The sequence below is a fragment of the Marmota marmota genome, unplaced genomic scaffold (genome assembly GCF_001458135.2).
Source record: "Marmota marmota marmota unplaced genomic scaffold, marMar, whole genome shotgun sequence".
NCBI classification, from domain to species: domain Eukaryota; kingdom Metazoa; phylum Chordata; class Mammalia; order Rodentia; family Sciuridae; genus Marmota; species Marmota marmota.
This window is the reverse complement of record NW_025999991.1, coordinates 10876942-11016878: the sequence shown is the minus strand read 5'-3', so window position 1 is coordinate 11016878 and position 139937 is coordinate 10876942. Positions and strand designations below refer to the sequence as shown.

At 59.2% G+C, this 139937-nt stretch overlaps 1 protein-coding gene across 7 annotated transcripts; it reads right to left on the bottom strand.

Moving 5' to 3' along the window:
• Positions 1-38948: 38948 nt before the first annotated feature.
• Positions 38949-138185, bottom strand: Nfatc1 (nuclear factor of activated T cells 1). 7 transcript variants are annotated; one of them, XM_048806678.1, is made up of 11 exons: positions 137799-138185; positions 124348-125446; positions 123225-123305; positions 110800-110959; positions 95516-95772; positions 93919-94091; positions 92009-92149; positions 82161-82216; positions 78830-78962; positions 65243-65926; positions 38949-40521 (listed from the first exon to the last, which is right to left on the bottom strand). In XM_048806678.1, the coding sequence occupies exons 1-11, from the start codon at positions 137923-137925 to the stop codon at positions 40472-40474; spliced, it is 2961 nt and encodes a 986-aa protein (XP_048662635.1). In that variant the 5' UTR covers positions 137926-138185; the 3' UTR covers positions 38949-40471. The 7 variants fall into 7 exon arrangements, with proteins under 7 accessions (XP_048662635.1, XP_048662639.1, XP_048662637.1 ...); XM_048806682.1 differs by having other exon boundaries at positions 65544-65926; XM_048806680.1 differs by having other exon boundaries at positions 95570-95772.
• Between the last annotated feature and the right edge of the window lie 1752 nt (positions 138186-139937).

The window sequence follows — 139937 nt, the reverse complement described above, 5'->3', positions numbered from 1 at the left end:
AAATATAATTGCTTTAATGAAATTCTTTCAGTGAGGCATAGTTCAACAAGACATGGCCTGGTGAGCGTCGGTCCTCCTCGCCGACCACAGAGGGGCCAGGGAGTCTCCAGCTCCAGACTGTTTTTCTGAAGATTCATTGGTGGCAGGTCCCCTGCGCTGCCTGCGTCTGCCTCCCACTGGGCTGCTGCCCCTCCCCGTCTGACCTTGGGAACTCTCCAAAGGTTAAAAGAAGCAGAATAAACAGACCCGCCAGCTCTGTGGCCATCCCTATCTCCACCGCAAGCCAGGCAGGAAGGTCCCTCAGGCCTATGCTCCTCCATGGACACCTCCCTGGTCTGCCCCCAGGAGGACCTGCCTCGGGGATCGCCCAGCTGCAGCCGGGTCCTGGGACGAGCTGTTTATGATGGATGTAGGGAGGACAGAGAGCATCTTCCTGGTTTCACAATAGTGTCTCTCTCTCTCTCTATTTTGTAGTTGTAGATGAGCAGAATGCCTTTATTTTCTTTTTAAATTTTTTTTATGTGGTGCTGAGGATCAACCCAGTGCCTCATGCATGCTAGGCCAGCGCTTTGCCACTGACCTATAGCCCCAGCCCACAAGTGGTGTCTTAAGGCAGATTAGTGAAGAGACAGGTCAGACAGCTGGATGGTGTTTAAAAAAAGACCTTTCCCACCAGGTTCTTCCTTTCCTCCCTGCCCAAGCTCTTGGGGGACTCAGTTACCCCAGGAAAGAAGCCTTCAAGGTCCACACCCGAGGGGGCATCCAGCATAGCTCGTGTATGAAGTCTGTCCACTCCAGCTGCCCTCTCCTCCCCTTCTTCTGCAAACACACTGGGTGTTTTTTTTTTGCCATGTGTATATCCTCCCATGAGATGTTTGTTAAAAATCTATGACCTATATTTTAAATTGGGGTGCATGTTTTCTTATCGTTGAGCTGTAAGGTCCTTTGTATTTCATGGGTAACAATTGTTCACTACATACATCTTTTGGAAATGTGTTCTCCCAGTTTGTGGTTTGTCTTCTAATTCTCTTGGTCGTGTCTTTCACAGAAGATTTTAATTTAACTTAGCCTATTTTTGTAACAAAGTCCAACTTGTTGAATCTTCCTTTCGTGGAGTATGATTTTGGGGTCGATCGTCTTGACTTCCTCCTGTGTTGTTGGTACTGCCTTTTCTCCTATGTCCAAGACAAGCTGTCTATTTTGTGACTCTAGTTCTGGGCTCCCCATTCTGTTCATTGATCCATTTGTCTATTCTGTCACCAACACCACACTGTCTTCATTACTGTAGCTGAGTAGTAAATCTTAAAGTTGAGGAGCCTCAGCCCTCCACCTTCCTTCTTCTCTTTCAACGCTGTCTTGACTATTTGGGGACTTTTGCCTCTCCACATTAAACTTCAAAATCAGTTTATTGACATCAACAAAATACTTGTTGGAGTTTTGATTAGGATCACTTTGACTTTATAGATCAAGTTGGGAAGATTGACATCTTGACAATATTGAGTCTTTCTATCCTTGAACCTTTATCAGTGCCTGCCTTCTTTCCTTCCTTCCAGGTTTAGTTCTCCTCTGTTGAGGGCCACAGCCGAGTCGGGATGACGCATGGCATTTTTGCCAGAAGTAGTGGTTGAGAGGTGATGCCAGCGAGCCATTAAGATGATGACTTTTGAGTTCTCGTGGAGTTCCCTTTGAGTTCCTGTTGAGCTCTTGCGGGGATTCCTGAAGAGTTCGCGTTGGTTGGTGAAGTTCCGGTGGTGGGAGTTCCGGTTGGTGTGTGGTGTGTTCCTGGAGGAGCCACGTGATTGCGTTCGGGAGAGTTCCCGGGGAGTGTGCTGGTGGAGTTTGGAAATAAAGTTTGTTCCTGCTTGAGTGGCTCGTGATTTGTGCCCAGCCAGACTGTGGCACTCCTCCTATAGATTCTGTACACATTTTTTAGATTTATACTTAAGTATTTCATTGGGAATTTCGAATTCCACTTCTGTATTGTTAGTATATAAGAAACAATTGACTTTTGTATATTAATCTTGTTTCCTGCAACCCATTTATAATTGCTTCTTAGTTCTAGGAGGGTACTTTTTTGGGGGAAAGGGGTCAGTTTTGGGGGGGATGTTCTACATGGATAATTGTCATCTGACAACTTTATTTCTTTATTCCAATCAGAATATAATTCATTGCCTTTTTTGTCTTATTTTATTAGCTAGGATTTCCAGTAGGATGTTGAAAATAAGTGGTGTAGTGGAATATCCTTGACTTCGTCCTAATCTTGTGGGAAAGCTTTGACTTTCTCACCATTAGCTATTACATTAGATGCATGTTATTTGTACATATTCTAGGTATACAAAAATTCCTCTACTCCTAGTTTACTGAGTTTTTTAAAAATCATCAATGGGTATTAATTACAGTTTGTCAAATGTCCTTTTCTGCATCTATTGATTTGATGATGGGATTTTTATTCTTAAGTCTATTGAGATGATAGATTACATTGATATTGGAATGTTGAACCAGCCTTGCATACCTGGGGTAGATCCTACTTGGTTGTAGGCTTCTACATTGCGAAATTTGATTTACTAATATTTTATTGAGGACTTTTGTTCATGACAGATGTTGTTATGTAGCTTCAATTTCTGGAAGGTCTTTGGTTTTGGTCTTAGGATGATGCCAGTCTCAGAATGAGTTATTCCCTCTGCTTCTGTACTTCGAGATTATGGAGAATTGGTATAATTTCTTCCTTAAATGTTAGGAAAAAATTCACCAACAAACCCATCTGGACATGGTGCTATCTGTTTTGGAAAGTTATTAATTATTGATGAAATTTCTTAAGTAAATATAAACATATTCAGATTGACTAGCTGTTCTTGAGAAGTTTTGACAGATTGTGTCTTTCAAAGAATTAGTCCATTTTGCCTAGATTAGCAAATCTGTGGCATAGACTTGTTCAGAGAATTTCTTTACTATCCTTTCCATGTCTGCAGGATCTGTAATGATGTCCCTTCTTCATATCTGATATTAATAATTTGTGTCTTTCTTTCTTTTTTCTCCGCTAGGCTAGCTACTGTCTTATTGATTTGAAATTTTTTTCCAAAGAACCAAATTTTGGCTTTGTTAATTTTCTCTGTAGATTTCCTGTTATAAATATTATTGATTTCTGCTCTAATTTTTATTATTTCTTATGTTTACTTTGGATTTAATTTGCCCTTCTTTATCTAGTTTCCTAAGATGGAATTTTAGATTATTGGTTTTAGGTATTTCTTCTTTTCTGCATTTAATGCTAGAATTTTTCTTCTAGGCATTGTTTTTGTTGTAACCCCCACATTTTAATATGTTGTATTTTTCTTTTTTTTTTAATAATTGTTGAAAATTTCTCTTGATATTTCTTCTTTGACCCATGTGTTATTTAGAAGCATATTGTTTAATACCCTTTTTTTGTTTTTCTTTTGTCTTTCTGCTGTTGATATGCACCATAATTCCATTGTGTTCTGAGAGCAGACATTGCATGATTTCTATTCTTTTAAAATTATTAAGATGTGCTTTATGGACCAGAATGTGTTCTATCTGGAAGAACCTTTCATGTGAGCTTAACAATGTGTGTTCTGCTGTTGCTAGGTGAGTAGTCTGCACGTGTCAATTATATCTAGTTGATTGATGGTGTTGAGTTCAACTGTGTCCTTGTTGATTTCTGCCTGACACATCTGTCCGTATCTGAAGGAGGGTGTTGAACTCCACAACTCTGATAGTGATCCACTTGCTTCTCTGTGCAGTTCTAACTGTCTTGCCACTTACTTTGATGTTCTGTCCTTGGGTGCATTGCACATATGGTTGGCTACATCTTCTTGGGGGGTTGATCCCTTCATCTCATGCAACGTCCTTTATCCTAACTTCATTTGCTCTGAAGTGGGCTCTATCTGAAATTAACATATTCACTCCCATTGTCTTTTGATTTGTGTGAGCAAAGTATATTTTTCTCCATTCACTTACTGTCTTAAATTTTTTTAATTGTAGATGGACACAATCCCTTTGTTTATTTATTTATTTTTAGGTGGTGCTGAGAATCGAACCCAGGGCCCCACACGTGTGCTACCACGGGGCCACAGCCCTAGACCATCCTTCCAGTTATTTTAATGTTTGTGTCTTGATGTAGATGACACATATCTGGGTCTGGTTTTTCATCGTCTCTGGCAGCGCCTAGTGCCCTACCTCCTCCAGCCACACCCCACCTGCCTGTAGTCACCACCCAGCTCATCCCTGCCAGTGGGCTGAGGCACTGGCCAGGCGGGCTTTCACACACCACCCTTTCACTTCTAAACCTTCCTGTCTCACACCTGAGATTCAGGGGTCGCCTCACGCTTGGACCATAACAAAAGCCCTATGAGCAGGTCTCTGCAGTGAGCCTGAGCCCCGGCTGTAATTCACAAATGCTGCTGGGTGCTTCTCTCTCTCCTTAGGAAGGACAGGCGGCCGGCGGAGGCTGGAGTTGCGTATCTCCCTCCCCCTGGGTGGTGGGGCTGTGGCGAGTTCCTCCCCTGGGAACCTTGTTAGGAACAGGTCTGCTGTGTGTCGACCTGACCCCTGGCCCAGCACTGGGGGACTTTCCCCTGATCGTCACTGTGAGGATCTGGTGGGCACCTGAGGCGGCACCTCACGCCTGGTATCCCTGTGAGTGTGTCCCTGGAGGGCTGTCTCCTGGCCGAGCCCCCAGGGGCTTCCTGACTGGCGCTGCTCCTTGGCGGTCTCTGTTCCAGTAGGCTGGATGTCCCTTCTATGTCTCCATGGCCAGGGCTCTCCCCTGGACCCATGAGGAGCTCACGGTTCCGTCTGTCCCGCTTCCTGCTTCTCAGCCGAGTGGCGACGCCCAGCACCTGGCGGCAGAGCTGGAAGCCAAGCGTCCTGAGGCCTCCTCTTCCACTGACCTTTCACCTGGAGACAGCCTGAAGCGCCGGGTGTCAGAGGCTTGTGCCACGTGCGGGGACTGACTGGTGGGTGGCTCTCCTTGGCTGCGGCTGGACTCCCCTCCTTTGGCCCGGGAGCTCTGCACAGTGGACCGAGCTCAATGGCGCTCACCGATGACGTGTGGCCCTTCCCTGAGCCAGTGCCTCCTGCCCTCAGGACGTCGTACCCGCTGCACAGGAGAGTGGCAGGCTGGGTCTGGGCCAGGCTAGGAGGCAAGCTGGCGCCTGTTTGGCCCTGCAGACAGCCGTGTGAGCACAAGCAGTGGCCACAGGGTGGCCCAGGGCTGCCCTGGCGGGTGGAGACACTGCCCCCATGGCAGGCAGCGAGCGGCCAGCCCTGTGGGGTCTGCAGTGTGGGCGACCCTGGCACCCAAGGAGTGACCCGGGACGCCAGAGGAAAGGGGGCACAGGTGCTGACCCCTCTGGGGTGTGCCTGCGGGTCCCTAGGCGTCTCCCCTCCAGGAAGGCAGCAAGGTGGACCCCTCGTCACTCGCCGCAGGGAGTATGCCTCGTGCTGAGGTGAGGGCCCCCAGCCTCCACGTAGCCTCAACCCCAACAACCAGGGTGTGCACCGCGAGCTGTGGAACATGTCCCCTTGGACAAGAGCACTGGCCTGAGAGGCTGAGACATCACACAGCAGACCTGTTCCTAACAAGGTTCCCAGGGGAGGAACTCGCAACAGCCCCTCCCACGGGGCCCGAGGAGCAGCAGGTCCAGGTGTGTTCATTCCCGCACCTCGTCCCAGACAGGACTGAGCTCGGGTTCTAGGGGACGTGCCTTTGGAGGCCACAGTTCAACCTGCTCTGCTGGTCAAGCGGGCGCTGAACTCCGGCAGCAGAGGGGAGAAGCTGTCACAAGCAGCTGTCTTCAGACCGACCTTCTCGAGGTCTCTCCAGGGGTCGCCCTGGTCAGGTCACGGGCAAGAGAGGGACGGCGGGTGCTCTGCTTCCTCCCTGTCGGCCGGCAGGCGCTGGCGAAGCTGCGAAGGCGCTCAGCCTGCAGCCCCTGTCCCTCCAAGGGACAGCCACAACATCACATTCCAACCGACCTCCCGGGCTTGGGCTGTGGCTGCTTGAGGCTCTGAGAAGCTGCTAGCACTGGCCTGGCCTGGCCCCTTGTCTGGACACTGAGCTGTGACCCTGAAGAAGGCAGAAGGAAGGCCTCAGGGCCCGAGGCAGGAGCATGCAGGAAGAGGGACGGGCCCTAAGGACAGCAGTGCAGGAGAGGGGCTCAGTGGCCCTGCCCACAGAGCTTCCAGGGTTCACCGGCTGCAGGTGGGGACAGTGGGCGGGAGCCCCTCGGGGACATGGCTGTGTCGACACGACGAGTGGTGGTGATGGTGACCAACCCTCCCCACACCTGGGACCGAGGGCTTGCCAGGTTGCTCAGCACACGGACCATGGGGCCTCGGGTGACGCCCTCAAGGGGCAGGGGTCAGCCGCGAGTGGATGGCTCTGGGCAAGGAGGCACTGAGCTGGACCCTCTCCTGTGGTGGGCGGCCCAGCCCTGGGCATGGCTGCCATCAGCTTGGGTGATACCAGCCACGTGAGGACTGCCCAAAGCTCCTGGCAGAGAGAGCCAGCACCAGGCGGGGAAGACCAGGGGCGCCAGGCAGGTGACCTTCCCAGCCTGCCCGGACCCAGTCACGGAAGAAGATGTGAGTCCCGGCAAGACAGAGGCACGTGCAGCCCGACCAGGTGACGGTGGGACGCGGCAGGACCAGCACAGGTTTCCAGGACTTTGAGTCTTTTTAAATCATTTGCCTTCGGCCTTGATTTCCCACTCACCTCACAGGTCCCTGCTTCCCGGGGTGCGTGGACTCGGGCCACACACCTCTTGGTCACCTCTTGGGTCAGCTCCGCAGTGATGGGAGGTGTGAAGTCCCAGAAGGGCTGAGCCGAGAGGCATCAGAGGTGACCGAGCCCCAGCACCTCTCACCCCTGTGGGGTGGACCACCTGGCCACCTGGGCCTCAGTCGGGGATGGCAGCACTGCCCAGATGCTTCCTTCTGTCATTGACACCAGGTGAGCCCTGGACCTGCTGGCCAGTCTGAGTCCCACCCACAGAACAGATCCAGGGCACCCGAGGGACGCAGCCAGCCACCCGTCTTGCAGCAGCCCTGGGTTCCAGACCGGGGCTCCCAGCCATCACCTCCTCAGGAGCCCACCCACCCTCTCAACAACTGGGGACATACCTCAGGAGGCCACAGCTGCTCTTGAAGGAAAGCCAGGACAGAGCAGCAGGCCCCTCAGCAGACAGGGCATGGGGACCCCCAGCAGGCAGACGGGGCGTGGGGACCCCCCAGCAGGCAGATGGGGCGTGGGGACCCCCCAGCAGGACACGGGCTCAGAAGAGAGGAAGCTCGTGTCCCACTTCGGGGGTCAGACTTGCAGCTGCAGAGCACCGGTCTTCTGCCCCCATCCTTGTGTCTCCAGCCTCCTGTCCCAGCCTCACCTCCTCCCGTGCCAGCCTCCTGTCCCCGCCTACAGCCCCTCTTCTCCTGCTCGAGCCGGTTCCTGGCCCCTTGCACATTCACAGGCATGTGGACTTTCCGTTCTCCTAGTTGTCATCGACATTCCTCCTGTTGCTCTTTCCCATGGCTGTGTTTGTCTCCTGGGCCACTCTGCCCTCTGGGTCTTGGGCACTACCTGTGAGCTCGTGTGGTCAGTGGAGGCTGGCCTGCCCTCCGGCTGCACTGGGCTCTCCTGGCTGCTCACGCCTTCTGATCTTGGGCTCATTGGCCTGCCTGTAACACCTGGTACCTGCCCACTGGTGGCACCCAAGCCAAGGTCTCTCTGCCCTCACAGGAATGGTCCTGCCTGTGTGGCTCCAGGCCATCTGCCGCAGTCAGGGCTGGTCCCTAGTGGGTGGAGGGTACTTGGCCTGGGTCCTCAGCTGGACAAGTGTCCACGTGTGGACCTGAACATGTCCTGCTGGAGGCAGGAGGAGAAGCTGTCAGCCAGAAGGTCCAGGCTCTCCCCCTGCTGCCCTGACAGCTGCCCCAGCATATGACGGAGAGGCGGCTTGCAACTGGACCCTAGCTGGGCTGCTCTAGAAGTCCAGTTGCTGTCAGTGCAGGTGAGAGGAGGCAGAGCAGGCAACTCCTGCTGGACACTGGGGAGCAGAGTGCTTATGGGTGGACACAGATCCAAATCAGGGAATCAGCAGGTGGCCCCCAAAGGGCTCTGCATCAGATGAGCCCGCACAGCCATGCCCAGGTGGACACGACGCTGGAGGATGAGAACCCCAGCCCGAGGGCCACTGTGCTCCTCCCGTCCCCTGGGCTCTGGTGGGATCTGTGGTGTGAGTCTGGCTGGTTCTGTGGGAGGCTGTGCCCAGGAACTGGGGAGCACCCAGATGTCTGTGTGGTCAGCCAGGAGCCATGGCAGGGACACACTCAACACCCTGCCGGCCCCAGATGGCCCAGAAGCTTTCCCAGCCCCCTGGCCAGTTGTCCCATGGAGGAAGCCTCCATGACACCTACCCACTGCCGCAGCTCAGCAACGCCCAGGGCCAGTTTGCTAAACTCCAGGCCCTGATGGTGCAGCCACGCCGGAGCCAGGAGGGGCTGGGGGAGGCTGGCGGGCGCATCCTGGCAGCCAGCACACGCGCCTCTGCTGGCCCAAGTCGGCGCAAGCAGAGCCAGGCCTCAGCCGTGTGCTTTGGCCTTGGAATGGCGTGACCTTCTGTTTCCCAAGGCTGCGGCCTAGATGGTGTGGCCCAGCCACCTGAAGGAAGGAGCACCGCCTGTCGGGGACCTAGGACAGGCAGCCCGAGGTGAGGTCTCTGTCACCTTGCCACGCTGGACGAAGAGAGTCCACGGCAGGGGGCCTGGCTGTCACTCACACGGCGGGTCCCCAGCTCTGCCTGGAAGGAGCGCGCAGAAGGGGAGTCTTCGGGCCCAGCCGTACTGGCCGCTCCTGTTCTCCACCTGCCTTGGTGTGTATATGGCAGGCATGGGCACCGGCAGGCCCCCTCTGACGGCAGCCCCCAGAGGCCAGCACACCCGAGTGGACGAGGAGCAGTAGCCCAGGGAAGTCCTGGAGAGGAGAGGGCCCGGACCTCCACCACTCGTCCTTCCTCTTCCATACCCGGCTTGACTCCCAGGCAGGTCTTCTGCGGCACGATTGCCCACTGGGGCACCTCTCTGTGGCGGCCCTGGTGCCACAGGTGTGGAGCAGCTTCCCTGGATCCCTCGCAGGTTCCGGTCATCCCCAGCACGGCCACATGTCCTCAGAGGCTCAGAACTTGAGGGCAAGTCCGAGGGAGGCCTTCTCTCCCCTCCTCCGGCTGCCGTCCACTCTTCCTCTTGCCTCTGTCAATGCAGGACAGGCTGTTAGAGGTCCGGCGCGATGTGTGTGCATGCTCCCTGGCCCAGGAGGCTGCCTCCCCCGGGGATGGCCGAGGACAGGCGGTTCGCCAGCCCTCTCCTCAGCTCTTCCTGGCACTTTTGCTCTGTGCCTTGGAGAGGCCTCTGGCAGTCCTGGCCTTGACCCAAGGAGCCGCTGCTGGCGGGGCCAGGAGGAGGCCCTCCCCCTGCTGCCGCAGCTTCCAGATCCAGGAAGTTGGATCTCTGCAGAAACGGCGCCTGGACCCGGTGATTGTCAAACCAGAGGCCTCCCCGATGGCAGAGGAGAAGCAAGCTTTTTATGATATTGCTAAAATATCAGTGTTTGCAAAGGTTGCTACAGAAACACGCGGAGTGAGCACAGACTCTGAAATAGACCGTCTAGACGCACTCCTACTGTCTGACCTTTGATGTGCTCCTAATCCCCGACCTTGCCAGCCAGGGGTGACTAAGCAGCGATTCACGTTACATACTCTCGTGGGGCCCCACAAGGCCTGGGCTGCTGCTATAAATTTCAGTCTGGCTGCTCCACGGAGCGGCCGCCCTCCCGACACGGCTCCCGTGTGGTTTCTGAGTTGTGATGTGCGTCTGGGTCGCCGTGAACTAATTTCAAGTCTGTGAAGTCCAAAAGCCACAGGGCTGCCCAGAAACAGAGCTCACTTTCAGCCAGCAGGGCCCCAGAGTTTACATAAAATGTGGGAAGGAAGGCCGGAGACAGGCTTCGGCAAAGCAAAACACAAGTCCCGACGTCGCGTTCACCCAGCCGGCCCCCTCGGGAAGGGCCAGGGAGAGGTGCGGTGGCCATTTGCCCTGCCTGGACTCTGCTGGTGAGGCCACTGCAGCTGCTCCTGGTCCTCCTTTGCTCTCCCACTGTGGGCTGAACTGTGCTCGGGGGTCTGGACGTGGACGCCCTCTGGTTCTGCATGGCCACCCCGCCGGCTCAGACTTCACAGCACGACTGATTTTCTTTGCCTGAGCTCAGCGGTCTCAGGGACTTTCGGTCTGGGCTCCTGCAGCTGGGGCTGAGTCGGCCTCACACCCTGCACAAGGCCACACAGAGAGCAGGGAACATGGGCAGCCTGGGGAGCAGGGCTCAGGACAGGGTGAGAGGTGCTCTGGGCTGGCTTCTGCTGAGGCTGTGTTTCCACAGGGGATCGAGACTTGCTGTCACCAGTATGCCCAGTCCCAGCCCTCTGACTTCCAAACGGGAGCCAGGCGCAGGTAGGGCTGGACTGCAAAGAGGCTGGACTGCAGAAGGGGTGGGGCCATACCTTCTCCCGGCCCCCAGAAAGGAAAGAGCACCTCTCACCAGGGGCCCCACTCCTGCGCCTGGGGCAGATCCTGCTCCAGGCCAGCTCTGCCCTGGGCCGTGGCATCGCCGGGCGGGGAGAGACCGGCACCAGCTGTTTATTGTATAAATGTCATAAACATTTGTGCACTCTTCCTCCCCAAGGTGAGCTTCGAGGCAAGGTTGGAAGCCTGGCGAGCGTTGTGCCACCAACGCTGTGTTGTGGCAGAACACCGAGCTCCCAGCAGCAGCCCGTCCCTGCCATCCAGCTCCCCAGGACACCTCGCCTGCTCTGTGGGCACCGCCACAGCCCAGCAGAACCCTCCAGGAGGACACAATGATGATGTCCCCCCCCACCCGCACGCACTCTGAGCCTTCTGGACAACTCAGGAGCTCCTGGCCTCTGCCTGCCTGTGTCCTTGAGCCAGGCCTTCGGAGCCTTCGGAGGCCTCGGGGGCATTCTGAGGGCCAGGTGGCCATTCAGTCTTCCCCAGGGGCTGTTCTGATCCGTAGGCTCCTTTGGGGTTCTGTGGGTTGCTGTGGGAGCTGCTGATTCTCCTGAGGAACTGTGACCCCCGAGGGCTGTCCGGGGGGACACCTCCCTGTCTACAGTATGACTGCAGCTGCACAAATGCCCCCCATGGTCCACCGGGCCGTGCCATCTGCCCCCCACCGTACTTCAAGGCCTCACTGTCTGACCCTGCCGAAGGGCCAGAGTGCTGGTTACCAGGAGCACCATGCACACAGCTTCCTGGGCCCGGAGGATGATCTGGGGATCTCAGAGCAAGGGACTGCTCCCATCAGCTCTCTCCCTGCTCTGAATTTGCCCAGATGAAGCTGGCATCCTCACTGGCTGTGGGTCAGCCATAGAGGGCAGGGTCAGGGCAGTGGTCTCCACAGTGCCGTCAAGCAGGACCCACTCACTTCATGCCCAGAATGACATTTTATTGTCCACAGAAACACCGGAATGTTCTGACAACTCAGACTCTGGAAAGACCATTGAATCCTGCAAGAGTGGGTGGAGCGGGTGCACGAGGGCGCGCTGAGCTCAGTGCGCTCGGAGCTCACTCCATCGTCTTCTGGGCTGGACTCCCTCTGGGAGCTGCGCCTCTGGCCTCCCCAGCTTGGGCCGCTCTGCTCAGGCATCCCACCCGTGGCGCTGCAGGCCAGACCTTTGGCTGTGCGAGGTCTTCGGGCAGTGCCAGCGGCCTCTGGTTTGGCCATGATCCCCATTCCCTCTGCCAGGTGAGGTGCAGTCGAGTTCCCTGCAGAACCTGCAAACCTCACGGCCGTCTAGATGGGCCATGCTGTCCCATGGGCAAGCAGGCACCCTTCTGTGGGGCAAGTGGTGAGCACTGTATGAGCCCTGGACAGTGACTTCCCCTCTGCCTGGTCATCTGTGACTGCCTAGTGCCTCGGCAGGAGCTCCTCGTGTAGGAAGGTGGGGACCGTGCTGATGTTGGCAGGAGATGTCCTGCCCTTGGACCTCTGGTCCACTCTGAACCTCAGTTCACCATCTGTAAGTGCAGGGTTAGGGATGTGGCCCTGGACTTACCTCCAGAGCCCGCACCTGGACCTCGGAAATCTTGCTGCAGTCCAGGTCCAGCTGCATGAGGCTTCAGGTGCTCTCGGCCCCCAGGACACAGGCTGTGCGGGCACATCTGCCTCTCTAGGCAGAACCCAGAGACCATCGAGACCCTGCTGATGGAGCCAAGCGGAGCTTCAGGGGGCAGAGCTGGGAAGGAGTGAACTTGGGCTGGGTGCCCAGTGGAAGGCCCCGTGGCCCTGTGTGCCACTCTGCCCCCAGCATGGCTCATGGGAACCCTCTGAGAGGGGACTGGCAGCCTGTAGTGCTGGGTAGAGGAAGCGCTGAGAGACCCATGAACGCCCTGGGGTCCTCTGCAGTTGACCCCAGGCTGCGATGGCCCAACAAGGGTACAAGTTGGGTTGGCTCTGCCCTTCGAGGGCGCCTCGGTGATGGAGAGGTGGCTGTCCAGCTCTGGCCCTGTCACACCTCCCATCACCTTCCAGACAGGAGTTTCTAGCTCACAGGGTGGTGCCTGCTCTACCTGCCTCCAGACACAGAGCACAGGACCTCCTCGCCTGGCAGAGGGCTGCATGGGCGAGCCCCCATGTGCTCCAGTTGAGAGGCTGCCCACCACATTGTGCCAGGGTCCAGAGGCTGCAGGGCCTGGGTGAGCCTTGGTGGCTGAGGGGACCAAGTTAGTGCTGCCTCCCTGGAGCCTGGTGGGTGCTCGGCAAGGGCCGCAGTCTCAGCAGAGCCCAGGCCCCACCTGGCACAGAGAAGACCCACACAGTGGGCTGGCTGGGGCCTGCTGGTCAAATGCCACTGGCCTGGGCTGGAGTCCCCCCAGAGATCCCATCGGTATGGCCTGACAACCGAGGGCCATGGCAAGGGACCCCCCCTGTGCCCCTCAATGCTGGGTGCTCTGCTGGCAGGTGTGATCAGGAGAGACCCGCGTGGGCTACTGGCCACGTCTCAGCGCACTGAGAAAGCCGGGACCTTGAGGGTGAAGAGGCCCAAAGGTGTCTCAGATCAGGGCCTCAGGCGTGCCAGTGCCTCTGGCAGGTGAGCACCCTGGTGACGCGGGGCTCCTGCTCTGGCCTGCAGGCTTGACTTGGGTGTGATCGGTGGCTTTCGCTGTCAGCCCTGCATGTCCTACGACCCGGGTCTCCTAGTGGCTCTCTGTGGCCTAAGGTGCCTTCCCCTTTCCTGTGTGCAGCACCCCTACCCTCTGCTGGAGCCTGGCCATGGGCTCCCCCCCGTCTGCAGAGACCCTGCTGCCTCCGTATTTCCATGGCAGGCAGAGGAGCTCAGGTCCACTGCCCACGGTACGAGAAGGTCCAGGACTGGAGCTGAATGCCATTCGCCTGCCCCCACATAATGCCTGCCCCCTCAAGGTGTCTGGGGCCCCCAGTCCCTCCTGCATGAAAGAGACCCTCAGCTGTTTGGAGGATCCCTGAGATGGCCAAGGAAGCTCTGCCAGAGGTGAGGGCCTGGAGATATCCGAGCCCCCCTGCAACATCAGGGCCTTGACTTCGGCTTGGCCTGTGTCTCTGTCCCTTTGTGCCATGGCTGGGCAATTTAAAGTAAGCACCAGGAACGTGTTTCTCATATCCTGGGGGCAGCCCCAGTGTCCAGTGAGGGCTGCTTCCTGGTCACAGATGGTGCCTCCCTGCTGTGTTCCAGGAGGTGGGTGGCTGCAGGTCTCCAGGGCCTCTCTTAAAGGGCACTGACCCATTTGCAAGGGCCCCACCCTCCTGGTCTCCCAGAGTTCCTCCTCGCGCTTCCGCCTGCCTGGGGTCAGAGCCTGGAGGTGTGAGTTTGGGGACCCAGGCATTCAGACCTCCGCAGCCTGGAGTGACCCGTGCTCTACAGCCACAGTCTCACATTCTCAGCCACCAGGTTTCCCAAAGAGAACACGCAGAAGACGTTTCTGGGTGCTGAGCTCTTGGCCTTGGGGGAGATGGTCTCCTACCTCTACGGGGCAGACATCGCCCAGTTGGCTGGAGAAACGGGCAGGTGTTGGGAGCCATGAGGGCTTTGGGGTGCTGCCCACACTGCCTCAGACCAGCCCCAGCAACAGGAGTCAGCACCACGAGCCAGACCACAGCTCTGGGGGCAGCGTGTGACATGGAGTATCAGCTTGAGGGGACCCTGTCTGTGCTCCTCCTCTTGGGAGGCCACATAGGCCAGGGAGCTGGAGCAGCCCGGGTACAGCAGGCCCTTCCCATCAGGCTGCCATCCAGCCTGCAAATGCAACTTGGTCTGCAGACTCGGGTGGCCCAGGTGAGCTTTGCTCCCTGTGAAGTGGGCCCCGGCCCTGAAGAATGATGGTAAACTCCTGGCTCATGACCTGGGGCCCCTGTGGAGGTCGGAGCCTTCTCTGTCCAGAAGCTTCCACATCAAGGTCACACGAGGAAGTCCTCTGCATGCACGTGTACCCGTGTGTCTGCACTGGAAGATTCAGAGAAGTGTGGGCAGAAAGGTCACTTGCAGACTGTGTGCTACTCCAAAGTCTTTTACTGATTTCTTAAAATAGGAAAATAAAACAGAGCAAAATCATACCGTTGCCCTGAGAGCCATGTGGCCATGCTGAGAAGCACTTCCTCTGACCATGTGCAGGCCCATCCATGAGCAGCAGGAAGCGGAACAGTTTACAGCAATTTTCTACACGCACATCTGACAGAATCCAATGGGCACCAACATGTCATTTTAAGTCTTCCAGTTCCACATCAGAAAGTAAAAATGATATGGTTTTAACACTTGTTTTTATTTAACCCGACATGTCAGAAATTTCATCATTTCAATTTCTAAGCAACATAAAAATGTGTAGAAATTCTGCAGTCCTTCTCTTACAGGAAATCTACATGCGCAGCCTGCCATGCTTCCTACACACGGCCAGCACCAACTCCTCTCCAGTTCTCGGGTGTGGCCAGTGGCTGCAGTGCTGGACAGGAGAGCTGTCTCCTGAAACTGAGGGTGGAGGGGATGCCTGTGCTGTGTGGGCAGGGGTGCATGTGGGAAACCACAAAAGCGGGAGGATGTGGTGAGCAGAGGAGGGCCCTGCCTTTCTCCATGTCTAGCCAATAGAAACCAGACCATCACCACCACCACCACTATCATCACTTTGCCACTCAAACCATCACCATCAGCACTAGCACATCACTACCACCACCATCACCACCTCACCATCTACATCACTGCCACCACCATCACCACATCACCATCTACATCACTACCACCATCACCACATCACCATCTACATCACTACCACCACCATCACCACATCACCATCTACATCACTACCACCACCATCACCACCATCACCATCTATATCACTACCACCACCATCACCACATCACCATCTACATCACTGCCACCACCATCACCATCAGCACTAGCATCACTACCACCAGCAACACTACCACCACCATCTACATCACTGCCACCACCATCACCATCAGCACTAGAATCACTACCACCACCATCACCACCTCACCATCTACATCACTACCACCACCATCACCACCATCAGCACTAGCATCACTACCACCACCATCACCACCATCACCATCTACATCACTGCCACCACCATCACCATCAGCACTAGAATCACTACCACCACCATCACCACCATCACCATCTGCATCACTACCACCACCATCACCATCAGCACTAGCATCACTACCACCATCACCACCTCACCATCTATATCACTACCACCACCATCACCATCAGCACTAGCATCACTACCACCAGCAACACTACCACCACCATCACTGCCACCACCATCACCACCATCACCATCACTGCCACCACCATCACTGCCACCACCATCACCACTACTAGCATCACTATCACCACCAGGACCACTATCACCACCACCATCACTGTCGGTGTCACTATCACCACCCCCATGAACACCATAGCACCATTGGTATCGCCCTTTCCACCACCATCACAAGCAATACCATTGTTACCCAAATTTCCATCACCACCAGGTTCTAAGGATCCAGGACTCATCTTGGCACACCACCGTCTTGTGCCATTCCTTGGTGACCCAATTCACTCAGCACTCCTGGCCTCCCCAGCGGTCCTTCTGCTAAGCTGGACGTTCTTCACGTGGGGAAACCCGGAGTTGGAGGGCAGAGAGGAGCAGGTGGAGGCTGTGTCCAAGACCCAGGTGGCTCAGGCTGAGAGCCCGCTCCTGGTGCTCACAGGAGCACCTCCTCCACATCCTCAGCCTCTCAGGAGCTCATGGTGGTCACTTGGCCTGGGCTCCTTGCCCGAGCTGCCCTCTGCTCCTGTTTGAGGACTTTGCAGTCATTTAGGGTGGGCTCAAGAGTGCCAGAGGACCTACTGTGGGCATCTTTCTTGCCGTGGTGGGGGATGGCTCGCTGGTTGAACAAGGGCCTCCTCCCAGCTGCGTTTGCCTGCTGGAAACTGGGGAGCGGTCGGGGCGCCCTTCTGGATGGGGCTGCCCAGCTCACCCGCCAGCTGGAGGTGTCCTGGCGCCCAAGTCCTCCCCAGCCAGTTTCCAGCTCACCAAAATACCTGGGGCTTAGAGTAATCTCCTTTCTTTCCTCTTGTCAGCCAGCCAAGGCCCAGGGAGGTGGCTTTGTTTGGGCAGCCGTCTCGCTGAGCTGTGAGCACGGCTGTGGGGCGGGCAGGCTTGGCTTTTCACCGTCCTCTCATTTCAATTTATAGGACTGAATGGCTTGCAGCTGCTTCAGAGGGATGCGCCTGTTACTGTGCTCACCATTCCACGGTGGGAGAGAGGGCGGCCAGCACAGCTGGGGCACATTAGAGCCGCACCCACCGGCTTGGCACCGCGCACAGCACAGACCTACCATAAACGCAGACTTGCAGCTCCCAGCCCAGAGGCCGGCTCCTGGGCCAGGCGGGGAAGGGGACCGTGGCCAAGGCTACGCTGAAGCCCACAGCCGTGCGTGTCTGAGCCGCAGACGAAGTTCGCCATGGCTGGCCGAGGGCACCCAGGACTCATGCTCAGGTGGTGGATATCTGAAGCCTTCTTCTGGATCGTCTCGGCAAAGGATGTGCTCCCTGGGCACTGGGGACGAGCCTCGGAAATGACGTGGACTCTAGGAGTCGGAGTGTGGCACTCAGGAGAGGGGGAGTCCTTGGGGCGTCGTGACCCCCAGGACTGTTGCTTCCCTTTCGGCTTTTTGGGTTTACCGTCATCTTTCACCATGACTGAGTGTCTGGGATGCACAGAAAGGTGTTTTTCCAAATTAGAAAACAGAAATCAAAGCTGCGGGGTAAATAGGCCCCAGGCTCATGACCTGTCCCCCACCCCTCCCCTCTCTTCTCATTTTTTTCTTCTTCCTTCCCGTTAGCAGGATCCGCTGGGGAGATGCCTTGGCAGCACCCAGCTGGGCCTGGGCTGGGCCAGGGTCTCAGGAGCAGCCCCTCCCACAGTCAGGGCCCAGAGCCTCTCGGTGGGTGGGCCGGGAGGGGTTGAGGCCCCAGGGCCTCATCTCCAAGGTGTGAACAGCTGTTTTGGCCACAATGAATCCAGATCAGCTCAGGGTGAGCTAGAGGTGCTGGGAATCTGCGCTCACCCTGCCCTCGCAACCTCACCAGTGCCTCTGGAGCCTGCCTGGCGCCCTGCGCTCCTCTTCCCTCTCAGTCTTTGGGCCACGGCACCTTCCTGGGCCAGGCACCACCTGCAGAGTCGGCTCTGTGCCTACTGCCTGCCTGCGGCCACCACGACCCCGTGTAGGGGTCAAGGGCCACTATGCAGTGGCACTTTGCTCTGGTTAAGAACGCTGCACCAGCTTCAGCGACGTGAAGGACTAAGTTTCCCATGAATTTTGCATGGGATCCCTGCCTTGCCGTCCCCCTTGTGAAAACTCAGAAGGTATGGAGTTGCTGAAGGTCTGCTCCTCCGAGCCAGGCAGCATCACGTTTGCCTGAATGTTGTTTTAAGTGAAAGCAATTAGCTCTGCAACTTAGTTTAATCATGTGCCAGGTTTCATTTTTTGAAGCTCAACTGTTCAGGGTTGGAACTCGTAACCCGTGTTTCCACTCTGAACCCTGCAGCAGCCAGAAGAGGCGGCTCTGAGGGGAGCCGGGTTGGTCTGCGGCCCTGAAGCCAAGCGGGGGGGAAACCAGCATCTCAGCAGAACACGGGCTGGGCGGGCCACCCAGGGCCTGCCCCTTCTCCCCACCTCTGCCAGCACCCAGCGCCAGGCCTCCGGTGCAGAGGGGTGCGCAGGCTGCCACCAGTGTGGGAGTGCCAGGCCCCTCCAGCAGACGGCCAAGGCCTGGCTGTGGCACGCTCTGCCCTGGTCCCTCTGTTTCTGACCTTGTGCTTCTTGGGGCAAGGCTTTTTCCCTCTCATTCTCGGTAACTTTGATTTTCAGTGAAGTAACCGTTGTTTACGATTTAGATGCAAGTTTATGCTGAGGACCAGCTCAGTCACCAAGCTGCTGAGGCCACCTCCATGACCTGCACCTCTGCAAGTCCTTCGACCTTGGACTTTGAATTTTCACCTATAATCCTCAAAAACGTGTTTCACAGCTGTTCAGTGATTTCCAAGGTAGAGGCACAGCCTGCTCACTCCTGCCGGGGAGGGGACACTTCAGTCCCTCTTCCTCCCCGTCATCTGGGTGACTTCATGCTGGTCAGCGTGTCTTGTGTCTGAGAGGATTCTGTTTGCGGTGGATGGTGGGGACACAGGGTCACAGGGACAGACACCAGTGTCTGTCAGGCTTTAGGACAGGAGAGGCGTCTCAGCTTTTTAAAAGTGCACTGTTCACTTGTACCGTGGTGCCTGACGCCTCGGGACCTTCTGCAGCAGCTGTGGACACCCCCGGCTCTGCCTGCTCACCCTCCACTGGTGTTTCTGGCAGGCAGGGACTCGCTTCCTCACTTGGCACAGTGCCATTTTTCTACCCAGCTAAGATGTCCTCCACACTTGATGTCACCTGGGCAGGTGGTGAACCCCAAGCTTTGCAGTGGAGGCTGTGGGACCAGGCTTGGGCCATGGGCTCTATGAACATGAGTCGACGGCAGACACACCACTTTCTGCCTGAGCACAGGAGGAGAAAGGCATCCTTCCCTCTCCCTCTGCCAGGGAAGTGGGCTGGATGCAGGGTTGGGACAACCGCAGGCCACTTCCCTGGGGGTCCCTGGAGAGCAAGGATGGGTTCCCGGGGCCAAGCCACAGAGAACAAGGGCTGGATCCCTGGCTGGGGGCCGCCAGGCCAGCTCCTGCACAGCAGCCTCTGTCCAAGAGAAACGAGCTTCCAGGTGAGCTAGGCCGCGGTCACTCTGGCCTCCGGAACAGCGTCGGAGCCTGGTCCTGGTTCCTAACACAGTGCCATGAGTGTTTTCATGTAAATCTCATTTTCCTGGAACGAGCTGCTGATCCTTCAGGTGCTCAGGGCACATGCCCCTGCTGAACTCTCCCACTGTCACAAGGGCCACCTGGGGCAGCGGGGCTGCTGGCTTCGGTTCCTTCCTAACGATGCCCTGATGCCCTCTGCTCCCACATGCTGGCCGAGACAGAGCTGCTGTCAGGGCACCCAGCAGCGCTGGCCCTCCTGCTCCTGGCTCCCTCTTCCTGCACCTTCACTCTCGGCACAGCCGTGCTCCTCCCGAGGACGCTCCCTGCCTGTCCCCGGGCCTCTCCCTGCCCTCTGATGGACAGCACGGCTGGGCTCAGGCTCCAGGCGGGACGTTCTTCCCCTGAAACACAGGCATGGCCCACCTCGTTGCCACGTCCTTCCTGCTCCCTGGAGGCGCTGGCTCTGGGCTGGCCTTGGTCTCTGAGCCCCTCGGCCGAGTCCTCCTGGCCGACTCTGCTCTGTCCCCCGCGCCTGCTTTCTGTTCTCCCTGATGCCAACTGGCTTCTCGTTTGCACTGTCATTGCTCAGTGTCCAGGACTCCGACCTCTGCCGTCCTCTGCACGGCTTCTCTTCCTGTGGCCACAGCCTCTTTGTTATCTTTCTAAACACCTGAGAGTCTTTCCTGGGTCCTTCACCCCCAGTCCCTCTCCCCTGTTCTGGGTCCTTCTCGCTCGTCTTATGGAGGGTGGGAACTGTGACCTGAGCCGTTGCCCGGCTTGCAGGGCCTCAGCCCCCCGAGTGTGCACTGTCTTTCCTCAGGACATTCAGGATGATTCGGCCCACCCACTTTCACAGACAGGAGACTGAGTGGCTTGTGCAAGGGCACAGAGGTCACATCCCAGGTCACCTAGTTGCAGAGCCTATGATGTAGACTGTAGTGCCACTAAGGTGTGGCTGCGCTCACGGCACTGGGCTCCAGTGGGGGAAATTTTACATCCACGCTCACCCTCAAGCCACCTCCAGGAACAAGGTGACAATCGCCTTCAGCCCAGAAGTGCCTTTGGCCCGCCAGGCTCTTCCAAAGGCCAGCATCACTCTGGCTTCCGTCGCTAAGCCAGCTCTGCTGCTCCTACCAGAGGGGGCTGGGGTCGTGTGTTTGCAGTGGTAATGTCCTCACTCAACGTCACCTGTGACACTCGCCGCTGCGTGCGTCGACAAGGTTTTGTTCTGTGCTGTGTAGACTTCCACATGTGGATGCTTGCTTACCTGCTCTGCGGCTGATTGCCACCTGGCCTGCCGTCAGATCTTACCACAGAGCTCATGTCTCATGTGACCTAACCTCACTGTCACTAGGTGGGAGCCCACGAGTGGATCCGGGGTGTGCAGGCGCTCAGCTTTAGCAGATAACACCAAACAGCTTTCCAAAGAGGCCCAGGCTCCCTTCGCAGCGTCGGGACCTCTGTAGGCCCCATGACCCGCAATCTTGGGGTGGGGGTGGTGTCATGGTCTCTGGTTGTGGGAGCCTTCCCCATGTGTAACGACACTGAGCTTTTCAGATTCTGACTGGTCATTTGGAACCCTCTTTGAGGAAAAACAGTTCAAGTATTTGGCCTGCTTGAAAACCTGAGTCATTAGCATTTTTCTTATTGCTTTGCAAGTGCTCTTTATATATGCTGGACATTGTTGCTACATGGAACAGAAATCTGTGAGTCTCTGGACCCCAGCCAGCCGCTGGGTGTGGAGGACTGGTGGGTGGGGCATGCTGGGTACAGGGCAGCCTGGCTGAGCCACCGAGCTCTGTGGGGTGGGAGAGAGCAGAGCCATCCTGGAAGGGGCAGCTAGCATGCACGGGTGTCAGGTTCCGCGAGAGAGAAGGCGGGCAGGGCAAGGACAAGCCTGGGCCTGGGTGGGCCCCATGAAACCTCCTAAGCCTCAGCTTCCAGGCTCCAGGGGAGGGTTGTGACAGAGCCTGTGGCAGGTGCCCCCTGGCTCTGTGTGGCAGCTGGCTGTGCCGCGCTTCTCATGGGCGCTTGCTTCTCTTCCGTGTGCTCCCCACAGCGCTGGCTCCACGCGCAGGGGAGAAGCGCCTTGGGTGGGATCTTCTCGGAGTCTCATCTGAAAATAGATCCTCAATTTCACAGACAATTAGGGGCTTTCCCTGGAACCCATGAAGCCTCACCCAGCGCCAAACCCAGGGGTGGTCTTCCTAAGTGTCTGATGCCAGTGTCCCAGTGTCACGGCTGCACCTGAGAGGCCAGGACTCCTCCATGGGGCGGGAGCCCAGGACCACAGGGCAGCGACCGAGCCAGGGGACCAGACCACCTGTGCACGAATCTGTCCTCACTGCCAGTGGCTTCCCACGGGTGAGAGGGCCAGTGCCCTGGGCGAGCTTGCCATGGTGCCACTGTGGCCTGCCTGGCCCACACCCAGCTCCGGTGCCCTCGGCCAGGACCTGCTGTCAGCAGCCTGTTTCCAATGCCACCACCTGGGAACTGTGGGGATGAGCCACAGCCAAGCCTCAGAGTCGCACCAGCACGCTGCCTACGTGTGCTGGCTCTGCTCTGCCAGCTGCCCATGTGCCTCCACCTTCTCTGGTGCCTCCGCAGGGCACCATGGGGCTGCGGCAGCCTGTTCCCGCCTGTGGCACCCGAGGCTCTGCTGCCTCACACTCCCTCCAGGGTCCTCTCAGGATGCTGGGCAGGGCGTGGGACCTCCCCCAGGAGTGCCAGCCCCAGCCAGCCCCAGCTCTGCAGACCTGGGCCAGGGCTCTCCTCTGCAGGGTGCTCCAGGGCCAGGGCAGCAACACAGGGCAGGACGGCCTGGAGGACGCCTGAGGGCCCCTCCCGGTTGCAGTCCTGCCTGAGGGGCCGGACTCCAGGCTCTGAGGACCCAGCAGTCTGCCCTGGGCTGCCATGAGAAGCTGCAGCCGGTGGCCAGCGTCATGGCCAGGGACTGCCAAGGCCAGGGAGCGAGGCTGGAGGCCAGGAAACACAGCCCCTAGGTGGAGCCATGCACAGCCTGTGGGTTCCCCTGCCATAGACGGAGACAGGCAGGCCCTGCGCTGTGTGCCCTCCCCCCCCCCATCCACTCAGAGCCACACCCCACGCTGCGGCCTGCTGGCCCTGGCCACGGGCCTGCTCACCTGGGACTCGGAGGAGGGAGGCTGGTGCTGTTGTCCACGTATGAGACGGACCACAGAGGTGACTTCAGAAGACTCTTCTCCACAAGATTTAGAAGGAAAGGTTCCCAGTAAATCATGAGTTAACCAGAAAATCCAAGACTCACGTGCTTATCTACTGCACTTTTGATATCCCCAAATAATTTTAGTCCACTTCATTGTGGGATCTGCCACGTGTGGACATCATTTTCCATGTAAAGACCCCAGATGGCAGGTGCAGGTGAGGACCGGCTCCCGCATGGTCTGGGCTCATGGTATCAGAAGGCAGCATCTGGGCCATGGCAGAGGGGCCCACCCTGACCCTCACCCACCGAGAACCGTGGCTGGGAAGTGCGGTCAGCAGCAAAGCGTGGTTCTAGCTCCCCACGTCACCCCCGCCCCATGCCCGGCGACCACACGGACTGGCTTCTGCTGCAACAACCTTCCGACCTCCTTTCCTGTCAGCCTCGCCTGCCCTGCCTTGGGGACCAGGCACCAGGCGACACCCTCTCACGGCTAGCTCTCTGTGGTCACTAGCCCTTTAATCATTCCTCTGCGGCCCTTGGAGGTTGCCTGGTCGACCCTGGGTGCAGGCCTCCTGGACTGCCTCTCTGGGCTCTATGCCAGCCTGGGAAAGGTGGCCCTGCAGGCCAGGCCAGCTCCTGCACAGCAGCCTCTGTCCAAGAGAAACGAGCTTCCAGGTGAGCTAGGCCGCGGTCNCTCTGGGCTCTATGCCAGCCTGGGAAAGGTGGCCCTGCAGGCCAGGCCAGTGCTGCTGCCAGCAGGCCCGGGGGAGGCCACTGAGTGGCTCCTACAGAGGTGAAGCCCCTCTGTGGACCTGTTCCACCAGGTGCCTGCTGTCTTGGCCTGGGGCATCGGGCCAGGCCCCCCGGAATCTGCACACCTCCTCTGCCCGCTCGGACCCACCCCAGGAAGGAGTGCCCCTCCCTGCTCACACTCTGCACCCCTGGCCTGGGGCCCTGCCGGAGCTGGGCCAAGCCTGGACCAAGAAGGAGCACACTGCTCTCCCCTGCCCTGAGCTTTGGCAGCAAAGACAAAAAGGAAGGGCAGGGGAGGGCCTCAAGGTCACCAGCCTCACGGTGACCTGCTGGATCTGAGGTGGCTGAGTGGCCAATGTGGCGCCTCTCAGCTGGTCCAGGGAAACCTGGCTCGGGAAGCTGAGCTGGGCTTGCGTGGACACAGTCTGCTCTGACCCGCACTCTCCACTGTCCCAGCAGTTAGGAAGGGGAGCAGGGAGGGGCTCCCACACGCGGGCACCTCCAAGGACTGCCCCAGGATTGAGCTAGAGGCCACGAGGAGCCACGAGGAGCAGGCGGTATGGGCTCCACCAGGCAGGAGCCCTTCAGTGGAGAGGCGGTGCCCTGTCAAGGCCAGCCCGCCTCCACGGGAGCCCAGAGAGCATCAGCATGCGCCAGCCACCGGAATCCAGAAGTCAGAGCGCCACGCAGGGTTTCTGCCCAGGTCTCTCCTTCCTCGGCCTCTCAGCCACGTGGTACAGACACACGCAGCCCCCTGACCTCGGCTGGGAAGAAATGGCCTCAGCTGGTGTGGAACGACATCTGGAGGCCGAGGAGGCCCACCTGCAGATCCGTCTCTTTGTTTCCTGTGCTGGGCATCCACAAGCAGGGGGTCATGCCCCGGGGGGCCCACAGCTTCGCCTGGCTGTGCTGGCCTCCAAGGGCACATGGGCAGGGCTGGCCTCCATGGGGAGGAGGTGCATCCAGGAGAGCCGGGGAAGCCTGTGTCACTCTCTCCATGTCCCACGCAGAACTCAAACCCTGAGCCTCGGGCAGCATAGCCCAGGGCCTTGCTTCCGTGACCTGGTGGGGCTGACCAGCTGGTTGCTGAGGGACGGTGCTCAGGAGGGCCTGCCCTGAGAAAACGCTGCGGCCAGGCGGCCAGGGCCTCACAGGCCTGGCGCTGGGCACGGCTTCTCCCCAGTACTTAAGGTGTGCATGCTCTTGAGACCCGTGGTCCTTGTCAACAGCAGCACTGGACGTCCACTGCCAGAGGTCAAAACATGGATGGGCAGACTGTGCAGCCACGGATGGACCCAAGGAGGGCAAAGGAGAGGGGTGGCCCCGGGTACCGGCCCTAGTCTTCCCATCCCAGACTGGACTCCACAGAGGCGAGGGCGTCAGACACGCATCGAGCCCCTCGCCAGCTGAGAGGAGAAGCGCGGCGTGCACCATCCGCTCCCCACGGCTGGCTTGCTGGATGGAGGACAGGGCTTGTGGCGGCCTTCCTTCCCAGGACAGCGCTTGCTCCCACTCAGTAATGCTCGGCCGACTGTCTAGTAGACACCGCCCTCCACCCGGAAGGCCAGAACTGGTGTGGTCTGCTTGGATTCGGGTCTCCCTGGGAAGACCGGTCAGGCTGGGCCGGCCCCGAGGATGACCCTGTTCTCATGGCTGGGCAGGTGCAGGGAGAGATGAGTCAGGAGGTGGCCACGCATGAGTCAGCCAGGCCACACCCGGTATGGCGCTGCCCTGGGGGCTGAAGCGCCTCCCTGCAGCCCTCTGTGGATGCTCGGCCCCAAACAGCACGAGGCTGACACTCGGTTCACCCCGTTCCTTGGCCTCTGGCCAGCCTCCCCACCGCTCCTGCGCCCCTTCCCAGTCTGCAGCCTCTCCCTCCGTCCAGGCCAGGGGCCCTCTCAGAGCGGCACCTCCCGGCTCGGGGAGGGCAGGGCTCCCAGACGGGCCGCCAGCACCGCTCAGGTACCGCGAGTGGGAGCCACGGCCCACCGCCCCCCGGGTCAGTCAGTGCAGTGCTTCTCGAGGCCTGCTGTCCGCGGGGAGGTGCCTGGCGCGGCCTGACCACTCACACTGGAGGCGGAGGTGCAGGCCAGGGGTGCTGGGGGAGGACGCAACCTGGAGGACCTGAGCCTACTGCCCAGCCCAGGGAACGGGGCCCTGGGAAGATGGGTCAGTCTGGGCCAGCCCCAAGGATGACCCTGTTCTCATGGTGCGTGAGCACAGCCCCATCCTCCCTGGGCCTTCTCTGGGTCCTGTGTGGCCCAGAGGTAGGCAGGACAGGTCTGCCCAGGTCTGGGCACGCGGTGGGCCATATCCTACAGGCAAAGCCCACCAGAGGGTCACAGCCACCCACAGAGCCTGTGGAGCCACTCTGCCGTCCTGTGGCTGTCCGGCCCTCAGGCAGTTGCTGACAAGCCTCACAGGTCCTCCCTCCTGCTGAGAGCCCACCACTCGGTCCACTCAGCTGACCACAAGTAAACCCCTCAGCCTGGGCACCCTGTCCTCACACGCCTGAGGCTGGCCACCCTCTGGCTGTCCTTGTTCTGCAGCCCCTCCCCCTGCACCGGCACCATCCAGATGCTCCGACGAGGATGGGCTCCCTGGGCCCTTCCGCAGCAGCCACCCTCCGTGGCCTCCAAGGTGATCTGTGTGAGTCCCCAGGTGTGCAACTCAGCAGGCCGTCCACAGACACGGGGCCTGGGCGGCTGAGTCCTAAATGACAGGAGAGCTCTCAACCCTGCAGACAGAGATGTCTCCTGTGGCATTTAGGAAAGCTGCCCTTGGACGATTTCTGCGAGAGCCACTCTGAGTGGCCAGCTTGATTGGATTAAGAGATGCCCAGGATTGACGGGATCATGGGTGTTGATGAGGTGTGTCTAGGAATGAAGGCTCTCCCTAAGCACGGACAGCACCGTCCACTAGGCCAGTCCATTTGCTAGACTCCTCCATGGGACTCTGAAGGGTGTCAGCAGCACAGGCCGGCAGAGCCTGCGGGGCAGCGGGACAGGGCCTCCAGCACTGGCTGGGTCTCGCCTTGCAGACGGGCTGTTGGGATGCAAGGCCGGGCAGCATGGCTCAGGCCTCTTAGATCTGACTGAGAGCAGAGGATGAAGAGGGGACCATCCCCCTGCCAGACGCCAGGAAAAGGGTCCCACTGGGGCTTCAGGGGGATATTTGTTAGCCCTTAAGTTCTTTCCTGAGTTTTCCTGACCGGGTCCTCAGTGAGACCAAGTTCCCATCAAGTTATTCAGAAGGGCCTCCCTTCCGAGAGGCGAAGCAGGCTGGGTGCTGGGACAAGGACCTGGCCCCACCGGCACCTCGAGGACCGAGGGCTGCTGGGGACAGGGAGCCAACTTCTCCTGGAGGGGTGGTTTCAGCCGCAGCAGCCAGGGACCTGCAGGACAAACCCAGCCTCACGTGGGCCCACACAAAGGGTGACAGGCGAGTCACGGTCTGAGAGGCCCCAAGACGTGTATTAGGTGCTGAGGGGGACAACGGTGACCTCGGCGCTGCCTTGCTCTGCCTTTGCAGGGGTTTGGAATGTGGCTGCAGACGTCCTGATTGTGTGGAGAGCCCCGCTGTCTCAGGCCGACCTGGCGCAGCCCCAGCTGCATCTCCAGAAGGTGTCCCTGCTGTCCCAGCGTGCCCAGGCCTGAGGGCTCCTGACAAGCCTTCCCCAGAGCTCAGTACAGGCCTGGCAACGGCAACAGGGCTGTGGTCGCCCACAAGGGCCTTTCTGAACAACCTGTGCCCTCGCTCCCGGGGCTGGGTGGGCAGAGGCATGTGGCTGAGGTGGGCCACCAGCCAGGCCCAGGGTGCCCAGAAGCCCACGGCTTGGCCCTAGCTACACCTTGGGTACCACCAGGAGGGATAGAGACAGCTGGTCCGACCCACAGCCAGGTGGCAAGAGGAATGTTCCGAGGACAGCAAATGGCTCTGAAACGCAAGGTGGTGTCCTCCGCCCTCCCACCAGTTCTGCAGGGAGCAGGGTCAGCAAGGCCCTGTCCAGCCAACTGGAGGCCAGCAGGGGAGATGTGTTTGACATGACACCTGGGCGGTGCCCTGTGAGCCCCCAGGGAAGTCTCCTCTCCTCAGAAAAGGGAGTGTCCTGGGATCCCACCACAGTCCCCTCGAGGGACAGTGGACAGAGCTGCAGGGCGGACGGTCCCTGCAGCTGAGCGAGCTCCGTGCTGCAGAGACGTCACCTCAGTGTCCACCCAGTGGCTCCACTTTCCACCCTCACCCACGGTCAGCCCCAGAGGAGGTGGGCCTGCAGCTCTGAGGCAGGACTTCAGCCCTTTTTATTCCACGAAAACAACCCTGGACGCGGGCTTGCAGGCTCAGTGAAGTTCTTTCCTCATCTGTGAACCTCCGCGAAACCACAGGGTGGCTGTGGTGACAGAGCCCAGCGTCCCCACCCTCCCCAGAAAGGGTCCCAGAAGAGGGGCTGCTCAGGTTGGACCCTGGTGCTAGGCAGGGCCCAGGGCCTTGCCCAACTCGAGTGCCTGGGCTCCACCTCCACTCTTTGTGTGGTGGGTCCTGCCCTGGACGTCCACTGGGAAGGGGCTGTGGCTGGACCCCAGGCCCTGCCCCTCGGGCTTGCTCCTCACCCCGCCGTCTGCATCTCCGTCCCGTGAAGCCGCCGCGGCCCTTCTCTCACTTTGGACGTTCACAGCACGAGGTGAAGGATGTTCCCCTGGGCTCTGTTGGTGCAGCCTGGAGGCCGCTTTCCACGCTGGGCAGAGGCCAGCAGACGGTGCTTGGAGAGAGGAGAGCGCACGCTTTCTCAGAGGGAGAGGAGCCGTATGTGGCCACCACTGGGAGCCACAGGAAGTGCAGAGTCTGACCGTGGCACAACCGTGGTGTGGCTGGAGTCTGGAACAGCAGAAGGGCCCTGCTCTGTGCTGAGGTCACCAGAGCCGGGGAGGGCTGCACCAGCGGGGTGTCCGGAACTGCAGCCCTCTTCCTTGAGGCCAGCAGGCCCCTGCTCTGCTTCCCAGGCTCCAGGGACCCTGAGTGCCAGCGACCTGGGAGCTGGAGTCACCTGGGAAAGACACTCCTGGCCTGAGCGGGCCTGTCCAGCATGAAGCACAGCAGAGGCCGGAGGGTGGACACAGAGGCTGCGGGAAGCCATCTCTGCTTAGGGTGGCTGCATGGAAAGGCTTGGGCCTGACAGCCTCCTGTGAGGCAGCTGCTGCTGTGCTGCTGACTGCAGCCCTCACGGGGCCTTGGGGCCGCGGCAGCAGGGCGAGGAGAGGCTCTCCCAGGGCCTGGAGCTAGCGAGGGACCGCCTGCCTCACGTCCAGCATCGGTATCCTGGCCTCAGGGCGTGGCCCACAGGGAGGTGAGACGCAGCTGAGTCCGGACGTGAGGCCCGTTCAGACGCCCAGCCCCCTGTGCGCCGGCTCACCAGCACCGCGCTGCCGATGGGCTGCGCCACTGTGGAGTCACATTCCAGACCCTTCCCAGCCACTGTAGGTACCAGTGTGTAACCCAGAAAGCTTGGAGCACTGCAGGGGCTCTAGCTGGAAGGACACCCCAACACCTGAAGGGCTACGTGACCTTCAGTTTGATCTCTCCAGTCCTTCCCTCCTGCTGCTGAACCCTTAGCCTGGTCTCATGTCCCATGTCCACAGTGACCAAGTTGCCCAGAGACACACCCCTGTTACCAGTCCCCCGACCCTCAACCTGCTGCCCTTGCCCCAGTGCCTGCCTCTCAGGAGGCCGCCAGAGCCATCCCAATTAGACCCCAGGGCAGAGGCAGGTGCAGGCAGAGGTGGCCACACTGTGGGGACACAGGGCTCTGCTCTGACTCCCAGACCACCTGTCACCAACAGCTAGGATGGGGAAGAGGTGCCAGGAGGCCTGACAGAATGGGGGGGTTCGGGGCGGCAAGGGACACAGATGGCCTGAACCCGCAACTGCCCATGAGGATCCCTGTACAGACAGCCACCAATGGTGGGTGGATGGATGGGTGGGTGGATGGATGGATGGAGGGATGAGGGGGTCATGGATGGATACATGGATGGTGGGTAGGTTGACAGATGGATGGATGGACAGATGGATGGATGGATGGAGGGATGAGGGGGTCATGGATGGATACATGGATGGTGGGTAGGTTGACGGATGGATGGACAGATGGATGGATGGATGGAGGGATGAGGGGGTCATGGATAAGCAAGTGGGTGGTTGGATAGATGAAGGGATAATAGAAGATAGGTGGTAGATAAAGGGACAACAGGTTCAGTCTCAAGGTATCAGACAACAAGAAAGTCCTAGAGTCTGCATATTTTTTTAATATTTATTTTTAGTTGGACACAATACCTTTATTTTATTTATTTATTTTTATGTGGTGCTGAGGATCAAACCCAGGGCTTCACACATGCTAGGCAAGCGCTCTACTGCTGAGCCACAGCCCCTGCCCAAGTCTGCATATTAACACGGTCCCCCTAGACCTCAGTAACTTCATCTGCAGGTGGGGCTTGACCTGCCTTGTGTCCTCACAGGGCAGCTTTGAGGGTCACGTGGAATAGAGCACATTTGAACAGCACTTGGAAAGCTGCAGTTGAAGTCCACGCATGAACTGTTATCATCCAGGTTAAGTGGGGTCCAATTCAGTAAAGAGCCTGGATTAGAGACTATTTTTAATTTTTTTATTCCTTTGAGCATGTTGTGGTAAGAGCTAATTGCTAATAGCATATTTTCATGTTGAAGTCCTGCTGGGCCTACTCCAATGAATAGGAAAAAAATCCCATAAGTAGCAGCGTTATTTGCATCCAGACAATGAGTGTTCCTAAAGTCTTTAACCCCATTCCCGTAGAGTGGCTCTGGCACTCCTGCTTTAAGTGATTGAATTGCTTGGCAAACCCTTTTCCTGCTGGGAAGCCTCAGGTAAGCTTGAACCCCGCCAGCCATCACTAGTGTCCGGTCATTACAGATCCCAAATTGAGGTATCTAGTTAGTCAGTTCCAGGCACACAGAAAAGCAAACGTCCGTGAAGTCAATGGTCCTCATTTGGGCCTGTAGAGACATGCAGAAGCTCGCGGGTGGTCCCGGGGTCCGGGCAGCAGGGCTGTGATGGAGCCCTCTCTTCTGGAGCAGTGGCCTGACCTTGGAGAGGCAGCGGCCAGCGGCCAGGCCTGCGTTGTGGTGGTTCTGAGGGCGTGGGCCGGAAGCTGGAGCAGCTGAGCGGTTGGACCAGGGTGGAGAGCGCCTCTTCATCTTGGGCCACGTGACAGAGGACACCTGGGCCACGTGGGCGGCTCCCACAGCGCCTGGACAGACATTTGCCTCGCTCTTCTTGCCTTTTCAGAAACGGTGGAAACCCTTGGCTCTTCCCCAGCCCGCCTTTGTTTCTCCTCCAGGTAAAGAGCCTGTTTGGCAGCGAGAGCTATTTCTCAGCCTCTGTTTGATGCTCCCCTTCCGATTAAAGTTATATGAGGCCCCGAGGCACATCAGTGATCACGCCACTCTCTTGGCCAGACCTGAGGTGGTTATGTGAATAGCTTTATTGTTACAGGACCTGAAATGCAGGGCGGAGGAGACTGACGGCTGCACTGACTAGTGGCCTCCCAAGGAAGCCTTGGATAGCAAACGTCAGAATCCCTGTTTCCAGCCAAGATGAACTAACAGGGGCCAGAGCTACTCTCCACTAAAACAACTAAGAAGTTTAAAACGTACGAGACACATGTTAGACATTAGACTGCAGGCACCTAAAGACAGCAGGCCCTGGGGGAGGCTCAGTTTACGGCCTGCAGCAGGTTCTGGGCCCTGGTGAGGGAGGAGGCACAGGCGGAGCCCAGAGTCCGCAGAGGTGGAGATGGGGCCAAGGCTCTAGGGCAGACTGCTGGAGAGCAGGGGCTGCACAGAGGGAGCACTGAAGTCTGCAGAGGGCTTCCCTCCAATGTGCAGCTGAGGCTGGGTGGACAAAATCAGGAGAGGGAGCCTGGGTCCAGGGAGGTGCCACCTGAGAGCACAGGGAGGAGCAGCCCTTGACCTCACCGGGGCCCAGGAATAGTGCCCAGCCCAGCACCAGGCCAGGAGGCCCACACAGCATCAGGTAGTCTGCTGCAATAGTGGGAAGCCCAGCCCAAGAGTGGGAGCTGCTCCAGGCCGACCCAACAAAGCCTGGAAGACTTTGGAAGGCACAGAAGGGCCAACCATTTCCCAAGTGGCTTACCATGCCCCGAAAAGAGCTCATGCACCTTTATGAGGGGATCCAGGGAAGTAAAACCCACCTAATGACACCTACTCAGAATTCAGCAGGTGTTCGGAGAAGCAAACCAGTGTGGAGAAAGAGCAACCCTGCAAGACCTGCTGGGAGTGAGACGGCAGTAGAACCAGCAAGTGTGGCCTGTGAACCATCAGAAGCCACGCCGTGCCAGGTAGGTAGAAACCCAGATCCACCTTGTAAAGGTGCAGCAAGTGGATCACGCGGAAAAAGACACATGTACCCCGAGACTGCCCTGGGGACCACCCCAAATGACAACAGGGAGTCCGGGAAGCAGAACATCCGTGAGCTGTGGGCACCACCGAAACGCTGCTGCACTGCAGTCTTAAATGTGACAGCTAAAATATCTCCAGTTTATGGGAACGAGAGACCCCCAGATCCGCCAGGCTCCATGAACTTCAAGGCAGCTGGAGAAAACACGCTGTCTATAGAGAACACAGTCTGACAGCAGCCTGCTCACAAGACCAGAGCACAGAGCACAGAGCAAAAGACCCCGGGGCAGCAGCCTCAAGCACCCAGAGAGAGCAAGGGAACAGAGAATTCGGAGGCCAGAAAGGAGCGCCTTCCCAGAACCAGGGTGAGGATGTTGGCCAGATCATATCGGTCCGTGGCATACCCGCTACACGCACAGAAGCGCAAGCCCCATCAGCACGCACAAGTGGTGGGTTGCTGAGAGCCGGAATGACGCAGGGCATTTTGCCAGAAGGGAGTGGTTGCGAGGTGAGCCATTGAGCCACTGAGATGAGGATGCTCATGTTAAGCTGCGGATTCAACTGTATGTTAGACTCCTGCTGTCCGCCTGGGGGCGGGGGGCGCGCTACTCTGGAGTTCTCGCGTTGGTTGGGGAAGTTCCGGAGGGATTTCCGGAAGAGGGATTTCCGGTTGGTGGTTCCTGGAAGGGCCGAATGTCGGGCGTTGGCAGTGGGTGGCCGCGCTCCTAAGAGGCAGAGTCGGGAGTGTCCCTCGCTTCAATCCCCAGTGCCCATGTAAATAAGTAAATGAATAAATAGAAAAAACCCTATGTGGGAGGCAGAGAAGATGTGATTGTATTAAAAAAGTAAGATGAGACTACATGCCCAGAAAAGCCTACTTGTATATGAAGATGTGAGAAGATTCACAGTTTAAACATGAATAGACATACATGCAAACACCCATCCAAAGACGATTTAACGGCTTTCCTGGTAACTCAGCGGTAGAACGCTGGCCTAGCACGTGTGAGGCCCTGGCTTCCATCCTCGGCACCACATAAAAATCAATAAATAAAATAAAGATATTTTATTTATCCATCTACAAAAACAAACAAACAAAAAAATTAAAAAGATGCATTAGTAGTACATGGGGTAGATCTTCGAGCCCAAGCATTACCAGGAGGGTAACTGACGGTAATCAAGGCCCACAAGGGTGGAGTGCCATCACAGGAAGTAAGCTGATGAACTGCAAGAAGAAATGAATCCACAGTAACAGGGACCAGCGCCTCTCAGCTGTGATGTGACCAGCAGAGCCACCTGGGGCAGGGGCTCCGAGCAGCACAACGGAGACGGGCTTCCCAGCACGCCCACAGAAGGTGCTCAGGAGCATTTCCAGGACAGCCCACGTTCTGCACCATAAAACAACACTCAGGAACATGGAGTAATCACACGAACCATGTTCTGGCTGAGATGTTCTGGCTGAGATGAGGTGTCCCCAGAGGCTCCTGTGTGGGACAGTGCAGGAAGGTTCCGAGGAGAAACGATCCGTTGTGGAGTCTTGACCCCATGTGAATCAACAACCCCTGATGGTCGAGCTGCGTGGTCACTGAGGAGGTGGGGTGTGGCTGGAGGGGGTGGCTGCTGGGGGCGAGGCTGTTAGAATAGGTATATATTGTGTATCTGGAGAGTGGAGACTCCCTGTGTGCTCCCTGGTCACCATGTGAGCTGCTTCCCTCCACCACACTCTTCTGCATGGTCTCCTGCCTCACCTGGAGCCCTGAGGCATGGAGCCTGCGGAAACCTGAGCCCCTGACTAAACCTGTCTCCTCCACAGTGGTTCTGTCGGGAACAGCTGATGAAGACGCAGGGAGTCAGTCAAGATCCCCAGGCACTGGGAAACCTACACACTTCCAGTGGGTGAAGAATCAAGTGGACCTTAGCAGGACTTTGAATTTCATGAGGTGAAAACGTGACAGCCTCAGTGGGACACCGGGTAAAGCCATGTCACCAGAAGCCACAGGACCAGGCCTGGTGGGAAGAAGCTTCAGGCTGAGGACTCAACTGCCAACTAGTTCTTTGTTTTGTTTTGCTCTGTCCTGGGGATCGAATGCAGGGTGCTTGGCCACTGAGCCACACCCCAGCCCTTTTCTGTGTTTTATTGAGAGACAGGGTCTTCCTGAGTTCTTAGCGCCTTGCTAAATGACTGAGCCTGGCTTGGAACTCACCATCCTCCTGCCTCAGCCTGCCAAGCCACTGGGATTACAGGCCTGTGCCACCATGCCCGTCCCCCAGCCCTTTATATACTTCATTTTGAGGCAGGGTCACTTAGGTGCCCAGGCTGGCCTGGAACTTGTGGTGCTCCTGCCTCAGCCTCCCGGACGGGCCCTTGACACATGAGCACCATGGTGCCTGGCTTGGCCTCCATCTCCAGCATTAGGGAACCCAGGAATGAAGAAAGGGTACCCGTGAGCGAGGGACTGTCCATGGGATCAGAAGGTGAGCCACAAAGGTGGTGAAGCTTCCCCAGGTCGGTCTGTGGAGCCCGTGATCCCGAGTGAAAGGAGGCCACTGCTCGGGATTCCACCCACCAAACAGCAAAAGGGCCTCAGACTCTCGGCCTCAGGTGACGTGAACAGGTTCCTTAGAGTCAGGATGACAGACAAGCCACCCGTGACGTGGAACGACCTGCTGAAGAACTGGAATCTCCCCATGGCCTGGCCCAGTGGCCCACGCCTGTTGTCCCAGCAGCTCGGGAGGCTGAGGCCGGAGGATCTGAGTTCACAGCCAGCTCAGCAACTTAGTGAGACCCTGCCTCTAATGAAATATTTTAAAAAGGGCTGCGTGTGGCCCAGTGGTAAAGTGCCCTGGGTTCAAAACACAGAGTGAGACCCCAGGTGAGGCCCAGCCAGCACCAGGCAGGCCCTTCTTGGGGTCCTCTGGCTCCACCCTGTCCCTCTGCTCCACGCAGCTACCCCAGTGCCCGGCTTTGAAGCAGACCGTCCTAGCTCCTCACCCTGCACTGGTTCGTGGGATTCAGCTCACCACCACCACTACCCTGTTCCTCACTGTCATCCACGTGAGCGCCGGATTCTCTCGACAGCTTTCCCTGCTCCCTGGCAGCTATTTACAGACAGGCCCCCTGGTCATTTAAATCATATTAAAAATTTAAAATTATCATTATTATTTGGTGGGGATGAACCCAGGGGAGTTCTGCCACTGAGCTACATCCCAGCCTTTTTTATTTTTTCTTTTGAGACCAGGTTTTTCTAAGTTGCCCAAGTTGGCCTCAAACGTGCCATCCTTCCTGCTCCAGCCTCCCGAGTGCTGGGGTTGAGGGCGTGCCACACCGTGCCTGGTTTCCTGTGGCCAGCGCATGGCCCTGCTCTGCCTCTAGCCCCATCCTTTCCACAGCCCTCAGGCCCACAGGGCCCAGCCTGTTGCCTTTCAGTCACCTCCTGCCACACGACACACACCACAGAAGTTATTAAAACAAGAGCACTTTTTCTGCAGTTGCGGTAGAGCTTGGCAGGCACAGCTGGTCCCTGCTGTCCTCGGTGTCACCTGGGGATGACTGTAGGCTGAGGTAGAAACCCGGATTTCACCGACTGCTGGTGCAGTCCCTCCCTCCCTCTCTCCTGCCTGTGCTCGTGGGGCTGGTGCAGCCTGGGCCCTCAGCAGGCACTCGCCAGCACCTCCGCACGAGCCTCCGCACATGGCCTTGGCTTCCTCACAGCATGGCCTCCAGGTTCCAAGGGACCGCCCTCCAGAGCACGTGGAAGCTGTCCTGCATTTCCAACCTTGTTCCAGCCCTGTCACTTCCACCCCCTGTCTTCAGTGGCACCAAGTCTACCCAAGTGGAGAGCAAAGATGTGGACCTGCAGGAACCAGAGAGAAAAACCCGCTGAGACCAGAAAGGAAAATTGGCAGGAGACTAGAGGAAGACCCACTGGGGACCAGAGAGGAGGTCCTGCTGGGGACCAGAAAGATTTACCCAGAAAACAGAGAGAAGACAAACTGGGAGACCAGAGAGGAGAGCCTGCTGAGAGACTGCAGAGGAGAACAAGCCAAAAGACAAAAGATGAAGGCCTGGGACCAGGGGGAAATATGTGCCAGGAGGTGAGAGAGGAGGACCTGCAGGAAACCAGAGGAGGTCTGCAGGGACCAGAGAGGACGTCCTGGGCACCAGGAAGGAGGACCTGCTGGGCACCTAGAGGAGGGCCTGCTGGGCACCTAGAGGAGGACCTGCTGGGCACCTAGAGGAGGACCTGCTGGGCACCTAGAGGAGGACCTGCTGGGACCAGAGAGGAGGTCCTGCTGGGCACCAGGGAGGAGGACCTGCTGGGTACCTAGAGGAGGGCCTGCTGGGCTCCAGGGAGGAGGACCTGCTGGGCACCAGGGAGGAGGACCTGCTGGGCACCAGGAAGGAGGACCTGCTGGGACCAGAGAGGAGGACCTGCTGGGCACCAGGGAGGAGGACCTGCTGGGCACCAGGGAGGAGGACCTGCTGGGCACCAGGGAGAAGGACTTGCGGGCACCAGGGAGGAGATTCTCCCAGGGACCAGGGAGGAGGACCTGCCTGAAGTATAGCGAAAGACCAGAGGGGAAGTCCTTCCCAGAGACCAGTGAGCAAGGCTGGCGAGCACAGATGTCTTGCCTTGAGCCTTTGGGAGACAAGATCCCTGGCTGCTTCCCACCTTCCCTTCCTCCCCTCCTGTCCCAGGACCTGGAGTGAGCATGGCTGTCCAGCTGAAGGATTCCTGGTAGTCCAGTTTCTCCATGTGAGGAGACTAAGGCTCCCAGGTGTTTCCCAAAGGTCACAGGTCGGGAGTCTCTGCCCCACGGTGTGGGTATGGAGGGAGCTAAGCCCAGGCGTCCCCTGGGAGGGTGCAGCTGAGCCACAATCTCTTGGGGCACTCCCTCCCTGGGAGGTTCAGAGCTCTACTTCTCCACGACGCCCAGTGCCCAGGAAAGCAGTCCACCTGTGGCACCTGGGACGCTGCGGGCTGCTGCAGCTGCTGGTCAGCTGTCCTTGCTCCTGCCAGGTACCTTTGCGCTCAGTGGTGGCAAAGGTGCAGAGCAGGAGCAGCTCCCTGCGTGCCACATGCGACCTGCTCCACAGAGGAACCGTCCCATCCTGACAGTCGTGGGGAGGGGAGCTCTGGGGGCACTTCTGGGGGCCTGTGGCCTGCACACAACCCGGAAGCCCTGCAGAGGCCCCTGAGCCAGCAGATGGGCAGTGTGGAGGGCACGCTGGGCTGAGAGGCTGCTGTGGCTGTGGCAGCCCCTCCCTGGGAGGGCAGTCTCCTCCAGCCCAGGCCAGGCCAGAGCTGCCGAAGCAACGGCCTGAGGGGAGCTGAAGGCCCTTGGCTTAGGGCATTGGGCGTCTTCCCTCCAGAGGTGACTCAGGCTACCCCCAGAAGAGACCCTTACCAGCATGTTTGCTCCTTCTCGGGAAAGAGGGATGGCTGCTGGATAAGTGCGTTAGCAGCAGGCAGCTCATGGTTTGCTCAGGCACTTTGAGAAGGAGCTGGCTCTTCCTTGTGTCAAAGAAGGGGACAAGTCCCACAGTGACGGGGAGGATGGCAGGTGCTCTGACCACACAGCGTAGAAGCAGCTCTGAGCTGCAAGGCAGGGAGTCAGAGCTGGGTGGCTCTGCTGGCAACAGCAGTGCCATCGTTGGGACCCACGCTGGCCTTGTTGCTGGCTGCTGCAAGCCTGGCCCAGCCTCTGCCGTCTGCTGGGTCAGTGTGTGTGTTTCCTGGCCCCTGGCACCATCGGGGCGACTCACACTCACTCGGATCGGGTGTCTAGCTTCCCGGTAGAAACCCACGGTGGGTGGGTGCTGCTGGGCGTAGCCACACATGGGCACGAAGGGGGTCTAAGGGAAGGCTCAGTCATCACAGACCTGATCTGATTGTTTTGGCATATAAATCATAAACACCATGTGCTTCACATACATCATTCCAAGTTAGGTCAGAGAGTGGGGGCCTGTCCTGGGCGTGAGCACTCACAAGCCACACGGAGAGCCTCCAGCTGCTGGCCCTGGGCACTCCAGTCCCACACAGGCAGCCGAGGGCAGAAGCACCTGTCCACGTGTGGCCCTGTGGCTGGGGACAGGTGTGCAGCACTGACAGGCCGAGGCAGGCCAGTCCGGGGCGGGGCCAAGGGCAGGCTCAGGACCTGCTGCGGGGCTCCCCTCGGCCCCTCCAGGCCTGGGGATCTGCAGAGCAGTCACCAGTGGCTCGGGCTGGGGAGGAGGAGGCAGGGGTGGGCTTTTCCCTTCTCCTGAGGTGATGACAGTATCTCAGAACTAGATTCAAACTACAGCGGTGGAAGCACAGAAGGCCCCGGAATCACTTGCTGTACCATGGCTGGTTTCAGGGTGCTCTTCACCTCGGTTTCCAAGGCCAGGGAGGCTCTCTGGAGGTTCCTGGCCGGCCACTCCATCCTGGGGCTCCCTGCTGGCCTAGAGGGTGGGAAAGCTCAGCCGGCACCTGCCACCTGCTGGCCCCTGACACTCCATTCCGGACGGGGCTGTGAGGTTCCTGCAGGTGCTTACTTCCAGCAGTGTCGGGGGGGCCTGGCAGCGGGTGCCTCTGCCGGCTCTGGGTGCTGGGGACCTCTCTAGCATGATCAGTCTGCAGACCCCTCAGCAGGGGGGCGGCGGAGCTTCTGCGCCTGGTAAAGCTCTGAAGGCCACACGTTCTTTCAGAAGATGTGCTGGGGAGGCCCTGGCGCCCACCCGCTCGGTGGATGGCTGGACGCTCTGCATGGGCACGGGTGAGAGTGCAGCTGGCAGGTGGCTCGCCAGGCACCAGGGAGCCACCTCAGCTCCAGGGGAGTGTGTGTGGCCCAAGCCTCGCCCAGGATGTTTCTCTGAACACAAATACTTGGCATCAGCACGAGTCCCTTCTCCACCTGGCCGGGGCAAGCACTGTGCATCTCTGTTGAGGGCTCCTGCAAACTCTACCCTGCCTTGCCGCCGACTTCCAGCAGGCTTCCTTCACAAGCATGAGGAAGAAGGGGAACAACCCGACGGCAAGACGTGCTTCCTTCTGCTTCAGTGAGCACACAGCAGCTGCTTCCCCAGCAAAGCCCATCTCAGGAAACTTCCCACGAATGCCACAGAGAACAAAGTAGAATTTTCCATGAGCAATGAACCACTCTCAGACTGAGATTGTCCAGCAAAAATACCACTTTATTGGATCCGTTTTCTAACTACAAGGAGAGCAGACACAGATCTCAAATGTTTCCTTTCACATGACAGCCTACTACGAAACAGCTCATGCAACTGCGGTGCGCTAGATACAGGGTCAGCAGCAGGCTGCGGGGGGCGAGTGCCGTGCTCCAGGCTGCAGTCAGCTCCTCACGGCCTCCCAGGGCAGATATGGCTTTCGAAGCTGTTTCTCTGCGGGTTGGAAGAGGCAGGACGGCCTTGAAGATGGACATAGAGATGGTGCCTGGCGAGCCTGCAACCTGATCTCCACCCATGGTCAGTTTGGGTCTACTCCACAAGGGGGCGACGACTGCTAAGGCACAGGGACGGATGGCCCTGCTTCCGTCAACGTGCTCTTTGGTTGAGAGGAGGTCACTGCCAGGACCTGCTAACTGTAGAGATGCAGCAGGGGGGCCCCAGGCACCCGACTGCAGCTGCGACTGATCTGAAGACAGCCTGCATGTGGCCGCTTTGAAAACGCTGCTTTGGGTAACTTTTCCTAGAAGCAGAGACTATAAGGCTTCTGTGAATGACAAGTCTATAATTGACAAATATGTTACACTCCCTTCGTAATGGTATTTACAACGACTTTCTGACTTTGCCACGTGGTAACCTGCCGGTGTCTGAATGCACCTCTCTGGGGCTCTAAAGTGCTCTAACTGTGTGAGACGAGAAAATGCCACGTGTGCTGGGCGGCAGACCCAATGGAAGGTGCTGGAAGGTGGGTCTGGACTCTCGGGTGCATTCTCCAAAACAGACGCTGCTTATTCCAATGTGGAGGCCCTGCCAGCCCACACTGGCCACCCTGTCTGTCACTTACCAAGAACACATAAGCATATGGTGGTCTATGTACAGGCATGCAGACGCAGACCCGCCCCGGACAGACGGTGTCTTTTTTGTCCAATACTCTACCTTGAGCCATTCAGCCTCTTTGTGCTTTATTCAAAACCATATTAGAAATTAAGACCCCAGCATGCTCCTATTAAAATCCTACGAGTTAGTCACACAGAGCAGAGACGTGCAGGGCTGAGGAGCAGGGGGGACACAGCCCAGGAGACGCTGGAGGAAGCGGGGAGCCGTGGGGGGCTGGGTTTCTCTCACAGCCCAGCTGGCCAGACCCCTAACACACAAAGGATGAAGCCTCATAGCAAGTGTTTTCGCTCCTACAAATACTTGTGGTAGCAAATCCAACGCTCAACTCCACGACACCACGTGGTCTGATTAGACAAGGCACTTCCAGTGCTGAGGTCCGGGGCTGGCCTCCTGCCGCCCACAGTTCTCTTGGCGGGCTTTCCCCGCAGGAGGCACGCAGCCCCCGATAGAGCTCGTTGTTGAACACGCAACGCAGTCAGTCGTCAGCCCCTTGTGTCAGAAGTCAGAGTCTGAGTGGCACCAGCCGCGTCAGGCCCGTGGTCAGGAGCCTGCGCGGGAGCTCGGCTGTCGGGGTGGCGCCGACCCCACTGCTGCTGCCAGCTCCCCGCAGTCTAGGAGTGAGGCTCCGTGCCGGAGAGGTCGTTGCGTATGATTTCATTTACTGAAAGAAACAGAGAGAAGAAGGGTAAGGGAAGGAGAGGCCACAGTTGGCCCACACAGGGGGACTCCAGATGCTCTCTGCCGTGCCTCTCATCCGCACGTCCACTGGAGAGAGGCCTCTCCCTCCCCTTCCCTGCCGGGTTCTGGGGTCCTGAGGTTGTCCTGCCGGGCCCTGGGGTCCTGAGGTTGTCCTGCCTGGCCCTGGGGTCCTGAGGTTGACCTGCCTGGCCCTGGGGTCCTGAGGTTGTCCTGCCTGGCCCTGGGGTCCTGAGGTTGTCCTGCCTGGCCTGGCGGGTGGCTCTCAGCCTTGTCCTGACGCCTGCACAGTGCTTTGGAAAGGCTCTGAGTGGCAGTGCTGCCTCAGGGCCCTGGCACAGGGGCCAACCTGCCTAGGTGCAGAGCGACTCCTCTGTCCAGGAGCCAACACAAGAGTCCCCCCAGAGCGCGCCCTTGGCCAAGAGAGCAGGGTTGTCTCTGAAGCCAGGCTGCTCCTTCATGTCTGTTTCCTATAGATGGTCAGCTACAGTGTCCCCGAAGGCCAGCGATGGCCACGGTCAGTGTGTGATTTTTGGCAAATGGGCAGGAAATGAGAGAAGCTGGCAAGGCCGTGGCCAGGGGGCTGCACAACCCCCCTCTCTCCCCCACCTCCCTTGCTGGCCACCTGATCTGCACTGAGATAGGAACCGTCCTCTGGCAGGCTGTCACCAGCCTTTCCTGGCGGCGTTTGGAGGTGGGGAGCCTGCACTGACGTCACGGAACTGCCCGGGTTTCCCTTCGCCACAGGCTGGAGGCCTGCACCCAGATAAACCCTCACGCTGTCAGGGGCCCCGGCCTGTCTGAGGGCAGCTTCCTGGAGCCACCAGCGGGCGAGAATTTCATCACCTCCCTTCCCCAAGCTCCCTTTCAACACCCCACTGCTCCTAAGAACAACAACAACAGAAGGCAGTTGGGAACCAGGAATTGTGTCATGGGAACTGATAAGAGGGGGGACCTGGCTGCACACACCACGGCTCCGAGGCCTGTCTCCCTGCTCCTTCCATGGCCCTGTCCAGGAGCTCGCTGGAGCAGGCAGGCCTGGCCCTGCCTGGAGGTGCAGGAGGGGCCCTTGGGCACAGGACGACTGCCGCACTCTGGAGAGCTCAGCCCGACGTGGCAGAGCTCAGGAGGCAGCAGGCTCTGTCCGCTGCTGTGAGGACAGAGCAGGGCCAGGGCTCACAAGCTGGGCACAGAGCAGCCTTCAGGGCTCGGGCAGCTCCTTAGCCACTGGCACTTTCCCTGACACTCGGGTGTGTGGGTGTAGGTCCTGTGGCCCTGTGGGTACCGGCAGAGGCTCCTGGCAGGCAGGACGCGGTCTCTTGGGTACAGTGGGCCTCAGGTCTGTTGGAGCCCAGGGTTTTACTTTTGGTCATCCTTGGCCCGTTGGCTGTGCTGGGCACCAAGCTGGGCTGGGGCAGCTGGACATGTGGCAGGGCTGTGGAGCCGGAGAGCTTAGCGCCCCTCCTCGCTCACTCGGTCACCTTTATGGAAAGAGCCGCACGTCTGACTTGTGCTCTGCCCCCCGGCGCGGCAACACCAGGGGCCAGCTGCCGGGGAAGAGCACAGCCCCAGGGCCTTCGGGTACTTTCTAGGGAGGTGTGCCAGCACCACACAAGGCAGCACCCCACTCAGTACAGGTGCACGCTCCTGGGCGAGGTAGGGTATGCGCTGGTGAGAAGGGGGGGACTGTGGGGCGTGGCATCCAGGACTGGACGACGGGCCCACCCCGTGCACCCAGCTCTGGCCCAAGGACTCCAGGCAGGGTAGAGGCCGGACAGACACCTTGCCCCTGGGCTCCTGCACCAGGGACCCTCCCAGGGTTGCAAGTGGGAAAGTGTCACAGAGATGTAAAATACCATGATGGGGAGATGAGCTGCCCACCGCGAGGCCGAAGACCATGGGGTTCAGGTACCTGCAGCTAGACCCCATGGAAGGAGAAGTGAGGCCATCCAGGTGCACAGCACAGGGACAGCCTCAAGGAGAAGGAGAAGTGGGCCAGGGACCCACTACCAGTGGCACGGGCTAGAGGAGCTCTGAGGACAGGAGGGAGGACCGAGGATGCGGAGGCTGAGGAACAAGGGAGGAGAGAGGAGTCCCAGACGGGGAGGAGGGAGGAGAGAGGAGGAACGCGGAGGGTGCTGTTGGGGTCTTAAAGGTGACCCTGGCCCAGCAGGGGTGGGAGTGTGGGCCAGCGAGGCCTGGCAGGAGTGTGAGGAAGGACCACGGAGCACTCCTGGAGGTCCCAGGGGGTCTCGGGGGCGCCGTGGGCCGCAGGAGGCGTGACAGGACCTGAGGAATCCAGGGCAAGGAGTGGAGGGGTGTGAAACTCCAGGGGGCGTCTTGGCATGGCGGAGGGAGACCATGGGCCAGCAGCTGGGAGTCTTCTGCTTGTCAGGAGAAAGGGGAAGAGCCAGGGAGTGGGCTTTCCCTGCTGCCCTCGGAGGCACCTGGGCCACAGAGGGAGACCCAGGGTGGGCTGGGGAGACGCTGGGCTTCTCCAGCCACCAGGGGCCCTGGCTGGAGGCCAAGGTGGGCCGGGGGGGCCTCTGCTTTGTAGTGGTGGGTGCCTTCACAGAGCGCCGGAGGGCTCGAGGCCGCCGTTGGAGGGTTCAGGAGTGTGACCAGCGCCCCCAGCAGCTGCGGGCCGTACCACTCTCCAGCAGCACCAGCAGACGTCCTGGGCGTGCACACAGGGAGTCCGCAGCCCCCAGCTGTGCAAGACCTCCCCAGGTCCCCCCAGGGCCTGGTGGGCGGCGGGCGGGGAGCGTGCTGCTCTGGAGCAGGGTGGCAGTACCTCTGCCACGGTCCAGAGAGGGTGTCAGGGCCGTGCCCACTGTGGGACGGGCACTCCAGGCTGCCAGGCTGGGCACAGGCCCCCAGCCGGCTCCCCTTCCCGCCGGCTCTCCGTGAGGTCATGGTTTCGCCCTGGGGCCCGCATTGCCCTGGGCTGCCACTGGGCCCTGGTGGCTTCCTCTGCAGGCGTCCGCCCACGGTTCCCACAGCACTCTCTCCACTGATAATTTCCACCCTCTTATTCAGCTTTTCCACCGACACGAAGACTTCTCTTTATAGAGGTGTTTTGAACTGCAGGTGACATGTGACCCTCACGACCCGCCTGAAAGAGGAACTCTGCTCGCTCACTTAGACGTCCTCCACAGGATGTGGCCGACTGTTAGACCACAGCACAGCTTATTAAGAAGGGTTTTTTCCCTTAGATTCAATTTTTTCTCTAAATTGCTCCCGAGGTGGAAAGTATTGCTTTTCTCTAACGTGTGTGTGGCACTGAGAATCCCTGTCACAGCCAGGCCGCACACGGCTGCGTGTGTCCTGTCTCCTCCCTGCACACGCCCACACCCCCAGCACACACCTGGACGGGGGCTGGGAAGCCAGTGCTGGGTTCGGGGCCGGCAGGGACGGACGGGTGTCCACGCACAGCCAGGGGCATGGAGGTGGGGTCGTCCTAGGTGCAGTACCCAGGCTTTCGCCCAGTCTCCCCTTCTAGTGCCCTTGAGGAAAAGCTGAGAGAGAAGCCGGGGCAGCGGACACCCCCGGCGCCCCCCAGGTTCCGCTCGCGGCTCGCACATGACCACACCGAGAACCTCACCCATGAAAGGAACCCGTGGTCTGGAGACTGGCGCACAACCTGCCCCCGCCCCTCGTGCTCAGCAAGGCTCACACACATTCCCAACCTTTGGTTTCTGAAGGTGACTGAGGATATCCAGCCAAATTTTACGGAATGAGCAAACTTCTTACTTGCCCAGCGTCTGGGCTGAGCCTCTTGAGGGCTCCCAGTCGGGCACTGGGAGGGCAGACGCGGCCCTGCATGCAAAGCAGCAGACCCCTCGCCCTCTCCAACCTGCACTGGCCAGGCGGACAGCCTGCTGTTGCTGAGCAGCAAGAAGCAGGCCACCCAGGGAGGATGGGAAGAGGGACCACCACAAGATGGGGAGCAGGTCCGAGTGGGCATCGGCAGAGAAGGCCCCGGGCCTTCAGCGCCAGAGCTACCCAGTGCTGCTGGGGTTTTGTTCTGTTTTGTTTTTCTGTTTTTGTCCTGGGGACGGAACCCACTGGTTCTGAACCACTGAGCCACCTTGGAGAAGGGTCTTCTTACTGGAGAAGCGTCTCCCTAAGTTGCCCAGCTGGCCTGGAGCTGGGACCCTCCTGGACTTTCTCCCAGCTGGGCCAGGCGCCCAAGGCTCGAGAGGGACGGATCCTGAGGGCTCAGGGGCTCTTGCCACACAGAGGCATGGACAGGTCTCGGGTCCCCAGGAGGCCCACACTCCAGCTGAGACCCACTGAGACCCAGTGCCCAGGACAGTGCCAGACCAGGGCTGCTCCTGTGACCTTTGCCTCTCCACACCACTGGCCGGCCTGACCACTCGGACCCAGTCTTCAAGTCAGAGTAGCAGCAGCCCCACCACCTGGGGACTGACAGGGCTGGTGCCGCCCCTGCCGCTGCAGCTGACCGAGTGGGCTGTGGGCAGTGCTCAGGCTAAGGCAGAGGCTCCTGCCTGGACCTGCAGCTCCCGTCCAGGAGAGGCCGCTCTCCATTCGAGGTCACTGAGGAGGTCCCAATGCATGGAGCAGAGAGGGCAGCCTGGGGAGGGGCCCACGAGGAGGTGAGGGCCTGTGGGTTTTCTAAATATAGCTTATAGGCCGCCAGGCCGGGAGGGTCCTCTGTGGCCTCCCATTAGTGCTTGGGAATGGGGACAGTGGGACTCCGCGGAAGCCTGCGGCCCGCAGGAGCTGCCCTTCCTGTGGGTGCCTGGCCCACTGCGCGAAAGTCCCGGGCCCGAGCACTTTTGGGTGAGCGTTCAGTTCACCTGTTGTCGTAAAAGAAAGGGGAGCCCAGGTAGCTGGCAGAAGCCACAGGGTTCGAAGGGAAAGGGAAGCATAGCTGAGCGGCACGGCCAAGGTCCCCAGGGGCCAAGGTACCCATGGCTGAGGTCCCTCATGGCCAAGGCCCCACATGGCTGAAGTCTCCCATGGCCGAGGCCCCGCCTGATGAGGCCCCCGACATCCAAGGTCCCATATGGCCAAGGCCACCCCCATCCAAGCCAAGGCCCTGCACAGCCAAGGCTCCCCACGCCTAGGTGCCACACGGCCAAGGCCCTGCCTGTGGCCCACACTGGCCACAGGGCAGCTCTGTGGCCCCTGCCTACGGCAGTCTGCAGATGTCCCCGGTGCAGAAGAGAACACCCTGTGGGGAGAGCGTGCAGAGAGTGATTCGGGTCAACAGCAGCCTCCTCTCTGCCGGTCATCAGATACAGCCCACGGTGTCCACAGCAAACAGCGGAAAAAGGTGGTTTGACGCAGCAGAGCCGCCTCTGCCTGGTCCCCCACGTGCCTGTGGAGTCCACCTGCCCCTGCCCCTCAGTGGGACCTCCGAGGGTAGGCGGTGCCTTGCGAGGTCAGAGGTCAGCTGAGCGGTACCTATGCTGCCGGTAGGGCCAGCCTCAGGCTTGGAGAGCAGCCGCCAGGAGAGGCCGAAATCTTCCTGGTGGCTTTCCCTGCTTCTTAGAAACCGGATTTGGGCTTAAAGAATAAGAAATCTGGTCCAGCAATGCCACCCTGGACACCTGGCTCAAGCCCACATTAAAAAAGTGTAATTAACACGGATAAGGACTGTCTTTGCAAAAAAAAAAAAAAAAAAAAAAAAGCTGTGTTAGTTCTCAAATAAACATCCTGACGCAGAGGAAGGTCCCCCTCCCTCAGTGACACTGGCTCCAGCTTGGAGCTCAGACGACTGTATGTGTCCCTGCTCGGGGCAGGCCGGGCCCAGAGGACACAGCTGCGCCCGGTGGACACAGCCACACCTGTGCTTCTCCCAGGACGTCCTCGCCACTATCCTGTCCTCCATGAAGCTGACTGCAAAGGACAGGACTGTGCGTGTCACCTCCGACAGGGACACCGGTGCTCGGCCACACTCTGCCCAGGCAGACGGGCAGCAGCAGGGCACACCTGCCAGCTCTTCACCATGGACAGGAAGACGAACATCCCCACAGACCTCAAGTTGTCAAGGATAGTTTTATTTTTAAGAGAAACCAAAATAACTTTTCAGAGAGCAAAACCAAACAGGAAGAGCATGCTTTTCCATTCCTATAAAATATAATTACAAACACTAAAACTACCTGCTCGCCTTCCCAGCTCAAGTCAGAACTGAGCCGTGAGTGGCAGCCCTCGGGGACGAGCAGACCCAGATGCTGCAGGCTGGCCCCTGTTCTGAGATCCTGCTCCCGGGCAGCGTCCAGGTCCGTCTGCTGAGCAAAGCTGCACAGTGTCTAGAACTCCTGGAACAGGGCCTTTGGTGGTCTCCTTGGGCAGCAATGCCCTGTGGAGCGGCGGGCGGGACCTCTGCCCCTCCCAGGGCACCTGTGTGACACAGGCCTTTCAGCTCTGCACTGAGACTTGGGTCACTCTTAGTTAAGGTCCAATAGTGGATCTGAGTTAAGAACATAGAAATATCATGATCAAAGCCAAAGATTAGAGATCAGAAAACAGGAAGAGGAGGAGAAGCTGTGTCCGCCACGGGCCTGTCTGGCCTGAGGCAGGGAGGGTGCAGGGCCTCCAGTTCCTGGAGAAGAGACAGCCCTTAGGAGGAGGGTGCTCTGTCCTGCCCCTGGCCCCCGGCAGTGCGCGTGCTGATCCTGCACACCTGGGAGTGGCCCCTGCTCCTGAGGGCGCGCCCGGCCCCTGAGGCAGGCCGGGGCCCAGGGTGCTCACGAGGGCCCAAAGCCTCGTGGACCTGAAGATGCAGACTTGAGGTCCCCGGGACTTTTCAGAAGCTGTGGAGGCCTCGGAAACAGCACAGCTCCTCAGCCTTCGTGGGGCGGCTCGTCCAGGCTAGAGTCCCCGCCTGTCCAGCCTTTGCCTATTCTTAATCTTTCAATCATCACCGGCCAGCGCCAGGGGCCTGCTATTTTTAGAAGGAGAGAAGGGGACAGTAAGGGACTTAGTGACAGCAAGTCACAGCTTTAATAAAGCGCGCCCCTCCTCAGGTCGGCTGGCCCTGAGGAGCGAGACGCAGAAGCTTCCCATTTTGAGAGCTGCTTCCCTATTTAGCCCCAAAACTCCAGGGCGTGCAAAGCCTGTGTGGAAACCTGAGCGAGGCAGGGTGCGGTGGCCACGTGGCCCTGTCCTGTGACGCAGGCCGTGCTCATCCTCCAGATGCCCTTGAGCAAGTGCTGGCCCAGGCCATCGCCTCCATCAGCACGGTTCCAGGGCGATCTCCCACGTTAGGAAACTGACGGGACCAACACAAGTAAAAAATAAAGATATTAAAAGCCCTTTTCAACTGCTGTAAAATCCAGGGACCTGGAGAAGAGGAGAGGACGGGCGGGTATTTTGGCCTCCTCCTGCTGCTCAGCTAGGGGCACGCACAGTCCTCTGCCTGCCCAGCAAGTGGTCCAGCACTAGCAGCAGAAGCACCAACAAAGCCAGGTGGAGTGGCCACGCCTGTCGGGAGGCTGAGGCCCGAGGATGGCAAGTTTCAGGGCAGCCTCAGCTACTCAGCAAGACCCTGTCTCAAAACCATGAAAAGGACTGGGCTGTGGCTCAGTGGTGGGCATCCTGGGTGGGCTCCCCACTACTGTAAGAAGAAAGGGAAGGAGCAGAAACGTCACCAACAGGTTCAGCTGCCCTCTTTACCGCCCCATTGAAGGGTGGATAGCAGAGGCCATGGGCCAGGGTCCTGCAGGGCCCCTGCTGTGCCCAGGCTACCCCTGGTGGGCAGTGCCAGCCCCCTTAGAAGATGCGGCCATGAGGAGGCAAAGGAGGCCGTCCCTGCTGCACGTCCACGTGCCTGGCCAAGTTGTGCTGTGCTCACGAGAGGGAAGGGCCTGGGGTGTGCACCTCCGAGGTGCCGAGGGGGACGTGGGGCTTGGTGCTCGAACACCTCAGCCACCAGCCCCAGAGGTGGCTGCGAGGCGGGGTGCCTGTGAGCACGGGGGCCACCCCCACTCCACCAATGCATGGCAGGAATGCACCCTTAGAGGCCAAGGTCACTTCAGAGCAGGTGCCCGGACCCAGGGACAGAGAGGCTGCTGGCTGGCACACGGCGCATCCAGGACACCACACCCCGACCATGCTCAGCCTTCACAGCGCCCGTGCCCCATGGCCCAGGGACCAGGCTACGTGTCTCTGGGGCTTGGTGGCTGAGGTGTTCGAGCACCTGTTCAGATGCCTGGATCCCACCGGACCTGCTGCCTAAGAACACTCCAACATGTTCCCAGCTGCTCGGTAGCCACCCGGGGTCTGAGGAGCCCAGGACTGGGAGGAGTAGACAGCAGAACACGGGCCTCAGCGTCCCTGAAGACCCCTCCAGGTCCCCTCTATGTGCGTATCTCAGACACCTGTCAATCTTCAGTAAGAAATGGTGCCCTTGCTCTGTACCTAGGGGTAGAGTCACGTGGTTGTCAGGGAACAGGTCACACACCCAGGAAAGGGGAGCACCACAGGGAGGTCCTGAGGAACAGGGATCACCATAGTGAGGTCCTGAGGGAGGGGGAGCACCATAGGGAGGTCCTGAGGGAGGGGGAGCACCATAGGGAGGTCCTGAGGGAGGGGGAGCACCATAGTGAGGTCCTGAGGGAGGGGAGCACCATAGGGAGGTCCTGAGGGAGGGGGAGCACCATAGTGAGGTCCTGAGGGAAGGGGAGCACCATAGGGAGGTCCTGAGGGAGGGGAGCACCACAGGGAGGTCCTGAGGGGGGAGCACCATAGGGAGGTCCTGATGAATGGGGAGCACCTATGGGGCAACTCCTGAGGGACAGGGAGCACCATGGGCAGGTCCTGAGGAAATCACTAGTGTGGGCATTGAGATGCCCTCCATAGGCCGAGCTGCCCTCGGGAGGAGCAAGCTGTGACCTCCATGCGGGACCCACAGCAGGGCCTGGGAACCAGCATCATGCCGCGGTCCTCAGCCTGGGCCACTAGCAGCGCCCGGCTCACCTGTGGGCAAAGGCAGCTCAGAGGCCACCAGCCCCTCACTGCTCAACCCGTGGGTGCTGAGGGGGCTGTGAGGCCCGTGCAGAGTCGCAGCAGGTGTGGACGCTCACGGCCTGCCGTCTGTACCTGGGTGTCGGTAAGTGATGCAGTGTCTACAGCACCCTCGGAAGTGCTACGACCGCGACTCCATGCCTCTCAGGCTGAGTTCCTGAGCCACGGGACAGAGACAAGGTGCGGAAGGCCAGGCCAGTGGCTGACAGCGCAGGGTCTGGGCACTGCCTTGCCGGGGCGGAGAGCCACCCTGCCCCCGAGGGGAGCAGACCCGCGACAGCCCAGGCCCTCTGTCCTCTCAGGGACACAGAAGTGAGGCAGAAGCATGAGGTCTGCAAGCTTGGCCTCCACAGGCACAGACCAGGGCCAGCACGCTTGCAGAGTCTTTCCTGCCCAGCAAGGGCCTGCCTTGCCCAGGTCCGCCCAGCTCTGAGTTTCCTCCACCAGTGGTGCACTCGAGGATGAGGGCGGAGGGCACCTCCATCGTCCCTCGTCGTCACTCCTGGCTGCAGCGTGTGCTCTGCCGCCTCCTCCTGCTGCCCACTGCTGGCTCCAGGGTCTCCACACTCAGACCAGGACGCCTCACTTCTCCACTGACTGCTGGTCAGACTCCCACCTGCGCCCAGAGCAGGACTTCCAGGACAGCTCCACAGCCCTCGCCAAGGCCCCGCCCACTCAGCAGGCCACCCTTCACCCTGGTGCGCACCAGGTGGTCCCAAGAGCCCCCAAGGGAGGGAGGCCCACGCCACCCTGCCTGCTGGCCATCTGTGAAAGGCCACCTTCCTGTCCCCGTGCCAGTGGCACCTGGTGTGAGACTCTTACTGCCGGGTCCCTGCTGGAGGAGGCCCCCAGTCATGCCCACCCGAGTGCACAAGCCCTGCTCCTGTCTTCCAGAGAGGTCTGCCCAGGAAAGCACAAAGTGTGGGGGACACAGGAGACCCCCGGCAGGAGGCTGCCAGGGGAAGGAGGAGGAGGACAGAGGAAGAGAAGGAGGGGAAGAGGTGGGATGTGCAGGCAGCCCAGAGCCGCCATCTCCCGCACACACTGACCGGAGCGGAAAACCCCAAGATTGGATTTTCGTGTTGATTAGCCAATTATTAATCTTTATGGAGGCTATTCCAACACTGCACCTAAGGAGTGATTCATCAACGCACACGAGGTGCATGGAAGTTGCATTCAAGATAAAGGGCCATTAAGCCCTCGGTAATTGCCCATTACTGGAGCGCTCCTTGGGCCTAAATCAGATCAGCAGCGCCGGCATACAGGCGCTCTAATTGACTTTGGGTGCCAACGCACGCCCCCGGTGACTGGAGGCCAGGCCTTGCTGAAGCCCAGCTCCTAGGACCCCTCCTGCCAGGTCTGGGCTCAAAGGGCCATACAGCCCGCTCAGGCCCCCTTCCCAGGAGCTGGGGCTCTGAGCCCAGATCAGGAGATGGCCTCAGGCCCATCAGGAAGCAGAGGCTGGAGTTCAGGGCCTCACTACAGAGCCTTCTCCTCTCCTGTGACCAGCACAGCCCGTGCTGCCTGGTGGGCAGCTGGACATGCCCACCGACAGGCCGTATCTGGATGCTCTGAACACCCTAAAGGCATCCAGTCCTGTGGAACGGAGACCACATCAGCGACACAGTTGAGGGCTCAGGTCACAGGACAAGAACACAGACACTACACAGATCCCTAGGGAATGAGGGCCGGTTCCAAGAGGGGCCTCTGCTGACCAGTGGGGAGGACTTCTGCAGAAGTAGCCCCCAGGACAGCCTCTCCACAGGACTCTCCTTGGCTCCTGGGGAGCATGCTTGGCCAGGCACCACCCATAGCTGGTGCCCCCTGCACCCAACAACTTGCATGAGAGGCTGTAGACCCTGCCCGTCTCTGCCCACCCCACATGCTCAGGTCAGAAAAGTGGCAAGGCCAGCCCTGGGCACATGTGCCCACTGAGGTAGACAGCCAGTCCACTAGAGTGCCAGGTGACATCAGCACATGTGACCAGAGGCCACAAGATTCACTGCCTGCGGCCTGGAGAGAAACAGGAAGTAGAAGGAGGGGACAGGAAGTGTCCTGGCCAGGAAGGGACTACACAGGCCTCACTGGGAGGCCACAGCCGCTGGCTCGGAGCCCAGGTAAACCCACCACACCTCCGAAGAGAAGCCTGACTCCACCCACACGCTGCTGCACACTTGGTTCCACACCAGCATGGCAGGAAGAGGGAAGCTGCAGCTGGTCCAGTGGAAACCACCGTCCCATCCTAGCCAGAGGAAAAGATGGTCAAGAATTACACATACAGTTCACGTGGTGCTGAAATGTAGGTGGACATGAGAGACAGAGAGACAGGGGGAGAGAGAGGTGGCCAGAGGCAGAAAGAGAGAGACAGAGAGGGAAAGAGGGAAAGACAGAGGGGAAGAGTCAGGGAGAGAAAGAGGGACAGAAAGGCAGAGATGGACACGGGGGTCCACCCGAATGCCCCTGCTTGGTTTGGACGCGATTTCAACTCTTTCAATCCAGCACAAACTCCTGATCAGCAGACAGAAACTGACCCGTGCTTTGAGCTCCTTCCCGAAGTGCGTGAAAAGCTGCCCGGTGCCCACCCTCCCAACGCCCACCTCCCACGGCGGGCTTGGCCTGGCCCAGCAGTGCTCCGGGTCCGCCACCTCTCCGGCCTGCTCTCCTGCCAGCTAGCTGCCCAGAGGAAACCGTTCCTGCAGGGGTCTGGGAAGCCCAGAAAGGGCTCCAAAATCACAGAAACCATGGAGTTCTCCTTCACGGAGCTATTCAGTCCCTTCTGATTTTATTACAATGTCAACGAGAGTCTAATTTGTTTCAAAGCTTAGGTTCCCACGGAAGTGACACGTGAGCCTGTCAGCTTGCTGGCAGCACACAGCTGAGCGGAGACACTGAGTGTGTTCCAGGCAGGACCCCAGGAGGGTAGACAGGTCCCCCCCGAGGCAGAGCTGCCTGCCCCGTGGCCCGCCCAGCCCACGGGCAGCTCTGGGCCCAGCAGGCCTCCGTGTCAGCTGAACTTTCCCTGTGTCCTGCAGCTACCTGCCCAGAGGGCCCAGGGACTAGATCCAGGCTCCTGGAGCCGGAGCGCCTGCTGCCCAGGCCAACTTCCTGCCATATCTGAAGACGCGCAGCTGGGAGGCCTGATAGGCGCGTCTGGGAAGACCTCACCAGGGTGGATGGCGGGGGGCCTGATAGCACCGCTCCTCCAGGGACCTGGCTCTAGGAGCGATAACCAGGGGCCTGCCACCCAGGGGCCTGTAGTTGGGCTTGGGGGCAGGGCCTGGGCTGTGAGGCCGCTGTGGCCCTCCACAACCCTCGATGTGCACACGAGCTCGCGTTCTTGCTTCAGAAGGGAACCTGAGAGTGGTCATGGGGTTCTCAGGACAGGGCCGACCACAGCCGGCCTGGGGCAGCACACGGACACCTCACCAGCCTCAGAAAGCAGGAGGCCGCAGGCGCCGACTGGCAGCACGCCTCTCAGAAACGGAGACTGAGAGTCCCCCCGACGTAAGTCCCCGAAGAGGGTCCTTGTCCATCCTGACAGTGCTGGAGGCAGGTCCTCGCTCCCTGTGAGGGCAGGAGGGCTTCTCCCGACTCTGAAGGAGGCTGTCCATGGACTCCCCCCGCCAGCCCTGAGCTCAGAAGCTGCCACCCTTTGGGCCTGAGCACCTGGGGTCAGTGCCAGCGTGTGGCATGAGGCCAGGAGAGGGGCATTCCGCAGGCAGGCCTCCCAGAGCTGGCTAGGCAGAAGCCAGACACAGGCCGCACGCAGGATGGGGGCGAGACCCCCCAGAGAGCAGTCTAGGAGAGGCTGAGTCACCAGAGTACCAGAAAAGGCCTGTCACCCTGGGGGCAGGCTTGGCTCTTCCTGGATGCTGTCCCAAAGGGTCCAGTGTCCTTAGACCAGGACTTCATGCATGGTGCTGGGGGCAGGTTGGTCTTGCGCTGGCCACACCTGCAAGCCTACAGCAGCCGCCGTGGCAAGAGCGCTGAGAGATCGCTGCGAGCCCTGCCCACCCCGAGCCTGGGCCTGCCCGACGCTGCCTCACACACGGGATGGCGCCCGCCTCCGGGTGGGTCCCAGTGGGCCACGAGTTCAGTGAGCCCACTGAGCTTCCCAGCCATTGGATGAGGCCACTGCAGGGCATCTGCACGGTGCGGGAGGTGTCTCGTTGCCCAGGCGGCTCGCAGACCCACTGTGGAGCAGTGGCCTGTGTGCAGCTCTCAGCCCAGTTCCTGCCGCGGCTCTGGCTGCACGGGGGGTGCACCCTGCTTCTCCCACCTGCTCGCCAGCCTTTTGAAAGTGAGACTCGCACAGAGCCCTGTCGACCCTGGAGGGCTGGTTGCTGTGGATGGATGTGTCCAGGTCCCACATGGACAAGGAGCAGAGGCAATGCTCCCGGATGAGTCTATTTCAGTTCTTAAGATACTGCCAAGGGCTGCAGAACCTGCTGTACTGCCCAGGGTCCCATTTTTCCATGTCCTCCCCCAAGTCCCCTGCACAGCCACCCTAGTGAAGGGAAACCACTCCTCACCACGGTTTTTACTTTGCATTCATGAGCCACTGCACACGGCGGGGTGCCTTCTGAGATGCGTGGCAGGTGGCTTTGTTGGCGTGCCACGTCACGGGCCTCACAGGGATGAAAATGCCCTGTCGTGCATGGCCCGCACGTCCCGCCTAGCCAGGTGCTCCCGACTGTGCCCGCTGGCCGCATGAGCACCATGCTGGCGTGGGGTCCCCTGTGCACCAGGGCCGGGCTGGCCTCCTGCTCTCGTCACTGGGGCAAGTGGTCCTGGAAGGCCCTGGGCGTGAGCCTCACCAGACAGTTCTTCTGCAGAGGGCTCCTCCAGGCTGTTCTTGTCGCTGCGCTGTCCCCGGGTGTCTTTGGAAGCACAAAAGTTTTGCATTTTGATGAGGTTCAGTTTATTATGTTTGCCGGAGCCAAGGTCTTGAGCCTTTCTCCTGAGTTATCTCCTGAGAAGTCTTGTTAGTGCAGCTCAGTCCTGACCAATGCTGAGCTGTGGGGGCGGGCAGTGCGGGTTTTGCATACAACTGTCCAGCTGTCCCAGCACCACTTGTTCAAAAGGCTACCCTTGACCCCAACTAAGTGGCCTGACACCTTGGTTGGAACTCGGCTTCCCTGGCCACCGTGGGGCCAGCGCATGCTCTCCTGAGGGCTGTGCCTTCAGGCGGCTGTGAAGTCAGGCTGAGTCCTCCACCTGCCTTCTTTGGTTTCAAAATCGTTTGGGCCGTTCTGGGTCTTTGAAAGTTTGATGGGAGCTTCCCAAACAAAGGACGTTGGATGTGGTCAGGATCCCATCTCACATCTACCGAGGGGACTGCTGCTCTGTCCTTCATGCCACGAACCCAGCACGTGTTAGGTGCTGACCCACCCCGCACTGATGAATGCACCCCTCTGGGACGGGGTGTGCCCCATTTTTGTTAGATTCAATTTGCCGCTCCACGGGGGCTTATGGCTCTGGGTTCCTGGGTCATTTGTCTGGAGGCTGTCTGTGACCTCTTGTTCTGACTTTGGCATAAGGGTCAGTTAATTGAGAAGTGCTTCTTCGTGCCCTGTTTTCCGGAAGAGATTTTAGAGTATTAGAATTGATTTTTTCTGGTAATGTTTGATGGAATTACCAGAGAAGTTTTCTGGGCCTGGGACTGTCTTTGGGGAAGATTTTAAATCGTCATTTAATTTCCTTTGCTTGGTCAGATCCACTCGGGCCTTTCTATCTCTTCTTGAGTCAGTTCTATTTTACCTAGGCTGTCACTTCTGTCAGTGACCCTTCAATACACAAGGAGTCACTGGCCATCCCCTTCATTCCCAACTTTTCTTGCTCAAGCCAGCTAAAGATCTGCCAATTTTGTTTTTCATTTAAAAGAATCGACTTGGTTTCCTTGGTTTCTCCTGTTCCTCAACTTCGCTGCCTTCTGCTACTTTCCTTATGGTCTTTCTTTCTGCTTCCTTTGGGTTCAGTGTGCCACATTTTTAAGGAAAAAGTTTAGATTGCTGATTTGAAAACTTTCTTGTTTCTAACGCAGACATTTAGAGCTATGAATCCCCTTCTAAGTACTGCTTTCCTGGCATCCAATAAGTCTTGATGTGTTGTGTTTCATTTTCGTTCAGTTCAAAGTATTTTCCAATTCTCTAAGGTTTCTTATTTAACCCATGGTTTATCTAAAAAGCATTAATTTCTAGGCTAAATCACTAGGTAAAGTTCCCTGATTCCTGTTGTGGATTCCTCATTTAATTTCATTAGGATCAGAATCAACATTAAATTTATTAAGGCTTGTTTCGTGGCCTAGTGGGAAGTCTACACTGGAGAAGGTCCCCTGTGTGGGGCGACCTGGTTGTGGTCTTGTTCAGGGTTTTACGTCCTGTGGATCTGTCTGATTGTTCTGCCTTTGGTAAGAGGAGCTGTTGAGGGTTCCAGTGGTCCTTCTTGAGCTGTCTGTCTGTCTCCTCACTGCCATCAGCTTGGTTTCATGGCTGTGGAACTCTCTTGTCCGTCTGTGACGTCCCATCTTCCTGTTCAATGGGGAATGACGAAGGAGCAGCACCACCGATCTCTGTTGCAGTGACACCTTCTGTCTTAGAGTCTGCTTTGTCTGACACGGCTATAGTTTAAATGGTTTAATTCTGTCTCCAAAGGGTCCACTGTAGCTAAAGGGTTGGTTCCCAGGGGGTAGTATTGGAAAAGGGAGCCATTAAAAGGTGGGCCTCATGGGAGGTCCTTGCTGTCACTGGGCAGGTGCCTCAGAAGGGACTGTGGGGCCCAGCCCCCCTTCGTCTTCCAGTTTGGCACTGTGAGCTCTGGCACACACACTCCCATCTGCTGGGGTTCAAAGTGGCCCAGAGAGGGCCCCCATCAGAGGTGGTGGTGCAGTGCGGTGCCCTGCACTGTACCACGCTGAGCTAACCACGGCTCTTCTTCTCCATGAGCAGCATGTGCAAGGTGTTTTGTTACAGCATTGGAAGCTGACTAAAGCATCAGGGCAACTGTTGGTTTCTTTGCAAAAAAATATCCCATTTCCACACTTTTACCTACCACTTATTTGTATCTTCAAATCTAAAGGATATCTTTTATAGCCAACATACAGGTGGATCCCATTTTGTTTTATTTTTTTAAACCTTGTCTGACAGTCGGTATCTTTTTATTGGAGTGTTTCCTTTACATTTAGGGTGATCATTGACATGGTAGGACTTACGCTTGCCATTTTGCTATTTTTCCACATCTTGTGGAATTTTCGGAGGTGTGTTCCCATGTGCCTTCATTACTTTCTTCCATGTTACATATATACTTTCTAGTGTACCATGCATTTTCCTCAAGATGAGCCATTTCATATTAATACTAACCTAGTTCTAATCATACAGAACAATTTGTGTTGTGTCATGCAACATGACCAGTCAGGGTCTTCCAAGTGAACTGAAGCTAAATAAAGACACAGACACAGAAAGTCCCTTCTCTTTGGATTCAGTAACCATGCCTTAGCCTCAGCTCCCAAAAGGGTGCAAGCATGCAAAAAGAGGATGAGGAGCACACGACGGGCCTTTTTATTGGGGAGAAACTATTCAAATGAGGCAAGGGTTTACAAAGGACTAGGTGAGTGTGAGCTAACCCCTCTGGGTGCTGTCTACTCCTAGGGACACACCTTGTGATCTGAGCAAGGGAAGAGCCCGAGTCATGAGGAGTCAGACCCCAGCGGTGCATCAGGACTTACAGGTGCGTGTACTCGGAGTGGCTCTCCACAAATTTGCTTTGATACAACTCCCTTCCCTGCCCCCTTTCTGCTGTTGCTGTTATACAAATGACACCTTTTACAGTATAAGACCATCAGCATAGTTTTAATAGCTACTGTCTTATCCAATTATCCTTTAAATCAGGTAGGAGAATAAGAGAATTTTAAAATGTGTTTACACTGTCATTCTATTTGCCTATATGATTGCTTTGCCAGTGCTTTGTCCGTCTTAGTGTGGGTCTCAGTTACCCACAGCCTGAAGGACTCCCTTAGTGTTTCTTGGATGTCAAGATGACTAGAAATGCACCCCGGGCATCTTTGTTTGTCTAAAAATACCTTTACTTCGCTTTTCATTTTGAAGCTGTTTTGCCAGATACAGAATTCCTGGAGCTATCTTCTCAGCATTTTTGAGACACGTGCCACTGTCTCTGGCCTCCACAGTCCCGAGGAGAAGTCGTCGATCTTTCTCAGGAGGCTCTGTTCCTGAGGACCCTCCTCGCCCGCTCCAGGATGGTCTCTGGGTGTCCATCTCTTATTTCATTCTGCTTGGGGTTTGCTGACCTATGTTGGATGTGCAGAGTAATGTTCCCATCGAGTCTGTGCCCTTTCAGCCATTATTCCTCCACATGTCCCCACTCGTCTCCCGCCCTGCTCCAGGGCTCGAACCGTGTGTGCCCGACGCCCGGCTGCCTTCCCCGTGTCGGGCTCCTTCAGCGGCTTGGATGGGACCGTCTGTCGATCTACCTTCACAGTGTTGCTTCTTCTCCTCTGCTAGCTTCAACATGTCATTTACTCTCTTAATAAACTCTACATTTCAGGCATTGGACTTTTGTGGGGGGACCAGGGATGGAACTCAGAGGCGCTCAGCCACGGAGCCAGTCCTATGTTGTATTTTATCTAGAGACCGGGGTCTCACTGAGTTGCTTAGCGCCTCACTGTTGCTGAGGTTGGCTTCGAACTCGCCATCCTCCGGCCTCAGCCTCCTGAGCTGCAGGGATTACAGGTGTGCACCACCTTGCCCTGGCTAGCCAATGTACTTTTTTTAAATATGTATTTTTTTTTAGTTATAGTTGGACACATTACCTTTATTTTATTCATGTATTTATTTTTTTATGTGGTGCTGAGGATCAAACCCAGGGCCTTGCATGTGCTAGGTGAGTGCTCTACCGCTGAGCCACACCCCAGCCCGCCAATGTACTTTCTGACTCTAAAATTTCTATTTCACGCTTTAAAAATTCTTTCTATCTACCTCATTATTGCTGTTCTTTATCTGACAGGCAGATTTGTGACACTTCCTGTAGTTCTTTAAATACAGTTCTCTTTAGTTCTTTGAACATGTTTATAATAGGTGACTTAACGTCTCCGCTGCTCTCCGCAACTTAGTCTGACACTTGAGACCTCTTGAGGCATCTTCTGTGGCTATGGACGAATGTGTTTCCAGGCTTCTCTGCACATCTCCAGTGCCGCGGTTTAGAACTGGACGTGGCAGGTGATGGGCACAGCTGCCCTGGACTAGGACTCCCTGTTAGGACCTACAGCTGCTGCTAGGTGCCCCTTCCCATTGCTGTGGCCCGATGACTGCCTCCTGGCTACTCCTGCCCGTCGGTGTCCTCGCAGAGCATGGACAGTATGTTTTCTGTCCCTCTCTGGTGTCCCAGCACTCTCCTGGGGCAAACGGAGCTTGATCTGCAACTGTGAGGAGGAGGTCCCCCATTCTGGAGCCACCGAGTCCCGCACTCCCCTGAGCACATCCATGGGCTCAGCCCTCCCTTCCAGGTCCTTCATGGCCAGCTCAGCTTCCACTTCTGCTGTGGCTTGCGGGCAGCAGAGGCAGTCAGCAGAGGTGGCCAGCAGGTGATCAGCAGAGGCAAGTAGCTGGGCCTCTCTTCCCGAGCCTGCAGCATCCATTCACACATGCACTGCCATCCAGGTCCTCAAAATCATGCCGGACACTTCCACCCCCGTGGTCATGCGGGTTGGTCAGGCTCTCCCTCCCCGCACTGAGAGCCCAGCCTGGTCGCCTCCCACCCTCACGACTGCCCTGCAGCTGACCCTGCCAGGCCTGGAATGGGCATCTCCAGGAGCCCTGGGACCAGTCAAGTGCTTACTGCGCATCGGGGAAGGGCTTTCAGGGGTCAGCTTCCCCCATGGGGAGCCACTGGCTCAGCGCAGCTGCCCCGAGGGCTGGGAGTGGGCAAGGCCCAGTGCTTCCTGAATGATTCTGTTTACTTTGTTAATTTTGACAGTTTTGTGGGTATTATTGCTGTTTTGGGGGAACAGCTGAGTGACCAGGATCCTTTGTGCAGCTTCCTAGTGGTCAAGAGCCCCTCCTGTTGACGAACAGATATTCCTTGATGAGGAAAAATACTGCCTCTCTGTGGCCCCCGAGGCCCAATCCCCCTGGATGAGCAGGGGCCTTTGGTCCTGTCTGCAGTGGGGCACGTCCACCTCGGAGCCAAGGTTGGTGCAGGCGTTTGGAGCGGTGTTCCCGTCACACTCCTGACCACAGCTCTGAGCAGTGCAGTCACATTCCCGTCTCAGTCGAGGCTTCCCGCTGTGCACGGTGGGGTCGGCACTGGCAGCTCTGCCTGCAAGGGCCGTGCGAGGGGGACCCGCAGCTGTGAGGTCAGGGCCCCTGAGCCGTGGCGCCCGTCACAGCCTCACAGCTTTCTGTCATGGCAGCCGCATGTCCTGTGGCATCGGCCAGGCCGCTTTAGCTGACGGTCACCCTGTCCTGTACCCTGGGCAGCCACCTCTGAGTCGGTGATTCCTGGCTCCCCCAGGAGCCCAGGGGAAGAAGCACTTTCATATTGGGAGGAGCACTTATGAGGCCCTGTGCCCCAGCTGCAGCAGGAGGCCCAGTGCCCAGGGAGCCTCGGAACCTGGATGCTCTGCAGAAGAGCTGTGATGGCCCTCCCGCCTGGCCGGCTCTGGAGAGGGCCACCAACAGCTGGACACTCTGAATGTGACCTCGTGCTTGACGGCTGTGTGCTCTGGCACCAGCATAGCGTTGTGCCACTGGCCGGCTCGGGGCTGAACAAGGTGCTCCTCCATGGGAGCTTGGAGAGGAAGGCCAGGGGGGCTCCTCGGTGGGCACAGAGCTGAGGAGCACGGGCAGAAGGTCCCGGAAAAGGTCTGGCCTATCTGCACAAGGTCAGCACTGGGTCTGTGGGGCCAGAAGGAGCACTGGCCTGCGAGCACTCACGCCACAGCCCCGCCTTGGGCCGCCTACGAGGGGCGACACTGCCAGGCCCCTGCCCAGACCTCTGTGGTGCCGCCCCCGTGCCCCCAGGAGCTTCCTCACCTCTCCTTTGTCTTTCCTACCCCATTTCCTTCCCCAGATCAATGGTTGTCACCACCTCTTCACTGACAGAAGGGACCAGCTCAGTGCCGTTCCCCAGGAGCACAGGAGCATGGTCAGTGACAGCTGGAAGCAATACTGCTGACCTCCCTCCCAAGCACAGAGAGGGCAGACGGCAGAGGGACTTCAACAGAGCGTCGAGCGATGCTGCACCAGGAAACTGCAGGAAATGACGCGGTACCGCATCACAGCTAGCCGCTCGCAGAAAGAAAGCCTGCAGCGGCAGCCACACGTGTCCACAGTGGCCAGACACACACTATTTACAGGGAGACTTGCTTAGTGGGCAGCTGAGTTGCCTGCCTGCTCCGTCTGCTTTCCCGGGAGGGCCCGGTCCTGCCTGCAGCTGCCCTGGAGCCCAGCAGCAGCCCTGATCACGTGAGCCGGACCAAGCTCTGGGCAGTCAGCAGGACACACGGCCTGTTCCTTCCCAGCAGCAGCCCTTCAGCTGGCTACAGTGGAACACAGGTCGCATCTATAGGGTGGCAGACACCCAGACAGAACCTCAGGGTCTCTGCCAACGTCTGATGCACTGTGGCTCACACACACGGGTTGGAAACTGCCCTTCGTGTCCCTCCTCGCCCAGGAGTGAGCAGTGGACGCCTCTCAGCAGCAGGCAGCCGCTTCAGGCCTGGGCTTGATGGATGGCCTCACTCACGTCAGGAGATCCTCCTCAGGGTCTCTGAGAAGGGCCAGTGCAGCCTGCTGGTCTACTCCACCCACAGCAGCCTCCACCCCGGGGAGGCGTGTGGTGTGGTTTTTGTGCCAGTGACCCCCGTGCAGACTTCCCACCCAGCACGAAGGACTGAGCCTCATGACTGATGTGCACGGCTGAGTCCACCCTTCTGCCCACCAGGCAGTAGCTGTGTCCCTAATATTCACGGCTCGGCGTGTTTGATCACTGCTGCACAGACTTGCGATCGTCGTTAGCAATGGGGAAGGCTCAGCCCCGGGCGCCCTGCCAGGTTAGTAAAACTTTCCATGAGGAGAGGTTTGTGTCCTCTCCCAGAGCAGCTTAAACTCAGGAAAGCAGGGGAGGGTGAGGAGAGAAGAGCCCAGACAGCAGACGCGCTCGTTGTTGTAACGACACGTAGCGTCCTGGACATCCAAGAGCCCCAGAGAGGACTGAAAGGCCCGATTGTGGCAGAGGCTGCAGGGCAGTTGCATGAGAAGGGGCAGCAATAGAGGAAGTGCCTCGGGACCCCTCACTTTAGTCCACAGTGGGGGGAGAGTGCTCTGTGGCTCTTCTAGGACTTCTGACCTGGGGGCGTCCACACGAGGAGGGGCTGGTGTGAGGAGCCACCCAGCTCAGCGCCCTCCAGAGGGCCTGCCTCTAGAGCAGGAGCAAGGCCACACAGGCCTCTCCACGACGGGCAGCTTAGGAAAGAGTCCCAGGAAAGAGCTCTTACAGAGCTCTGGCCTGATCTCAGGACCCTAACCTAAAATCACGTTCAGAACCATGTGAGGTCCACGGTGCTAACAGTTTTAATATGTGCCTTTGTGGTGCTGCTGTGCTTGAGAAGTCTAAACTGGAAGCTCACATCTTATGCAGATTGTTGGAACAAAAAAGAAATCGTCACTGGAATGTATTTATGGGTTAAGGACTTTTGCAGTAAAACTTGAGCCTAGAAAGGGCTGGAAACCTAAGAATACTTTAAAAAAAAAAAGTGGGATTCATTTTTTTATTCTGAGCCTCCATTATTCCTGGGGCTACTGGAAAGCAGGCCCAGTGCAGTGTCCTGCAAGTCCCAGGGCACCCAGGCCCTCTGGGGCCAGTGAGCAGACTGACCCTCTGGACCCGGACATGGCATCTCATCACGGCCTTTTCTTTTCTTGGTACCAGGGAGCATCGACCACTGGGCCACATCCCCAGCCCTATTTTGTATTTTATTTAGAGACAGGGTCTCACTGAGTTGCTTACCGCTTCGCTGTTGCTGAGGCTGGCTTTGAACTCGTGATTCCCCTGTCTCGGCCTCCTGAGCCGCTGGGAGGTGTGCACCACCAAGGCCATCTTTGTCACCACGGCCTTTTCACCCGGCATGCCCAAGAGACAAAACCAGAAACCAGCACAGGCCAGGAACATTCCTCCCCACACCTCCCAGCCTGGTGGCCCCAGGGTCACCAAGAGACAGGAGCCAGACACCCTGCTGGCCTGAGCACTGAGCAGGACGTCAGGAGTGGCCAGGGGAAGGTGGAGTGTGCCGAGGACCTTCACTGCACCCTGGCCGGGAAGGGAGGCCCTCAGGGTCCCTGTGCTCCTCAGTCCCCAGCCCAGCCCTCCTGGCCAGAGGCTCCTGTTGCTGGCTGCCCCTGTGTCCCTTCCTACAGGCGACTGTGTGGTTGCAGGAGACTAGGTCTGTACTCGGACGAGGACCACGCAGAGGAATATTCCAGAAGAGAGCCACTCAGAATCCTGGAGCACAGCCCGGCCTGCTCAGCCTGGCCATGCCCAGCACAGCCCTGGGGCTGTCAGAAGGAGCCCCTCGACCCGAGGCCAGACGCCCACCTATAACCCAGTGTGTCTGCCCCCCAACTCTGACCTCCCCCTGTTGTGTGGACGGGAATGTTGGTTTGCTCTCCACTCTGAAGTCACTGGAAAGGTTGTTTCCAACTCTGATGATGCTCCTCCCCTGGGTGGCCGCAAATCAAATGGAAAAGACGCCAAATGCAGGACAGGCCTCTGCCTGGCGGGGCCCCTTCTCCCCCCAGAGAGTTGGGGCGTCTATCTCCTTTGTCCGCGTCAGCGATGCTGCACCTCAGGGTAGAGGTCGGAAACGCCTCTGGTCCTCTCGGGAGTTAGGGTGAAACTCAACAAAACACATGCCAAAGCAACGGCGCTCCCGGCCCCCTCCCGGCCCCCTCCCGGCGGCGGCGCTCCCTGTGCACAGCCCCAGCGCCGCGTCCTGCCCTGCTGACTTCCCGGAAAGAGCACCTGCTCCTCCCAGCGCGGCTCACCTGCCCCACATCTCACACTCACAACAGCCGCATCTGACGTGGGCAGCTGTGACCTCTAGCACTGCAGGAAACCTGGCCAAGGCCCGCTTCCTGTCTCTGGGCCAAAGGGCACTGCCCAGATGTGGAGCCCAGGGTTGGCCAGCTGCACTGCCCCTGCCGGCCACAGAGCTCAGCAGGCAACACCAGCGCGGCCTGGGCAATGTACAGTGAGGGGCAGAGGCAGAAGCCCATTTGGGCCAGGCCGCCCACCTAGGCAGACAGGCTGCTGCGCCACCGTGACAGGCCCAAGGGGGACGGGGAAGGAGCGATGCGCACACTAGCGGAACCCTTCCTGACACCGGCACAGCAGCGTCCACTCTCCAGAGCCCTGGCCCTAGGACACAGACGTGAAAGGAAGCAGAGACCAGGGAGGAATGCCTCTAACCGGCTGTCATGGACAGAGGAGGTGGACAGAGAGGGCCCTGCTGCACACAGACACAACCAGCACATACACCGTAGACCAGGGCTAAAACCCCCTGAGCCCATGATTTGCATGCATTGTCCTCAAGAAGCTCACGGCCATGAGTCAGGAGCCTGCAGGAGTTCTCAGCAGAGGCCTTTGAGACCCTGGCACAAGGGCCTTGCCCACCAGATCACAGAGGCTGCCATGGACCCTGGATGCTCCCAGACCTGAGCGTCGGGGGCTGTGCCCATGCAGAATGGCCACTGCTGTGTAGAAGCCAGCTGGACCCAGATCTGAGCTGCATGGGAGGTGGCCAGGCCCTGGCCTGGCCTGAGAGGAACACATCCTGGCTGTCACAGCCCTGCCTGAGTGGTCGAGGAAGGAGGGGGCCCGGCCCTGCTCCAGGTGGGTGGCTTTGCATGCTGATCTAGAAGACGATCCACACCTGGGAAAACTGACCGTGCCTCAGTCAGAGCTCAGATGCCTTCAGGGACAACACCAGGAACCTACCAACCAGCAGGTCCCCGGCTCCGTTCACCAGACCAGCTGCCACAGCAATTATGTGGCCTGGAGCTCCTTGTGACTCGCCAAAGACAGTCCACAGAAGAGCAAGAGATCTCCTCATCACCACGGAAAGACGTCAGAACCCGAGATCTCTGCCACCAGTCCTGCTCTGCAGACAGCCTAGACACACCGTGTCCAGATCAGTCACCTGTAGCTCACTCCTGTGCCCATCCACTACACCATGTCATCTAGCTTGTTCCCTGTGGCTGCCCAGAGCACAACAGCAATCACGGAGCTGGTGGGCGCCCTGGCTAGAAGGTGCACTGCTAGGCGGTATTTAAAGACTGTCCTTTAAGGAACCTCCCAGACACCCGAGCCAGGAAGACCTGAGTGGACGTGGTCCCAAGGGAGGCCTTACAAGCTGGGACTTCCTGAGTGTGGGCCGGTGACTCTTTTCTCAGTTTTTGTCATGAATCTGGTGGTCCCCAGTTAATTGGCCCTGGTAGGGGTAGGGCCCCCGAGATGACTGGAGCAGACACCCCCGCCAGCACTGCCCAGGCCACTGTCTCCAGGCCACACCGTCCAAGGGCGCTCCTCTGCGACAGCCTGGTGGCACAGCCCGCCTTCCTGCACAAACTCAGGCTGGGGCACCGGGTGGAGCGCACACCTGCACCGGCACGGGCACTTACCGTCGTCCAGGTACAACTGGTCCAATTCTTCAGGTTCTCGCTTGACCATTACAGGAATAGGGGCCAAATTATGAGCACTGTCCTCCCGCACCTCTGGCAGTGACTGTGGTCTCGCGGTGGGAGCCTCGCTCCTTCGACCCTTTGGCAGTTGGTGCTGCTGGTGGCCCATGGTGGGAGGGTGGGCTGAGGGCTGCAAACAGGGTGGCCCGTGGGCAGCGGACGGAGGTGGAGAAGAGGGGCTGCTGGGACACAGAGCTTGCTGGCGACCGAGAGGACAGCTACTGCTCAGAAGTGGACTCACCTGCGGCTGCAGCAGGGCAGGAGGGGGCTGCTCAGGCGAGCCGGGCTGCATGGCCAGGGGTCTCGGCACTTCCCGCAGGGTGGGGTCCTCTGCAGCCAGTGGCTGGAGTCCAAGGTGGCTGTGGCCTGGGCTGGCAAGACCCTTGGAGTAGGCAGCAGAGGAAAGGTCATGGAGCTTCGGGCTTGCGCTGGGAGGCGTGGGCATCAGGTTGCTCCTCTGGGCACAGGGGGCAAAGCCCCCCACCGGGCAGGAGCCAGGGTCGGGTGGCACTGTGAGCTGCTGGCTGTAGCATGGCCGTGGGAGGGGACCTAGCCCCTGGCCCACTGCTCCACAGGTCAGGGTGGGCTCGTAGTCATCCGTGGGCTCTGTTTTTATAACTGGAACTGTGAGGAGGAAGAAAAAGTCAGATGAACACAGGTTGCAGATGGGTACGGCCAGGAGGGCTGTGGCCAGGACACCCGTGAAAACAAACAGCGTCTTGACTGAGCCCCGTGTCCGACAGCTTCTCCCACCCAATTAAAGAGCCCAGTGAGTCAGCGGCTGGGAGAGTCGCAGCTGGCTCCAATACTGAGGACCGGGACTGTTTTCCTTGGAATCTGCCCCAGCTCTAACGTGCTATAAACACCCATTTGCAAACTGCAGTAGAAGTTTTGGGCCCAAAGGCCAGAGGATTTGTAGCAATCAAAGTGAAAACTTTAACTCGAGGCACTACTGCACTGCCCCTGCCGGATGGACGCCAATACGCGTCCCCTGAAGGAGCGGGAGCCTGGCCTTGGACGCAGCAGTTACTGGTGGGGAGGCACCACATCCATCTGCTGCAGGAGTGGCTATGAGTCACTTTTAAAAACAACGCAGTCAGCGTGAGCGGGAAAGCTGCCTCCCGTCTCCACTCCTGTGCGGGAAGTGCAGACAGCTGGCTAGCAGGAGACAGGCCGCTCTGCCCCAGATCCAGAGCTGCGGGCTCTCTAGGCCCACAGAGGCTGTGGTGCAGGAAAGACGTGGCCTCTGGGGCTGGGCCCCAGTCCCAGCCACGGCCAGTGCGGGAGCCAGGTCTTCCCTGGTGCTGTGTGCCTCCACTTCCGCAGCCCAGTCGGGTGGGATGCGGGTGGCACGTGGGCAGAGAAGAGGCACCAGGCAGACCCAGCAGGGCCTGCTCTGCCCTCCCACTCTTGTCACGGCTGCAGTCTACTGGCCTCACCTCTTCTGCCATTCAGAAGAGCTGTCTAGATGGCCAGCTTACTCTGCAAGCGACCAGCAGGAGTGCGCTTCAGTGAGTAGGGCCATGGCTCCCGAGGCACTGTCCTGGGGCGCCCGCCACCTCTCGCCTCTTCACAGGCTGCGCACGTGGCTCTGGCAGAGGGTCGGCAACTGAGGCTCCCCGCCCCCGCCACCTGCAGGCCTGGGTGCCAGCCCTTGAGACAGGCTCCGGGCACCAAGCAGAGCACACGTGCCCCGCAGGCGGACCGGCTTCCTCCGCAAATGGAAGCACACCTACATTTTGAGAGAAAACTTGTGACCACGGTTTTGAGCCAGCGAGAACATGCATCTGCTCTGCACCATGGCGGGCAGTCTGCACCACAGCTATGAGCCACGCAGACGGACTTCCCGGCAGGAGCATCTTGCTGAGGGTGGCCCTGCCACAAGCCCCGTGGCTCTGCACGAGGCTCCCGGGTGCCGTGGCTCTGCCTCCAGCCCTGGAGGTGGTGGCTAGCTTCCTCCTGCCCATCCTCATTCCTTCAGGTCTTTTTTTAATATTTTTATTTTTTAGTGGTTGATAGACCTTGATTTATTTTAATGTGGTGCTGAGACTCGAACCCCGTGCCGCACACATGCCAGGCAGGGGTGCTACCCTGAGCCCCCAGCCCCAGGGCTTCAGATCCTTAAAGCACCCTCTTGTGCTCCGAGGGCAGGTGTGGGCTCTGCGGCCCTGGACTCAGGCAGGCCTGACTGCAGAAGGCAAAGCAGCAGGGGCGACCTCCTCGGCCTTCCTGGACCCGGCTGCAGCCCTGGTGCTGTCCTCCCGCCTGGCAGGCCTCGCTCCACTGAGGCTGCAGATGTCCCTCAGGGCCTCCGCTCTCCACCCGAGCCCAGGGATTCCAGACCTGCGCCCAGGGTGCTCCTGGGCCTAACCTGGGAGTGGGCTGAGGGCAGCCTCTGAGAGGGCAGGGAGGGCCGGACTTGTCCATTGGCCAAGTGGACACCCCAGTGGACCACGACCTTCCAGGAGAGGACGTGGCTCACCTGCCCCAGGCAGCCCGCTGCCTGTGCCACCCAGCACCAGGGGTTCTCTTTCCTTTCCTAAGGACATCGCCCACGAGGCCCTGGAAGTCAGGGTGCACCACACTGGAGTCCCTCAGAGAGCTGCCACCAGCCGCACTGTGACAGGGTGACGGGCCATATGCAGAGCAGTGGGTCAGTCACAGGACGACAGCAGGAGCCAGCCCCTAGCCATGCCCCCCGGGAGTCAGGGGGCTGTTGGTGCCTCCCTGCAGGGCCCACGTCGCCTATGATGAGGCTGTTCTGTGGCAGTGACCTGGAATCCCGAGCTGACGGCCGAGATGGCCCTGGACAGCAAGGCCTGGTAGTGCCTGGGCTGGGGAGCGGGCCTGGCCGCCCTGGAAGGAGCCCTCTCAGTCTCGGCCTGAGGCCGGACGTGGTGCAGCCCTGCTCCGTGGCTCCCCAGGGTGGGAGGCGGACGAACCCTCCTCAGGGATCCCATCAGCTTCTCACATGTACGTCGGGAGCCGTGCTCTCAGCCCCGACGGCGGGCGGACACTGGCTGCTCCTAGAGCCTCAGCTGAGGGAGGCACTGGGTGTGGGGTCCTGTGTGACACCGCGGGCCAGGAGCTTTCCCTGGGAGGGTCTGAGGCCACGGCCACGGCCCTCTCCCCAGGCCTGCTCCTGTGCAGGTCCCAGGACGGCTGTGTGTGAGGGAGGGCCTGCGGCACCTGCCCTGAGGACACGTCCTTGTGCTTGGGAGCACAGCACTGGGCACTGGGAAGTCACACTTGTGATCCCAGCCGTGGCCTGAGGAGCTGCGAGGGTCCTAGCAGTCTGGAACCCCGAAGCCCATGCGAGGCAGGTGGACACACAGGACACAAATTCATCTCAGAGCCCACCTCCCTCCCCACGGTTCCGCAGGGGAGGCTGCCTCTCAGGAACTGCCCCAGCCAGAATCGCTCCAGCTGGTTAAAGATGTTGTGAATCCAGCCCCGGCGTGCGGTGGGAGGAAGTCAGGCCCAGAGAGGCACCTGGGAGGCAGTGTGCGGCCCAGCCAGCTCTGAGAACCGACGCTGGCCTGGAAGGGACATGCTGTCACTTGAAAGGCCAGGTGAACGAGCAGCCAGCCATTTAAGACGCCCCTGTGAAAGGCCAGCGTCCACGGCCAAGGTCCAATTCTATACTGGCGACTCCCAGAGCTCAGGATCCTAAAATGGTGTGTCTGGAAGGCTACGTTAGTGCCCTTCTGGGTCCTCTCCGCTGCACTGTGCTCTGAGCCAGGTGCCCCCAGCCCTCCTTGCCTGGGAAAGCTCTGCCGACTGCCCTGGAGGACACGATGGTGGAGCCCCAACACAGCTGCCCCATGAAAGCTGGCAGACGTAATTCATCTGCCACACAGGGACAGTGACAGCAAGCAGAGGCTGGACCTGGGCCAGCCACCAGAGGCCAGAGAGGCCAGGCGGGGAGTAGGCAGGGTGCCGCCCCCAGGCCCTTCGAGCTGTTGTTCATGCCTGTTTAGGAGGCCTGCGGCCGGGCGCTAACTCCTGCCTCTCTCCAAGTGCCTGGGTTCTTGCTGGAGAAGCCTCGTGGTGACTGGGCCGTCTGGGCACCCGGCGGTGGTGCAGGGACTCCAGGCCTCTGGCTCTGAGGCTGCAGAGTGGACAGGGAAGGAGGTCTTGGGCTGGGCCTATCTCGCCTTCCTCCCTCCTCAGCACAGGGCTGGAAGCCACAGGCTCCCCCCTCCAGCCCTGCACTTACCCAGTGGTCCCTGCTGCTCTCTGGGGCTGTGGCGTGCCCTCACGCTGAGGAGAGATGGGGCAGAGGCTTGGAACCATGTCACGAGAGGTGCCTTCCAGCCGAGCTTTGAGTGGGTGCCACCAGACGGGCTGCCCGCGGGCCCAGCATGCCTGCCCCCTGTAGCCGGTGAGGCCCCGCCCTGGCTGGGAACCACGTGCCCTCCACCTCTCTCAGCCTGGCTGCCGTCGTGGTGCCCACTGGGCACTGCAGCTGGAGCAGTTTCCCAGCATCTGGGGCCATGCCTACAGGGGAGCCTCGTCTTGGAAGGTGCTGGTGCCTGGGCCTTTGCTCTTTGGGCTGCTACCGGCGTCTCCTCCAGGCTACCCTTCTGAGGTCCCACGTCCCCAAGGGAAGCAGCGGGGTGGTGCCGGAGGAGGGCCATCAGTCCCTTGCACCCAGGGGAGGCGGCTTAGGTGGACAGCCACGAGGTCAGGTCTTCCCAGCAGAACTGAAGAGGCCTGCAGGCTAAGTGTCCTTGCAAGGTGCTGCTGTCCACATGTGGGCTTCTGAGATAGCCAGAGCCACACAGGAAGGTGCCTCCTGTCTCCCATTGGAAAGAACATGTCTTGCGCGGAAGCCCCGGAGTCTGGTCCTGCCCGTCCTCTGCTGATCCACGTGGAGGGAGTATCCTCACTGACCAGTGCTGTGCTCCTGCAGGCTCCGGCCCACTGGGCTGTGGGGTTGTGGTCCTGGGATCCAGTGTGGCCTGACTCAGCAGGCGAGACCAGCCACCCGGAGAAATACCACATTGCCTGGTGGCGAGTTTGTGACCTGGATTCATCACAGAGAGTGGAGGCGTGAAAGAGGGATGCGGGTCCTGAAGTGGCCATTGCTCACTAGGCGTGCTCACGGAGAAGCCGGGCTCTTGGTGTCTGCGGCCACAGAGCCCTTGGACTCCACACAGCCAAGTGCCATGGGCACAGCTGAGCACTGTGCGAGGAATCTCTCGGCTTGGGTCCCCAGCCTGCCTGTCATGGCTCTCGTGTGGCACTCAAGTCCTGCCTCTGGCCAGTGTTCTGTAGCTACAGGGCTCTCCCAGGGAAGCTCAGAGCTGGATCCCTGATCCCTCCCACCCTAGCCTGGGATGGCTTCAGTGGCAGGTGACAGTGTCATGAGAGGTGCCCTTCCTGGCCCCCTGGCAGCCCCTATGGGCCAAAGGGCATTCTGAAACATTCCTGAGCCCGTGGGCAGGGTGCCCCCCAGTGAGTCCACCTCCTAGTCCTGTTGTCAGTGGCTGGGCCCTCGGGCCAGGCAGAGCTGGGGCTGGCACAGAGCAGCTGTGTTCCCAAGGCCCAGCAAGCATTCCCGTGTGGTCTCCCTTGGCTGCCCTGCTGGGTCCATGTGCCCTTGGGGCTCTCAGACTGAGCCCTGCCATACCACCCTGGAGCCAGTGCGAACACGTTCCTGCTGGCCGGGCTGGGCCTGGGGTGGACAGAGTTCCTGCCCGCCCGCTTGGCCATAGGCCCTCCTGCAGTCACCCAGAAAGTACCCTGGAAGCAGCTAGACCTGCCCAGCCCAGCCCAGGTCTCCTCCTGCCTGGCCTGGGGTGGGGGTGACGGTCCACAAACACCCATTTTAACAGGTGACAGAATGGGGGGCTGGAGGACCCCTAATGGGACCCAGGAGCAGAAATGAAGGCTCAGACTCGCAGTTTGGCTTTGAACCCCAAGAGTCCTGTCTATGAAAGAGTCAGTGGCCAGGGCCCCTGCAGCGGGCCACTGGCAAGGGTGGGTGACCTCCCAGGGAAGTTCAGGTGCCACCCGAACCCCAGGCTGTCTTCCCTGAGCTCCTTCCCCGGGCAGGGGCTTGGGGCTGGGCCTCTTGCAGGGTTGTGCACGTGACTTTGGGCCCCTTTCCTGCTGTCCCCTCATGTCCTGATGGTGCGCAGCCTCCCTCTGTGTGCACGGAGCTGTACGAGCCCTTGCAGAGGGCTCTGCCCCTCAGCCCCCCAGGACACACTGGGGGCTCTGTGCAGGCAAACCCACCTTCCCCTGGGAAACACCAGTTTGGGGTTGGCTCCACTGAGTGCCAGCACCTAGCAAATCCTAGTGTTTTATTTGGAAAATTAAGCTGTCTCTAAATAAATGTGAGAGGCTGGACTCCCTGGTGAGCAACACTTCGTGGACAGTTGCCCCACCTCCTTACCACCCACCCGGGAGGCCCGGCATCTGACCCCGGCAGACAGCCCGGATGCAGAGAGGCCGCCCTGCAGATGCCATGGGGGACAGCGCTCTCACCAGCCTGCCCTCGGGCCCGCTATGCTGAAGCACGCGTGGTGCTGTGTGGGGCTGCCTGCCGAGCCAGGGCCCCAGGCCCCCGGGCACCACCAGGCCACCTCTCGGCTTGTTCCGTCCCGCCCTCAGTTTCCCAGACCTGCCAAGGCAGTGGGAGTGAAGAGGAACGTGCCCCTCCCCTAGAGACTGGTTGGCGTCAGCACCCACTCCCAGACCCCCCTGGAGAAGGTGGACAAACGCAGGACCCTGGGAGCTAGAGGGGGCTTCCCATGGGCATTAAAGCCCACCCCACAGAGACTGTATTAGAGACAGGGCTGTTCGTTGGTGGAGTGCCGATGGCTGTCCTGCAGGTGGCCCTTGTCTCCCAGGCCAGCAGCACAGAGAGGACACACTGCTGTCCTCAGGAATCTGCCCTGCGAGGGCCCAGTGGCGTCCTGTCTAGGACCCCATAGCTCCAGGGCTGAGTGTCACAAGCCCTGTTTAAGCCCCAGGCTTGGAATGAGTGACAAGGTGGCCGAGGCCTGCCTGGGTGTGCTGGGCACAGGAAGGCACTGTCCCCTCGAGTCCCCCTTAGTCCCCTTGCTGTACGCCCACATTCCAAGTGGCCATGAGTGTCTCAGCTGGGTTTCCCACCACAGAGGTTCTGCGGTGCAGAACCCACAGGGCCATGCAAAGGCCAAGCCCCAGAGGACAGACCAGACTGCTCCGGTTGGCTGCAGGACATCGAGCCCCAACACCCATGAACAGCGAGGCCCAGCCTTGACTGACACACAAGGTCACACTCCCTGCAGCCGAGGCGTCGGCGCTCCCAGGCAGGCTGCCCGCACAGGGAGCTGGGTTCTGCGGTGCCGAGTTCGTCTCTCCTCCGCGGGGAACATGGCTGCTCTTCCCCGCGGAGGCGGCTCCCAGGGTGTTGAGGAAGGTCCAGCTCTGGGGTCATGGGGAAGTTCATGTCCCAACTGTGCACACACAAGCCTATGGCCGAACTCCCTGGTCTCCCGGATCCTGCCCAGGCCCAGCAGCAGAGAGGGCTCAGAGACTCGCCACATCACCAAGCGTCAGTCGAGGTGAGGTAGCCAGGCCCAGCCCAGGCCCAGAATGAGGGGCAGTGTTTTCTGGTGTGTGGGTGCCAGCCCACGGTCACAGGTGTGGAGGAGCTGCTGCCAATCAAACAGCGATCTGACAATCCTAGTTAGACCCACGGCAGAGGACGGTCGGAGCAGACCACACCAGCCAAAATACACAGGCCCGGCCTCGCCCAGGAATTGGAGAGCTGCACCCTGCTCCCGGACGTGACGCCCCCCCCCCCCCCGGGGCTGGCTTCCAGGCAGCGTGGGCCCAGAGCCTGAGACGGGGCCGGAGGATAAGGATCGGCAGGCGGCCTGGCTCTGCTGGCCACCTGGGACCTGTCTGGGAGGCAGGCTGCCGTCTGGGCGTGGGGTGGCAGGTGGAGACCCCTGCCCACCCCCCTCCCTGGGAGTCCACCCTGCTCGGGAGTCTGGTCGGCACTGGCTCACCCTGCTTGTATTGGGTGGTCCACATCCCCACCCTTCACTCGCTGGCCTGCTCCGCAAGGGCCCTAGCCTCCCTGTCCCAGCCGTCCCCACTCAGTGCACTCCATGGCTCCTGCCAGCAACCTCCCTCGGGTCCTCAGTTTCTCCGGGGGCAGTTCTCTGCCTTCAGGCATCTCCCCGGTCTAGAATGCAAGGTGCTAGCCAGGTGTGCGAGCAGTCATCTGCACTTCTGAGGTGGTCACCATGTCCATGCCTGTGCTGTTGGGCAGGCCTGACCTCCTTCTAACACCGGGGCCTCCTGGGAGAGCCCTCCATAGGTGAGAAGGGGCCAGAGCCCTGGGAGTGTGGGGAGGGAGGCAGGGACCCTCTTCCCCTGGGGCATGGAAAGCTGGGTCAGGCTGCGCAGGCCATGGAGGCTCAGCTCCCACAGGGCTGAGCTGGCTCAGCAAGAATGTTCCGGAGTGTCCACAGGACCAGCCCACTCCTGAGCATGGTGGCCCCAGAGCACACGGCTGACCCCAAGGCCTTTGGGAGTCGAGGGCATCATCACCCACAGGGCCTGGAGCTGGGGGCAGCTGCCCTTGGGGATGCCTCCTGGGGAAGGTTTTCTGCTTTCAGAGGACAAGGCTGGGACACCTGGGTTCCCAGAATCAACACTCCTGGGCACGTGGTCACACACGGCCCAGGAGATGGGGAATGTGGGCAGAGGGCCCGTGTCACTTATCAAGTGGGTTCAGCCATGAAGGGGAGGCCCCGGCTTCTAGCCCGGGCCTGGTGACATGTCCTCTACAACCTCTGGTCCCTCACAGAGGAGGTGGCCATGCTGACACCAGAATGGCCACGGGTTCTGGTGCGGCAGTTCACATGGGCTGCACGGGCCCTAGGCGGATGGGAGGGCATCCCAGGGCTGCCTGGATAACCTCTGCCCCGAGGCGTCCTGGGAGCAGCCAGGTCAGCACAGAAAGGCCTCGACGCTCTGGGCAGATAGGTCTGTCTCCAAAGCTTGACAAGTGGGCTCCAGGCCTGGAGGCCATGGGGTTGGCTGTCGAGCAAAGAGGCAGCTGTCACCTGGGAGTCACAGAGCACATGGCTTTGTCTCAGAGAAGAGGCTGGGTAACAAGGGTCTGGAGGCCCAGTCCAGCAGGTCTGAGGAGGGCCTGGCTTGATCCCCACATGCATGACCCAACTAGTGCCCAGTGGCTGCCCAGCTGTGAAAGGTTTTGATGCCAGGAAGGCATTTGTGTGGATGTTGGAGTATCTGCAGGCCAGCCACCGTCAAGGCCGGAGGTCACTCACTCCAGGCCCAGGTGAGGGCGAGGAACCAGGGGCTGTGTCTGGCACCAAGGGTCCAAGGTGCCTGGCAGCGCACAGACCGAGAGGCGGCCAAGGGCAGTGAAGACCTCACTTCCTCCCAGGGCGGCTGGACGCGTAGTGGAAGTCACAAGCGTCGATCCTGGTTTCATGGGGGGACTTGTCTGGGTCGGACTGACTTGCAGTGGACTTGGGAGACACACGGGAAAGTTCAGTGGAAAGGTGAGACCAGACGGCTCTGAAGGGACGTGGGGCCGAGAGGGTGTGTGGTGGGCCCGTCTGCCTGCTAGCCACTGCCGAGCCAGCTTTGCCCACACCCCGATCCCTCCCCACAGTGGCCAGGGCCCCAGCACGTCCCAGGCTGAGCCCCAGGCAGGCGCAGGCGGCTCCTCCCAGCCCGGTCTTCATCACCACCATGAAGCAGGTGGCCTCAGCCAGCCCCCTGACTCGGCCAACTGCCGTCTGGGTGGCACTGGCAAAGACAAGCCCCGGAACTGGCGCTGGGCAGCTGGTGGGCAGCAGCCTGGTGTCCGTGACAGCTCGCAGCCCCAGTGGCCCTCACTGGGAGAGCAGAAAGGCTGTAGAACCTGGCTGCGTAGCCCACCCCAGCCACCCTGCCGACACCCCCTGGCACTACTGTCATTTCTGATTGAAGAAGGCAGACAAGAAACCCAGGAAACGGATTTCTTCTCCCCCAAGGCAGAACCAGCTCTAGCCTTAGGTCCCCTTGCAGGACCAGAGGCTTGTTAGTGACCACGCAGGTCAGGAATGGGGCTCAATCCTCCAGTGCGCTCAGGTCCACCCTCCACAGGGAGGGCTGGAACCCGGGGGTGAGGAGCCTGAGGTCCAGAGCCTATCTTCCCTGGTGGCTGCACCGACTGGGCTCTTCTGTCACGGTTGTTTCTCCGCCCCACAGTCACACGCGTGCCCAGTCACCAGGAGACCCTCTGCAGGGCTGCCTGTTTCCTTGGAGTTCTGGCCACACAGAGGGCCCCCGACAAAGGCAGAGGACAGGGGCCCAGAGGCAGGCGCTCCTGGGGGCTGAGGTGGGCGCCTAGCTGCACGTGGGAGCCCAGGTGGAGGGGCTGTCCCTTGCGGCACTTTCCAGCAAACGAGTACCACGCTTTCAGGTGGGAGGAACAGTCTCAAAGATCCACGATGCTGCTATTTATTTCTCATTTTAAACAAGTACTCTGCCCCTGGACCATGGCAGGACACTCCAGCGGGAGCCAGGGCCATGTGGATGCCCATGTGGGAGCCACCAGAGATGTCCCTCTGCCTTGAGATTGCAGCTCTGGTGTCCTCTCTGCTTCCGACTGGAGAGTTGGAACAGCAGCACAGACCCATGGCCACACCTGCCCATCCATCCTGTGGGTCATCCCGGCAACCACCACTGGACAGAAGGAGCGCACTTTCCTTTCAGCCACACAGAAGCAGTGACGTTGGAGGACTCGGGAAGCCGCTTCGTGCCCACGCGAGCTCGCAGCCCTCTCCGGCTGCGCCCGTGTTTTGCCACCTGCGCTCGATGGCCATCCCAGGGAGGCCTGGGCTGAGGGCAGGGACTCCAGCCGGCTGGGCACATTCCCCTCCTGGCGTCTCACATTGGCGTGGAACTCCTCCGCTACACGCTGGCCCCACAGAGGGCGAGGGGGCCGGCTGTCCTTCCGGGCCCACCTCGATGGCAGTGGGCAGCGGCTCAGTCAAGAGACCAGCAAGGCCAGCAGCTGTGCAGGCGGGCAAAGAGCTGCTGGGCTTTCCTCTGCTGCCGAGTCTCCAGAGAAGATGTCGGCTCGAACTGAGCAGAAGCTGGTGGCCCCGGGCTGCCCCGTCCTCCCCAAAGGACACAGCTCCCTTTACCATCCTCCCCACAGGGACACAGCTCTCCATCAGGGCTCATGGAGAGTGGGAGAGACAGGCGGTGTCTGACGCAGCCCGGAGGGCACACTCTCGTGTCCTGACCTTAAAAGGGAAACTGGAGATGCCCTCCACACACTGCGTGGGGGACGAACCTCACGGGGTGTGAAGGGACGTGTGTCCGTGTCTCACACCCCTCCACAGCACGTTCTGTGGCTGGAGGAAGAACTGCCTGTTAGCAGAGACTAGGAGAGCAGTGGACGAGAGGCCCGTGGGGACCAGACAGCATCAGCAGCAGAGGGTCAGGACCAAGCGCCTCCGGGTCAGTGGGCACCTCCAAGCTAAAGCCTCGACTGCCTGCGGCAGAGCCTCCTCCTGCGCAGGATGAGCCTCGAGTTTGCAGCTGCCAGCGGGGCAGAGCGCGAGCAGCCCTAGCCTAACGCCCGGGTGGGACCCCAGCACCAGTGCCAGGGCAAGGCCACCCTCCAAGGCCCCCGCCCAGCCCCACAGCGGCTGGAGGCCTGAGACGGTAGACAGGACGCTGGACACAGGGGCTCCAGTTCTCCATCTGCTCGTTTATTAGTTCAAGAAGCACAGATGACAGCCAGCCACACCAGGCACTGGGCGCTGCTGGGGACCGAGGCTCTCTAAAGTGGCTGACAGTCTGACGGTGCGGGAACACTGTCAGAGCCCCTGAGACCAGGCTGGGGCCAAAGGCTACCTGGGGGCTCCACAGTATGGGAGGCAAATGTCCAGGAGAGTAGGGCGGAGGAGGCTGAAGAGAGGCCAGGAGCCAGTGGTGGAGGAATTTGCTGCAGAGGGGCCTTGGGACAGGCCGTGGGCAGGGCAGGCCATGGCAGGAGGCCTGTGGGATGTCAGCGTGGAGCGTGAGAGGCGGAGCAGGGGGCACATGGGTGGGGCCTCGGCCGGCTGAGCTGGGGCAGCCCACCCTGTGAGGTTCGGCTGTGGAGCTCCTGGGCCTCCGTGGGGGGCTCGCACTGTGCCCCAGGCCTGTGCTGCGGGAGGGCCTCTCTGTGCTCCAACAGCTCCTGCAGCACCCGCAAGCAGGAGGGGAACAGGCTTGTTCTACGCTGCCACCGTTGTCTATTCTCCTGGAGAGGCCCATATTTTCCTTAAGATATTCAATTTTTGGTCAACCATGCCTGAAGTTTAATTAGGACACAATCACTACACTTTCACAAAAAGACTGCTTTCTGTTGTGTGCTCTATCACGCGTTGCCCAAGATGGGTCCAGATGTGTGAAGTGGGGCGGAGGAGCCGCCGCCATGGTGGAGATCAGCACAGACCTGCAGCACCGTGCTCCTGCCTGGCAACGCAACCACACGTCACCAAGCCCAAGCGGCACTTCTGGGACTGGCACTACGAATGCCACCAGATTAGTACCAACTGGGACATTCTGGGCCTCTCACATTTAGAGGGAACTGAAACATTCAAAGTAATCTGGATCTTACTAAGATCACAATGTGGCTGCACTTGCAGACAGTTTCTAGCATACAACTTCCCTCTGAAATTATACGAATCGCTCAGGCTTTTCTTTTAAAAAGCAACAATATAAAAGGATGTTTACCCCGAAATACGATACACCTGAGGATGAGTTTGTGCTCTCTGAACACACCCAGGCAGCCCAAGCAGCGACTTGGGCCACACAGAAAGTCCCAGGCTATCCTGGGTCACACCTTTCTTTTCTACTAGTTTAGGGAGTGAGATGACAAACAGTGGGTTGTTTTTTTTTTTTTTTGCTAAGATAGCACCCTAAGATGTCGAGAAGATAAGCTGATTTGGGGAGGAAAGGAGCAATCCCCACGTGCATGAAGGGACAGTCAGACTGGGCAGAGGCACTAACTGGGGAAGCCTCCTGCCACTGGGAGATGCCACTGGGCAGCGGGACGAGCCACGGGGAGTGCCACAGGAGCACAGGACCGCTTAGCTCCTTGCAGCTGCCTCACGTGCTGGCCTCGTGTGGAGCAGAGGGTTTGCTTCTGAAGTCCCCTGCCAAGTGGCTGCACCTCTCTGCTGTCCCCCCTTATGGATCTGAGGGTGTGCATCCCCAAGACCACCTCAGCCTCTGAGTGCCGAAGAGCCCTGCCTTCCCGTCGTGTGTTCCAAGAGATATGCAAAATGAGCAGCATTGTCCCAGAATGCTCCAGTGACCAAGGAGCCCACCGCAGCTCTCCTGGCCTCTGCAGGGACAGTGACTTGTCCTGCTCACAGATACACATGGCCGAACATGTCCACACAGCCCGCGTCTGCACAGCAACATCCTCTCACAGCGTCTTTTAGACAAAGCACCCCCTCTGCTCATGCTCGGCACTTAAGGTCAGAAAGGCAGCGTTACCGTGGGCAGGAAGGTAGGTGAAGTGCTGGTACTGGCTTCGCTTTCTCTTCCCGTTGCAGACGTAGAAACTGACTTGGACGGGGCTGCTTATTCTCTGGTTGCGGAAAGGTGGAATCTCGACCACCAGCGAGTTCTAGCGAGAACATGGCAAAGAGGAAGCAGATCATTAGACCCTCAAGTAGAAAGGCATCGCCCCAAACCGCCCTGCGGCTCCTCGGCCGGCTGAGACTCCAGCTCGAGTCCCACCAACGGTTTCTAGCATACAACCACCCCTCTGCCCAGAGAGCCTCAGTCGCAGCGGCCTCTGCACACGCGGCCTGTGTGTTGGAGCAAACCGGACCCCTCGCTCACCACAGGAGGCTGACTTCCTGGAGGTCTAGAACCTGGGTGATCCTGGTGGAACTGGGCACCTAGCCCAAGAGTGAAACCCGCAGGGTGTGTGGTGAGCACCTGCCAAGGAGAGAGGCTGCTTCTGGGTGGCGAGGGGTCTTCAGCAGACCCTCTGGCTGTGCTGGCCCTAACACTCAGGGTCAGTGACCTTCAGACGAGATCACCACCATCTGTCAACTGGCGGGAGTCACCTTTCCTCCTGGTGGTACAGCCCCTGCCATGTGACAAGTGAAGCAGGGAAGGGGGCATGCTGGCTGGGGCCACCATCTTGGGGACAGCTCACCCAAGCTAAAGGGCACAGAGTGGCATGCAGCCCAGGGACAGGTCAGAGCACAGGCAGGAGTACAGGGCAGTTTGGTGATTTGGGCTTTATTTTTTGTTCTTAAATAAACATCCACCACCTTTTCACAGAAATGGTGCTCCTCCAAGGGCCGGTCTAGGAAGCCGGCCATGGGTGGGGCTCTGGGTGGGGCACTGGGTGGGGCACTGGGTGGGGCGAGCAGCCGGCCCAGTCCCAGCCTGAGGGGCTGCAGAAGCTCGAGGTGCCGAGGAGGCCGGGTCTGCAGGGCCTGGCCAGGCCTCCTTCTGTGTCTCATCATGTGGTTTAGGTTAACAATCGGGGGGACAGGTCAAGGAAGCCCAGTGCATCACTCCTCGTGGGAAAGTAATTGTAGAAAATCAGTCATCACAAGATTGATTGAGTCGTGTTCATAAGTCATGAACGTCAGGACGAGCTGCTGGTCCAGCTCTCCTGTTACAGAGGAACAACTGAAGCAGCCATGCCGGCCTGGACCCTCAGGCGGCAGGATGTCCCCGCCTGGCCTCAGCCCCGGGGCCCACAGTGGCTCCAAGCGGACTGTGGAGGTTGTTTTATGAACTTCATCCATTGGGGGGAAGCAAGAGGCGTGTGGTTCTGCTCTGCCTGGGCACTCTGTCCCCTCATCAAGGACCACCTGGGAGAGACAGAGCCACCTGAAGAGGAGGGGGGGAGCCGGGGCATGTGCTTGGGCCCAGCAGGACGCCCTCTTGCACCACGCAGCCTGGCCTGCCTGGTCCGGCCTCCTGGCTGAGGAGGTGCTGCTCTAGGTCTCATTTGTACAAGGAGGACTTGGAGAAGAGAGGGCCTGTGGCACTGCTGCCCGCACACAGCTGGTGCTCAACCGCAGTGGCCTCCTGTCCATGGTGGAAGAAGCACACCCTCAGAGGACAAGAACGACAAGAAGAGACCAGAAGGAAACTTCCTACCCAGGCCACGGCGGGGAGGAGGCAGGGCTGGGCCGTCCTGGGTGGCACAGCTGCAGCTCACGCCTCCGACAGACAGGCCCTCAACAAGGACGGAGAGGGGACAGGTGACCCGGGAAAGAACCAGCTACGCAGGGCACAGCACCCCCGGTGGTCTGCTTTGGAAAGACGGGCTCTGTTGAGAGTGGTGCTCAGCAGTGGACAGGAAGCAGCTCCAGCTGGGTACACAGCACACACAGGTGTGCGCGCCCTGCCTCCTTGGCTCCTCCGCAGGGGCTCCTCGGGTGGCCCATGAGTGGACACTGGCTCCAAAGGGGGCCTGCATCACCAGGACAAGGCTCCCCTGTGCCAGGGAGGACCTTCCCTTTGCAACCCAGGAAAGGTTCCCGGGAGTGATCAGCACCAGGAAGGGGTTCATGCTGTGCAGTGGAAGACCATCATTCTGACACAGTGACCTGTAAGCTGGGCCCACGCACATGGGCAGCCAGGGCACCTCGCCAGGACGAGGTCTGCCAGGCACACCACCCGAGTGTCCCTGTTCAGTGACATCAGCTGTCCAGTGTCCAGAGACAGCCCACGAGGACCAAGCCCTTCACCTAATGACATTTCTGAATAATCTGATGTCCATTTACACACTCGGGAGGCAGGCCAAGCCCACCCGGCCCCCTGGGCATGGAAAAGCCATCAGGCACGACAGTGGCCAGGGCAGTGAGCTATAGAGCTTGGGAGGCCTTTGGACATCTTCCAACTCTGCTTGCTGGGCCTGATGTGTTTCAAATTCCCCTAGGACTCAGCAGAACGCACTGTTCACTGGCAGGTGCTGATGAACTGCATGAAAACTCATTTTCAACATCAGTGGTCTATACGCCAGCTCAGACCAGACCAGGAAGAGGTGCAGGGTGAAGGCAGAGGGCTGGGGGTGCCACACCAGCATCAAGCTGGAGGGTGGCCTCAACTGCAGACCAAAGCCAGCCCCAAGACGCACCTCGGAGAAGCAGTAACCGCTCACGGGCAACTGCCTTGTGCCTGTGGCCCACAGTGAAGAGGGGGGAGTGGGCAGATGACGCGTGTGGCCGCAGGTTGGAAATGGACTGGTGACATCAGCCACAGACCACACCACACCACGCACTGACCACAGCTGTGGCACGTGCATCTTCACTGGCCTGTCTGCAAATCCACTGAGTAGATCCGGGCAGTCTGCTTAGGGCTGCTCTCCAGGCTGAGTGGAGCTCAACACAAGAGGGTGCTGAGCACCAGGGTGCTCTCTGGAGAGGTGGCAAGTCACTGCCAAGCTCACATGCCACGGGCTGCCAGCACATATGGGCAGGGCTGGCGCCCCGTGGGAGGCTCGGAACACCCGTCTCCCAGGACAGCACTGGTGTGACAGTGCTGTGGGCACAAGGAGGCGGGACTCGAGTCGCCATTCTCTTGTGAGGTGCCCCTCCTGGGAGCCTCAGAGCCTGTCCACCTGACTCAGGAGCAGGCTCCCACGTGAGGCGCCTCGGGCCGTCCAGCCTAGGGTCTTGTGGTCACTGCTACTGTCCTAACTGTGTCTGGTATTTTGCATGCAGTAGCACTTGTTCTCACCAGTGTTTGCTGTTTTATTACTGCTTCTGTTTATTGTTTGAGTTGCTTTATTTTAATAAACAGGAACCGCAGCCTGTTGGGCCCTGCTGGAGGGGGACTGAGGGGTACTTACTGGTCTGCACAGGTCTCTGTCAGTCTTCGCTTCCATCTCCCAGACATGGTGGCCATCTGGAAGAAAGGACAGGAAGAGTCCTGTCACTTGAGAGTGGAAGCCTGTGCTGAGACCCCAGCAGCAGACGTCCCAGCCTAGGCTGGTCAAGGGCAGCATTCTGGGCACCGGGGGGTGGCTGGCCCTCACAGGGTGTGGCCTGCGGTGGCCTGGCCAAGGAGCTGGGCACCACGACGCTGAGGGAGCCACGCCACTGTGCCTGGGCTCCTTCCACCCTGGCCCCTGCCTGTGGCCCCTCAGCACTCAGCTCCATCAGGAAAGACTTTCTGTGCCCAGTGCTCCTCCAGAGCAGCCAAGCGGGGAAGCAGGTGACACTGCCAGCCTGGGAGCCCGCGTGTCCACTTGCCTACGACCCACCAGCCTCCCTAGGTTTTGGGGGCAGAATTTGGAGCCAGCCAGGCTCCATCCTCTGCTCAGAGGACCAACTGCAAATTAAGAAAAGCCTTTCTGTGAGGGCCTCCTGCACAGGGACCCAGAAATGCAAAACACATGGTATTTTTAACCTTACCCAGTGGCCGTTTGCATGTTTTAAAAAAAACAAAAGGCTCTGGAGGCTCAGTGAAAGGATGCATTGTTCTCAGCTGGCACGAGGTGTGGGCCCACTCAGGGGACGGTCTGCAGCTGGCAGGTGGTGTGTCTCCAGCCCCTTGACAGGCTCACTACCTGGGCTGGTCACCACGGGCTGACGACGTCCACCCCACAGAGGCCCCTTTTCCTCCCCAATGCTTTTCTTCTCCAAAATAAAGTCAGTTCCCAAGGTGAACTGTGATGGGCAACCTCCCTCAGCATGGCTTAGGCTCCATTTTCAAAGAAGAAAACGTGTATCTGTTACCAACCCTGCATGATTGATAGGATCTCCTCTTCCCTCAGTGCCAGGCAAAGCAGTGGGCGGAGGGTGGGGGCCAAGGATGGAGATGTGAGTCACCAGCGGCCCTGAGAACCTCCCAGCTGCACCAGGGCCCCCCCAGCCTTGGGGACGCCTGAGGCCCAGTTCAGATCCCCTACCAGACGCATCTGCTCAGGGATCACCACGGACCTGCAGCCGCCTCTCGGGCCGGGAAACCGGTGCTCCCACGGCTGCAGCCCCTGAAGCAGCAGCCCAAGAGCCTGGCGCACAAGCACCAGGGGCCCAGCCGCGTGTGCAGATGCCCCACGCAAGGCGCGTCAGACGGGCTCCTGCCCTTGGCTCCTGTGTGGCCAGATGCCACCCCTTTGCTCATCTCTGCAGACCTCCCCTTCATGGGACCAGGGCGTCACCTCCTTGGCACCTTTAAAGCAACTTGTGAGTCTTCTTGCAACACAGCCAAGTCTGCCCCAGAAGCGTGGGTGTGGCCACCTGTCTGCAGGGCCTGGCCCAAGCCGTGGCACAGTGGAGTTTCACCAGGAACCTTTTGAGGAGGTGCCAGCCTATGCTGGGAATGGGACTGCAGTGTAGGCAGGGATGTCGCACGTCACAAGCCCCAGGGGTAGATGCTGTTGCCTGGTCACCTCTGAGGACATCAGGGACCGCAGCGTGCCACTAGACTCCTGTGGCATGGCCGCCTGCTACAGTGGTGTGCTTTGCAGTTCAAACCTGTGGCAAATATCAGACAAAGTGCAGGTGTGGAGGTGGGTGCCGCAGTGCTGGGCACAAAGGAGAAATGGACACTTCCTGCTGTGCCATGCGGGCCTGTGGTGCCTGTCGTGTACCCACGGGGAGCCCCGTGGGCCACCATGCTGCCGGGCCCGTAGGACACCACAGGAGCAGGGCTTCCATGACACACCTGGGTCAGGTCACAAAACACGTCACGACAGCTCCTGGGAGCCACTGAGACGTAGCATCTTCAAAGACCGCAGGCTTCCCCTGGCCTTCCTGCCCACCCCAGGAGGCAGGTGGAACGCCACCTGGGCACTGCGCTCTGGGTGCCCGAGGCCCACAAGCGGCAGCGCACTGTGAGGGGACCTTGGCTCTCGAGTTTCTGAGGGATCGTGGACGGTCTTTCATAGGCAAACACGCCTGAGGCTAGAAACATGGGCATGGCGGAGTGTTTCCAGCACAGACAGAGGCTGAGGCAAGGTGGAGGCCCACACTCGTGTCTGGGACCATGAGGAGCCCCTCCACGTCGCCACCGCACTTCTGTGAAGCAGGCTGCTGCTGGGGGCAGCCGGGTGGGCTTTGTGCGCCAGGCTCCGGGGCAGGCCGGCGGAGGGCCTGGCTGCCTGGGTGGGTTCTGTGCTCCGCCTCATCTGCAGCTCCCTGGAGCCTCAGGAGGAAGCTGTGCCCGACTCCAGAAGCAAAAATGTTCCCCATCATTAGGGAATTCCCTGCAGCGTGAGTCACTGCCAGGCTTCCCCGCCACACCCGGGCCTGCGGGTTGGAGGCAGCTTCCACAGGCCACCGGACGCCTGCGCAGCCCAGAGGCCAGTCACACGCCAGGACCAGGAGCTGAGCCACTGTTTCCATGTGTGGAAGCGGCTGTGCGAGGCGCTGTCTCCAGTCCTGCTGGGGGGGGGGGCACGGCTGCCGCATGCTACAGCTCCCGTCAGCAGCCAGAGGAGAGGCCCCAGTGCCCGGCTCTGGGAGGGCCAGGGCCAACAGGCTGACCGGACAGAACTGAGCCACAGCACACATCAGGAGCCCGCCACCTGAGGGGCCTGGCCGCCTGGTTGGTCGATCTCCTTAGGTCCGTGGTCTGCCTCCTCAGCAGGACTCCAGAGAGGTGGCCCAGCCACTGCAGCAATCAGCCTGGCAGGCACTTGATGCCAAACTCGGAGTCAGCCTGTGGCCCGGCAGTGCACCCTGTGTGGGCCTGAGGAGGGACACACCTGTCCTCACGGGAACGCGCCACAGAGGTTCATCACCCAGGGTGCCCAGGGCCCTGGTGCCCACACCTGTGGAGCAGAGCAGCCACCCTGGCACTCGCCGGCCACGGGGAAGGGTGAAGCTCAGACACCTGCTTCAGCACGGACAGACCTGAAGACACTGCTGTGACAGCAGCCAGACACAGGCCTGCTTCCTGTGCAGAGCCCCGCGGCTGGGTGCCTTGGCACCGCAGCTCTGCCAAGGCCTGTGGTGAAGGCTTGCAGGAGGGCATGGGAAGAGGCGTGAGGCCGGCAGGAAGCCCCGGGAGCTGGGGGCCCAGGCTGGCTCTGGACTGGGACTGAACCCAGGGTGCTCTATCCAGGAGCTAGTCTTTATTTTGAGACAAACCCTCACTGAGTTGCTGAGGCTGGCCTGGAATTTGCCATCCTCCTGCCTCAGCCTCCCACGGAGCGGGGGTGACAGGCCTGGCCACTGTGCCTGGCTCAGGCTCACTCTCCATGACAACACTCACCGCTAACTGAGGTCCTGGAGATCCCTTCCAGATCACCCCCCCCATCCCAGCACCGCCCACATGGCCTCCCTGGGGACCAGCCTCCAGCATGTGCACCCTGGGGAGACCATGGCCATGCCCACAGCACAGCAGGCAGCGGTGTGGCTTCTTCTGGGTCAGGCCTACCGCTCAAGGTGCAGAAGCAGGGACCACATGATGCAGGGAGCCCAGCTCCTCCTGGCTGGGGACGCTGGGTGATTCCGTCCCGAGAGGGGGCCTGGGGCTGTGCAGCCAGGAGAAACAGGGCCCACGCCACGTACTGCCCAGCACAGTGATACTGGGTCTGTGCCAGCTGGGACCTGGGACGCAACTCCACTGGGTGGCAGAGTCCGGGGTCTGAAAGCCCAGGGCTACCCTCAGGGAGGCTCAGCTGTGCCCTGTGGAGCTATCCTGCTTGGGGAAGCTCCTCAAGGGAAGCCCCAGGTCCATTCGCCACCCAATGGTCACCATTTCAGGGGGGAGCAGCAGTCTGGGGTGGAGGGGGCAAGCTGAGCTGTCCATTCATGGTTAGCAGTCACAGTCTCTACTGCCCACCCTGCTCCCCACAGCTCTCTGCTCTGGGCTCTGACCTCCAAGGTCAGCCACAACGCACCAGAAGGCCAAGGCGCCCTGGAGTTTTGGGGCTCGGCCCCTGGGCTAGGGCTGGGAGGGCTGGCCTTAAGGCAGCTCCTGCTCTGCATAGGCCACGCTGTGGACAGGTTCACACTCCAGACCTCGAGTCCCTTTCTTCCTGAGCCTCTGCAGCACCAGCCACACGGAGGACCACAGGACAGTTCCTTGGCTCTGAGGCCAATGCAAGAAAAAGCCTGGGACGCATCCTATGGACACAGCCCTTCCTGGAGTCCCGCAGTGCGCAGCAGAGCTGTGGGGCATTGGCACCTGTGCTTAGGTGGCCACAGGCTGCAGGGACTGGGAGCTGCTCCCAGTGAGGCCCACACCAAGGTGAAAAGCAGAGACACAGATGTGCCCTCCCAATCCTGCCTTCCCTCCAACGGGCAGAGAAGCAGGAAGAGGGTGCTTTCCAAAGCCTCGAGGACACAGCAGATGCCTTGTGTCCACGCCTGGCGGTCGGAGACTAGGGAAGGTGGGGAGGGCCACTAGCATGTCCACTGCTGAGCACATGCAGTGTGAGGCCTCTCTTTTGACTTCCCCAGCTGCACGGAGGGCAGGGAGAGGTGGAGAGGTCCCCAAGGCAGAGCGGTCCTCAGGAGCCAAGCAGGTGCTCGGTCCCTCACACATGCACCCACACTCCGCCTCACTTTAACAGGTACCAGCACCCACGCAGGCACACGTCACAACACTCACACTCGCACAGCACCGACACTGCTCGCTTCCCAGGATGGCCTTGCGGGCACGCTCTTCTAGGCCTGTGCTTGAGCAGGTGCAGACTAGAGACGCCTGTCAGGGCCATGTGGCGTGGGCTGCTGTTTCCAGCTACTCGGTGACCTTGGGGAGCGGGCGAGACCCCACGGGACAGTCAGTCACAATTAACAAACGTGCTGAGATCTGTGATGAGTGAGAGCATGAGGCCCATCTGGTCCAGGTCCGGCCCTCTTGGGCACTGCCTGTCAGCTGCAGGAAGGTGGTGCTTCTTCCCTGTGTTATGCTCCTGGGCCAGCCAAGGAGCCACACTGGCCAGCCCGGCTCCCGGAGGGCAGTCCTTCCACTCCTTCCTCTGGAGCCGACCGGATGGCCTCTTGCACACACTCGCACGTGCAGGAGGGTGCACTTCCCTTCTTCTCTAGGCTCACCGTGGCACTAGGCACTCAAGGGCCCCGTGAGCCACCCCCTCCAGGGTCCTCCTTGGGTGTCCTGTGCCAGCAGGGGGGTGGGGACAGCTCCTGCAGGCTGCTTCCCACGACACCATGCCAAGCACAGGTGGGTGGACGAGGTCAAGAGTCACATCCTGACTGCAGGTCCCCACCTGTGCACCCACATGGCCTGTAGTCCCGCCTCCGTCCACCCCCACCAAGGCCTTCCATGGGACAGAAGAGGTAGGCCTGGGAAAGGCTGGGGCCCAGTCCTAGGGAGCACACCAGGGTGCCCCTCTCCTGGACAGACACTCAGGACACCAAAGAAGAGTGGTGCTGGCAACAACTGTTGGGGAGGACAGGGGTCAGGGCTCTCTGTTGGGTTGGAGTCAGGGCTCTATGTTAGTAAAGGGTCGGGTCTCTGTGGGCTTGGGGTGGGGTCTCTATTGGCTTGGGGTCGGGGCTCTCTGTTGGCTTAGGGTCTGGGCTCTATGTTGGTAAGGGGTCGGGGCTCTCTTTTGGGCTGGGGTCGGGGCTCTCTGTTGGCTTGGGGTCAGGGCTCTATGTTGGTAAGGGGTTGGGGCTCTCTGTTGGGCTGGGGTTGGGGCTCTCTGTTGGGCTGGGGTTGGGGCTCTATGTTGGTAAGGGGTTGGGGCTCTCTGTTGGGCTGGGGTCAGGGCTCTATGTTGGTAAGGGGTCAGGGCTCTCTGTTGGGCTGGGGTCGGGGCTCTATGTTGGTAAGGGGTCAGGGCTCTCTGTTGGCTTGGGGCTGGCACTTGACTCATGAGTTTTGCAGATGGTCAGGCTATATGGGTGTGGGCCTCAGTGGGAGCTCTGGGCAGAGGTCAGTGTGACGGATGTGGCTCCTCTGAGTGTCCACCCCCATGTCTCCCCTGGCCTTGTTGCAGTGAGGCCCTGGCTCTGGGCCTGAGCCCAGGAGGGTGGCGCCTCCTCTGTTGCGAGTCATGTTCTCGCCCTGTCAGATGTCGGCCCATCTGGAGGGCAGGCCCTGGGAGGAAGAGGCCAGTCGTCCTGGTCCCAGCTCACCTGCCCAGGTCATGGTGGCCACAGAGGTGACTGAGGCAGAACCACAGCTGAGCCCCGCCATTGCGGTCACCCGCAGATGAGGGGCTGTAGCAACCTGCCTGGGGAGGCCTTCACACAGCACAGCAGCCACAGGGGTCTGCGCCTGTCCCCAGAAGACCACGCAGATCAGGGGGTGGCTTTGCCAAGGGAGCAGCTCCTGGAGGTCTTGGGAGTCCTGTGTGCTGCTCCCTCGGCTGGTCTCCCAACAGAGAGCACGCTGCACCTCCTGGGGCACCCGCATCTCCACTCATCAGTGAGCTTACTGTGCCGAATGTGACACGGCCACACACACGCCCAGCGCAGTGGCCTGAGAGGCACGGCCGTCCTCATACACACACACACACACACACACACACACACACACACATGCCCAGTGCAGTGTCCTGAGAGGCACGGCCGTCCTCAGGGGCAGCGGCTGGACCCTCATTTGCACTGTGCACGGGCAGCATCTGTTGCTGGTGGCCTCGGCATCAGCAGGCTTTCTGACTTGACCGGGGGCTTACAGGTGACTGCCCAGGCTGCACCCCACCTCTCGGCTTCTTGGAGCATTCTCCACTGACTTTTGTCACCAGAAAACACCCTCTGGTGCAGAGGCACAAGCCCTTGGCCTAAACCCTGAAGACAGGCTTATTCAAACCCAAGCCTTTTGCACGACACAGACAGAGACCTAGGAGAGCCACAGCTATGTGCCCCGGCTTTGCCATGGGCAGCCAGAGCCACTCCGTGCCCCACTGAGCACACTGTCCGTAGGAAGGGCCCATGTCTGGGTGTGAGGGCCCTTCCCAGCTGCTGAAGGCAGCAAGAGGGTGAAGGACAGGTGGAGCTTGCTCTTGCATGCCACCCTGCCTGCAGCCCCCACTGAGCCCTGGGGGCCGCAGCGCCCAGCCCGCTGGCCAAGGGCAGGGAGCCACTCTGTTAAACACGTACAAGCTCTGGGCTGTGGCACTGTGGGCCAGCCTGGTCAGAACACAGGGGCTGCTGGCAAGGCGGGCCACAGTGGCCTGTCTGGCCCGGAGAGGCTGTGCTCCGTCCCAACCCTGACCAAGGCCAAGACCTAGATGAGGCAGTGTTCACGACACCACAACCAGCTGTGCTCTGGGAACGCGGAGAGCAGGGCAGACGGGACGGCCTCTGGGGATGCCAGCGGCACCTGCCCCCTCGCAGCTCCCTGGTCTCGTTCTGCCACTAGCAACAGTTTAAGATCAGAACTTTGAAATGGACCTGATGCCTCATCAGAAGACAGGTGAGAACTGTGTTTTTGAGTTTAGTGGTTTCTCAAAAAATTAAAAAAAAAACAACAAACTAGGAAATCTCATCACCAGGGTACAGAGAGGAGTCACAGTGACTCATAGGTGCCCTGGGAAGAGCTGGGGTGACAGCTGCTGTCTGGGAAGCTGAATGCTGGGGAGACTACATGGATACTGGCCCCTTCTTTTGAAGACACAATTTGCACATGTCCGTGTACACAGATGAGCACCCATGTGGGCGCTGACTAGCTGCAGCATGCTCGTGGCCATAAGCTCACAGTGCCGTGTGCATTGATGTGACAACTATGCATTTACTGCATGCCTTCTGTATACCAGACACTGGATACTGCTGCAGAGAGTGGGCAGCTGCAGAGCCAGCTGCTCTAGGCAGGGAGGGCAGATGGTGCCTGTCAGCTGGCCTTGAGCCTGAGGTGTCACGAGCGGCTTTCCTGAGGCAGCCACTGTGCTGAGCTGTGAGGACAGGAAGAGCCAGCGAAGGTGGGAAGGGCTGCCAATGGGGGAGGTTGATGGGGGGGACACTCATGACCCTAAGCTCTGCACACCAAGTGGCAGGTGACCACACCTCACCACCACCCTGTACAATGGGCTCTGACTAACTGGAGAATGCTGGCTGCCGACGGCGGACCTCACGGCACCGACCCCCTTTGCAGCTCCAGTCAGAGTGTCTGCACAGAGACAGCCCCCCGCCGCCCCGCCAGGCCTCTCCTGGCCTGAAGAGCTGTCAACGAGGAAGACGCCCCCGGAGCACAGGAGCCCGGCCTCACGACTGCGCAGGCACCCAGGTTTCCTTGAGGTATCCTTGCACAAACCTCAGTGCAGAGAGCACAACGTTGGCTCTCACGCTCCTGCCAGAGAGGCCCGAAGCACACCACAGCTGGCCTCCTGCGGAGAGGGCCGGGCAGTGCGGTCCTCGCCGCCACACCTAGTTGGCTGTTCTCTATAATTTCAGAAGTATTTTTCAATTACGTGCATGATTGCAGAGGCAAGCCAGGTTGGAGGCGAGAGCTCTCCAAGCCCGTGTTGATTGAAGTGCTTAAGTTTCCTGCAAACTGTACAAAATCAAGACCCCATTGTGGAGACCAAAAGCTTCAGTGGCTGTCAGTGATTAGCCTAAGTGCAGGACTGGCCACCCTCGTGAAAATTCCAGTTGGTAAATGTGAAAAGGGCAAAGCCACCAAGCTACTGGCCTTGTGTGGGTGCCTGGGTGGGGCGGTGTCCTAAGGAAAAGTCCTGGGGAGAGGGAGAAGGTGCCCAGGAGGGACTGATCTTAGCCCAGGACCCAGTTCCAAAACAACACTCAGAACTGTCTGTTAGACAGTGGGGTCCACAGGCCTCTGCCCGGGGCCTCTCCCTGTGACAGTGGGGTCCACAGGCTTCTGCCCGTGGCCCTGGTGGAAGCCGGGCCCTGTGGCCACGCACCCTGGTCCTCATCTGTCAGAGACACGCCCATGAGGCTTGTCCATCCTTCTTTGAAACCCACGTCAATGAACACAGGCTCTTCATCTTTGGCCAGCAGCAGCCCCTGCCCAGCCCCTCTGGTCAACACAGTGCCTCAGACCGCAGGCCCTTCCTACAGCCAGCCGAGTTCCTGACCCCGGGACAGCAGCCGTGGCAGGCCACCCAGCATGCTGGCCCCAGGAAAAGGCGACTCCCGGGACACCTCACTCCTGCCTTAAGGCTGCACCAGAGGGCAGCAGTGCTGAGCCGGGGCCGGCGTGAGCACCGAGCCGCCGAGCTGAGGGTACCCCACTTCGCTTGGGGTGGCCTAGGCCTCTGGAACTGTGGGCCTGGGGATCTCACACACACCACACACACACGTGGCCACGGCACGGAAGGTCCCCAGCAACGGAGAAGAAGCCGCAGTTCTAGTCTGTAGCACCCACACGATGGCCACCAAGGTCAGCAAGCCGGCCTACTCATGACCACCCTGCTGCCAGCTCCAAGGAGGCCTCAGGAGCTCTCCCAGGCAGCAGGGAGAGGGGTTCCATGGCACGTGGCCAATGGGGGGAGGATGGGGAAGTGCTGGCCAGCAGTCACGGAGGCCCCGGCCCCGGGAACCCCCTCCAGAGGACCCACAGCGCAGCAAGCAGCCGAGAGGGAGATCTGCCCCAGGCCTGCGTTGGTCCTGGCAGCAGGATCAGTAAGGACAGCTGGAGGACTCCAGACGTCCACTGGTACCTCCTCCAGCAAACAGCTCCCTGAGACCCTGTGGACACGCAGGGCTGTCCCACACGCACACGGAGCACACGTGGCGGGCCTGTGCCTGCCGAGCAGGAGCCCACGCCCACCAGTGCCCCAGGCAGGAAACCCTGGTGGCTGTCCTAAGGACCCACCTGGCGCCTTCTCCACGAAGACAACCTTGGAGTCCTGCAGGAAGTTGTGGCCTGACAGGACCATCTTCTTCCCCCCGCCGACCGGGCAGCTGTCCATACTCTGCTTCTCCACGAGGGGCAGCTCCTGGGCCGAGCGCTGGGCTGCATGGGTGAGAGGACAGTGAGAATGGCCCCCAGGGAAACTGCCATCCGACCACCCCAGGGCTGCCCGACCCTGGTCTGAGATGGGTCTCCCACCACATGACATGGAGGACAGAGGGTGCCCGGCTCTAACTGCAGCCTTCCACGATCACTGCCAATTCTCAGAATTCTACATCTTGTGTAAAAATAGGACACTGCCCTCAGCACCTGGACGCTGTTCACCTGACCCCAGTGCTGGCCCTGGCCCTCTGTGAGCTGGCCTCGGCCTGAGCTGGAGGACCCCCGCGGTGGGTGGGAGAAAGGGCAGGCAGCCAGGAGGCTTCGCTCTGTGACTGAGGCGAGGGGCGGGGGGCCGAGAGCAGGGCTGGTTGGCTGGAGGTCCAGGTGGGTGGCCAGGAGTGGACCCCAGGAGGCCTCGTGCAGAGGAGCTAGAGAGTTTCTGAGTCAGCCACACGGAGGGGGAGTGCCTTCCTGGTGGGGAGGCTGCCTTTTAGGTGACACGGGCAGAGAGGTAGAGAAGGCAGCAGATGACATGGGGACCAAGGGTGACAAAGCCTGGCTGCCCCCCCCCGTGAGCCCAGACCCGCCCAGGACGCCACGGGGCTCCAGGAAGCAGGGAATGGTGGGAAGACAGGCTGGTGCAGAGGGTTCTGCGCAGAGCTGACCAGGACCTCACTGCTGACCCAGAGTCAGCCCGGCAGACAGAGGGGAAGGCTGCAGACTGCCACTGCCCTCCCTAGCCGCCTCTGGCTGGCTGCCAGCCACTGTGCCCAAGATCAGGCAGCACACAGGCCACACAGGGACCAGAGGCACAGAAGCCTGTGGCACCAGAAAGATGAATGTCTACATGGTTTCTACCCTTTACGCCTGGGGCTGGGGTGAGCACGCACCTAATGTGTGTGAAGTCCTGGGTTGTAACCCAGCACTGCACGCATACACACACACATGCACACTCACATGCACACACACTCACACGTGCTCATACACCCACACATGCACACTTGTTTGCACTCTCACACTTGTGCACACACACATTTACACCCCCCACACACACACTCTCACACATGCACACTCACACTCACACATTCACACACGCTAACACATGTGCACACACACACTCACACATAAAAACTTACACATGCTCATACTCTCACACATGCACGCTCACACACATACACACTCACATGCAAACACACTCACACATACACACTCACACATGCTCATACACTCACACGCACACACTCATTTGCACTCTCACACTTATGCACACACATATTTACACCCCCCCCACTCTCACACATGCACACTCACACACACTCACTCACACATTCACACACACTCACACATTTACACTCACACACACACATTCAGGTTTGCTCAGTCGGATGGACTGCAGTGCCAAAACCTTTGCTCAAGTTTCCAGATCGGGAAGTGGAGTATACTCGGGGGGCAGTGCTCCTCGCAGCGTGCCAGGCTGACTTTCTGCTCTACTCTGCCCTGCAGGACGGGGTCAGAAAAGCCAGGGTCCCAGGTGGCTCTGCATCCCCCGGCTGTCCAGGGGCGTGCAGCTCAGAGGGACCGCCCCCCGGTGCACAGAGAGCTGGTCTGGGCGGCAGGGAGCAGGTATTCCCTGGAGCACGTGCTAACCCAGACACAGCAATGGGGCTGCGCTCCAGGTCCACACCAGGTGAGGGAGACAGGCAGAGGCCAGCGCCTGGGCCAGACTCTCTTGACCTGTGCCTGAGGGACATGCCCTGCAGTCTACTCACAGCACTCAATGGGGTTCGAGGCGACCTGCAGGGACAGCGTCCGGCCGCTGGGCTGTGGCACGTGCACTCGGAAGACCAGCCGCACTCTGGTGTTCTTCCTGCCTATGTCTGTCTCCCCTTTCCGCAGCTCGATGTCTGAGTTTCTGAGCTTCAGAATCCCAGCGCAGTCAATGCTGCCCAAACAAAAGGTCACTTGACACCCGAACTTGAACCGCCCAGCCTCCCATGCCCAGCCCACCCACTGGGGCCTGGCGAGCTCTGCCCCTCCTTGTGAGTGGCCCTGCCCCACCTCCCCAGGACAGGCAGCAAACGAAGGCCCTCGCCCAGAGCAGGACGGGATCAGGTAGTGAGGCAGCCACACGGATGTGCCTGCCACCCCGGCCCGGGCCGGCCAGGACCTTCCCAGACGCCCTGGGCTCCCGTTCTGCCACAGCAGACATCCAGGAGCAGCCCTGGAAAGAGCCCCATGACCTGCCACCTTCCCCCTCGCGTCCCCAGCTGTCCTGGAAGCTGCGAGGAACACGTGAGGCCTGTCCCGAACACCCTGTCTCTCCGGAAACCTTCTCCTGGAGGCTGTCTCCTTGGTGATTCGCGTGTCTGGGCCCCAGTACTGAGCGCCACGTTCAGACTCTCCAACAACAAAAGCCAAGACTTCTTCCTCCACCAGCTAAGAGAGCAGGCACTCAAGCCTGGGTGGCGGGCCACGGAACCCACGCATCAGCACCAGCAGCGCAAGGGTACTGCGGGCCGTGTTGGGGAAGGAGGGCAGCAGGTCCAGCCGCACATACCTTGGCAGCACGAACCTCTCCCCACCGTCTGGCCCTGACCATCCCTGGGAAACAGATTCAGGATGAAGCCGCCGGTGAATCCCCGCAGATACAGGCAAAGCCATGGTGGTGGGAAGGCTCTCCCTCGGTTTTGACTTGAGGGTTTATAAGTCATAAATAGCATAACCAGACCCTCACAAAGCCTTGCGCCAGCAGCCCCCGCCTCACTCTCTACTCCCTACTCAGCCCCTCGGCTCACCACACAAGCCTCCTCACTGCCCAAGGGATGCCCAAGCACTCCTGTCCTTGACCTTTGCGTGGGCCCCTGAGGGCCCTGGATGGCCCACCCCCTCTGTGTGTCAGCTCTCTGCTAGACTCACGTGGCCAGAGGTGCTGCCCCTGAGCTGCAGCAAAGGCACCGGGTCCCCACTCCTGCCCCATCCCCTATCCCTGCACATCTCATCACCACCCGCCCTGTGCGCGTCCATCTGTGTCCACTGCTCCCGAGTGGGCGCACTCAGCCCTCCCAGCAGGAGCTGTGCGCCTGCATCTCCCTCCTACATCTGCTTCCCGCAGCGCAGCCGGGTCTGACTGCACCTCAGAGTAGCCACAGCAGCAGGTTAGTCCCTCACTGTCAGACATGGGCCCTCTTCACTCCTCAAATGTTTGCATTTCGACTTTCCTTTAATTTGCCCTGCTATACTCAGAAATAAATAGGAGTCATGTTTAGGAGCTAACTGGAGACCCTGGGGAGTTCTCACAGCTGTGCAGTGGAGACTTATTCTAGGTGCCAACATGCACAGGGGCCGAAACCCTAGAAAGACACAAACCCCGGCCATGACTGTTTGTGAGGCTTGCTGGGCCCCGAGCGCCAGGCCACGTACATGGCTCTCATGTTGTTTTCCGGCAGCAGCGGGATCTCCAGGACCTTGGTGTTGCACAGGAGGGCCTCGTGGCTGGTGGTGGAGACGGTCTTCCCCGTGATGCGGTGGACCTGGTAGAAGGCGTGGGGCCGTAGCAGGCGGTCGTCCGCCGTCCCGATGAACAGCTGCAGCGTGAGCGGCTCGTTCTCCAGGTAGCCGTGCAGCTGGCAAGAAAACAGACTCTTCCTGAGACTGGGCGCGGAGCCGCGGGAGGCTCCAAGGAGGAAGGAGGCGGGGGGGCTCAGGTCTAGCCGCCACCCTCCGTTCCTGTGACCCACACAGGTGCCTTCTAAGGTTGTGCTCGGAAAGCATCCCATTGTCCTGGACACAGGTCAGGCTGCGAGCATGCCCACCCCCATTTTCACACACACAACACATGTGCACACGTGTGTTCACACACAGCTGCACACATGTACACCACTCAGGCCGCATGCTCATGTGCTTCTGAGTCAACCACCGCAATGCTCCTGTGGGCATCCTCTGCCCAGGCAACACCGGTGGCCTGCAGGGGCCGCTTGTCTTCTCAGCCCCACGGCCTTCCCACAGGGTCGCAGAGGTTCTGAGGAGGCAGAGGCTGTGTGAGGGAGGCAGGCTCGCTCGGCTCCCCCGGGGACCAGGCCTGTCCTGCCTTCAGCTAACTGGAGCTGGGCACACACACATCCTGCTTTTGCAACAAACAGTGCATGGAACCAGGCCAGCGTGCTGTGCCTCACCTCCCCCTCAGGCAGCTGCGGCCACATGGCCGGGACACAGGCCAGCTGTGGTCAGATCAGCAGGCCATTGGCAGCCAGGGGCAGACCCCACATGGCAGAATGCCCACGACATTCCCATCATCCCTGCACTCAGCAGAGCCACTGGTACCGCGAGGCCTCAAGAGCACCGGACCCAGGACCCACGTGCCTGGAGGGAGACGTGGCCCTGAGCAGGCCCAGGGCAGCCAGATGCACCTGCCAGGTTGGCAACAAGTCCAGGTCACACTGCAGCAGGAGCCCACGTCTGGGTCTGTGTGCTGAATACCAGTTCCCTTCGGGGTAAGTGACCAGAGCTTGGGAGGCAGGGGTGGGCTGCTGGACCCATGTCACAGGCTCATCCAGGCCTCCCTGGGCTCCGCATGGCTCCCCGACAGCTAGTCAGCCATCGTGGAACCACCTGCTCTGCTCTAGCACCACCCCTCCACCCCCAGCAAGGCCACCCCTCCACCACCAGCGGCCACCCCTCCACCACCAGCCCGGCCACCCCTCCACCACCAGCGTGACTGTTCAGAGGAGGTCCACCAGGAAGAGGACCTCCCGTCTACAAGGCAAGCGCCAGAAGACAGGTGGCCATGCCAAGTTCCTCCGCCAGGCAGCCCCACGCGGAGCATCCTTCTGAACCCACACACGGGGCCAGGTATTAGGGAGACACAACAGGAGGTCCTATGGGCTCAGCTGCCCGGCACTGGGCTGCTCCATCCATGAGCTCATCTTGCTCCTCACACGTTCTCAAGTTCCCTGCACATGGTCACTGAGACGCGAGGCGAGCAGCAGAGTCACGCTGTGTTGCCCAGGTGAATCGGGGTCGTGTGGAAACCCTGTGCATGCTCCTGAGTGGGGCAGAAGACCCAGTCTGCCCTGGGGGGTGGCCCAGACTAGAGCCAGCAACCTTGGGCAGGCCCCTGCAGGGCTCGGTGTGGCTGCCCCCAGGCAGGTCAGTGCCCTAGAGGACGCAGGGGATGATCCCAGCCCCCAACCACACAGGATCTCGGATGTAAGCAGCCCTGGGGTCCGGTGGCCTTGGCAGGCACCTCTGCCTGGCCCCCAGCAGTCCGCAGCCACTCCACCCAGAGTCCCCCAGAGCTGAATACCCACAGCCATGCTGGCCACACGCCACAGAGGCCAAGGGGAGACCTCACGCACGTAGGAGTGGGGCCCTGGGCCTGGGGTGAGCCGTGAGCTCCCTCTCCCTGCTGGCCCCAGCCTCCTCCGGGTCACTGATCCGTGGCTAGTTAGCCGTGGGCGGCTGAGCCAGGAGAGGACAGGAAGGACAACTGAAAAGTGGCAGCCTGCTCTGACAGTCGAGCCCGCAGGCCTGGAAGACGGGCCCGGTGTGTGGACACCCCAGCCACATACACCCCCCGGGGAAGCCACGGGTCACATCACACCCCCAGAGGAAGCCCGGACCTCCCTCACCACCTGGACCCACAGTGCCCCCTCACCCAGGGCCAACATCAAGACCCTCGCAGGGAAAGCTTCCCAGGGCTGGTCAAAGGGGCAGGAAACTGAGGCCAGAACGAGAGCCCAGACCTCCTCAGAGCCCTGATTCGGGGGGCCCCACAGCCCCTCTCCTGGAGGAGGCCCACACTTCCCTGAGACCCTAGTGCGGCTGGAGGGCCAGAGGACGCCAACCCTCGCCTCTCTGAGAGGACCCACTCTCCCTTGAGAGGGTCCCCTTTCTCCTTTCCTGTCCTTCCTAATAAAGCCATGTCTGCCACCCTGAGCAACTGACCTGAAGCCTTCCTGGCCTGACCCAGGGTGGTGGGGAGGGGCTTGTGCTGCCGCAGCTCTGGGGCAGACCTGAGCCTTGGAGCAGTCACCCCGGTCACCCCGGTCACCACGGGCCATCCTGCCCTGGCTCAGCCCCGAGCCTGCCTCTGAGACAGGGGGCTGTGGTCAGCATGAGGCCTGGGGGTAGGCGGCAGAGTGGCCAGGAGGCTGGATGGGGGAACAGAGGTGAAGGATGGAGACGCACAGGTGAGCTGGGGAGCCACTAGGAGTCTGCACCTGTCTGGAAGCACCACCAGGGCTTGGGAGGGCAAAGCGCCACGAGTGAGTGGGGCTTGGGGGAAGAAGCAAAACCCAGCCCAGAGACTATCCAGGAATGCTCAGGGAGGAAAGGGAGTGGCTGAAGATGAGCCGCTGCAGGGCCACTCAGCCCGCCCCCGGCCGCTTGACTTCAGCAGAACTCACCCTCCGGGGCTGGTCGGATTTCATGCCAACTGGGGGACCACAGTGAGCTTTAGAAATGGGGGCAGAGAATCGGCCCGGCGGTCAGCTGCTGCTGCAGTGGATGCCGGCCTTTCACGAGGTGCTAGCCCCTCAGGTGTCCTTCACACAGACATCAGAGCCGCAGCTCTGGCTGGACGCTTGCCAGGCCAGGCCTCCGGAGGGGCCAAGGCATCGTGACTGTTGTTACCCCCTCTGAACTGTCAGCACATGGCACGGGGCCAGCTCTGACACTGCACAAGATAAAAGGAGCCCGGGCTGAGATCACAGTTCAGACAGGTCCAGCCGCATCCTCTCCTTCAACCATGGGTCCCTGGGCCACCACCGCAGCAGGAAACGTGCGCTCTGTGAAACCAAAGGCTGAAAGGGCACAGGCAGAGCCGCTCCTCAGGCACAGAGGTGCTCCAGGAGGCTGCTACTGGGGCTTCCACAGGGGGCACGCTTCCCGCAGGGTCTGCCCTCCACGCCGCCCCAGTGCAGGCTCAGGAGAGCTTGGTCCTCTGTCCCTGGAGTCACATCTAGGGATGACAGTCACCAGTGACTCTGAAGTGGAAGCCAAAGCAGGCAGTGGCTGGCTGAGGGCTAGCCCTAAGTTCGACCATCTTGCTAAGGAGTTTATTTACCCAAGTTTCTATTTCCCTAACATCCAGCCCAGTGAGTGCCCTGGGAGGCCTCAGCCCAAGACCATCTTCCTCCCCAACCCAATTGAGACCATCACGAGCCCTCAGGGAGTCATGTTTAAGAGTGCAAAGTGGCTGCAAGACCCCTCCTGATCTCATTCCATCTATCCCATGTCCACTGCATAGCTTGGACCAGCAGGAACTGACCCTGGAAACCTGATAGCCAGACTCCATCACTGTCCTGAGTTCCTCAAGTGGGAGTCCAGACATTTATAAACCCAAGGGCTCAGGAAGGAGTCCTCAGCTGCTACCCACTGCCCAGCACTCAGGATCCAGATTCACCGTGAGTGAGCAGTACGGGCATCAGCCCTGCCTGGTTCACCCTGCAGGCCGACATGGAGACCTGGGACCCAGGACAGAAGCCCTTGTGGGTGGCTGCTCATGTGCCAGGGCCAGGACAGGAAATAGTTGTCCACAGCCCTCTGCTGTGGGGTTGGTGGGCAATCGCCCACTCTTTCAGCCTGCACCAGTCTCCCTGATGACATGCCTGCAGGACGCCATGGCTCTGGGCACGAGAGCTGGGCTGCACAGATGCGCACTAGCCATGTGGCTGGGGTGACCAGCTCCCTGGCCACAGTTCCACTGTTTCTGGGCGGCACTCCTGTGTGCTCGGCTCGTGGCTAGAAGGGAACCTGGCTGGGGAGCCTTGTTCCCTGGTTCAGCAGGAGATGCGGGCTGGCATCATCTCTCATCTCTGTGATGTGTCACAGTGTCCGTGGGCCCATCACTTCCCAACGATGCCTTCTGTACAAAAGGCTGTGTGGAGGGTGCTGACACGAGGCCCCAGGCCCCTGTGAGAGCTGTGGTTACTGCCAGTGGGGCCAAAGCACAGGGTGTTCTCTCCCCATCTGCTCTGTCCACTGAGTACCCAACCTGCTGAGCACACGAATGGCATGCAGATCAGAGGGGCCTGACCCACAGGGACAAGATGCCCCACCTGACCCCCAGGCCTTTCTCCTGCATGAAAGTGGGAGTCTCTACAACAGTATCCAGTGGGGCTGGAGGACCTGTCACCCAGGCTGCAGGACTCTCAGGCAGCCATGCTAGCTGTGTCCACTTAGAAACTTGCTAGGAAACCCTTCCTCTGTTGGACTCACTCAGCTGTTTTACAGTGCAGGGAGGAAAAAGGAAAGCAGAGACTCAGAGACAAATTGTGCCTCTTAGTATTCCATTTTGAGAAATGTAACACAAGAACAAATAAATGAGTCTTAGACCAAAATCCTCTTGGTGGGCAAGGCTCAGGGCAGCCTGCGGCTCCAGCCTGGCCTGGTGGGGACAGATAACTTTAAAATGACAATTCAAGACTCCCCAGGGTCCCTGCCACAGCAGCTCTCTGATGGCGCCTGCAAAGTTGGGGTATGAGTTGATGCTTTAGAAAACGTGCCATTACAGTGGAAATGGGGACGCCCAGGTCTAGCCTGGAAGGTGAGCATCTATTATTCAAAACGTGAGGCTCATTTTAGGAGAGAGACGTGGGCTTCTTCACAGGCCCTGCTGCACGGGTCTCCTGCCTCTGGCACACAGCGACATCTGTCAGAATCGTGTTTGCAGAGCTGCCTGTCACAACAGTGGCCTCTCTGCTTCACCTAAACTAAACAAAACGAGCCATTCTGTCCCCAGGTGTGAGAGCCCTGAGTGTCCTGTGCCCGGGTGTCTGCTTTTAGCTCCTGTGCAAACCTCAGCACTTACACAGCGAGGTGACAGGCAAACAGGACACATTTATTCTGCCAAGCCTGGTGCCATCTGCAGTGAGGGGCGGCATGGAACTAACAAGGCAGTTAACTGATGGAAACTTAGCTGGACACGCTAGTGTGAGTCTTCCTCCAAGACCCCGCACAGTTGTGCTCATTGGTTTAAAGGGAAACTGTGTATTTAAGATCCAGAGGTAATATTTGCACTTCCCAATACCCAGAAGGTGTGCAGGGAGGGAAAATCCAGCTCACTTCCACTTTTTTTTTTTTGGTGGTACTGGGAACCAAACCTGGGGGCTTGATTCACTATTTTTAACCCCCAACCCCCCACTGAACTAATTTAAGAGCTCCTCTGTGCTGTACCCACACTGTCCCAAATTAGGTTTAAGTGCCGACTCCTCATTATGCACAATGCAGACGGGACGCAGTTCTGCACCTGATGACAGCCTGGTCCTTCCATGGCGCTCTGCTCGCCCTCTTCCAGGAACTGCAGCAACTGGGCTCCCCGAACCCTGGCTGCAGTGCTGGGGCCAGGCCCTCCTGTCCTCGCACTCCGTAGCCCACTGTGTGGGTGCTCTGTGGCCAGCTGAACAAGACCACCCAGACAAGTGATGCACCGAGGAACTGATCTCGGTGCTCCAGGTGCACGCAGGGCACACCTTGTGGGACCAAGAGAGAACCAGAGAGGACCACCCAAGACGGGTCTGCCTCCGCAGCACCTTCCAGTACTGTTCCCAGGAGGACTAACGGACAGCTCCACTCCACTGACAGAGACCCAAAGGGTGTCGACAGAGACCTGCACAGTCTGCACTCCTGCCTGAATCATCCAGAGCACCTGGCAGGTGACCCCAGGAATCCTCTGAGTCATCACTGTGAGATGTGGGGACCCAGCTCTGCTGCACAGTGCCAGGTGGGGGCTCAGAGGTGGTAGTAGTGGGCTCTCAGCGGTGAGACGGGTCTCATGCAGGATGGAGAAAGTGCCCTCTGCTTTCAGGGTGTTGCATGTGTATGTGTTTGCCCATGTGCACACATGTGCTAGGCAACTTAACTTATGTGGGGGGTGTGCATGTTCATACATGTGTGCACCATGTGTGTCACATGTGCATATGTGTGCAAGAGTGAATGTGCTTGTGGATGTGTGTTTGAGCGTGAGTGTGCTTGTGTGTGGCAGTGCGCATGCATATGCAAGTGAGTGGCTTGTGTGTCAACGTGTGCGTATGCAAGTGAGTGGCTCGTGTGTCAGCATATGTGTATGCAAATGAGTGGCTTGTGTGCGAGTGTGTGTGCAAGTGTACTGTGTGTGTCAGTGTGTGTGTGTGTTTGGAAATGGGTGCATTTGTTTTTGTGTGTATAAGAACATGTGCGATGAGCCACCAGCAATGCTGTTATTTTACCCAGAATTTATATGTGGTATGAACTCATGTGCACAGACAAACCGGGTCTGCTGCAGTCACACGGATCAAGGGCTCGCAGGGGAGCACAAGTGGTGAGCCTGCAGGGATTGGCGGGCTCCACGACACACAGCTGCAGGGAGGACACGCGAGCTCACGGGCCTTCAGAAGGAAGGCTGCTCCGACTCCTGGTCCCTCTGTAGGAAGTCTCTGCCTTTCGGAGGGGGTTGGAGATGGGATGAGCACCACCACAGTTAAAAGCTTGGCCACCCAGAGGCTGCCTGTGCTGGTGATGTCCACCAAGCCACCGGAGGACTTCCTTCCACCAGTCCAGTCCTCCCACCTGTGGGGGCTGAAGCCTTCCAGGGCCTCTAATAATTGACTGTTCAGCTTATTCCGAGAGCTCTGGGGGCTGGGGTGCGGCTCAGTGGTAGAGGGCTTTTCCAGCATGTGTGAGACCCTCAGTTCAGTCCCAGCATCTCACACAAAACTCTGCGTTTCATTTCATTCCATTCCAGGTGGAGCGAGCCTTAGACACACCTGACACACAGATGGCCTCGAGGCCTGCATCACCACTTCTGGGCCAGCCTCCCACCCACCATGTCCCCTCCCCACTGGCCTCCCAGATCTGGTGCAGTTTCTGACCTGAGGGTCATCCTGGTGCTCCTGAAGGAGCCCTGCTGCCCAGCTTCCAAACAGCAGGCCAGTGGCCCAGCCACCCTCCTGGCCTGCAGCTGAGAGGTTTGAAATGCTGCTCCCTGGCCTCTCCAGGGACCTGCAGCTCCCCTCTGGCTCGGCCGCCCACACAGTTGCTTTGAATGCTGGGCCTCTTAGAGTTAAAGACCAGACCTGCTTTGTTCTCGGGTCCTGGCAAAGTCAGTCCCAGCGCCAGCAGGGGACACCTTTCCCAGGGCATTTGTGTTCCGTCAGGCTGGAGGCAGGGAGCTCAAGAGCACAAGATCAGGGTCCTGACACCCACACACCCTTGTCCTGTCGAGACCTCAGACCTCCACCAGATGCCGATCCCATGACATGGCTTGGTGCTGCAAGCAAAGGCAGAACCCAGAGGAACAAAAGCTCATGAATAAAGATCAGATAGTGCGAAGGTACGGGTCAGGGCAGGAGCACCGCACCTGGTGATGGCCCCCGAGCTGCCGCCATCACGCCCTCCTCTACAAGGAAGGGCTGCGATCCAAGGAGGTCTAGTCTTGTTCACTGGCTCTGTACCTCGGGTTTCTCCAGAGGCTGCCACTTTCCCAGCCCCTCAACCCCGATCTGTGGAAACATCACTCAGCCAGGGCGCCCCGGGAGGAGCCCTGGTGCCCCTCACCCAGCACTCTGGGGATCTTCCTGAGAATGTACCCATCTGTACCTGTGCATGGAGCACCAAGGGGACCATGGCACAGGGCCGACTCCTGCCAGGGCTGAGGTGGAGAGGCTGAGGAGCGAAGGAAGAGCCACACCCTGGGCAAAGCTCAGCCAGGGCGCGTCCCTCCATGGCTCAGTTCTCAGCCCCTCGCATTGACCAGGGGAACCTGAGCAAGGCTGGGGAGTTGTGCAGGCCTCAGGGTCCTGGGGCTCCGGGCAGGTGGAACAGTGGCTGGTCCACCCCACCTGGAAGCCTCCCTGGGGGCAGGGATGCAGGTCCCTGGGCCGGCCTACGTGTGGGCAGCCTCTTCCGCCCCCACCAAAGGCAACCAAGCTCCAGCTAGGGGCCAGCAGGCGGCCAGGCCTCCCGACCAACACAGACTCCTCTGCCAGCAGCGCCCGGGACCCAGCAGGCACAGAAGCAGGAGGGAGCATCAGGAGGGAGGGACGGCGGGAGCCTTGGACTGAGGAAGGCTCTGCACTGAAGCTCTGCATCCACATCTCTAACTAACAACACGCAGAGAAGCCCCCTTCTGCCTAGCAAAGAGTGATCCAGAGACAGAGCCCTCGGGGCCCACCAGGGAGGTCCACTGCAGGTTCTGGAACCTCCCCATGCCAGGAGCCAGGGGCCCACGGCCTGTGGCGTGAGGACCTACCCTCCCTGGGCAACAGGACCCACTCAGGACTGCACAGCTCTTCTCTGAGGGGCACAGAAAGGAGTCCAAGAGCTGGCAGGGCAGGCCCGACAATGTGGGAAAGGGCACCTGCTCCTCTGCCCCTGAAAGACCCCCAGGCTCCAGGGTGACTCCCCGCCAACTCCCCACACACAGGACAGAGCTGCTGCAGGGCGGCTGGCCCCATGTGCAGCGAGCCGTGAGGGATGCCCAGGCACTCAGGGAGGCCAGCTCCTGACCCCCACGGCCCTGAGCAGGGCCGTCACTGCAGAGCTGGCCTGCAGCAGGTATCCTTGTCTTTCTTGGGACTGGACCCTCTGAGGTCCTAATGGGGCACAGTTTGGTGGGTTCACTTGCACAGAGGGAAGGGATTGGCAGCATGACAAGTGTCCACAGTGTGAGCAGAGGAAGCCCTCAGAGTCCCCAAGGATGGCGAGGAGGGGCTAGGAACAAGGAGGGGAGGGACTGCAGGCACTTAGGCTCAGAAAGGACTCCCTGTGTTGGCACTGCCATGCCACCCAGGCTCTGTCACATCATGGGGACCTCGGCCCATGGTCTGACTGCCCTCTCCCTGCCCACGAGGTGCTGCTGAGGAAGCCCAACACCACAGCCAGTGAGGCAACTGTCCACCTCGGCAGAGCCAGTTGCCATGTGCACTGACGCAGAGAAAGGGCCTCCGTCCACACACAGGAGTCCAGTGTTCTCCCTTGGGGGGCAGATGCTGATGATGAGCCCATTTGGCCAAGCCTGGCACAGGCCAGAGGGTGCTGGCCACGCCCAGCAACCCCTGGCAGCCTGGAAGGAGCCACAAAACAGGTTCAGAAGAATGCCCCCTGCAGGCCATGCAAGACAGCACTCTCCACAACACAGCTTCGCGCCCACAGGACAAACTCTTTACGCCTAACAGCTGTCCACGGGCAGACGGTGCCCCTGAGGCTGCCAGAGGTTCTCGGAGGAACCCTTGCAAGAGCCCCTGCAGGGCGGCCCAGGGAGGCCACAGTTCCACATGGAAGAAGCCTGCACATGGCACAAGAGAGGGCCAGCTGGGGACGTCCCTGCTGTGGCCTTCACTCAGATGCTGACTCTCATCTGGGCCCAGAGAAGCTGCCTGTCCCACTGACACGAAGCAGGGTTGCGGGGCGTTGAGGGGTCCCAGTGGGCCTGCACCCACACCCCCACTCAGAAACCACCTGGAGAGGGTTCTGCCCTCAGAGAAGACTCAGGAAAACCACCCACAGTGTGTGGACGTTTCAGGGTTAAGGAAAGTCATTAGCAAGGTCTGCACTCAGTCGGGCTCATTCTCGACTCTCTTGGTGCTCCAGAGTTTGGAGGTTTGGCTGAGGACACGGGCTGGGACCCATGCTCTGGACGGGGCTCCGTGCCCAGCTCTGCGTGGACTCTGCTGCGAGGCAGGTTCTGGCAGTGAGGACCTCAGCTCATCTCCACATCCCCCTCTGGGACAAGGTGTGTCTGGAAGCCATGCTGGGAGCCCTCTGGACCACCTGCCTTCCCAGGCGTTACTGCTGCCCATGGTGATGGCGTGGACTTGGTGAGAGCTGCCACTGGACCGTCCCTGGCACCTGGTGCACTGCTGTGGGACACTGGGGCTTTGCTCCTGGGAGGAGCAGGACAGGGAACCATGCATTTTGGGGTGACCAGGGTCTTCCTCACAGCACTTTTGGGTATCTGTCCATATTCGTGGGTACGATCCAACACTGGTACTGAGCGGTGTGGGCAGAGGGGACCAAGGCACCTCTACGAACCCTTGACTTTGTGCCCGTGGGGGGGCGGGAGGGTGCTACACTCACCCTGAACCTCCTGCAAGAGGAGAGGCCGTCCAGGGGCTGAGCCCAGTCCACAGAAGCAACCCACTGTGGGCCGCAGGCTTGCCCACAGCAGGGTGAGGCTGCGTCTTCCTGTCCACAGGGCATCTCGGCTGGGGAGCCCCCCGGGCTGGGCTGGAGCAGACCAAGGCCACTGGCTCCCGGCATGCACTCTCCCTGGGCCCTTGTGAAGCCCTGGCTCACTCGTCCTGTCTGGCGCACAGAGACACCTGACAGAAGTGGAGCGAGGCTCAGGCAGAGCAGGCCCGTGGCCACTGACCCACAGGGAGTACTCGAGAGCCTGCTCTGGGCCTAGGGAAAGGCGCTGCCTGCAATGCCCAGTGACTGAGAGTCACCCGACTCAGACGCCAAAGTGACCGATCCAAGAACAAGGGCACCTTCTGGGGGGCCTCATCCCTTGATTGTCTGCTGCTGGGTTTCTGGTATGACAGGGAAAGTGTCTGCCATGGCCTTGGGGGCAAAATTGGCCTTAAAACCAAGAAGCCTGAGGAAATTTCCCAGGACCACAAGGGCCTGGTGGCCCCACCTATCCCCTACGCTCGGGGCACCAGCAGGACGCCTCTGCCTGGTCCCCGACACCTTGCCCACCCCCAGTGCTCCCCGATCCTCAGCACCCTCTCCTGCTGTGCATACCCCGAGTGCATACCTCATACCCACAGATGGGAACTCCCAGGGTCTCTGCCCGCAACCTGCCCTGGCCTTGCCTGCTGCTGATATTTTTGTTTTGTTTTGTTTTGTTCTGTTGGTGCTGGGGATTGATCCCAGGGTGTTCTACCACTGAGCTGCGCCCGGCCCTTTTTATTTTTTATTTTGAGACAGGGTCTTGCTAAGTTGCCCAGGCTGGTCTGGACCTTGTGGTCCTCCTGCCTCAGCCTCTAGAGGCACTGGGATCACAGGCAGGAACCGCTGTGCCCAGCTCTGTGGCTGATTCAGACCCTCCACGGGCCAGGCAGGAGCTATGGGCCACGGTTAACCGAGGAGTTATGAACTATGAACCTAAAATGCCAGGTCCTGGGTGCTTTTCACTTCAGTGGTTAATTATTCAGGCACAGCAGCCTCCCGTGCAGGCCAGATGCTATCAGCAAGCTATTCTGGTGATTGGTAAACGGAGCTGGATTCTGTGGGTCCAGGTCAGTAGACTCCCTCCGGGCAGAGCTCTACCTGCCTGCAGGGCAGAGCCTTGCAGAGGCCCCAGAGGCCTCCACAGGCCTCTAGGACGTGCTCCCTAGGACGCAACCTCAGGAGAGCTGGGGTTCCTCAGCTCCTCTCACTGCAGCCGGGACAGACAAGGAGAACTGACGACCAGAAGCTAGCCCAAGACAGGAGGTCCCTCAGGTTCCTCCAGAGTCCCAGACAGTCCTTTTGGATGGCCTGAACCAGGCGTCTTCTTTGTGGAGGAAAAGGCCTGTTGAAGGTCCAGGTGAGCCCACAGGCCTCCCTCCTTGCCCAAGGCCAGGCAGACCCAGGGCCTCACCTCCCACAGCCAGTGGCTGCTAGATTGCTACAAGGACAGGTCCATGGGAGGACAGGAGTGATGCAGTCCCTGGCGAAGGGCACAGCCCTGTGAGCATGGCACACTGCCACAGGAAGGCCCCTAGACTAAGGGCAGGGGTCCTGTACTCGCACCCACCAGGGCTCAGTGGGACTCCGTAGCCTCGAGGAACGTCGGGTGAGGACAGGTGCAGCGCCCTGCCCTATCTGAAGCACTGCCACCTCTGGCCCCCACCGGGTGGGGCTGAGCACCTGGCCTCCTGCAGTAGGGAGAGGATGCTGGGGTGAGCCACGTCCACACCTGCCCTGGCATCAGAGACAGGGTCCCCTCTGCTCTTCTCCTGTCTTCCTCTCGGGCTCTGCCGGGGGTTTGCATTCTGCATACCATGGGCTTTGGTTTTTATGGACAGATTTTTTAAAACATAAAGAAAGTAAGATTGGAGTATACCCAGAAGGGAGCGGAATTTTTAATATGCCAAGGTGCCAAGGTGCATGGTGGATCTGAATGGTCACAGCAGCAGAGGTGACCACTGACCACGAGATGGCTTACGGGCTGCTGTGCCCCAACATGGGATCTGTGGCCACAATGCTGCGTGCCCAGCTCTGAGAGCAAGAGGAGGCTGAGGGTCAGGGCTGCAGGGCTGAGGGATGTGCCAAAGTAACTCAACAGTACAGAAGGAAACTGTGGTCCCCGAGCGTTCATGGCAACAGAGAGTTTTCTATTTTAGTATGTTTTGTAATTATGTACAAACTCTATTTTTACCCAATTTGTGGTCCACCGACCAAGAAAGAAAATAAAGCCCCCCACCCCCATCTCTTGCTGCTTGCCCCATGCCCGCACAGATGTGGGTTCATCCTGCACGGGCACACAGAAAGCTCTCCCAGCACTGATTTGTCACCATGAGAAATGCCAACAGAACTGGCATTTCCTTTTCTTCAGGAGGCAGGGGCCTGGGGGACCATTGTGCTGAAACACCACCAGCCTGCCCTGATTTGCCGCTCTCCACCAACATGTACAATTAGTTTTAGATAATTGTGAGGATTCACTTTAAAGACACTTTAAATGACCGTTTCGATTTCACAATCCTCCCAAATGTCTCAGTTGCTCAACATTGTCCGTGATGGTAGCTGGGGCCGGTGGACAGCCTGGGAGCCCTGCCTGGGTGCTGGCAGTGGCATGGTGTGCGGTGCAGCCAGGCACCTCTGGAGCCCTGAGCAGACGTGGGAAGGGGTCCGTGAGCTCTCCACCCACCAACATTTCATCCTCCAAAGAACAGCATCACGACCACCACCCATCAACCGCCGTGCACAGCAAGCTCTGACCTGACCCTCTGCCTTCACACCGAGCTCAGGCTCACGTCCCCCAGCTCCGCGGCCACTGCCCCCTCAGCTCTCGGCCAGTGCCCCTCCCTGATATGATTTAGAACAAACGGGGGTGCTCAGCCATGGTTTCTCCACTGCTTGTCTCCATGCCTCCTCCTCTAACAGACTCATTTCCTCTCCTTTTTAATATGTTTTCCATTCAGCAATAATGCACTTCCATTCAGTGAAAACGTAGCCAGACGGGGAGGTAAATGCCTGTCGTTATTTAGCACAACTGAACACGCGCATTATCTGACCTGCTTCCACCTGAGAAGGTGGAGGCTTAAAATGTCAGCCGGCTGCTGTGTGCTGATGTCTCCTGCATTTTCTCACGTCAAGCAGCTAACAGAGTGGGTATTAATTGGCGTCAAGCACACGGGCCACAAATATCACCTTAACACCATCTGTGAGCACGGCTAAAGTGCTTTGCTTCTGCGCCTCGCCCGCTAATTCCAGGCGGTTGATTGCCGCGTTGGCAAACAGCCATTTGTCTCCACGTGCTCCTGCCCTCGCAGGCTTTTTATTTACCTAAATGGAATAAAATAGAAATACAGGGTGCCTACCGAGCTCCCCCTCTGGCTGGCATCATTCCCCAAATCATAGGGAATGTGTGATGCTTTGTGATGTTGGGGCACTGGAGAAAAAGGCTCTCCAAGGCTCCGTGTGGCTGGAGCCCTGTGAGATGTCCTGTACGGCAGCAGCAGCACCCTGAGAGCTGAGCCTCGGAGCACACAGGCACAGCTGGGGGGTGCTGGCCCCTCCACAGCCACCAGGATTCAATCAATGTCCAGCAGAGGAGAGACTAGCTTGGGTCTCACACCGTCCCTCTTGGCCACCACATGCCTCCCTGGCTGTCACTGCTGGACACTCTAAGTCTGTGGCAACTGGATGCTTCCTTTGCCAAGATGTTAATCAGGCAAGGAAGTGCCACCAGAGCCACACAGGGAGAGCCTGGCCCTGCAGGGACCCTGCTACAGGTTGTCCCCTCGCCAGCTCCCTCAGATGTGGCCCAGCAGGCGGGTGAGAACAGCCTCCCTGGGTCCAGGGCCAGCAGCCCAGCACCTGCATCGCCAACAAAAGCCAGGTGAGAAGGTGACCAGGCACTTCTGCAGAATCCTGCAGAATCTTCAGCAAGGAGAGAGCAGAGCCATGAAAGTCACCACCCCTAGTGGCGTCCTGGTAGCTCGCCGTGATCGTATAGTGGTTAGTACTCTGCGTTGTGGCCGCAGCAACCTCGGTTCGAAAGTCACCACCCCATGTGTCCAAGCGCATGCAGAGGTCTGCTGGGCACGCTGTCAAGCAGCCCCCTGTGCGACTGTGCACGCTCGGAGCACAGGGGGCTCGGCACGGGTCTCCCCTCCTAAAGGCAACACAGCTTCTCCTCCCCAGCCGCAGTGCTGGGCACCAGCCGCAGGCGTGGCACAGTCAGCCTGCCGTCAGGAGGGCTGGGCCGGGAGGTGGGGGAGGTAAGTGCACTTTGACTTTCAGTATTTCATTTACAAGGGGCTTATTGGGACACAAGGCCACATAAGTCAAGGGCATCTCCACTGAAGAGACAATGGGACTTCTCCACTTACTATACGTGAAATTCAGCAGAACTGGGTGGGAGGCAATGATTTTCTAAAACCCGAGGGGGAAAAGCCCGGTTAGCAGCTGTCCCAAGGCTGCCCGCTGGATGCAGGAGCACCAATGTCCGCACCGAGCCATACCTGTACAATGGGGTGTCCTCCGGCCGACGCCTTCACGGCCCCCCGGCTGCCTTCCGTCTCATAGTGAGCTCTGTGGTGGGACTTGGGCTGCACCTCAATCCGCAGCTCATACGGGCCCGAGTGGGATGGCAGCTGCCAGTCAAGGGCAGGCAGAGATGGGCTGAAAAGGAGCAGAGGCGGTTGGTTACCACGCAGGGAACCCAGTCAGTGTCCCTCACCACCACCAGCAAGAGCTGTTTGACACTCCTGATAACAGAGGGTCCTGCTCACCGAGAGCCTTGAGACCAGAGAGGCACGAGCCCGGCACAGGAGGACACACAGCCGAGGTGAGCCAGTGCTCTGGAACCTCCGCCCTGTGGGGTAGGAGTGGAGAGCACCCGGGGCCACACAGCCCCGCCCTGTACACCTTGGCCACAGCCGGCCCTGGAGGCCACCCTAGCCTCTCTGGGGCCCCAGCCCTGGGGGTGACTGCCCAGGGCACTTCCTGGGGACCACCACATTACAGACGACTGCCAGCAGACCCAGGATGGGGACAGATTGCACTGCCCGCTGCGTCCTCCCTGCTCCTGCCCGATGCTGCCCTGTGATCAGAGTCTAAGGTGCTGTGAGAAGTCCTGGAAGCTCAGGAAGGGACACTGTGTTTGTCACCATGTGGGCACAGCCTGGGCCACCACGACAGGAATGTGACCCTGAAATGCAGGGCCACAGGCACACTGAGAATCTGTAGCCCACACAGAAATACCCCCCACCACCTGAGCCAGGGCTGCGATGGCCTCTGTGGCTTCAGGGGACCTCGACAGCAGTCAGGGCACTGCCCTGACGCGGGAAGCACTGTGATGCCTTCAGCAGCTTGTGGCCAGGCTAGCGGCTGTTTCCTGTGTTGGGTGATCACGTCATGTGCCCCGTTTCCGCCGTTTCCAGCAGGCTGCCGGGCGGAAGGAAGAGTGGCTCAGCAGAGCTCGGCCAGGAGCGGAGAAGGCCTCTGCGCAAGGTCGCTCCACGGTCCGTGGGGAGTTCAGGGCAGAGCACCTGCTGCTGGGGAGGGGGGCGGCTCTGGCCAGCAGAGAGGCCCACAGATTCTTAGTGCAGGAGGATTCGCTGGCCATCACCCCTGCCCCCTGAGCAGCAAACGGCACAGGTGTTGGGCACCGAGCATGCAAAGGGTGCACTGCCCACAGGGTACCCCTCAGCCCCGTGTCCAGGGCACCAGCTCTACTTGTGTCATATACACAGGCACGAGCAAGCTTTGATCTAGACAGAAAGACTGCCTTTGGCTACAGAAAGCAAAGATATTCTCAGGGAAAAGAAATGGGCTACACCCGCCTCCCAGGAAACTAAAACAAGAGAGAGAGGGTGACAGACACAGAGGAAGGACAGACAGACAGACACACACACCGGGGGGGGGGGGGTAGGCAGGAGGGAGAGGGGTGCGCCAGGCTGCCCTGGGAAAGGCAGGGGCTTCCTGAAGGTGAAGGCTTCTGGACCCTCCCCGACTCCTACGTGAGAAGGACTCTGTGAGCAGATTTACACGGCAGTGTGCCAACAGCTTACAGTCGGGGGCTTACAAAATAAAGACTGTAATATAGACAGTTAAGGTTGTTGGTTCTGGTTGGAAACTTTCAGCATGAATCTGGCAGCTCACCAAAAACAAAACAAAACAAAACAAAAACAAAAAAAATGCAAACCTGCACTCCCGAGACTGGAGAGAAGAGAGGTGGGCAGCCACCCGTCTGCGGCCCTCTTGGGGTCTACCGCGCCCAGCTCTGTACCACCAGAACACTGACCAGCATGGTCAGCACTGCTGAAGGCCTGAGCTCAGGACGGACCGTAACAGCGAACTTCAGACTCGCCTTAGACTTAATTTGTCTTTTAAAAAGTCTCAGGGAACACTGAGCAGGTGCCGAGGCCCACTTGGTCCATGCTGAAGGAAACATCTGAGGCCACCACCCACAGGCACATAAGGCCACTGGTCACACTGTCATCTGAGCCACTACTGCAGTTGGGGGAGATCCGTATCTCTACAAGAGAGATGCCTCTGTTTTCACTAAACAGCACATGCCACGGCGTAACTGGCTTTTCTTTTAAAAGATCACTTTGTGAGCATTTTGGCATTTTGATGAAAAACAGAATCATTACGTGAATGTGATTTACAAGTTCTCAGTAACACTCATTATTTACAATAATGGTCAGTGCTCTGTTGTTGAACCTTGGGTTGTTCCCAGAGCTTTGCTCTTATAAACACCAGTGATATGAATATCTGCATAATTAAATCAGGGAGCCCCTCTGAGCCCAAGGCTCCTGACGCAGCCCCTGCCCTGCCCGCACCATGAAGCCCCGCCCCCCTGCAAGTGGGCACCACAGGGGTCCCAGTGGGCTTGACTCTCTGCCAACACTACGCCCCAGAAGGGGCCCCCTGTGCTGCTGTCCACCTCTTCTTACTACACTTACACACTTGCAAAACTGAAAACCACATGCGGTGCATGAATAACAGATATAAGTAAGATAAATATGTCTGATTCACAGGTGATAAAAGTCCTGGAAATACCTGGACCTACTCAAGATGCCACTTCCCACGGGCTGAAGGCTGGTCTCCCCCCCCAACAGAGGGGCTGACTGTCCAGAGGCAGTGGACAGGCCATTTGAGGTAGCAGCCACTGTCACCAGGTGTGACAAGTATCTGTTACCCTTCTCTGGCCTCCTCAGAAGGTCACTTATAAAGCACGATCTCGTGACTGCATAGACTGGATGTGGGCCTCATAAACTCATGCAATCGTCGGACCTCATGAGATACAACACAGTAATAAAACACATGTAGATCTGAAAGCGAACATTCTTCGCAAGCAATTTTTCCTCAATTCTGTGAGTTCTGAAGGCCTCGGGCTGGCAAAACAGTGTGGCTCCCAGCTTTCCTGTTCCCAGGGACAAGAAGGGTGGGCTCCGGGCTGTCGGGACGAGGGCGGGCTGCCGAGCCAGCAGTGCAGGCAGGAGCAGTCTGACCACTGCCCTGCTGAGACCCCCTCTCTGAGAAAGTCCTCAGCCTCCTGGTGCGAAGCCTGGGGGAGGGATGTCTGAACCCGGGGTGCACAGGGCAGGGCCATGCCCTCGGGGTCCACACCAGAGAGCACAGTGGCCTCACACCCCTTTCCCACCCACTCTGGGCGCACTGCTGGCTGCCCCGAGCTCCTGGCACCGTGGCCAGGAGGCCCCCTCAGGCCTCCGCAAGCCCCGCCAGCACCAGCCTCCGAGAGGCACAGGGAGTCACTGTGGGTGGGGTCCCAGCTCTCCCCCTGCCCCCAGGCCAAGCTCATGCCAGCACAGAAGGGCTCTCGTGCCTAGTCTTGTGGAGGAAGCCCCACTGTGTCCCTGCTCTCTGCGCGTTACTCTTGTCCTTCCACCGGCACGGAAGGGCTGGGACCCGGAGCAAGTCAAGGCAGGGGGAAGCAGGGACCATAGGCACTGCTGCCCCAGAATGCAAGGTCATCTCCAGGACGACGGGCCACTACCCAGGGCGTCCGAGTCCATACTCACCTTGCCCTCTCGGGCCTAGCCGCCAAGCCTCTGGGGAGGGGCCCCTCCCCTTCCCGAGTGGGGTGGCCCACCCGCCGGCCACACAGCCCAGGGCTCAGGTTTCTGCACCAGTGCCGTGGCCCACCACCTCCTGGTTCAAAACGAGGTCATTCAGACCTTCCATCAGGACAGACTGTGAAGCTAGACTCATTCAGGCAGTCAGGGTAGAGAGGTAAATCAAGTCAGGTGATCTCGGAGGCCGATTGGAGTGAGTCTGGGAAGTTGGAGACTGTCCCCTGAGGGATCTGATCAAGAGCCTGCCCCTGCTCCAACCTGTTGCCAAGGTGACCTGTCCCAGGAATTTCCCCTCCCTCCAGGGAGCTGTAAGGCGGTTACTGTGTCCCTGTCTACTCCACCTGCCCGTCCCCCTTCAGCCCACCAGTTCCCACCTTTGGCCACACCGATCATTCCCGGCCTTGTCACGTGAGCAGGAAGGAGAAAGATTGGGGGGAGGCAGGAGAACAAAGGAATCCTGGACAGAACACCTCACCTAAAAAGGCCAGAACACCTCGTTTCTGGGGACACCAGGACACCAGCTACGGCCCCTTCTCGCTCGCTGGAGAGATCTATGTGACCCCTTTTTAAATAAGCCCTGCTTCATATGCTCACCTCTGCGCGCTTCTCTGGTGTTCCAACTTCAACATGCGGAGAAGCAGTATCAACGGAACCACCAAGACATGTTCATGCCGCTCTGCCAAACACAGACCAACCCAGAACCCGAGCGAGCTCCCAGGCAGCACCGATTTAAAGGAGAAGCAGGGAATACAGGGACCAAAGAGCCAACCCAGACAGAGGCCATCGGCCAAGTCCAGCGGGGCAGAACGTGTCTCCTGCAACTTCTGCAGGGAGAAGAGCAGTGGAGAGCAGAGCGCACAGCAAGCCACCCTGAAGACTGTGGCCAGTGGCCCCTCGCCCCAATCCCAGTGACTGCTGGCCAGATGGGGAGACCCCAGCTCTGCCCAATGAAACGAAGACTCGTTGCTCTAGCAGTCGCTCTGAGGGGTCAAGAGGCGTGTTAGCTTCCAAGATGAGTTCCTGCCTTTGAGAGAGACTCACTGCCAAGGCTGCCGAGAGCCGCAGGATGCCTTGGAGCAGCCAGGCTGGGCAACGACTGGCCTTGGAATGCGTTCAGAGCGTCCACTGGGAAGTGGCAGCCCGAGAGTCTTCAGGAAGGACTTGGAGGACAGGGCTAAGTGACCTGGGTGGTAGTCCTCAGGGCAGGAGGAGGCTCTGCCTTCCTTTACGATTGTGTTTCTAAAACACTCCACAGCAAAGGGTCTGATTTGTGTAATCAGGATAACTTTACAAGTCCCAAGCTCTAAGCTCTAGGGCATGCGGCCCTGTGTCTGTGGCCTGAGCTCCTAGCAGCTGTCCTCCCTACCCAGAGCTGCAGCTCTGCACCCAGCAGGGGAGACAAGACTCCAGAGAGACACCAGTGGGGACCTGGAGAAGCAGGGCCAGCCTGGCCCTCCTGCCATCAGGGTGGGCTCGTAGCAGAGGGGCTCGTCCACCTGCCTCCGCCTCTTGCCTCCCATCATGGCAGCTGTGCAGGCTGACCCTCACCCACTGCTCCCAGAACCCGGGGCCCAAGGATGATGACCAGGACACCAGGGGCTCTGTTAGGTCCCTGGTTTCCACCCTGCATTGGGAGTGGCAGTGAGGCCAGAGGCCGGCACAGAGACTAGCAGGGGGCAGTCTCTGTCCCCGAGAGGGGGTGTTCCCCTGACTCAGGAGTGTAAATGAAGTCAAAGCCACAAATCAGAACTTGCAGAACACAGGCAGCAGGCGTCTGTGGAGAAACTTTTGTTCTAAATGACAGATTCAGGGTTTCAGGGAATTGGCTGCATTCTGTGGTCCCACCAAATGGGGCCTGCAGAACTTCCAAGAGGCAGATTCTTTAGCACTTTGGAAAATTCATGTTCTTCTTGCTCTGTGCCCCCGCCTCTCCTGAACGCACTAGGGTGCCCCAGGGGCTCCACTCTGCAGCGGTGGACAGTCGAGGAGCCCCATCTCACCTGCTGCCCTGCACCTGGGCCAGATGGAGAGCAGGGCAGAGGCCAGGCTGAGCCCCAGGGCCCCAGGCATACCTGAGCCCCTTGTGGACAGCTCCTGGAGTGGGGTGGGGGTTCCCTCCACTGCACAGCCAGAGCCCACCAACATCAGTCCACCTGCTGCCAAAGCCGCGGGAGACAGGGTGCCTACGGCTGCCAAGCCTTGCTCTACTCCAGGGAAGGAAGGTGGGACTCAGGAAGGAACTCATCTTAGGCCTTCACAGTTCCAAAGAATGGATACCACACTCATATGCTCAGTCCCCTCCATCTACTAAAGGAACCAGGCTCTCAGACCAAGGAGGCCCTGCCTGTCTCAGTGCCAGTCCTCGGGCTGCAGATCACCCGCAGAGAAAAGGACAGATGGACAGATGAGTGAATGAGTGGACAGAGAGAGGAGCAACTCCCATGGGAATTGGAGCGCTGATGCCCCCCACACCTCCTCCATGGAGTCTCCTCTCAGCCGTTTCAGGGAATATGTTGTTAAAACCACAGGCCTCTGCAGAGGGTTGCTTATGGAAAACAAAAAATAAAGCAAATGAAAACCGGAACAAGAAATTTAGCATCGTAGGAGCAAATGCAGGAGGGGCACAGGCAGACACGCCAGCTCCTGGACCTCTGGCTGATGGCTGCCGGTCAAGCTCCCAAAGGCCACTCACTTGTTCAGAGGGCACAGGCCTCCAGAGGAACTGGGTGTCTGCTAACAGTGAAGGCCAGGTTTGGAACAGCATCTCTGCTTAAGAGGTGACCCTGAGCAGCAGCAGAGGCAGTGCCCCAGCCACTGTGGGAACACGTTGCCACCCAGATGGAGAGCCTGGAGACGGCTGCTGTTCCGGCTGTGGCCGACACAGAGGACTGACAGCTGGATTCAGAGCCGCCTTCCCCGCTCTGGCAAAAGAGGCTCCAGGAGCCGGCAGAGGCAGCTCCTCCAGGAGCCGGCACGGACCCCCAGGCAGAGGGGTCCGTGCAGAGCCCATTGCAGGGGACAGCTCCTGCGTGGTGACATTGCCAAGAGTAGCCATCGGCCCGACTCCTTTTCATGGTTCTGGCTAAAAATAAGAATGGTGTCACTTCCTATCCCTCTCATTCTGGCCTCTGTGTGCCACCATGCCAGCACCCCCGGCACCCCAGGTGTCAGCAGGACCCTACCTCCCAGGTGGCAAGCCCCAAGCGTAGCCGGGTGCCAAGCCTCGAGCCGGGCATTGCCCACAAGACCATACCATGCCCAACCAGAGCGCTTCTGGGGGCCTCAGAGCTTCGCTTCTCCCCTGTGACTTGTTCAGGGCTGCAGTCCCCTCCCTTGCAGAGGGCACTGGCCTTGCACACGGCCCCACGGTGGGCTCCTGCACCATGGAGCAGGGCCTCCTGGGCCTTCGATGCTACTGGCTGCCTGGGGCTCCTGGGCCCTCAGAGCTCGGCTCCAGGGTCATCACTATAGCCACTGCCCACTGACGGCCCCGGGGCTCTGGAAACAACCGCACTTCCTGGGTGGAAATGACATAGGTAACATAGGCATTTCCACGTGACTCAAGGTCTGCCCCAACCTTATCCTGGTGATTGGGGTGAGTCGTCTTGCTCTGGAAGCAGCAGAGGAGCAGAGGTGGACATCCACCTCTGAAACGCCTTGAGCAAGCAGTGGCAAGGAGACCGGCCACTCCTAAAGTCTCCAGGCCCACACTGTGGCACCACTGCCTCCCAGGAATGCATGTGTGATGTCACGTCCCAGGGAGGGACAAACAGGCCCCTCCAACAGGACTGGAACCCCACACCTGCAGAGCCAAACTGGGTCGGACCAGCACGTCCCTGTGGTATCTTAGATGGGCAAAAATCAGAGACGGTGCGGGGTCCAGGGCCTTCCTCTCTCTCCCCACACATGTGGATGGGAATCCCAAAGGCAAGGCAGGGCAAGCAGCTATGCTCTGGAGTCTAGAGGAAGCACCTACATCCAAAGGCAGCTGCAGCCACTCTATCAACACCAACAAGACTGTGTGTCCAACCACAGCATCCAGGAGATGTTTTAGAAGGGATCACCAAAAGGAAGATCCACTATGGTAGATAAGACCCCTTTTGCTCCAGACCCCAAGAAACACTAGAGATAGCTCCACTACTTTGTCTCTGAGAGTCTAGCTTTAGAGGTCACAACATTGGGTCCATGTGTCCACCCACATTAACTGGGCTGCAGGCCCCCGATTCCCACCGACTGCCTCTCTCCTCAGCTGGAAACCTGAGCAGGAGCCCAGTGTCTGTCTGTGGTCACTGGCACACACAGTGTGCACATTTCCTCCCTGCTGGGGGCTCTGAGTTTGGGAAATCACGCCTGGGCGTGAGCCGGACCAGCATGGCCACCAGCCCTCCTGAGCACAGCATGGCTCCTGGATCCTTATGAGACTAGCATGACTCCAGGCGTTCATGGGTGGACTTCGGGATGAATGCAAAGACATCATGTAATTGCCTGCCCTCTCTGGCCCTCTTTGGGAGTCCCCTTTCTCCTCTGAGACGCTGGAAGAACCGGGTTCATCAGGCACAGCCTCTTAGCTGCACCGTCAGCTGACCCTTCAGCCAAGAGTCAGCACTTCACACACAGCCCACACCCACGGGAGCCCAGCAGGGAGGAGGCTGTGCCCCCGCAGGTCAGGAAGCGGAGTGGGCTCAGTGCCACGCCTGGGGCTCCACATGCAGCCCCTGTGCCCTGCCCGTCGGAGGCCCTGAAAAGCCCCTTCTTCAGGGGTGCTGTCCCTGCTGGGCCCCCACAGACCTTGCTGTGCTGCCTCACAGTGCAGGTCACTCCCATCCCTCTGCTGCCCACAGCCTCCCAGGGCTGGTGGTAAAGCCATCCCCACTGGCCCCCAACGAGTCAGGGACCCCCAGAGATGGTGTCGGGGCACAGGCACACAGTTAGCTCATCTCAGGCACACGTTCAACTCTAGGGGTTATTAACTGGGGGCCCTTACGGAGCCCTGATTCTGACCTTGCTGCCCTTGGTGGTCAGTGGCTGTGCAGAGACCTGATGCCATCTGACACGCAGAGTGCCAGGAGGGGTGGATGTGTCGGCGAGGGCATCTTCCCACAGCCAGGGAAGAGCCCCTGCGCTCCCTACTGTGCCCAGGAACACCAGGTTCCACGGGCTGCCAGGAAGGAAGGATGAAGCTGCATCCCAGAGACTGCCCTCCACCCCCACCCTGAGCTGCAGTGTAGCCCCAACCTCAGGAGGATGGTGGCACCCTCACCAACACTGGGCAGGGACAGCAGAGGCCACACTGAGCATGTGCAGGGTGAGCCTGACACCCAAGCCTGCAGAGCTCCCGTCCCTCCCAGCAGGACTCCTCCTGGGCATCATGGAGCAGCCCACCTGCCAAGAGAGGCGGCCCCAGCCTCACACGGGGGGGGCGGGGGGGTCCAGCAATAGGACCATCTTCCCAGGCACTCGATCAGGACTTCTGTTACCACTGAGCTCAGTGACTACGAAGAGCTAAGGGGGGAGGCCCAGAGAGCCCCTGAGACAAGAGGACAGGGTGCCACGGCCAGGCTTCTGCAAGGAAGACCAGCTGGCAGCAATGCAGGCTTTGAGCCGGGCATCAGGTTCCCTCCCAGGACAGGGCAGGGCTCATACACACAGGTCCTGGGGATGGCAGTGAGTAGGCTTACATGATGGCCATGCCCTGGCCTGAAAGTGGGCTGCAAACCACAGGGCAGGCTCACGTCCCCAACTTCAGTGCTAGCCATCACTAAAGAGGTGATGCCCGCATCCCTTGGCCCACAGTGGAGGCACCGAGGTGGCCTTGCTGGCCAGTACTTCCTGAGAACCTACGTGCTCTGGAGAAGCCCCCTATGCTGCAGCCTCCCAAGGGGCCACCAATGCCTGGGGATGTGCTACATTCTCCTCAGACATCAGAGCTGGACAGTCCAGCTGGACACCAAGGCCAGAAGCTGGGCCGCTCATCCCAGGGTCTGGGAGCCCACAGGAGCCTTGCCTCTTTCCAACACCTGCCTGCCCCAGGCCTGCATGAACACCAGGGCCACAAGCACAGCAGGTATCCTGTTTCTGCAGAAATCCCTGAGTGTAAGGGGCTTATGTTTGGAAAAAGTTATCCACCTGCAGGCTGATCTTTTTACCACTGAGAAGCCAGGGTCTTATCAGACCTGAAACTCACCCTGTGCACAGCCTCAAAGCTACCAAACTCACAGAGACCTCCAACACGACAGCCCAAACCCAGGGAAGGACAAACAGGCACTCACCGAGCAGAGGTGCACCTGCGTCTGGCCCTCTGAACCTGGCAAACGGAGAGAAGGCTGCTCACCCACCTGCCCTGCCCCTCAGAAGCCCCATGCCTTTAACAGAGCAAGGCTCATGCCCAAGAATCCAGCTCAACAGATGGGTTGCTGGCTGCAAAGACACAAGATTAAAACACTTCTGCTTTTCCAGAGTCAGCGCCTTTCCATCTGAACTCCCCAAGCAACTCTCCTCTTCCCAGGCAAGCTGAGGGCGGGAGACGCTGGGGCACCAGAGGCTGGGACATGCACTGTGAGGTGACAGGATGGCCTGGATGGACAGACGGTTGTGAGATTTAGTTCCTTTAGGTAAGTGTAGATATTCCTGAGAGTGACCATCTGAAAATTATATTTGGAAATACCCAGAATGTAAGCTGGCATCTCTGTCACAGGTGTTTAGACACAGGCCCTTCCTGGCCAGGGACAAGCGCCTGATGTCCCCTCCCAGTGCTGCTGCCCAGGAGATCCCACCTGCACTCCGTGCCTCGCGAAAGCCCTCTGGCTCTGGTGAAGCTCACTGTTGTGCTGTCTTCCCCGTGGAAGGCGCAGGGTGGAGGGAGCCCTGCTCCCCTGGGGCAGCCTGGCCTGAGTCTGACGATGGGAGAGAGACGAGAACTCTCAGAATTCACGGGAAGAGGAGGCTGCCTCAAGTCCCACAGCTTTCTGTGATGGTTTCTCAAGTTTCAGCGACTTTCAGCTAAACTGTAAAAAACCATTTAAATTCTTGACCAATATTCTTGCTAGTTTCACAGATCATTTCTTTGGCTGTCATAAGAATTGAATGCTGAGGGACCTCTGGGGTGCTCTGCATGGAAGAGAGGGTGCCATAAAAAGACCCCAAAAGGTGAATGTCTGCAGAACATCTAGCTCCTTGGAGAACATGAACATGGCACTTTCCACCCTAAGCTCCTTAAACATGGGACAGACCAAAGAGCTGAGACCCGGCACCCCAGGAAGGGCCCGTGGGGGAGGATTTTCTCCCCACGCCTGCAGAGGAGAGAGCACACAGTACCCCAGGGCCACTCAGCCACGCTCACTGCCTGGTCGTGCCCACGCGCCCAGCACTCCAGGGCAGGAGTTTGGCGGCTCCCTGTCGCTGATGGGGCATATGCACATCTCATCTCCCCCGTGGCCTCCAGCTGCCCTAGAACAGCGACTGACAAGGTCTAGGGAGATGCACTGTAGGGGACCAGGAAACATATTCTGGGGTGGAACCAAAAGGGTGGGAAGAGGTGAAACCCAACCCCTTGAGAGTCTGGTACCTTCCGCATTGTGTGTGCTTGCACTGATCCCCAGAAACGTTATGAGCATCACACCTCGTCAGGCGAGCCCTGTGGCCAAGAGGACAGGTAGGAGTCACATGGCCGCAGAGCACTGCTGGTGTGCCAAGCCGAGCTCAGGCAAGGACACCCAACACTGCGCCCAGGCCAGTCTGGGACAGGCAGAGGGTGGATGCCAGCCACTAGAAATGCCAAGGCTCCTGAGGATGCTGCTGCTGAGGACCCACGTGGTGTGGCACCGCTGTTTCCCTGGGATAGTGAGCCAGGCAGCCAGGGGCTGCACTGTGTCCCCCAAACGCCTACATGAGAGTCCTAACCCCCAGCACTCAGAATGTGGCTGGATTTGGAGATGAGCCTTTAAAGAGGTGACCAAGTTAAAAGGAGGTCACCAGGGTGGGTTTGGGTCCAACAGACTGGTGTCATAAGAAGGGGGGACATCTGGACACCAGGAGACAGTGGCATCTGCAAGCCAGGGAGAGGACTCTGCTGAGGAGCTGGCCCTGTGACACCCTGGCCTCTCTCTCCAGCACAGTGCTCTGGGGAGGAGGGTCCTTTCTAGAGCCACCTGGTCCCCAGCCTGGGTGCCTGGCCATGGCAGCCCAGCATGCTGGCAAGCAGGTTCGCCTGAACTGACTTTTCATGGCTTCTTAAGGCTGCCTGTGCCCAGGGAGGTAGTCACATTCCTCCTCCCTTGGTCCTCGGAGATCACCGAGTCCACGGTGAGGGACAGTGCCCCTCGCAGTCTGAGATGCAGGCCATAACCTGCAGAGACCACTTGGGTTGAAATAGTCTTATTTTGAGTCCAGCACAAACTGTAAGAGTGCAGCAAGCACTGATAGTTCTTGGAGTTTTTAGAAACAATCTCTTAGTTGTAGTTGGACACAATACCTTCATTTTATTTATCTTTATGTGGTGCTGAGGATGGAACCCAGCACCTTGCACATGCTGGGTGAGTACTCCACCACTGAGCCACAATCCCAGGTACAGTTCTTATGTTGTTTAAATGCTTCCACTTGGAGCTTTTAGATTCCCCATATTAAGAATTAACCCTTGGTCCCAAGATACTCATTTTTATGAAAATGCTGGGTCACTAGCCATTTAAAGCTCCCAAGAGTGAAGAGAGATGCGGAGAAGGTGGCAAGGAGCTGGTGCGGGTCAGGAAGCGCGGGAGTGCGCTCCTCTCCCCAGGCCCCCAGCCAGCCTGCAGCCCCTGGTGGGGAGACGGGGCCCATCCGGGTGCTCAGTGGTCATCAGCTCTTACACTCTTCCTTTGCCACAGATTCTCAGGGGTCTCAGCAGCACCGTCCCCTGCAGGTCTCCCTGGCCATGGCCTGTGGCTGCACTGTGGCGGAGAGGGCCCTGGAGATGAGGACTTCTGTGCCCAGTGGCCTCCCTGGGCACCTACCAAGGGGGCAAGCACCGCTGAAGATGGGTGGGGGTGGGTCCCAGGTGGGTCCCACCCCAGGCCTGCCTCAGGATCCCCTGATGGAAAGGCATCAAGAAACAGACAGAAGGGCACGGCCTGGACAGCCCTGGGCTGCAGGCAGGACCCCTGGGAGTCACAACCCCCCTGCCTGGGGACGAGGCTCCAGTCCTGACGTCAGACACCTGGCCCTCCCTGGCCTGGGCAACGTTTTCACGCCTTAGATAAAACTGCTGGAGCCCAAAGCACCCTGCCAGGGACGCGAGCAGCCCACCTGTCGGGAAAGCTGTTCAGTCAGAAGTAAGAGCTCGGGGCTGGTGAAGTGGGCCCCAGGGAGCCCGTACCCCGTTAAAGAGAAAAAACAGCAACTCAAGACCGGAGTTTGGCACACACTTGAGCTCCCTGTTGCCAGCCCGCCAGCGAGCAGAGCCGTCTCCTGGGAGGAGGCGGCTGTGTTGTTCACCAATGCTGGCGAGGTGGCTGCTCTGGGGGATTGTTGAGCTGAGGTCCCATCTGCCCCCCGAGGAGGTGACGGCAATTAAGGCGGAGAGAGGAAGTGGGTGAGCAGCAGGCGTGCACACAGGCGGGGCCTGCTGAGGTGCTTCACGGGAAACACGCTGTGCGCATGAGCTCACCACAATGTGTCCCCAGAACTCGTAGGTTGACGTCTCCCCCTGCCCTGGACCTGTGAATCTGACCCCAACCCAATCAGGGCCTTTGCAAATGACCGAGTCACATGAGGCCGTCAGGGCAGGCCCCATCCCACAGACATCCTGTGGAAAGGGGAACCTGATGGGCTCTCGGGAAGCACCCTAAGTGCACAGAGCAGGCAGGTGGAGGTCCAGGGAGGCAGCAGGGGCCGCGGCAGACCAAGCTCCAGAGGCCGGGAGCATCCCAAGTCAGCACCACCCTTCCTGCCCTGTGAGGAGGAAGAGCCCACCCGGTCTCCACTGCCACTCACCTCACATAGGTCGCAGGGGTCAGCGACTTGGGCTTGGCCCACTGGTAGGGGGGCTGTGGCACCGACAGGTACTGCTCACAGAAGGGGCCCTTCCGCAGGGGCTGGAAGGTGAACTCCTCGGGCGGCAGGTCGGACGTGGGCGGGGTCACACCCAGCTCCTCCCCAGTGGGCTCCGCCTTGAGTGCCACGGAGGGTACATGCTCCAGGGTGGTCTTTCGGGACTTGATGGGGACCCCCTCGCCCAGATCCAGGCTGTCAGTGGTCAGGGCGTTGATGGCCGCCACGATGGCCGAGCTGGTGTACTGGGTGGAGTTGCCAAGCCAGGTGTCCTCAGTCACACTGACCCGGGGGGAGCCGTGTGGGGACGGCGTGGGCGAGTGGTGCGGGGAGCAGGAGGGCTGCCGGCCATTGAGGCTGTACTTGCGCTTGTTGCAGGGAGATGTGGGCCGGGAGCTGCGGGCACCCAACCAGCTTTCCTCGGTGATGCTTGTGCGGGGAGAAGTGGACGGGGAGTGTCGGGGGGAGCCCAGCAGGTGGCAGGCACCCAGGCCTCGGGGAAAGCCTTCCTCGGGGTCTGTTGTCTTAGGGGACACGCAGGGCGACTGCCACGGGGACGTCTGGGGGGACGCATACGGGTACGAGTAGTTGGACTCGTAGGACGAGGCCTCGGAGTTGCAGCTCCTGGAGGACAGGCTGCTAGCCGGGCTCAGGCAGGAGGGGTCTCTGTAGGCCTCCAGGCTGGGCAGGGTCAGGGTGGCAGTGGACGGCGACCGCTTGCAGCTGGGAAGCACGTCCTCCACCTCCACATCGTGGAAGAACTGGCTGCTGCCGTGGTGCAGGCCCAGGTACGAGGTGATCTCGATCCGGGGGCTCTCCAGAGCTGGGGCCCCGTTGGGCCGGGTGTTGCCAGAAGACAGAAAGTACCCTGCGGGCCCACTGTCCACAGCCCCTCCATACCCCGAGGGGTGCCCAGCTGTAGGAACGGCTGAAATGCCGGGAGTGGCTGTCTGGAGGTCATGGCATGGGGCTGCCAAGGAGGTGTGTGCCGCGGGCAGTGGCAGGGCAGAGCTGGTGCTGGAGGGTGCGTAACCGTAGTGCTCTGGAGGAAAGAGACAAGAAGGGTGAGTGGCCAGTCAGCAGGAGCCTGGCCCCACATGCTCTGCAGCCCAGCTTCCCAGTCCCTGGAGGCCTGGAGGGGTGGGTGGTACCTTGACCCCCAGGAAGTGGGCCTCTAAGGTGTGGTGGAGGCTGTGTGGACCAGGCCTCCCACCCGACTCCGTCCAAGCCTATCGGGGCAGCAGGGCGCTGTGAGCCAACTCTAGTGTCCTTGGCTCTTCCCACAAGACCCGCATCCCCAGCCATTCTACCTGAGTCCAAGCCCAGCCCCACTCCGGGGCACCCTCTCGGGCTCAGTTCTCTCCTCCACACACACCACAGCCCAGCACTGTGTGTCCTTGATCACTTTTCTCTCCCGTCCCGTCCTTGACCAGTAGGAAAGAAGTTTTGTGGGGCAGAACTTTTACCTGCCCTGGTCTCTGGTGCTCGCTGTCTTCAGAGCCTAGTGTACCTGACACACAAAGAGAAGGTGTTCGCTTTGCTTCTTGGTGAACGGATGTGTGGACGGGATACGACGGAGGGAAGGGCGGTGTGCAGGTGCATGAAGGGTGAAGGCTGCTGGGTGGATGGTTGGGGATGAATGGATGGACAGAGGGATGGATGGGCAGGTGGACAGACGGGTGAGTGAGTGCACAAGTGGGTGAATGGGGTGCATGGATAATGGATCGATAGTGGACGGGAGGGTGGGTGGGTGGGTAGATGGTGGGTCCAAGGGTGGGCAGGTGTGATGGACGGCAGGGGACGGAGGGCTGATGTAGAGGGGAAGGTGGAAAGAGGTATGTATTTTAGATACAGGGACCTAGACATTCAAACAGATTTAAACAGGATGATCACTGTGAAGGTACGTGATCACCAGCTCAAGGACTAGATGAAAACATGGATTCTGAAGTCCCTCTCATAGATGTCTGAGGCTAGCTTGTGTCCTAAGAATCCATTTTTTTTAAAACAAAACAAACAGACGATTCTGCTGCACAGCTAGATCTAAGAATCATTGTGTATGATTATACTTCAAAATATTTTCTAGAAATCAGCATTGTCCCCATTAGTAGTTTTAACAGGAAAGCTTTCCGACTGGCGAGCCCTCCCACAGCACGAGCGGTCTGGAGATGAGCCCTGCCTCCTGACTCAAACGCCCGGGAGAGGAAGTGCTGTATTCAAGGCGGCTGCACTCTGGTGTCCCTGTTCAGAAACAAGCAGGGATGAGCCCCAGGAGCCAGGGGGCTCAGAGCACCCATCCAAACCAATTTTATCTTCTAACACAACGGGCCTGGCTCTCAACATGGGTGGAGTTCTGTTCCTATTCCTGCTTACTTCCCCAAACAGCCACCCACCACCCTGTCTCTAAACCCATCTTTTATAACCCTCACCATCAGTTCTTTCCTGCGGACAGAACCGCCGCTCCCTCTTCCCAAGGTGACTTCTGGCAATTCCAGAGCCATGACAAGGAAAGGCAGCACAGCAGCCCGGAGGCGACCGCAGCTCTGCAGGCGGCCCCGAGTCAGCGCTGGGCTGGCCCTGCAGCCAGGCGGAAGGGCTGCGCCAGTCCTTGCCATGTGCCAGCCCCACTTCCCAGTCATCACGCCAACCCCTCAAGACAGGAAGCCAGAGTCTACTGTTAAAAGTTAGATTTCAGCCTCTGAAACCATCACCCGGAAAGCCACTTCCTGGAGAAGAAAGTAGAACGCTGAGGAAGAGGTGGCATCAGCCAGCCGGTGGCACCTGGGGTCCTACAGGGCCAAGCACTGTGCAGGCCTGGGCTTAGGGCAGTAGACGGGCTGACCCCCCGACCACCAAGCACAGCCCCGGGGAAGAACCCCGTGGACGGCATGGACTGTGCCGCGAGGCAACGACGCTGGCCCAAAGGAACCAAGCTGCAGCAGGCCCAGACAGGCTCAGATGGGAGGCTGAGGCCGGGAGGAGCAGTCCACCTGGGCAGTAGGTGGCCTGGCTCTGCCAAAGGTCCTGCCAATGGCACCCACAGCTCTGCGGCAAGGCAGCACCCCAGGCACACACCACTGGGCTCCCTGTCCTCTCTCTCTACTGTTTTACCAAAAGATGTCAAAAGAGACAAGTCAAGGGGGGAGAAGTGTGGTTCTTTACGGTCACCAACATGTCACTCTGCTGTCGAACACAGGTGACAGACACAGAGGCAAGGTGCTCCTCAGAGCCTTCCTGACGGGTCCCACATCCCAAACTGAACTTGCACTTGGGCAGCACACTCAGCACAGAGCCCTGGGATGGACAGGGGAGTGTCTCCAGGTAAGAGATTGGGCACCATCTCCTTGACCAGAGATGGACGGAGGGTTCAGGCTGTGTGCAGCACTGGCTTGAATCACCAGGCAGAGTACTGATGGTGGAAGGGTACATGTATTTGTGAGGTAAGACTTTAGTAGGTTCCAACAAATCATTTTACCATGGTGGGCATGTCCCGGGTGGGCTCTGAGGTAAAGCGGCGCCGGCCCCTCCTCCTGGCGCAGCCCTGGGGCTCGCCCTTGGCACGGAGCTTCTACTTGCAGGCCTCCCACTGACAGGGCTTCCTCTGAAACACACCTCTCCTGGGGCTTCTCCTACTCACGGTCACCGTGCCATACCCTGCAGGCCCTTTGGGCATCTCCCAGGGTCTCCACACATAAACGAATGCCCGCCCACCTGGGAGCCTGCCCACGGGCTCCTGAGGTCCCCAAGGAAGAGCCAGGAGCCACAGGTCCCCTGTGGTCCTCTCCTCAGCATCCAGGGCCCTGGCCACCACCTGGAGCCCCATCAACTCTACAGCAGGCTGAGAGGTGCCTGTCTGGCAGGTGAGAGGCATGCAGGAAGCTTCCTCCCCAGAAGTCCCAGCACAACATCTGCCTCTAGACACACAGCCTCAGGTAGCACATCCTGGGACTGTGGAACCAGGCCCCACCCAGGAGGAAGAGGCTGTGTCGCCCGCCGTGGCAGAGGAGAGGTGCCTAGGAACTGACACCAGAACCCCAGTGACCCTGTCCGCTCAAGGCCCTCTGCTCTGAGGCCTGAGGACACTCACATTCAAGGAAGGATGGATTTTCATTTCCAGCAAATCCAACTCCAGAGGACCAGGGATTGGGAGGCAGAGGCTGGTGGGAGATGCTGAATGTGCTTTGCAGAGGCCCCTGCCAAGGCCCACAGCAGGTGGCTTTGCAGGCTGCCAGGCCCGAAGGAGGCCAGGTGTGGCCCATCAGAGCACACCTCCCAAGACAAGACCACTCACTGCCTCAGCGACAGCGGCCCTGGGTTGAGCTGTACCTGACAGGGAAGGCCATCTGGAAGACTTCTCAGAAACGCCCAGCAATGAGCAGAGCAAACCCTGGGCTACCCTCCCACACGACTCTCCACTCCAGCACCCTCCACCAACAGGACCGGCTTGGGCTGCCCAGGGTCCGGGAGATGGCAAGAGGATCTCAAAAAGGTTCCAGAGGAAATGGCAGGGCAGGGCAGGCAGAGGGCATGGCCCTGGGGCTGCTCTGGCCCTCCTGGGCTGCAGGAGGAGGGGTGTCTGAGCGAAGGGCGGGCAGTGTGGGGGAAATGAGGCAGGGCCTGGCTGCGCAGCACAACCCAGACCCAGGACATCCAAAGGGAGTCTTTATTCAGACCAAAGTGCTCCGACGACTCCTGGTTTAATGGGGGAAGTAAAAACATTAAGGCTTTATTAAAAAACAAGAAAGATTCGCCTTGTGTGAGTTTTCCTTAAAGAAGCCACAGGTGAAGCTCAAGTGCCCGTGCCTCTGCTGATCTGCCGTCAATCAAGGAGCCCTCAGGTGCTGGCCCTCCATGGACCAGGGAGGCCCCCTCAAGCAGAGGGCTGCCCTGCCAAGCCCACCTGCAGCTGCAGAGCTGACCGTCCCCACTGACTTCCCACCTGTCCTGTCCAAAGCGGAATTCCTTCACATGCAAGGTCAGTCTGCAGGGGATGAGAGAATTCCAGCAACTTTCTTAAAAATTCTGAACAATCTCACCAACTTCTGTCAAGCCAGACAGGACTGAAGAACTTGGCTGCCACACCCAGGAATGCGCCAGCAGCCAAAGGGGCTCTCTGGCCTGCAGCACAGGTGACTGCAGAAGAGAGTCCTCTCCTGGGCACATTCCAACTGGCACATCCTAAGATGCATCACAAAATGTGAAGCCAGCGGGCCTCCCTCTGTGGCCACTCTGTTCTCCCACTCCTCTAACTCACGCGGGCCACTCCTCTCGGCCGCCCTCCTGTGCACACAATGCCACACTGGGTGCTGATGCCACAAAAGTGTGCAGGCTGGGAGCAGGGAGTGCAGGACACTGTGCACTGGGCTCCTGAGCTGACCAGCTTCCCTGGTCTTGTGCACCCTTCTGTGGCGTCAGTGCTTTCAGCACCATGAAACGCAACTGCCTCCGAGCAGCCCCAGACGTAAGCGTGCGCTGTGCTTTCTATCAGGACACCTCAGCCGAGCGGCAGCCCACTCGGCAGTCTACTGTGACCTCCAGGCACGGCCCCGAGTCAGCAGGGAAGTGCAGTCATGGAGCCCTCGCTCTGCATAGGCCAAGAAGAGCAGTACATCCACGGTGCTGCACCAGGCAGGTGCTTTCTGACAAGAAACACCCTCTCAGGACATGGGCAGGTCCCCTCCGCTCACACCAGCTCGCTCCATCACAGAGGACTTAGTTTTCATTGTAAGGAACATCCCCTTTAGCCTTTGCTGGGGTTGAACTGCAGGACACAAGGCTAGAAATAGAACTGGGAAAAGCCTGCCAGCCAGTCCCTGTCCTCCAAACGCTGGCAGACACAGCTCTCTGCACACATACGCAGTGGGGCTGGGGTCCAGGCGAAGATGGGGCAGCACACCCGGGCATCAAACAGAAGAGACGACCCCCAATCCCTGGCAACCTTGCAGGGTGAAGCGTTACTCAGCACACCATGGCACTACCTGAGGGGATGGTGTGAGAACAGGTCAGGCTGGTGGTGTGACAGACAGCAACAGGTTCTGAGGTACTGTTGTGCTGGAGAGACTTACAGGGCAGCAGTCGGGCTCACCACAGCAGCAGGAAGCGGCAGCCAGCGTCCCGGGACAGCTCAGCACAGCCCACGTAAGGGCCTGGGTCCTGCCCGGGCCCACCCCAGCACACACCCCTCCAGCACCACTGCGTGTTGCCCAGTTGTACAAAGAATGAAAAAGCATCCACACTGTCCCTTACTAGCTATGGTCTTCCCTGGGAAACTTGAGGTAGGACTAAAATGTCCTGCTCACACAGACAAGCCTGTCCTGGATGGAAACATCTGAGAAGGCAGCACGGCCTTGGTAGGAGAGATTGGAATGCTTTCCAGAAATGTTGACCCTCGGCAAGTCCAGGCGGGAGCCTGGGGCTCTCCTGAGCGCAAGACTTTCTTCCAGGTCTCCTGCCACAGTGGCTGGCCCTTCGACGTCTTCCTGAGGGAATGAAAACCATCCCATTGTTGAAACTGGACTTGAGAACAGAGACCTCTTCCAGATCCTGACTCTGCACTGTCCCCTTCCCACACAGGATCCTCTGAAGGCCACCAGCGGAGCTTGAGGCAGACAGGCAGAGCTGCCCATGTAGAGGTCCCGGCTCCTGCCAGGCCCAGGCTGTGGCCAGTTTCCTCCCAAGTCACCAGGGCGACGGTGCTGGCAGTGTTTAGGCAGGCCAAAATAACTTAGAAAACAGGAGCCCTGGGGCGGGAAGCTCAGGCCGCCTCCCAGCTGACAGGCACAGCCTATTTCCTGAGCCCCAGAGGGGAGCCCAGGCCCTGCCTTCTCCCCAGGGGGGACCTGCGGCCTAGCAGGCTGGGTGGAGAAAGGAAGACGCAGGTGCTGGGAATGAACATCACTCCTGTCCTGCCCAGGACAGGATTTTAAAGACCCTCTTTTCATTCTCCCGTGAACATCTCACACTTGCACTGCTGAGCACGCTGGAAATGCACAACCACAAAACCAGGTCCTTCCCTCCAAAGAGACTCCATGAGGCCCAAGACTGTGGGTGTAGAGGTGTGAGGGGAAAGGAGGGGAAGGGCAGCGGCCCCACAGTCCACCACAGGGCAGTCCACCTCCCCTCACTCCTGTAGCATTTGCCCAGGAGTGTGCTCAGGGCTGCCCACTTTTTTTTTTTTTTTTTTTTTTGACAAAGTGAATCTTTGGAATCAGTGTAACCTGCAAAACTCAGAGCTACTTTTTTTGCAATTGATCATAGGATTGTGCGTTCTTTATTTATATCCAGGCTCAGAAACAACGTGGAGCACTTTCTCCCACTTGGTCTGGGAAGGACAGGACTATGGCTGTAATGTGATGACTTGTCATAACTTGTGGTGTATAACGCATACTGCCTAAGTGTAGAATGGTTTCCAGCAACTTATCTCTGACACTGTGAAAAGGGGAAGGCCTCCCTGCCCAGAGCTCTCTCCAGGGCCTGAACCCCCCCTCCCCATTATGTGCAGGGCCCTCACAGAAGTGGCCCATGGCACTGAGACCCACTTAAGATCCGCCTGGGCTGGGCCTGGGTCCTGTGCTGCACAGCCCTGGAGGTCTGCAGGGTCACGACAGGCACCTCCTGCCAGGCCGCAGCTGCTGTGCTCCTCCCTGAGCAGCCTTGGGCCACAGCTTCCTTCACTACGCACACAGCCCATCCTGTGGGCGAGGCCCTGGCTCCTGGTCCCTGCTCCTCTGGCTGGGCTTCCAGTCAGAAGCTGCTGGGCAAACCAGCAAGGGGAGGCAGTGAGGCCTCGCCCCAACCCTGCTGGCCACCCCACCCAGAAGACACAGGCCTGGGAGGCCACGGAAGACAGCCAGGGCCCCAGCAGCGTCTCCTCTGGACCAACTCTGACACGGGAAGAAGAGGTCTGAAGTGGGGTCCACGCTTCTGTGCAGCCAGTCTTACGTGCAAATGAAATGAACACTGAGGTAGAGAGCACCTTTGATGGGACCACCAATTCAAGAATGAGAGCTGCAGGAGGAAGGAAGGGTGGGGATGCTCACTGCCACCCACAGCCAAATCTCAGTCTGGAAAGCTCAAAGGGGCCGGCCCACGTCTCCACCTCCTGCCCCAACTCTCCTCCCCAAAGCTGTCTCTCTCCCCCATCCACACCTGTCTTGGTTCCTACTGACCCCAGAGCCCTGGAACCTTCAGCAACAGACACAGATGAAAGGAACCTCGGAGGGAAGATAGTGGGGAGGGTCAGGAAGCGCAGCAGTTGGCAGCCTGGTAGGACATTTACTTTCAAAGATGAACCAGAAGCAAAATAAGCCCATCCCCCAAATCCAAAGGCTGAATGTTTTCTCTAATATGCCGATTCACTATCAGGCTCACAATAAGGCAAGGCTGCTAAGGGAAGAAGAGAGGTACTTTGGACTAGGCAGAGGGGAGTGAAGGGGGGAGAGGCAACCTGGCGTAGGAAGGACAGAAGAATGAATCCAACATTATTACTCTATGTGCACATATGAATGCACGACCAGCCTGTTTCCACCTCTCGTACAACCAGAAGAGAAGTTATACTCCATTTATGTGCGATGCGTCAAAAAGCATTCTACTGTCATGTATAACTAAGAACAAATAAAAAATTTTAAAAAGATAAACAAGATATTCAGATTTTTAAAAGCAGGTGGTGAATGCTCTGGAAAATCTTATACCTCACCAAAGAGATGGACGAACTTTCCTCCCCAAGGGTCCTATTTGTTCCATCACATTTCTGCAACTGGGCTGGGACAGGGACAGGATAAGGGGGAGACCCACCCAGTTGTTGAATTGGGAAAAGAAGACAGGTGGAGCGCCGTCCAAGTGCTGGGCCAGGGCCCTGGGCCCGCTGCTCTCGCTAGTCTGCCCTGCGACAGGCTGTCATTATTCGCACTCTTGATATTATTCAAGAATGTCAGCGTGGGGGAGGGGCCATAGGTCTTTTGTTAACTGGAACCTTTATTTTTGACAGAGAACAGAAAATGAAAGGAAGCAAAGGCTCTCGTTAGTGGCAGCGCTGGCGTGAGAGGGGAACCAAAGCCTGGAGCCTTCCTGGAGGGAGCGCAGCGGGGGGCTCCCGGCCCGGCTCCCGGCTCGGCCTCTGCCCAGGCCCCGGCAGAGCAGCTCTCCGCGGACGGCTTCCTACTGCCCTCTGGCAGCGCCGCTGACCATCTGTCCCGGGACGACCAGGTCCAAGTCCCTCGCCTCGGACATTCGCGTCCCCGGGGAAGGGCCGGTGGGAAGGGCCTCGGCGAACTCTCGGGTGCCCGCCGCCGTCCACGCCCGCGAGGGCCCGGGGCTCAGGTAGCCACCTGCGCGCGGGCGGCCGGCCCACAGGTGGCCTCCCGCGGTCAGCGCGTCTCCGGCCGGGCGCGGGGAGCGCGGGGAGGGCGGCCCGGGTCCCCAGGGCCGGGCGAGGACGGCGTCTCCCACCCGGCCCCGCCGCCCACCCACCTGTGGCGGCCTCGCCGCCCTGGTCGAACTCGAAGAGGAACTCGAAGTCGAACTCTGGGTCGTGCTCCAGCCGCGTCATGTCGGGGTCGCGCGGCGGCCGGTGAGCCCGCGCTCGCAGCGCGTCCCTCCGGCGCTGACGCGCCCCCGCCCTCCCGCCGGCCTGTCCCCTCCCTTGTCCCCTCCCCGCCCGGTCCCGCCCCGGTCCCCCCGGGTGTTTCCGGGTTTACATAAACAAGCCGCTCGCGGCCGCCGGCTTCCGAGTTTTAAATAAACTCCGCGCGCGAGTCCGGGCGCGGCCCCCGCAGGCCCGGAGTCCCCGACCGAGTGCGGGGACGTGCCGGGCTGGAGCTTCGACGGGGACCGCCCTCCCCGCAGCAGTCCCTCTGCTCGGCGTGGAACGCAGTGTCCAGCGGGAGGAGGCGCGGCAGGTCTGGCTGGTCCCCTCCACGAGGACCAAGACCAGTCTGCTGGATTGGTCCAAAAGTTTAAAAAGAAACAAACTTTCAGGCCGCGAGCCTCTCGGGCCCACGGACTTCCTCTCGGTGGCTGCCCCCGTCTGCCCGCCCGGTGGGTGGACCCTGGGCCTTAAGCCCCGGCGGGGGGGGGGGGCACTTCCCCAACCTGCCGCCGACTCTGCCACTTCAAGCAGGAAATTCCGGGAATAGCATTTTCCAGGCCCCGTTGCTGCAGAAAGTGCCGGGAAGACAGGAGGCATTTTGTGGGATCCCCGGTGCTGGCCTTTGGGATACCTCCCGCAGCACAGGTGCGTGCTGTTCCCGGGCGCCCTCCCTCAGTCCTGCCTGGTTCATAGCACCCGCCCCTTCCCGCAGACGGCCTCCTAGTCCCCTGGCCCCTTCTGCACTGCACACTCAGGAGTCCCCAGGACTCCCGGTCATTCACGGGCGATTTCCTCGCCCTCTAAGCTGAGCTGATGTTCTCCGGGCGCGCCAGCGTGGCTCGGGTACACTCCGTCAGTAGGAAAGGCTGGGCTGGGAGCCGGTCCGTCCTCTTCCTGTCTCTTCCAGCTTTTTGTTCTGACTTTCCCCACCTCTTGGCACCACCTAAAACCAACATCTGGAATACCAGCAAAATGGTGGCCAGGCTGGAGTGGGAGGCTGAGCATCACCAGATGGGAGGGAGCCAGGAAGGAAAGGGAGGGAGGTCAGCACCACCCTGCCACTGCTAGTCCCCAGAGTCCTCCTCCTGCCCTGGGCCCTGGGGACGGCTTTTTCCAGAGGCCATCAACCTGGGCCTCACGTATGCGTCTGCCTCTCTCCCAGGACACTTTCCCAATGGCTGGTTTTCTCTGTGATAAACTATGGTTCGGCTTGGCCTGATTTAGGTTCTAATAATAGTTCTCACTTTGAGATGCATGTTGGAGGGTTGTTTTGTTTTAGTTTGCTTTTCTGCTGACCTTTGAGTAAATGGAAGTTCTGTTTTCTGTAGAGAAGCATCAACATTTCATTTTCTCTTTCCATTTTTATTTATTTATTTTACTTCAACTACCTTTTCACCACTACCAAAAGTTACACACAAATATCAGGCCTACTCACGTTTGGACTAAAGGGTTTTGCTAAACTGTTGCTGAGAACAAGCTCACACACGTGCACATGTGCCCCAGATCCCAGGCCCTGTGGGGAAGTCACAGGGTTCTTCCCAGAGACTAGACTGGTTCCCTCCTCATTCAAGTCCCCAACTCAGGCCATCAGACTGGGCAGCTGGGTGTTAAACCAGCCCCTGCTGTGGAGCGCTGGTTCTGCATCTCCAGTTCAGCAAACACTCAGGTCTCCACTGAAGTGTTTAGCTTGGAGCCTCCTCCACAGGCTGCAGGGACGTTAACGGGATGCACATCTCCAGTGCTGGGTGTGATAAGGCAGGGTGCAAGCTCTGCGGCATTTTCTAATGTGGACTAGGAAACAATGCCATGAAGCTGAGTGGCGGAGAACAGGGAAAGCTTTGTTTGGCTCTGGAGAGCGTGTGGAGGGAGCATCCTCTGACTGGGTGGCTACCTACAGGCCTACATTTCTTGGCGTTCTTCAGGGGAGAATAGCATAGGGCCTTCAAAAACACCAGTGCCTAATGAGCTTCCACCAGATGCTCATTAAAATGGGGACATCCTGGTAATCACCCAGGCCCCAAAGAGGGCAGCTGATGCCTTGGTCACACCCACTCAGGAAGGGCAGGAGCCAGTTTCCCTGCAGGCCTCAGCCGCAGCAGGCAGACACTGTCCCGTGCCCAGCCACCTTCCCTTCCATATTTGGCTGGTCCATACACAAGATTGGGTCCCACTTTCTGGATAGCCCAATTTTGTAGTCCCTATACACATCCCATAACTGTGTAATCAATGGCATCACTGCCCCTAGTCCACTGCCTTTTAGCAGAGCATTTTCAAACTTATTTTCCTAAGCAAAATGTGAAAAATAACCACTATCCCCCACAAAAGTGTTTTCCTCTTGTAAGTGGAAAAAACCCTTTTTACTATGGAATGAAACACTGACTCTTCAAAGAAATCTAAACTTAGAAAGATCTCTCTTTTTTTTTAAGCAGTGACAAATATGTGCAGAAGTAAGTGTCCAGGGGCTCAAAATTCAAACCCCACACTTCATAGCAAGAGCTCATTGTGTAAGCATTAAAACACTGCCTGATAGTTCAACATTCAAGCTAGAAATGAAATTTTAAGAAACATAAGCAGTGTCTTATCCAATTTCACAAGATGCTTCCTACATGGGACATCAGGGCACTGGAAATAATGATCCTCTTGTGTTGAATGTAAGTTCTTGAGCTCATCTTTGGTTAAGATAAGCAAGGTCTCCAAAGCTGGAAGTCTATGGGAGCTGCAGTTCCAGTGTGAGGGCCTGAAACATTTATTAGAACCATGCAGGAAACTAGCATTTCCTTTCAGGTGCTCGACAGGAGGACGTCTGCCCTTAAAAAACGTGAGAATGCACCAGCATCGGCAGGTTTGCCAGCTTTCTTCCAATGATTTTAAGTAACATACTAAAGAGCTGATAAGAAATTTGGAGAGGTGTTTCCCAGTTTCCATGTTATGGGGCCATCCTAATCCCTCCTAGCAGCCAATCATCCCTCTCCAGGTTGTTTTTAAAAACACCTGCAGGAGCCCACCGGGGGATTTTGTTATTGTGATGGTTCTTTCAAGGGGACAAGGGGCTTGAAGGTAAACCAGGGGGCCCCACAGGAGAGTCTGGAGCCCTATCATCTGCACTGGCCATCTACAGGTCAGGTCCGGCACTGAGGCACCTTTACCAGGAAGCAGCAGCTTGAACCCTGGCCCCTTTTCAACCTTTCCCAAAGCTTTTTCTAGTCCAAATTATCTTGTCTAAACGATGCAGAATGGCTTGAGTTAGAGCTGGACATTTGACCACAACCCTGACCACGCCTCGGCCACCTGGGGCCAGTTGACCCAGCAGGGCGTTCAGGAAGAGGTGCCTACGAGCCTGGGCGGAAAAGGCGCAGAACCCCAAACCTCATGTTGTGGGGCTCCTCTTCACCTCCAAAGGCGGCCTTGCCGCCCTCGAGAATAAACCGGGCCATCCCTCATCGCCACAGAAACCTCACTCATCACAAAGTGTCCTTTGTGGTTCTGACAGCCCTACCTCGCCTGGTCCCCAAATCGCTCGCATCTGAACTGTTTCCACAGCCCGGATCGTGGCGAGGCTGGCCCAGCCACCGCCAAGTTCGCATTCTCCGCGCTAGAAAAGAGGAGACACCTATTGGCAAGAAAGCGAGCTGGAAATCAGGGCTGCGCCGGGGAAACACCAGGGGGACACCCTTCCCAATCTGTGCGGCTCCGGCCGCCCGCGCCTTCCCTGGGCGCTCAGATCCCGCTTGAGCGCAGGGTCCCGAGTGGATCCACCGTGAGGTTCGGCGGCTAGTGGTGGGCAGGGGGCTCAGAGAGGGCGCGGGCTTACCTTCCTCCGCCGCCTTCATGGTACTGACGGCGGGCAACACGGGCCCCAAAGTTTCTCCGCTCCCGCAGAATGCGGCCGGAGGGCCGAGTGGAAACTTGGAAGGGACAGGGAAGCTGGTACTTGGCATCCACGCGGCGGCGGCGGCGGCGAGCGGCGGGAGGAGGAGCGGGAGCCGGCGGCGAGCACCGGGGCCGGGCTCTGGGAGTCGGACCTCTCCCCTGCGGACACGCGCTGGGCCCGCTCAGCGCCGCGCGCCGCGGAGAGCTGTCATGGGGGGGTGTGCGCGCGTGGCAGACCCGGGTTGGAGGTGTGCACCTCGCGCCGGAGCTCGAGCCGGGTCGCTGGGATCCCGCGCGGCAACTCCGCCGCTGAGTCCGGAGCCTCCAAGTCTCGCTCTGACGCAGGGCCGCGCTCTGCCTCCTGCCTTTTTTAAAGCTGGAAAACACCTCCCCCGCCTCCCCGCCGGCCCAGCCGCTCCCGCGCCCCCTCCCTGCCGTGACATCACGCCCCTGCCCGCCCGAGCCGGCGCGGGGCCCGGGGGACTAGTCTCCGAGCGCCGCCCTCCCAGCCGCTGCGCCGGGCCGGAGGGGCGCCTGGGGGTGGGCAGAAGTGCCCGGAGGCCGGCGGGGGCGCACTGGGAGCTAGGAGCTCACTCACCAGCGGGCAACAGGGACACAGGAGCTAGCCTGGGTGCCCGAAGGCCAGCAGAACAGCAGGGAGTGGGTCGGGGAACCCGGGGGGAAAGCAGAGGCGCCCAAGACGTGGGGATTGGGACAAAAAGGGCGGGCAGGGGCGCTCTAGTAGGAAATTGGTTCAAGGCACGCATGAGGGACAAGGGGGCTGGTGGAGACGAAATGGGAGAGAAGGGGCGCAGGAAGGGGAGACGGATGAACAGGCAAGACCTGGGTCCACGCGGTACCCCGGGAGAAAAACACTCTGCTTAATGAGGGGCTGGGGGCGTAGGAGGCGGGGGAGGGGTGCAGAGAAAGCCCTGCATGCTGAAGTCATTATGTAAAATCGCAGGCTTCCCCTGCTGTGGAAATTTGGAAAAGCGCTTCCACTGGCAGGCCCGAGAAAGGAAATTCCCATCCCGTTAAATTACTAACAGATTGTTGGCCGTCCCGGGAAGTCCAGATACCGTCCTCCTTATTCTGTAAATATCTGTGCGACCCAGATCGCCTGTTGCATGAGCTGAGGAAGGGGATGTCTAGGAGAGCGCGCAAACCTGCGCAGACCCTTCTCTGGACCCTGGAGAGTTCCGCGCTGCCCCTGTGGGGGGAGGGTTAAAGACGTTTTGTAGGCGCAACTGTGGGATCTCGGATCCGCGGTGGAGCGGGGAGGGCTGGTGCGGGCAGCCTCTGAGGATCCGTCCCGTGTCACTGTGAACTTTTCTCTTTCAAATCTCCCCGCACCCCCTAGGGCGCCCCTCAACTGCCAAAACCGGACCGTATTTTCTTGTTGGCTTTGGACGGAAAGGATTGGGAATGCTGGGGTGGGGGTGTGGAGAACGGTAAGAGAAATCGTGAATCTATTCACACTTTATGTCGTTTAAAAGAAGCCCCCAAGCAAAAAGCGTGTTCTCGGTGGGTGCCAAGAAGATGCGGGGCTCCTGGACATATTACTGTGCCAGTGGGTACCCCGAAGGATCCCAGGACTCCGGGAAATGGGGGCGGGGAGGAGGACTTGGCTCAACCTTTGATCTAGCCAGTGAGTGGCGCTGGCCAAGAGGATTCGACGTTAAACTTTCGGAAGGTGCAAGAACTCCACCCCTACCGTCTTCGGGATCCTTCCAGCGGCTTCCACCAACAAGAACTAAAGTCCCTTTTTCCCCGCCAGAGAGAGAGGTGCCCAGAGGGATCGGAGGAATAGGGACAGCCTTGCCACTGCCAGTGCCAGTGCCCCTCGAGTGTGGCTACCTGCGAGCCCGTTTCCAGGGGGAAACCGGGGCTGGCACTCGCCTGGGTGTCCTGGATACCCAGAGCAGAGGGGCCTGCCGGGGTGGGGGTGGGGCAAGAGTATACTGAGCGGGAGCGAGGACACGGGGGGACCCCGCGAGCAGGTCGGTGGTAGGTGACCCAGCTGCGATGAAGCAGGGGAGGGAGAGCACGCGAAGATCTGTGTGTCGGGGAGGAACCGCGC

What these genes read in the sequence shown, in the direction of transcription:
- Nfatc1 (XM_048806678.1), bottom strand. Translation starts at nt 137,925, where the DNA reads ATGCCAAGTACCAGCTTCCCTGTCCCTTCCAAGTTTCCACTCGGCCCT. An exon ending in CATGAAGGCGGCGGAGGAAG is followed by an intron (nt 125,447 to 137,798) that starts GTAAGCCCGCGC and finishes TCTTTCCTCCAG; the next exon opens with AGCACTACGGTTACGCACCC. An exon ending in CTCGAACCCCATTGAGTGCT is followed by an intron (nt 92,150 to 93,918) that starts GTGAGTAGACTG and finishes TCACCCATGCAG; the next exon opens with CCCAGCGCTCGGCCCAGGAG.